Source organism: Elgaria multicarinata, chromosome 2 (assembly GCF_023053635.1).
Source record: "Elgaria multicarinata webbii isolate HBS135686 ecotype San Diego chromosome 2, rElgMul1.1.pri, whole genome shotgun sequence".
Lineage (NCBI taxonomy): Eukaryota > Metazoa > Chordata > Lepidosauria > Squamata > Anguidae > Elgaria > Elgaria multicarinata.
In genome coordinates, this window is record NC_086172.1 from 127,583,828 (window position 1) to 127,708,322 (window position 124,495).

At 41.9% G+C, this 124,495-nt stretch overlaps 3 protein-coding genes across 11 annotated transcripts; 2 read left to right on the forward strand and 1 right to left on the reverse strand.

Moving 5' to 3' along the window:
• Window positions 1-18,423: 18,423 nt before the first annotated feature.
• On the forward strand, window positions 18,424-32,631 carry DCAF4 (DDB1 and CUL4 associated factor 4). Of its 2 annotated transcripts, XM_063117618.1 has the most exons (13): window positions 18,424-18,552; window positions 19,729-19,821; window positions 20,841-20,998; window positions 21,212-21,294; window positions 22,324-22,426; window positions 22,723-22,866; window positions 24,124-24,173; window positions 25,565-25,644; window positions 27,562-27,657; window positions 27,733-27,830; window positions 28,072-28,248; window positions 28,376-28,490; window positions 29,549-32,631. In XM_063117618.1, the coding sequence occupies exons 1-13, from the start codon at window positions 18,429-18,431 to the stop codon at window positions 29,800-29,802; spliced, it is 1,575 nt and encodes a 524-aa protein (XP_062973688.1). In that variant the 5' UTR covers window positions 18,424-18,428; the 3' UTR covers window positions 29,803-32,631. The 2 variants fall into 2 exon arrangements, with proteins under 2 accessions (XP_062973688.1, XP_062973687.1); XM_063117617.1 differs by lacking the exon at window positions 18,424-18,552 and having other exon boundaries at window positions 19,725-19,821.
• A 5,681-nt stretch (window positions 32,632-38,312) lies between these two features.
• Window positions 38,313-74,407, reverse strand: ZFYVE1 (zinc finger FYVE-type containing 1). 4 transcript variants are annotated; one of them, XM_063117621.1, is made up of 12 exons: window positions 74,151-74,407; window positions 72,372-73,182; window positions 64,261-64,765; window positions 59,248-59,462; window positions 53,738-53,844; window positions 50,406-50,514; window positions 49,337-49,434; window positions 49,115-49,232; window positions 47,402-47,572; window positions 45,981-46,185; window positions 42,134-42,247; window positions 38,313-40,452 (listed from the first exon to the last, which is right to left on the reverse strand). In XM_063117621.1, exons 2-12 carry the CDS (start codon window positions 72,861-72,863, stop codon window positions 40,220-40,222), a joined length of 2,367 nt encoding a protein of 788 aa, XP_062973691.1. In that variant the 5' UTR covers window positions 72,864-73,182; window positions 74,151-74,407; the 3' UTR covers window positions 38,313-40,219. The 4 variants fall into 4 exon arrangements, with proteins under 4 accessions (XP_062973691.1, XP_062973690.1, XP_062973692.1 ...); XM_063117620.1 differs by having other exon boundaries at window positions 74,089-74,407; XM_063117622.1 differs by having other exon boundaries at window positions 46,005-46,185; window positions 73,742-74,407.
• A 250-nt stretch (window positions 74,408-74,657) lies between these two features.
• On the forward strand, window positions 74,658-121,661 carry RBM25 (RNA binding motif protein 25). Of its 5 annotated transcripts, none has more exons than XM_063117625.1 (19): window positions 74,658-74,941; window positions 87,630-87,748; window positions 88,109-88,158; window positions 89,308-89,478; window positions 91,693-91,750; window positions 92,383-92,543; window positions 97,011-97,193; window positions 99,212-99,265; window positions 99,513-99,596; window positions 103,352-103,632; window positions 104,775-104,985; window positions 105,421-105,510; window positions 107,528-107,601; window positions 115,896-116,046; window positions 116,432-116,756; window positions 117,132-117,406; window positions 119,037-119,135; window positions 119,849-119,896; window positions 120,253-121,661. In XM_063117625.1, exons 1-19 carry the CDS (start codon window positions 74,919-74,921, stop codon window positions 120,343-120,345), a joined length of 2,550 nt encoding a protein of 849 aa, XP_062973695.1. In that variant the 5' UTR covers window positions 74,658-74,918; the 3' UTR covers window positions 120,346-121,661. The 5 variants fall into 5 exon arrangements, with proteins under 5 accessions (XP_062973695.1, XP_062973698.1, XP_062973693.1 ...); XM_063117628.1 differs by lacking the exon at window positions 74,658-74,941 and adding an exon at window positions 82,021-82,168; XM_063117623.1 differs by lacking the exon at window positions 74,658-74,941 and adding an exon at window positions 83,327-83,406.
• Window positions 121,662-124,495: the final 2,834 nt, after the last annotated feature.

Below are 124,495 nucleotides of genomic sequence, written 5' to 3' on the forward strand. Positions count from 1 at the left end.
TACATTTGGAACAATTCACCACCTAATGCTTTCCCTGGGTAAATAAACGCCCACTGCCTGAAATGGATTCCGCGTTTCCAGAGCCCCGAGGTTGCACACCAAGGGTCAGCCTGCAAAGCACCGTGCCAAAGATGTGCAGCTGTTTCCCTCGCTCAGCCGCCGCCTGCACTTATGGAGCATGGGAATTCCGCTTGTCTTCCAAATCCCAATGTAAGCATATTATATTCAAAAGCACCCTGGCAGGAGCCCAGCCTGCAGCACTGACAGCAACTCCACTCAGACTCCTGTGTGGCACAACAACATTGGTGCAATCAGGGGCAGCCCCTTCTGCCTGGCTATGAGAGCTTAACCCTTCCCTTTCACGTCCCTTTTCTCATAAAACCCCTCAACACCCCATTCCCTGCCAACTTCCAGGTACTTTACCCACGCAGGGCTCCAGATCTGTGTCTGTGAGGTAAACACAGCCTGTAGGGTGACCATCCATATGGAAAGGAGAACTGGGCCCCTGTAACTTTTAACAGTTGTATAGAAAAGGGAATTTCAGCAGGGCTGCAGGAGCCCTGCCCTCTTGGCCAGGTAGAATAGAGGGCAGGGCTCCTGCAGCTTTAGCTTCTCATGTACCTCTAAAAAACACACATCAATGAGTGGAAAGAAAAACTTCAGACAATACATGAAACACAGAAGGAACAGATTTAACAAAATCCATACATACCTACTTGTAAGGAAACTTTGGCTTGTTTATCTACATAAGCAATATCGTGTGTGTGTGTGTGTGTGTGTGTGTGTGTGTGTGTGTGTGTGTGTGTATCACATAATGCATTAATGGAATCAGTACAGTGTTGTGTATGCCCATTTTTAAGATACACTCCAGGAAATATATGTATTATTTATTTTAAAAAGTGTACTCAGATGGTGACAAAACAGGGCAACTGAGAAACAAGAGGCAGAAATCAGCAATGCTTGGGTGAATCCTGATATGCAGAAATACAAAATCATTTTTGAAAATTCCCACAAAAAAACAGTCCAATGAGGATTGAGCATGGACCTCATCTTGACGGCGGAGCAGGAGTGCCGTGAGCCCCAGACGCCCGCATTTGTACCCCTTTGCATCATCCACATGTGAAGAAGCGCGAGTGCGGGGGTTCGCAAGTGAGGACGAGCGCCCGTGCACAGGGCACCCGCGCCTCCTTGCATCCCCGTTTTGTTCTTGCTTGCTTTAGAGGAGGCGTGGGTGCCTGGTGCACTGGGCGCCTGCAGCTCCTCGCCTTTTGTTTTGCTTTGCTTTGCTTTTGTTTGCTTTGGAAGGGGCACAGGCACCAGGTGCACAGGGCACTCTCACCTCCTCGCATCCAGGTTTGTTTGAGGCTTTTTGCTTTGGAGGAGGCGTGGGCACCCCATGCACCAGGCGCCTGTGCCTCCTGGCATCCCTCTTTGTTTCTTTTTTAAAAAACTCTTTTTGGCTTCTCCCTGTGCCAGAGAAGCACAGAGGCAGGGCAGTGGCCATTCGGCTTACTGGCCCACCCCCACCCCCACCCCCCTGCCTGGGCAGATGGCGACCAATCAGGGTTCTAATATATACAGAGTGCACAAAGCACACAACTACAAGGTATATATTCAAGGATGGACAGTGATAATTAAACTTGTTTATTCACAGATATGATGGTTATAACTGATGCATCCCCTGCATAGCGAAATGACACGGTCATCAATGGCAAACTGCTGATTGCCTGACAAAACTATACATCAAAATTACTCCTAAGACAATCATCTCCACATTTTTATAACGAATAATTTCTAATGCATGATGTACAGAAATCAAAACCACAGGTTCAATACAGGGCTGATGGTGATATCGGTATAGTAACCTTGTAAAACTATGTTTTTAATACCAAGTTATGTTTATTGTAATTATCGAAGCAAGGTGACAGATGGCAAACGCACATCTGAGCCTTGCTGAAAGGAAAAAGTCAGGGTAAGTGATCAACTTTTTTAAAGCAGTGCTTCGGGGGTTTGCCCCTGGATGGCTTCGCAATGGCGACTGCATCATGTAGATGACCTGCCGCCACTCCGGATCCACCCCGGGGCAAACCCTTTTGCAGGGCCAGACGTACATTAAGCAGGTATGAGACTTTGAAAACGGTTTGAAAAAAAACATATACAGTGTGTGTCCTGGGCCCCGACAGTTGTCACTACTGTTATAAACCATTTTAAAGCAGAAGTGTAGATCATGCCCAAGACAAGGATTCACAGAATATCTTCACTTTATTTCTCTCTGACTCCACTGTTTACAATTCCACATCACCACCACCACCACCACCACCACGTTTATATCTACCTGCAACTTAGGATAACACTCCATAAAGCTGAAGAAGTGGACTTTAGTTCACAAAAGTGTGTGCCATAACCACTTAGTTAGTTTATTACAGGGGTGGACAACATGTGGCTCCCTCTCCTCTAGTACAGCCCCCTTCGTCTTGCCACGTTGTCAAAATCCGGTGGCATGGCAGTGGCAAAATTGGCAGCAGGAAATCACTGCAGGAGTTCCAAAGGGACACATTTAGCTTGTTTTCAAGCTAAATTTGTTCTTCTGAATAATAATAATAATAATAATAATAATAATAATAATAATAATAATAAAAATTTCTTACCCGCCTCTCCACTTGGATCAAGGCAGGGAACAACAATGAATATAAAACACATTAAAAACTGATTAAAAACATAACATCCTTAAAATATCCTAAAAACATCATCATCATCATCATTATCATCATCATAATTTATTACAGCCCCCGTAGTGGTTTGCTGCCAAAATTCAGTTGCAAACCACCAATATTTTTTGTGTTTGCTGTGGCCGCTGTCCAACCAAATTTCAATGGTGGCAGGAGTAGCACCATTGTGGCGGTGGCCTGGGGAAGGTTCAGGGGTGAAAAGGTGCTCCGCATGCCCCCCTCCCAAAGTTACCCACCCCTTGTCTATAAGGTGCCACAAGACTCTTTGTTGGTTTTGCCAAAACAGACTAACATGGCTCCTCTCTGGAAACAGAATGTTAAATGATTGGTGGAAAAGGAAAATGGGAAACCTGGCGAGGGGGGAGGTGAATTGGCCTGCTTGAGCCCCTTGTAGCTATAGCAGCCATTGGCCATGCTGTCTGGGGATGATGGGAGTTGCAGTCCAACACATCTAGAGGACACCAGGTTGTGGAAGGCTGGCTAATACTATCCTGGAGAAGGGCATGGCTGCCTGACACCCTGAACATGAGCATTCTAGTTAGGAGGTGAGAATGTACTATTACATTTTGTTACAGGTTCCACTTGTTCATCTTACTTTAGATATTATACCACACCCATCTGCTTGTCAAAGGTACTCCGGGCAGGATACAAAATAATGAATACATTTTAAAACATGCAAACATTAACACAATGAACAAACCAATATTACAGAGGCAGGTATTAAGCGTCCAGCTGTGAGATGGCATTTTTTCCATGATTAACAACTATACCTGGACTCCCAGAATGGTTCCACCTTCTTTGAAGACAAACATTCTTTGCTGTGACCACAATCTCACCTAGTATACGTTATTTCTTTTGATAGTCCATGGCCTTAGCTAGACCGGGGCGAAATCCCAGGGTGAACCACAGGATCGTCCCTGTGCGTCCACATGACGCACAGGAGATCCCGGGATCAGGAAGGGATGATCCCTCCCTTGCCCCAGGATCTTGCCCTCCACTTTGGGCCTGCTTTTTCCATGGTCCCGGGCTGAGCCCAAGACCTTGGAACGTGTAGCCCATTGCCGCAGCTTGACCCAGCTCCACGCAATTACTCGCGCGGAGCCGGGAGCCACGCACGGGGCGCAGCACTCCTCAGGAGCGCTACGCCCATCGGGGTTGGGGGGGAGCAGGGAAATTAAGTTAAAATTTAAAAAACCTTACTTTTGTGCACGGCCATTCATGCGCTCCGTCTTCTTTTTAAAACAATGGTGGGCGCGATGCCTCTCCTCCTGAGGTCGTTGCGCCTTATGTGTAAACGGAGGAGGGATCTTGCGTTAATCACAATGCAAGATCTTCCCTCCTCCATCATGGGATAGAAGGTAGGTCTAGCTAAGGCCCATGTTGCTTCCGATTATCTACAAATCTCCATAATTAAAGAAACATCTGCAAGCATGTCCATTCAACTTACATCAGGCAATAACCTCTAGGTTGCATATATGCTGAACTCATTGTTCTCAGAAAACTACCTTAATAGTTAATACATTTCCCAAAAAAAGTACCCTAATTCACATGAGAACATCCCGCCCCCCAATTCAACAAGATTCTTCGTATGCATCAACCCACCACATGTAAAAGGTCCAATATCCGGACAATTTTACTGCACAGAGCTGTGCTAGTAAAGAGTCAAGTGATGGGATACTGCTGCAATGTTCCACCCCCACCTCCATCTGTAATGTCCCAGATGTCTCTACAAGCACTACAATGCATGCCAGACTTTATCTTATGTGACCTGTGCTAATTGCTTGGTCTCCTCAATGGCCCTAATAAGCAAATATGTGTGTAGGAGAGGAAAAATAAGGCCCCAGCTATCCAGGGAAAGATATATCTCACAACCTCGATATATTGTACAAATTGGGCATAGTCGCATCATTGATCTCGTTTTGTATAGTTTGTGTTACAAGTTTTGTTATTTTGCATGAATCTAATTTTGCTAAACAAAGAAGGGTGAAGGACACTGAGATCCCATTCAAAATCTTACATTCCCACCACTTTGGCTTCTGAGATTTCAATAGCCATTGCCTACACACTTTCAAGCATATCTTCACAGGCATAAGAGTTACTTTAAAAAAGAAAGGAAGCTGAGATTCACTGGACGCTGGATTCTCCTTCCCACTGCTACATTTTGTCACAAAGGAACTCAGCATACGCTGCAGCACTTTCCCTATTTATTTCTAGATGAGGCCCAATGAGCAAAATTTATTCACTGAGCTGTTGAGTTATGTCTGCTAGCATTTCATTTAAATTAGACATTATGAAGATGTTTTTTTCCGCAATTGGAAAGTCTGCTTATTTAACTGGAAATGCCGGATAGGACTTAACTCATGAAAAGTGTCTTTCCACCCCCTCACCTAAGTGGCATCAATTACTTAACGAGACAGATAGCTTCATCCCACGTACCTGTTTCCCTCGAATTATCGCCAACAATAAGCTGGTGTCATTGTTGCTGTTGTTGCTAAATCACACCCCAGACAGCAGCACTCCTAAGTTCCTTTGCAAAGGGTTTAAGGGAGGAAATGTAAAAAAATCATTAAAAATCAACAGATGACCCAATCCAATTCAAATTTGGTATGCTTAAAGCTCTCCTTAATATCTATTACTGTGCTAATTTTGATGTCTTTATCTTTAAAACTTACGCAGATGTAAGCATTTGTTTAAATTTTCTTTAAACATATCAAATCCTGCTCCTGTGCCCCCAGTGGCCACTCGGAAAACAACAAATGATTCACTCGAAAACTACTAGCAAAATAGCTCGATTCTTTTCCCTTTATAGCACAATTAAAGCAGGATGCATGGGAGTACTTCACAGTCAAAGCAGATTATAAACTGGAAAACTTCAGAGTACTTCACAATAAAAGCAGATTATAAACTGGAAAACTTCAGAGTCCTTTGCACGCAATTTGCATTGATTGCACAGTATAACGCTGGTGTGATAAAGCTAAGAGTGAGAGCTCCTTCACATGAGCAAAATAAGGTACAATCATGACTGGCCACTCATGGATGTTCACGGGTCCTTTTGATGATCTCAACCTCCTGCATGTCTCCCACACCTTCCTCCAATAATTCTGTTCTTTAAAGAAGGGCCCTGGATATCCTAATTCTGCTGAAATATCTCAGGGGAAGTTGCACTATAAAGCACCTACTAGAGGTCACTGTGCCATTAAGGGCTAAGAGGAGGGAATGTTTTCCATTATAGACCACGTGATCACCTCTCTCTGCCAGTGTAATGTAGCCCATTACAATTGTGCAAGAAAAGCAGGAAGCAAAGCCCCAGTAAGGGAACACAATTTCCCCTTAATCTAAAGAAGCCCTAAGGAGGGGGGTGAGGGGAGGGATGAAGACTTCTGAGAGACTTAACTAAGATTTTTCAGCAGCAACTCATATCTGACAATCTATATCATATCACGACATAGAGAACATCTTCATTCCTATGGGGTGGCAATATGTGCAGCAAAGAAAGCTTTCTTCTCTGCACGCATTGTGTCTGCAAATTTGTGTCCAGCAGAACTGTTCAGGGTGGTGAGGGGGTCTAACTCAGACACCTTCCCCCCTGAACCCAATTTTAAAGCCTTCGGTAGTTTGCTGTGATGCCTTTAGTGATCATTTCACAGATAAAATCTCTCGGATAAGAGCTGACTTAGAAGAAGCTGACAATGGTGAGTCCAGCAACTCTGCAAATAGGATTACACTGGATCAGTTTCAGTTGGTGAAACTGCTTGGAAGAGTAAGGAGGAGGACTTGCCCTCTCAATCCCTGTCCTTCTTGCCTGGTTGTCCAGGGAGAAGATGCAGTTAGATTACAACTACAATATATTATTAATGTGTCTCTCAGGGAGGAGAGTTTTCCACATGTTTAAAAGAAGCAGTGGTATGGCTGCTTCTTAAAAAAAAGCCCTCCCTGGATCCCCTGGACCTTAATAACTACAGACCAGTGTCAAATATTCCATTTTTGAGCAAGGTGATTGAGAGGGCAGTTGTTTTCCAACTTCAAGCAGTTTTGGATGATACAGATTTTCTAGACCCATTTCAAACCAGTTTCAGGGCAGTTTCCGGATTTGAGACAGCTATCGTCGCCTTAGTGGATGATCTACACCTGAGTATTGACAGGGGGCAAGTGTCCCTGCTGGTGCTTTTGGACCTCTCCCAGCTTTCGATACCATCGACCAGGGTATCCTCCTGGTTTCTTTTATAATTAAGTTTTATCATTTTTTATCATTGTTTGGACTATTTTACTTGGACCCCCGAAACTACTGTCTAATGTTTTTCTCCTCCATTTCCTTCTTCAGCTCCTGATGAAGGACACTGTTCAAAACACATAGAGTACATTGAAGAATTGATTTGAGAATAAAAATAAAAATTTAAAGCACCTGAGCTTTACTCTCCACTTTTTATCCTTCTGGAGCGCCTGAGGGGATTGGGAATCAGGGGCACTGTGCTTCGGTGGTTCCAGTCCTATCTCTCGGGGAGGTTCCAGATGGTGATGCCTGGGGATAGCTGCTCCTCAAAGAAGAAGCTGTTGTGTGGCGTACCACAAGGTGCTATCCTATCCCCAATGCTGTTTAACATCTACATGAAACCACTGGGAGAGAACATCTGGAGGCATGGGTGGGGTGCTATCAGTATGCCAATGACACCCAAATATACTTCTCTATGCCTTTGACAACAGCGGCAGCTAAGGGTAGTGTGTCTCCTCTGAATGAATGATTGGAGGAGGTAATGGACTGCATGAGGAAAAACAAACTGAAGCTGAATCCAGACAAGATGGAGGCGCTTACCATCAAAGGGCCCAACCTGGGTTTAGAGGTGTGTCAACCAGTTCTGGGTGGGGTTACAATCCCCCTGAAAGACTGTATTTGCAGCTTGGGGGTGCTCCTGGACCCATCGCTCCAAATGACAGCCCAGATAGATGCGACGACCAGGAGTACCTCCTACTATCAGCTTTGGCTGATACACCAGCTACGCCCCTTCCTAGAGTTGGAAGACCTAAAGACAGTAGTGCACACACTGGTAACTTCGAAGCTTGACTTCTGCAATGAGCTTTACATAGGGCTACCTTTGTGCCTAGTCCAGAACTGCAACTAGTGCAAAATATGGCAGCCAGGTTGGTCATCTAGGGGTAATGATATTACACCAGTTTTAAAATCATTACACTGGCTGCCAATTAGTTTCTGGGCTAAGTATAAAGTGTTGGTTATTATCTTTAAAGCCCTACATGGTTTGGGTCCAGGTTACCTGCAGGACCGCCTGCTCCCATACAATCTGCCCCGCACACTCAGGTCCTCTGGGAAGAATTTACTTCAGCCAGCAAAAACTAGATTAACAACAGTTACCCAGAGGACCTTCTCTGCTGCCTCCCCCAGACTCTGGAATGGCCTGCTGGGAGAGATCCGCCATCTCAGTAGTCTTTCTGAATGTAAAAAAGCAATAAAGACTGATCTCTTCCAGCAGGCTTACCCAGTCGAATTTTAAGATGTCTGGCTGTTATTTTAATAATGTATTAGTTTTAATTTGTTTTAATCAGTTTTAAGTATTTTATAATATTTGTGTTTTATGTTGTTCCCCGCACAATGCAGAGGGAGAGGCAGATAATAAATAAATATATTATTATTATTATTATCATCATCATCATCATCATCATCATCATCAATCATCATCATCCCTTCCGAAACCCAGATTCATATAAATCCCAAGAGGCCCCTCAAAAAGGAGGGGAGGTAAGTGAGGTTTTTTGAGGATAATCTGTCCTCCAGTCATGGTTATAGACTACAATCCAGTCCAATATGTGTCAAAACAAAATATTTTAGCATTACCAAAACAGCTTTCCATATCCTTCCATATTTTTAACATTATCCTCACTAAATTAGAAGCATGATCTTCTCATCAGGGTCAAAAATGAAGAATGTGGAAAGTGTAACTATGGGCTACAGTCCTGCAAATTGCCAAATCTCATTGCGTTCAATGGGATTTAGACTGAATTGAAAAAGAAAATTGAACAAAGACCGGGGGGGGGGGGGAATCTACACTACTGCTTTAAAGCGCTTTATAACAGTTTTGACAACTGTTGGGGCCCAGGACACACTGCATATACAGGTTTCAAAACGTTTTCAAAGCGCTTTAAAGTGCTTTAAAGCGCTTTAAAAGCAGTAGTGTAGATCCCCCCGCCCCAGCATTCCCCAAAACTTTTGTGTCATTTTGACTAGCAGCTAAGTTATCTCCCAACATCCATAGCTCTACATCATATAAAGGTGTGGTAAAGTTAGATATTAACAGAGGAAACACTGAACAAATACTAGTATCTATACTTTCTCTAGTGCCACACACACAATGAATTTTTCGTCCTCTTGTTACCAAATATTGTCTCTAGCTGATTGTATTTTACAGATAACACAATTTTTTTCTAGATAAAATGAACTAACTTGAAATTTGGAAAGGGGGGCTACAGTCAGTGACAATATGGCAAAAAGTTTCAAAATCCCATTTGGAAAGTTCTACTCTTGCACTCCAGCTTGTCATTTCCATCTGGTGGTTCTTTAGGAAAAGGCTAAAATAAAAATAGAAAACATCTCTTTACATTGGGTGCTTCCAGACAGTGGGGTCCTCGCGCAAGCAATCAGAAGTCATAGCGCAGCTATTCTGTCTGCTTACGTAACGGATTTTCTGCAGTAGGGAAAAAGACTGAGAAAACACAGGAGGGTTACCAGCAGATGGCAAAATTCCACAAATGAGGCAGGACTATGGCATGATAAAAGCCTTGTCTGGAAGCAACCACTATCAAGGTAAAAATAGTGCCATCTTCCCCCTTTGGTTTTGTGGCTGAATACCTTCCTGAATGCATTCCAAGTCAAGAAGAAAACATTGCATGATGCTCAAAGGTGGTACGGGGCAGGATGAACCTGGGTACCCACCTGGGGTTCTTGGCTATTCACAGATAGTGACATCTACTATTACATTGGTTTCTCCGGCCTTCGCTAGCTCTAAGGATTATCCCGGGATCATCCCTGTATTGTAAATGACACACAGGGGATCCCGGGAGCAGGCAGGGATGACCCTGGGACGATCCCGGCATAAACCTTAGGTCTAGCTAAAGCCTCAGTGTCCCAGTTCAAAGTTTTGTACAAATGATGATACTGCTATTCCTTTTGGTGCTAAATGAAAGCTCTTTTCTTTGCAAGATGCAAGATGTTGATTTCACCCAATCCTGTCATCTTTCTTTGAAAAACCGTCTGGAAATTTCAACTAGTCCAACAGACAGTGGCAGAATGGTTAACTAGGACTGGGCAATTAGATACTACACCAGTATTTTGTTGTGCATGCGGTTCCATTTGAATCTTAAGATTATCTTCAGAAGTGCTTCTCGCAGTGCCCCTGCCAAGGAAGGAGTGGTGCGTGGCTACCAAGAAGAAGGCCTTCTTACTGGACTAGATGGATCCTTGGTACGATCCAGCATGGCTCTTCTTATGTTCTTATGGTAATGGCCCAGTTATGGCATGTCTTTCCCAGGAAGGGTCGCTCAGCACCCACTCTATATTCTTTATAACAAAAGGTTAAAACTTTAATATTCTCCTAGGCTTTTAAAAGAAAATGATATGAGAATGGGCTCAAGTTACAGGAAGCCAGATTCCAGGTAGACATCAGAAAAAACTTCCTGACAGTTACAGCAGTATGACAATGGAACCAGTTACCTTGGGAGGTTGTGGGTTCTCCCACACTAGAGGCATTCAGGTGGCTGCTGGACAACCATCTGTCAGGGATGCTTTAAGGTGGATTCCTGCATTGAGCAGGGGGTTGGACTCGATGGCCTTGTAGTAGGGAGACCATATTTGGGAAACCAAAAAAGAGGACACCTAGTGTGTGTGTGGGGAAGCAGCTTTCTGAGTCCTGCAGAAAGTACGTTATTCCCCCGCCACCTTAAAGAACCCGATTGGAGTGGAGGAGGGGAAAGGATTTCATTCTGTACCACCACCATCCACTCCAATTGGGGCCTTTTCTATAATGTCCACGAATGACCCACTTTCCCCTTTAAGACCTCAATTGGAGCTCGGGGTGGGGGAATGATGTGCCTCAAGAAAGCATGTCATTCACTCCTGCCATGCTAATGGCAGCCTTAAAGGGGAAGGTGTGTCATTCCAGGACATTATTGAAAATTATAGAAAATCCCCCCTGACACCATGGAAAGAACAAAAACCAGGACAAATCCGGGGAAATCCTGACAGTTGGTCACACTACCTTGTAGGCCCCTTCCAACTCTGCTATTCTGTGATTCTAATGGTTGGTATAAGTAGCATGTTTACATGAGTACTGAAACAGTGTTCTGTGGGTGTGTGGGTGTGAAGGAACAGAAGTGTGTGTGCACTCATGAGCATGAAAGGGGAAAGAGAATATGTACACAGAAAAAACCCAATGCACACAGACACTAAAAATCAGTGAGTTTACACAGCTTTCTCCACTCCCCACCCCATAGCTATGATCCTTTCTGGTTCTTAGTGGGAAAGATTCCTTGCAAACAGAGGTTTGCTCTTCCTTTGAAATTTACTTACTTGGGTAGCTTTCTGTATCACAGAACCTGCAATTTCCTATCCAAATAAATATACAGGGGCCATTGTTTGAATTATGGGGATGCGGTCATATATGCATTTTTCTAAAACATGGGCATGTATCATGTCTCTATAGAAGATGGGGGAGCAATAGGACAAAGCTTTGAAAATAGTTAATTATCCAGGTCTCTCAAAAAGGGAAATTGCATATACACTTCAAGCTAGTCTGTGCCCTCTTACATAATTACTCAAGAGCAAAGAGCACATGAAGGATCTGCAATCTGAATATTTCATTGTGAAGAGAAGCACAGATAGAAAACTTGCTGTTATCAGGGGCCGCCCAAGACATTTTGCCACCTGAGGCAAAGGACAAAAAGTTGCCTCCCATTCCATGACTGGACCAGCAGATGATTCTATCTTAATTCTGATGAGATAGCATCTTCCATTGTACCTGAAGGCACCGGGCTAACTTAGGAGGCGCAGATCAGATGACATGGCACACAGGTCTCTCCTCTAACATCTGGCTGCCACCTCCTAGCATCTGCTGCCTGAGATAACTGCATAACTCTGCCTAATGGTAGGGCCAGCCCTGGCTGTTCTTAACATGTTTAAGCATCAGGGCAGGGGGAGGGATGTACTGTATATCAGAGAATTCCATTCGTTGGTTAAATAGAAGCAAAACCTTAGTACAGCCTTCCCCAACCTGGTGACCTCCAGATGAGTTGGACTACAACTCCCAGCATGCTGGGATTTTTTGTATTTTGTCCCTGACCCATTTGCCTTCAGCCCTACCTGCAACTGGGATGTGGATCCTTAAAGCTTCTTTGAAATTGAATCCGGCCCTCGGAATGAAAGAGGTTCATTATAGTATAATACCTAGTACAAGGTATTATAATATGATGTAATATAAATTTATTGATACCAAGAAGATATAGTGTAACTTTAACGGAACGCAACTATCCTACATTCAGTAAAAATATGCAGGGTTTTGGTTTTTTAAATTATTTTAAAAGATGTTTGAGAGTGGAGTGGTAGGAAGGTGGATATTGACAATTCATTCAAAACTGAGAATGTCCAAGACTGGGGAGATTGTATGTGAGAAGTTCGGGACCCATCCCTGAGGGGTTTTCTTCCCTCTGATTTATTGTCTCCCATAAAAACAGCATTAAGTTCATCAGCATGTGTGTCTGAGGGCTTTACTAGATATCAGTTAGCTGGCTGTTTTCTTGGCATGGCCCTAGCTTGGGACTTCTCTTTCAGAAGAGAACCTCTCCAGAGAGGACATCTGCTAGGGAAGAATTGCATCCAGATGCGGACGGACATGCAAATGGAGAACCGAGATGGATCTGGCCTCCGGAGAGCCAGGGTTTGGTAATAAGACCTGGCTGCCTGTTTGCTGCTATGTGGGAGAAAACACTACCACTGCCTCTGGAAATAGGCTCCAAGCTGCAGAACATTCACAAAGCAACATGTATAGATAGAGAAGTGAAAAGTTTTCTTGGAACTTTGGGGTGGATGGGAGACCTGATTCTTGGCTATCAGCATCTGATTAGCTACAGGAACACTTGCCTGGTGGTCAGCCTCATTGAATGACACCTCAATTTATTTATTTAAAATATATATAGACTGCTTACTATCCAAGGGCTCGAAGGGATTTTATTAACAAATAAAACAAAATGAACATCACAATAAATACAAATTCAACATCAAAACTACTTAAAATTCAAGGCAATAACAGCCAGTGTTTAGCAACCTGGAAATGCCCAAGGAAAGAAAAAGACACATTTTAATAGACACTGAACACACATAACTTTTACTGTCTCCCACGCAAAAGGTGGAAGAGTATTGTAGGCGCTAGTACAGTGAAAGCTTGTTTCTATGCGGCCGCTAGATGACGAGCTCCATTACACCAGCGATTTATCGCACATGGTTTTGCAGCCCAGTACTCACATGACGTTGCCCCTGTCCTGCACTCATTTCGCCTCTTCCCCTCCATGTTTCGTTTCATTTTGCAGCGGGGAAAGTCTGGTTCCCCCCCTCCATGCACAATAAAGCCACTCCTCCCTCCTGTTTATTGCTGTCCGACAATTGATGGGTCTTAGTAATCTAGTGGGTCAATACAGGGGAAGCTTTTTTATGCTGAAAATAAGGCATAATTATCTGCCAGATTAATTATATATGGGATGCTAAAAATAGCATCTTCAAGTGTGAGTTTAAAGAGAGAGAGAAATGAGAGTGTTTATCAGTGTGGCACATTCATTTAATCTGTTCTCAAAGTACAAAACATAATATATGAAATGGCTCTGAGTTGCCTGGAGTTTGGCAGTTTAAGCACTTTAATTTAATTCTCTCCTAATTTATGTCCTACTGGGAAAGAGAAAATAAGGAAAATTTGAAGAAAAAGAGAAAACAAATGTGGGGGGGAATCACTTACAAATAGATGTGTATATTGTCCCAACGCACATTGCTTCACAAGAAGCTTAAAGTTGAATTTGTAATATAGTGTGTCCAATGCCTTTGGTTACACAGACAAAAGGTATGCAGTGTTTGTCTTAATGTAATGCTGCCCTCTACTGGCTGGAATGAGTAATGATATATTGAGCTTGTTCGAAAAATTCAGGAACGAGAAAATCTCATTGGATGTTAAATTATGTTATTTATTAAATTCAACAAACAACCAGATTCTGATGCATGTGTGGGACCCAGCACCACTTTTGTTGGGCCCATGGCTGACTCTGCTTACACAAACAAGGTTTTGCACTCATTTCTGGAACAGGGCAATTGGCAAAGCTCCCTTATGTGTGCTTTGCTGGCCTGCCCCTTTCCAGAAATGAATGTTTCTGCTCATTTGGGGTTGCCCTCAGAACTGCTAAATCTCCATTCCGTAAGTGGTGGGCGCTGCTTGAGGAACAGAATGGACAGGAATGGCTGTGCACAGGCAATCACCATTGAATTCTGCCCCAGAGATTTAAAACCTTTTGGCCAACTTAGGTCAATATTCCAATACTGCTGTAAAGTCCTTGTTGCCATGGCAGGCACTAGTTCTCTAAGGGTGAAACATGATGTTCCTGGACTCCTGCTATGTCAGTTCTCCAGAAGCTGTATGGAGGTTACTTTCCTTCAATGCAACCAAGCACTTTTAGCCCTCGCTTCCTCACACCTGTAGCCATTGAATAACATTTGCTTCATCCTCTCAGGCCTTCAGCCCACCTCTTTCCCTCTTCCACCATACTTTAAAACCTGGCTTTTCCTAAGGCTTCTTCTTTTCCTCTGCTGCTACCATTGCAGAGCATTTGCTGCCACTATGGCTGCTTCAAGAACAGGCTCAATGTCACAAAGCCCAAGGACCTCCCTCTGTCTCTGCCTTTGTGTTTTTCTCTCTCTGCAGTGTGGAGCTAAATTCCCCAACTGCTCAGGTTCCTGGCCAGGGCACAGAAACATACTGTTTGGCTATTAAAGCTCGAGCTTTAAACTTTTTCAAATTTTTGAAATTTTCTGCACATCTACACTGTTCAAGCTTCAGTTTAAAACAAAAATGAGCAAAACTGGTCTAGCAGATCTCAAATAATAAGCTTTACACTACCATATTCTTATATGAAAGTGTAGAGATGTTTTAAGAATGTTTTTAGGGTGTTTTTAACAATGTATATTATGTTTTAATTCAATTTTATGTATTTTATATTTACTGTTGTTCCCTGCCTCGATCAGAATGGAGAGGCGGCTAAGAAATACATTATTATTATTATTATTATTATTATATTAGAAATTTTTAAAATGCAAAAAAAAAAAACCACCAAAACCCCAGATGTAATGGTGTGGTTTTCAAAAGTATTATGTTCCATATAATTCTGGTTTACAAGGCAACATTTTGCACATTTCATTCCAAATTAATCCTATTTAAATCAGGTTTCACTGGTGTAACTGACAAGCAACATTGCTCAAGCTAGCACACACCCAATATCAATACAAAGCAACACTAATCCAATGTTAAAGTCCATTCTGGATTTGTGCAATCAGTAGACTTTGCAATGCACTCCTATGCATGTCTATTCAGGAAGAACTCCCATCAAGTTTAATAGAACTCACTCCCAAGTAAGCATATACAGGATTGCAGCCTAAATGTGGGATAAATTTGCCGTTCGTCTATAAATGTAAGATGGCAAAAAGCATCAATAAATCAAAGATACACAATCTCAACCAGATATGTCCTTGAATTTTGATCCAATGGACAATGTTTGCACTTTGAAGCTCTGTGGTTCAAACCATTACAAACTCACTGGATGACCATTGACTTGGCAAGTTATCTTAACCACAATCCTCTGTTTGCAAAGTGGAAATGTTATAGTGCCTATAAGAATGAATGAACTAAGCACTCAGAACACAAATCATGCTTTAGAAATGCTATGTGGCAAAGTAATCAAGATGACTTGAGACTCATCTCTCATGTTTTATAAGACTGCAAAAGTAACTGACATCTAGACAATAAAATACAGTATCACACAGTTACAGGAATGGGATTGTGTAATATCAAGTAAAGAGAGAAATATCTCAAGTTTTCTACAGGAAATAACTAAAGCCATTTCTTTAGGCATTGATGGTTGGTGGCTACAAGCTATTAAACTTATTACAATTGCTCAGCAGAAAGCTGTAGGAAACTGTAACCCTGTAACTTTGTACCACTACAGGATGTTTGGTGTACGAAGCAAGATGACAGCTATTTCAGCCCACCAAGGAAAACAAAAACTACTTAGAACCCACTAAACATTCTTATTCCAAAATACCATTATTTGCAACAGAGTTTCTTTCAAAATAAACATAATATTGCAGCCATTATGGGGGGAAAAACCGCGAGGTTCTCTATGCACACTGCCTGAGGCAGAGACGTCCATCCAATGGAGGCTGGTGGCTCCAACGTCAGTGGGGCTGTGAATCTGATCTGGGTTTCAGTCAGAACCTGCTAGAATTCTAACGGAGCTATCCAAGGTGCAAAAGCCGGTTTGAGAACAGGGTTCAGCATCTTGGATAGCTCCTTTAGAGTGCTAGCAGGTTCTGACTGAAACCCAGATCAGATTCACAGCCCCACTGACATTGGAGCCTCCAATGCTTCCCCCCTTTATCCTGATCATGCTTCCCCTTTACACTTCTTACTAGCTGTTCCCCCTCGGATTCATCGCATTGCCAATCACAGAGCATCTTCACCCACGCCTACTCCAGCACGACCAATCACACCCCTTGTCCGCTGGTAGCCCCGCCCCCACTGAACAACCATGTGACGCAACCCTTCCACCCTTCGCCGGTCCGCGAAACAAGGCCACGTGACTTAGGCAGTCCGGCGACGAGCCGAGGAGAAGCGTCAGAGAAATTCCGACGCTTTTGTTTCCCCCACCCCGGCGCGGGAAACAATACGACACATGATAGGCACCTACATCGGCCAATGAAAAAACTACAATTGGTGTAGAGGCGGGGTGAGGTGGATGCAACCTGAGGGCACCAATTGGAGAGGCGAAAAACAGGAAGTTCGGATGCTGGTGGGTCGAAGTGGCTGAAAGCTTCCGAGGGGCGGGAAAGGAGTTTTCCTCAGTAAGTCCCCCAGGAGGAGCAGCAGGAGGAGGTGGGGGAGCTTGGGACGTTAATTAGTCAAGGTGACGTAGGTTGTTTACCACGCTAGGAGCGGGGGGGGCAGTAAGACGCCCCTAAACCACCGTTGTGGTCTCAAGACAGGATGAGGCAGAGTTTTGAGGGAAACAGGAGTGGAAAAAGCCGGCTGGGCTCTTCGGCGATTTGGGGGGACCCGAGAGTGACGCGACGGGTATTTGAGGTGGGAGGAGAGTTGTTTCTCTTCTCCCCCGCCCCTCCTCAATCAAATTACGGGGGCTTTATTTGGACTTGACGCACCTTGTGACGGGAGAAGAGAGGTGGCGTGGCCTAGTGGTCGGAGTACCAGAGTGGGACTGAGAGCGCCACAGTCTTGCAGCGCCTTAAAGACTAACATAGGGTGACCATATGACAAGGAGGACAGGGCTCTTGTATCTTTAACAGTTGTGTAGAAAAGGGAATTTCAGCAGGTGTAATTTGTATGCATGCAGCACCTGGTGAAATTCCCTCTTCATCACAATAGTTAAAGCTGTAGGAGCCCTGCCCTCTTTTGTATCTGGTCATGCTAGGCAGGGCTCCTGCAGCATTAGCAATTGTGATGAAAAGGGAATTTCACCAGGTTCTGCCTGCATACATATGAAACCTGCTGAAATTCCCTTTTCAATGCAACTGTTAAAGACACTGAAGCCCTGGCCTCCTTTCCACATGGTCACCCTAACTAACAATACTTTTTGTTTTTGCTGCAGTAGTCTAACACAACTCCCCCCCCTCTGGAAACCGCTGGGCCATGAAGCTCATTGGGCCACCTTAGGCCAGACACGGTCTCTTAACCTAATATATGGGAAACTTTCCTAGGATGATTTGCATTGGAAAAATTTGCAATACTCTCAACTTACCTAATTTAGCATGTTTGCTTTACTTGTATTTAGTAAACAAAGCTAAAAAAAAAAAGTACCCCATTTTAACATTTTGCCCCAATACACCCCAAATATTTGACCTGAAATATTTGATGGGGATTAAAGCACACTTAATGGTGTTTAAGTGTTATATTATGCAGATTTTAAAAACTGGTGTACTTGTAAACATTTAAAGGCAATGGTGTGTACTTCCCTTACATTTTTAATTTTTTTAGAAAAAATACAAAGGTATTGAAAACTTGAAAACTATCAAGAACTGTGCATGGTATGCTGACAACCACTCCTATTTCAAGTGAGTTCAGCTCCCTTCCACTGAGGTCGTTGGTACACCTTTAGTTTCACTGTAATGACCTGTTACTTCTATTTCATACTGGGACAGATATGTATTTCAGTTACATATGTGTTTTCTCTTACATACTTGGGGATAGTCACCTGAAAAACATTAATTTCAACTTTGAAACTGCCAAGCTTGCCTAATATTGAACTTATGAAATGCATTTTTTTCCACAGAAAAATTAAGCACTGGAAAAATTTCCACCCCCACGACACTTGATTTTATGTTGAGCTCATCAAAGCATCTATAAGTTGCGCTGTACAGTATCTTTGTTAATTGCAAGAATGAAGAGAAATAGTTGGCGAGGCAGACAAAATCATGTACGGAGCCATCGCAGGCAAACCTACAATCCTCAGCCATACAGGGTGCGCCATCACTGGAGCTATACAGAAAGGCAAGTCTATGAAAATGGGCTATTTAAAAGTGTGTCTCAGATGATTACAATGAAAGCAAGACCTCCACCATACAACATAGCTTGCTGTTCTGATGATAGTATAAGTACTGTTGCTTATAATATCTTTGTGAACCGCCCAGAGAGCTTCGGCTATTGGGCGGTATAGAAATGCAATAAATAAATAAATAAATAAATTGTATGGTTAGCAAATCCCTGGATACTGTAGATTTTGGAACATCCCATATTTAATTTAGTTATTTCTAGTAATGGTATTGAATCCTGGGAAGAAATGAAGGTGCAGAAAGTAGTTGATTGGCATCTTGGCCCTGCCTATGAACCCAGAGTCCAGGCCAGAACCTTAAATCCATTTTCCTCCCTTTCCACTGCAGCACCTGATGTGAGCTTTTCCTGCCACCATCTTCCTTACTTTAACCAGAGCATGGCACCAGTATACATAGCAGCATCCAAAGATGCTGGGAACCATGGGAACTGTTCCTACCGTTCCTCTCTTTTCTGGACTAAAGGAGGCCATCCTTCAGCAGCTACCAAGCCCTCTTCTTGGCTGCAACAAGGGGCTTGATCTCCAGAGCCAATTTGGCTCCAACTACCACTTGGCTCCCAACTGCTTGTGGTCCTGGGATTGTTGAGTTGAACTGAAGCATACTCTGGCCCCATCCATTGTCTAGGGCACCATGAGCTGCTGGATTATGTGGGTTTGTGTATATTTGTGTGCATTCTTATTGTAAGCCACCTTGTGGAACATAGGACCCTGCCTTACACTGGGTCAGACCATGGGTCCATCTAGCCTAGTATTGTTGACACTGACTTGCAATAGGTCTCGTGGATTTCAGGCGGGATTCCTTTCCGCACCCTACTTGGAAAAGCCAAGAATCAAACCTGGGACCTTCTACATGCAAAGCATGTGCTGTATCACACTGAGCTATGACACCCCATTTGACCAAAAGGTGGACTATAAACCTTTGAAATAAATAGTAAGAAACATGAAATTGATAGAGCTTTAGTTCTGAGGAGGCGTTTACGTTGCCTGAGGTAATGGCATTTTTTACAGTCCTTTATTCACACTTAACACTTTCACTGATTCTTATAGTCTATATTTTATGCATGTTGCATTATTTTTGTCGAGGATTTTATGAATCCTTATAATGTATGTTCTTTTTATAGGTATGAACGGGAAGAACTGCAAGACTCGCAGAACCCAGGTACAAGTCAAACTGAATCCCCCTCTACATCTTCCAACATGTACCAGAACTCTCCAGTGCCTGGTAAGGAGTGTGCCAAGAAAGCTATCCCAATATGTAAACCACCCAGAGAGCTTCAGCTATAGCGCGGTATACAAATGCAATAAATAAAATAAATAATAAAAATAAATTTTCATGGATCTGAGACCTTTGGTTGAATCTTCACTCAGCTTTTCAAAGAATGTTTGCTACCTGTGGCTGAGGAATATTTTAATGTTAGTCTAATTTAAGTCCTATTCTTTTTAATGGTTCTCTTCTAAGCAGGACTAACCTTGGATACACCCCAGTGTTATCAGTTTTAAATTGACTGATGATTACTGCTTTCCTTTAGCCAATTTCCCCCCCAGATTATATTATTGTTATAGAAACAAAATTAACATAAATTACATCCCCCCCCCCATATTAGATATATTTCTTTGGTGCCTCTGATACCAGACATTGCCAGTTCCAATAACTAAGAGTGAGGTTTCCAACTTCATTTTGGGTACATAAGAACAGTCCTGCTGGATCAATACAAGGTCCATCTGCATGATTGAATAATAATTCCATAACTAAATTCATAGGTTTAATGTGCTCTTTCTAGAATGGGAGAGTCATGAAATAACACACAGGAAAACTGCTACATCTTGTCTTAGGAAGGAGCTTATCTTCTAAAAGGAAAGAACCCCTCCTAAAGCTTTTTGGGGGACAGTATAATGTGATAAAAATGTATGCTCAAAGTTAGAGTAATCATCTTCAAGGTTTAGAATAACTATGCTGTCCCTATTCTACTTGCTGAACTATGTTTGTTGTTTTTCTTTAATTTGTTCTACTTGCATTGTAAGTTATGACTCAGATCTTTGTTTGAGATTAATAGCCATGCTGTTTGTAACTAAACCAAGAGTAGCATTTCCTTACATTGAAATGGAACTATAAATGACTTTCTTATTACAGAAAGTAGTTGTCTGTAATTGTGCAAATGTTTGCCCAGTGCTATGTTGTATAGATTACAGGGAAGTTAAAAGAGGCTCTTGCTAGCAGAATGTGTTTGATTTCTTTTTAAGAATTACCAGGATTTTACTATGATCCTGAAAAGAACCGTTATTTCCGCTTACTTCCTGGGCATAACAACTGCAACCCTCTCACTAAGGAGAGTATTCAGCACAGAGAGATGGAGTGTCAAAGGCTGAGACTCCTAGAAGAGGAGGAGAAATGTATAAAGGTAAGAAAATTCTCTAAATTTCATACTATGGCCACAATCCAGTACAGTTAGGCACACTTAAAACAGTAAACTTAAAGGTAATTAATTCTGTGCTGGATTGTGGCCTCTGATTTAATTTCAGTTTAAATATCTCTATTGTTTGATATACATTTTTTTTGTTGTTCACGTTTATACACAAGGAACATGATTGTATTCTTTCACTGTTTTAAATAGAAAATATCCAGACCTGGGCTGAACTCTTCAATCATCTTACGCAAGAGGCAGTTAGGTTTATTCAGCTCTGTAACCTATTGCAGGTAAAGTAACTTAATCTCTTAAGCTGCAGAACTTTTATGCTGCAGTATGTGCTTTTCAAAGGAGCTCTCTGAGAATCCAATGTTCTGTTGGTAGATGGCTGGCAGAGAAGGAGCAACAGACACATTCTTCGCCTCTCCGTCCTCCTTTCTTTTCCTCTTCTTTTCTTTTTTACTAGATATGCATTAAGCGCATCTAGTAGAGTTGCGGAAATAGGAGCTGGGAAGCTTCAGAATGTTGCATATCATCGATGCCTCCTTGCCCCTTCATTTGCATCCTCACTTGAGGTTGGAGCTCTGACCTGGAGTGAGGAAGCCGCAATGCCACTGTAAGGGGCAGGGGGAAACAATCCCCATTCAGATTTTACCCTTCTCAGGGTAGCAGTGTCTATGGGCTCAAAGAGGGAACTCCAAAATATCTTATGATCCCTAGGACTCTTTCTCAGGGACCATAGAATTTGTCCCCAACAAACTGACAAGCAAACAACAGAATATCTATTTGATGAAGCTACGTTGTTTCTCGTGGCTTTATCTAGATCTGATTCTGCAACATAAAAGGTAGATCTACAAATCTTTATCTTTGTAATTATTTGGTTTATAGTCCTCCTTTGCCTGAAATTTCTTTTGTGTGACTTGATGGAAGAAATTGAACATTTCTTGATCAAATGTTGACCTTTCCTCAGCTCAAGGTATACTAAAAATTGTGTATGTAGTTCTTCTATACATCGAATGGCCTTTTATTGTACTAGATTTAATTTCAGTCTAATACTAGTTCATTGCAATAAAATCCTTCTTTTCCTCACTTGGGAATATTTGAGCAATCAAAGAAATTGATCTAAAATTGCCCTTGAGTGTTAGGAAACACTGTGTAGTATCCAATATTAATCCTATTTGGAGTAAACCTATTGAAACTCATTCATTTCAGTGGGTCTAATTTAAATAGCCCTACCCACTGTCTTTTACACATGTGTTGCCTTTGACATTAAATATCAATTAGTAGTTTTATTTTCCTTTTTCCTCTTTCTTATGTAGGCTGAACCATGAATTAAAGGTGAATTGCATGCATCGAAGGAAATTAGAAATTGAGAGCCCAGATTCCACAGTTTCTGGAAGCAACAATTTTAAACTGATAGCGGTATGTTGGAAGTCTTTTTATTGTATGCTGGAAATGACATTTATCTTTATTTTAGGGTTGGATTATTTCTTGAAGTCATTCTTAGAAACTCCCCTGCCATACATTTAGAAGGATGGCAAGCACTAGCTAGACCTGCAATGTGGGAGAGAACACTTGGAAGTGTTAATCTTTAACATCTGGGGAGAATTACTTGCATTTTGCAAGGAGCGTGAAAAATTAATCATTAATGCTTTGTGAATGGGACTTCTCCACAGAAAAAAGCTCACCTCAGAGCAATTCACATTTTGCTTTTGCAGGCAGACTCCACCTATGAGAGAATATTCACAGTGAATGATGTAGAGCATGGAGGCTGTAAATACGGTATTGTCAACCTCAGTGGTTTGGGGAAGGATTCTCTTACTGTGGAGATGTATGACAACCTCTATTTCACAAACCGCAAGGTACTGTTCTGTCTTTCATTCAAGATTAGAATGTATTCATTCTGTTTGACTCTTATTATTTAGATTGCAGTCCTGCATTCAGATTCTTTTTAATAAGCTTTGTAGAGCACTTATTGATTTTTGATACATAATAATTTACTGTTATTTAATTACATTTTCGAATTAGTGAGCTGGGAGGGTGGGATGGGAAAGGAAGCAGTGGAAGGAATTTAACAGTAGAAGGCTATAACTGGGTTTGGATGATGCATCACAGCTTGTCCTTTGTTATTTAACCCATGACAAGCTGCAGTGTCCATGGCTGCCAGGTTGCATATGCAACCCCCAGTAGGAGAGTGTCATGCTATGCAAACCTGGTGAGCATGGGTTATGCAAGGGTTGTTTTAACTCTCACAGAACCCATGCTTGCTGGATTTGCATGAGAAATCATTGAAAAATGCATCTGCACATGCTGCAGCTTCACTGTGGGTTAAATAACCAAAGGTGGGCTGTCGTGTCATGAGAACAGCCTCTATAATTGCCGTATCTATAACGAATTTCTTCCGTTCTTGTTTGTAATAGGAAAGTTCTGCCCTAAGCAGAGATGTTCTGCACTTAAACAAAATATTAGTCTGAAACTGATTGAGTAGTATATGAAATTAGTTTTGACATGCAGGAGCTTCTGATGTCATGGCCGCAAATATGTATTTGGCAGTTCGAGTTCAACCTGTTTTGGATGAGGTTGCACTCCCACTAATAAAGCATGTTTGCAGACCCATGGCAGAGTGCCTTCCATCAGTTTGGATCTGTGCCTCAATTATCCATACCTCAGGTTACAATTCTATCAGGAGAGTCATAAGCCTCTGAACTCTGAAGCTAATGACTATCCCTTGCAGGGTGGATGGAGCATGGAAGGAATCCTCTCCTCCTCCTCCATGCTCCATCTGTCCTGCAGTTTGCGCTAGACACTTAATTTCGAGTGTCTAGCCAGGGAGCTTCGGAGCAGGAGTGAAAGAGACTGTGTAGCACATGGGAAGCTTGGTACTGGAGCTTCCACAGTCTCCTCCCCTCCCCGCCCTTGGGCATGCTCCCTTTTCGCTTTCTCCGCATTCCATTCCTGGTTTTCTGTCTGATTATATTCAATCTCAAATATTGTCACCTTCTGAGACTCATTGTTTTTGGTTTTCTGACCCTATCCCCACTAGCTTTTCCAGTTTGGTTGCATTTATCTGTTTTTGTTCTAGTGGGCTTTTATCTTTTTTCTTCTACTTTTTTTTAAAGGTGAATTCTGTATGTTGGGCTTCACTAAGTCATCCGGATTCCCATGTTTTATATCCTTTTCACTAAAATAAGTGTTTGTTAGAAAGCCACTTGTAGTGCAGAATCCCCTTTGAAAAATAATTACAAGCAGCTTGCAGCAAAGAAGAGGGGAAGATACTTATTGGGCATCACATTACAAATAATGCAATATGAAGCATATGGAAAGCTGGTTTGTACAAAATCCTGGAGTGATTTGAAGGTGAGGGGATGCATAGTAACATGAGTAGAATAGGATGTACACTAGAACCCCTTTGTTTGTGGGGCACCACTGTGCTGATATTTTTTCAAAACTGCCAAGAGAGCTTGGGCTATGGGGCGATATATAAATTTAATAAATACATAAATACATAAATGTAGTATGAACGAGTGCCACACACAAATGCTGTAATTGTGGGAGAAGTAGGAGGAATTTGAAAGGTCATGTGTGTTATATCATTTATGTTTGTAGTGTGAGCACATACTACAAGCCTTGGTATGGTGCTGCCATTGCAGGAGAAATAGGGCTCATGCTGCCATTTCAGTTGCTTTTTCTGCTAGATTGGAACACACATCTTTGTAGTGCATGGAAACCAAAAGTTGTCATAAAAGTAGTTTGGGAAAATTCAGAATATTGAAGAAATAATGTCAGCACAGTGGGTGGGGTTGGGAGGCATTGTGCGTCCTACATGGGAGCCAGACGTTATAGTACTGGGATAAAATGATAGCGTGGATTATTAGCTCTAGGAAGTAAAACTGATTCTTCAGACCTGGGTCATATCTTTGCCGCAAGATATCAAGTGCTAGCATGTCTCTAAAATCTTCTACAGTATTGAAGAAGAGTTAAACTTGGAAATTATGTCCATTTTTGCATGACTCTAGAACAGTCTTTCCCAACCCAGTGCCCACCAAATGTTTTAGATTACAACTCCCATCACCTGACCATTGGTTATGCTGTGTGGGGCTGATGGGAATTGTAGTCCAGAACACCTAGACCGCACCAGGTTAGGGAAGGCTGCTCTAGAAGACTAACTTCCTATTCTGGATATTCTAAACAAGATTCTAAGAAAGACAAATTCTAGTCAGTGTTGTTTTCCCCCTTTTATAGTGGAAAAAGGAGGAACGTCTATTCTTTTTCCCCTCTCCCAGTTGTGCTAAGATTACAGGGATCAGAAATTGGCAGCAATGGCTTCAATGGAAAAAAAAAAGGAAGTAATCACTTTAAAGAAACCCCATGAGGCTTGCTTTATGGTGTGCGTTGTACATTTTAAGATTGTCTGAAAGCTTCTGTTTTCTAGTGAAATATTTATTAGTGCTACTGTGGCAGAACTAGATCAGCTTCTCAGGCTGATATTAAGTGACACATTTTGCTCCTGTGAGAGCCTCTTCGTACTGCCTCTTTAATATCCTTAACTGCCTCCATCAAGCTGTGTCTCATGGGCGTTGCAGAAACTCTAGGCTGTGCCAGCCTGCTCCCAGCATCCTTGTTCAGCAACTCTAATACAGGTACTGCATACAGATATCCTATATGTTGAGTGTCATTTTTCCTTGATCTCCAGTGACTTTGCCTACGTGTCATAAAAGTAAATATTAATGCTGTCTTACATCTGTAAAGATACGAAAATAACACAGAACTGAGATTTGGTAACAATTTTTATTTGTGAATGTTGCAGAGCAGGGGTCTCTTTCGTGGCAAACAAATTTGAGCATCTTCTTTTAGTATGTCTACAAAATATGGCAAACTATACAGACTTGAGACAGCTATGGTCGCCTTAGTGGATGATCTACGCCTGAGTATTGACAGGGGGAGTGTGTCCCTGTTGGTGCTGTTGGACCTCTCAGCGGCTTTCGTTACCATCAACCATGGTATCCTTCTGGAATGCCTGGGAGGTTTGGGAATTGGGGTCACTGTGCTTCAGTGGTTCCGGTCCTATCTCTCAGGGAGGTTCCAAATGGTGATGCTTGGGGATAGCTGCTCCTCAAAGAAGGAGCTGTTGTATGGTGTACCACAAGGCACCATCCAATCCCCAATGCTGTTTAACATCTACATGAAACCACTGGGAGGGATCACTTGGAGGCATGGGGCGGGGTTGCTATTCGTATGCCGATGACACCAAAATATACTTCTCTATGCCTCCAACAACAGCATCAACTAAGTATACTGTATCTCCTCTGAATTAATGCTTGGAGTCAGTAATAGGCTGGATGAGGAAAAACAAACTGAAGCTGAATCTAGACAAGACGGAAGTGCTTACCGTCAAAGGGCCCAACCTGTGTTTGGAGGTGTGTCAACCAGTTCTTTAAAGCCCTACATGGTTTGGACCCAGGATACCTGCGGGATCGGCTTCTCCCATACAATCTGCCCTGCATATTCAGGTCCTCTGTGAAGAATTTTCTTCAGCCAGCAAAAACTAGATTAACAACTGTTACCCAGAGGACCTTCTCTGCTGCTGCTCCCAGACTGTGGAATGGCCTGCCGGGAGAGATCCGCCAACCCAACAGTCTTTCTGAATATAAAAAAGCAATAAAGACTGAACTCTTCTGGCAGGCCTACCCAGTTGAATTTTAAGATGTCTGGCTGTTTTTTTAATAATGTATTAGTTTTTATATGTTTAATCAGTTTTATGTATTTTATAATGTTTTGTATTTTATGTTGTTCCCCGCCTCGATCAGGAGGGAGAGGCGGGCAGTAAATATGATGATGATGATGATGATGATGTTTCCTCTTGGGCTATTTTGTCTGGGCTTTTGAAGAATGGGGTGGGATGAAAATATGGTCCACTGCTACTGTAGAGTATCATCAGATTCTGAGTGCTTGCATTTTTGACCCTGAATTGAGGGTATACTCACAAAGCATAATGTCTGAAATGAAAACTTGGAGTGGGGGGAAGCATAGGGCTCCTTCCATGACTACAAAACACGCACATTTTAATCACGTAAGTCTTTCAGATTCCTGACTTCAGACATTAATTTAAATGCCCCAAATCTGCCCTGGCTCTAAGGCTGAAATCATAGCCTGTAACTTGTCCCTCCCTCCTTCTGTTTCATCATCTAAAACACGTTCTTCAAACATGTTAATATTCTCCCTCTGAAAGAGGCAAAGGTATAACTTTCAGAAACTGAGATTTTGGGATGGATTGTGCAAATATTCACCATAATTCCTTCACCCCAAACTCGTGCTACTAAAACCAATGGAAATGTTTTAGAATAAGTGCAAGAAAGTTGATAATTCACATGTCCAACGTACATCAGGTTTTATGTAGTATTGGACATGGGTAGTTCAGTGCAGTAAAAGCAGCTCTATTGTTTATTCCATTTAAACATTCTGAAGCTACAATAACGTGAATAATGAAAGGGTGGCATCCAGTGTATTCCCAGGAGCAAACCTGAAGTGATGCCTGACTTCTTTCCTGTTTCTTTTAGGAGACCAACCTGGAATGTTGTGCAGCTTCAAGATCTCCACAGCCTGGTCCTGTGCCTGGTGCCTGAATCCTCAAGCTGATAATTGCTTTAGCACAGGTGAGAGAGAATAACTTCCCACTTCCATTATGGAGATTTATTATCCAACTGCCACTTACGTTTTGTTTACCTTAGGTTTAAGTCGACGAGTCCTTGTGACAAATGCAGTGACTGGTCATCGTCAAACGTTTGGTACCAGCAGTGATGTCCTAGCACAGCAATTTGCCACCCAGGTAGGAGAAATTTCTTTGTGAGACAAGTAGTGCCTAATCTATCCACAGACCTCCACACTGATAGCCCTGAATCACCATGGCTAATGTTGGAAATACACAACCCATATACATAATCCTGAGCATCTAGAAAGAATTGGGTACAAATCTAATAAGTAAGGTGGTATTGAAGATTTAAGACTAATTAGAATGTGGCTGTACATTTATTTGGAAAACTAATTATTTTCCTCCTTGGCTTTTCTAGACTCCAGTGCTGTATAATGGCTGCCGTTCAGGGGAGGTTTTCAGCATTGATGTCCGTCAGCGCAGCCATAAAGGTCAAGGATGGAAAGCTATTCGTCTCTTTCATGATTCAGCAGTCACATCTATTAACCTTTTGAAGACTGAGCAGTACCTCATGGTTGCAGACATGGCAGGCCAGGTACAGACCAGGGATTTTTTAAATCAAATGTTCTGTATAATATTTGTATTACTGCTTTACCCACACATTGTAAGGTTTTTCTTTTTCTAAACTGATGTGTTAATTCTGTAACTCCGTCCACTTGCAGATAAAACTGTGGGACCTGAGAAAATTAAAATGTGTGAAAGAATATAGAGGTCATCACAATGAACATACCATTCTCCCTTTGCACATCAGTGAGGAAGAAGGGCTTCTTACAGCAGGTATGAAACAAGGTCACTCACAAACAAATTGAGTTTGCTTAATGACAGGCTAAATGCTGCGGAGGCATGGGTGTTTGCTCTGTTGGCTCAAGGAAAATGAAGGAGGCTCAAGTGTATATGCTGGCTTCTAACCTATGAGTTTAATAAAAAATAATGATGTACTAGCATTTATTTATTTATTGGATTTACATGTGGCCCAACTGGCGAATGCCCATGGGGGCGTTTACAGTTATAAAACACAACTACAAAATAAGCTTAAATAAATAAAATGGTATAACAATACCAATATCAAATAACAATTAAACATTAAAATATTAAAATCATTGAGGAGCCGACACTAAAATTAATAAGCCAATGGATTAAAGCTTAAATACTTCCTTAAAGAAGAAGGTGTTAACGTGGCATCTAAATGTATATAGTGAAGATCCCAGGCAGATCTCCCTGGGAAGGGCATTTCATAGTTGGTATCTGAATTATGAAGACACCTTAAGTAACTTACAGAAAACATGTTTAGGGTGCTGTCAGGTTTTCCAAAATCTACTCCCTGGGTGTTCTATTAATCTTTTCTCCCATGTACCTCCTTTCTAGCTTGGTGTTTGCTTTGTGTAGTTGGTTGAGATTTCTGCCCTGCCCTTGACATTATCAGGCATTGTGTCCATACATCCACAATTGCTGCAGTCCTTCTGGCACCTGGCTGGCCCAAAATGCTTTACTCTCTGTGGAAAAAAACAAAATTATGCCCCCTCTCCCAATTCTGCATATTAAAACCCAACCAGACTGACAGTTGAATCTTACTTCAATATGGGCAATAGGGCAGCGGACTTGCTTCAGGGATGTAAGGCAGGCAGGCCCTAAGTAAGCCTGAGCATAGCATTCGGCCCTCCAACACTTTGCCACTGCTCACTGTCCCCCAGCATCCACTGCCTGAGATAGCCACTTAAGTGTGCCCAAATCTGCAGCAACCAACCTAGCAAGGGAAAGGAAACATTTCCTCAAATGGTGTAAGTATTCAGGTGCTAGAGTTTTTGTCATGATTTGCATTGCTCTTTCTTCCTCAGTGGGTCAGGACTGTTACACAAGGATTTGGAGTCTCCAAGATGCTCATTTGCTACGGACTATCCCTTCTCCACATCCATCTTCCACAGACACCATCCCAAGTGTGGTGTTCTCATCACGGCTTGGCGGCACCCGAGGAGTTCCTGGTCTGCTTATGGCAGTCAGACAAGATCTCTATTATTTCTCCTATAAGACAGATGATCCATATTGCCTGCATACCAAAGACATGGACCATTCTGCCATCCTTAGTGTTTGACAACAAAAATATTAGTGTCCTTCAACTATTATTGGATTGATATGGACTGTGGTTCTAAACCTTAATAATTTTGGGGAAGCTTTCCTTTTCCTTTTTTTCCTAGGAATTATAAATCAAGTCAAAACTGATTATGGAGAGCATTGATTTCTTTTTGCTCTATCCAAGTACAGATATTTAATTTTTTTTTAATGTATATTGTCAGTTCCAGTTGTTAAAGTTCATAGGAGAACATTTCCAGTATTTTTATGTCCTCCGATATGCTTTCTACAGCTGCCATGTTGCTGTTTGAATTGCTCACAGGGAGAACTTAAAGGATTTGCCTAACAACAACATCCATCCATGTAGTAGGAGAGACTTATACCATTGAAGGAGGAAAACAACTCGGAGGAATATTGTCTTCATGCAGAATAGTTACCATGAATGTGGTGACTAAGGAAATCCCCCTGGTTGTACCATTTTTGTGCCTGGACTGAACATACTCAGTTACTCTTACAATGTGTGCTAATTTCTTAATATGCAAGATTTGACTTGCTTGCAGAATTTGTTAGGAATGCTTATAAATGGTAACAGGCCATATTGCAGAAACTCAGAAGTGTCCCAAGAACTAAAGCTATCCACACACAAAAAAGTAAGGGGAAAGAGATACTGAATATAATTGCTTTCATAATATACTTTTTTTCTAAATGTATTTATTTAGCCTTTAATGGAGACGAAGGGAAGGCTTGCAAATTTTGCTTAACTTCAGAGTTCAGCATATGATTTTCTGCTTTCTAAAGAAGAGCTACATGGATTTGATTTAATTTTGAATATCCTTTAGCAATTCTTTTATTATTGAAATCCAGCACAACCTTTTTTTGTTTGTTTAAACTCACTTTCATTAAAAAAAACAACACTTAGGACACGGGTCCTGAATTATCATCACTGCGATATGAAACACAGAAATAGTGTTCCTTTTTAAAAAAAATTATGGTGGAGAGGGTTTGAAGCCACAGTTTCCTTCCAACACAATAGCAAATACTCTGCAAAAAGATAGCAAAATATGATAAAGCCTGCAAATAAAGGAACATGGCTTTTTGGGCAGAGGGAGACATTTTAAGGATTATTTTGAGCCATTGGAGCTTACTCAGAACCAAGTTTTGACATATCAATGCTTAATCCAAGATGGTAGCTTGCAGTTCTAAAACTAGTAAAGAGGAAACTAACTGGCAGCAGGTAAACACATGTTGCTGTCATTACCAGATTAGAAATGCTATACCCAGTAAAAAAGTTGTAGAACGTTTTAATGTCCCAGTGACCATTTCAGAAATTTCAACAAAGCACACTCTACTTATTGTGTAATCACAATATCCCGTGGAGGCCAAGTCACCACTCTTGTGGAACATTAACTCAATGAGGATGTTCAAAGCCATGTTGCCCATGAGGACACCTCCATGTCAAATTTATCTTTAAGCCATAAAAGTCTCAAAACCATAACCTGTTCCAAGTACTCTTTAAAACAGATTGTGTCTAGAGCAGTTTTCCCCATCTTCTAACTTATCTTTTCAATATTGATCACCTTTCTAGTTTCTGAAAATGATGCTCAGAACTTCTCTCCACTCTCTTCAGGTATGTCACCACTAGCTTTGTTTCTGGTATACCCGTTATTTCAGGGAAACTTCTTACCATTAGTCATCTCTGTGGATTAAGATAGATTTGATGTGATTTTCTTGCAATAGCCACATTACCTTGGACAATTTACAATTCCTCCTTCTGGACATTTCTCTCATGGCTAGAACAATGCCTTTGGAAGAATTATTATTTGCTTTGCATGCAACTGGACAGACCTTTAATATCTTTTAAGCAGTTGTTATAAAAATTTAGATCCTGTAAGTAAAGGTGATGTGTTCACAGGTGCATCAGATTTTAATAAAATGAATATGGTCTTAAAATGGGGTACATGAAAAGAATGGAAAGTCTGCCATGTTTGGAATTAGTAGATAAAAAGTGGGCAGCAATATTGTCTGACTTTCTAAATAGCTCTTTTTGAAATTTAAAAATTCTAACTTTTTGGTATCTCGTAGCCGTTAAGATTTAGCAAATATATGGGACAGATGATGGATTATGTTTTGAAAGGGTATTTAGACTGAGTCTCATCTACAGTTCTGGTGGACATCCTGAAAAAAAGTGGGTTTTTTTTAACATTACTTGGTACTCGGGTTACTACTTTTATGATGCAATCTTATACACACTTTTCTGGGAGTAAGTCCCATTGAGTTCAGTTGATACTTCTGAGTAGATGTGAAGGATTGAGCTGATGAAAAAAAAATAACTAAAAAGGGGCCTTAATTATTTAGTCTACAATGTGTTTATTTTCATTACTACACTGCCCAGTAACTGAAGCTCTCTGGCCAGTTCACAAAAATTAAAACTATAAGGTACAGCATCTCTACCTATAAAGTGGAAAGTATGTGTGTTTCACGTATTTCCCAAAATATTTACCTACTTCCACATATGGTACTCCCTTAATGCTGTTCACTCAGACAGGTCTTCATGTACATGGATCAGAAAAAAATCTAAAAACATGAATTTTAGGGTTTTAAGTATTTTTAAAGAATTTAATTTAAAAAAAAACGGGGTTTACGCCTACAACTCCCAACATGCCTTGGGTGGGAGGCCAGACTTACTGGCCTTTGGTGGCCATTGTGATTCCTGAAAGTCAGTCAACCCAATTCCACATAAAAGGAAACAACCCACATAAAATGGGCTGCATCCATTTGTGGTGCCTCCTCCCAACTGCCATGTGTGGTTTTAAAACCATAACTAAATACAATAGCATGACTTCAAGGTGGCCCTGGACAGGCGTTTGGGGGGGGGGGGAGAGGGAGAAGAAATTAATTGAATTTGTTTTAAAGTTACCTCACGGCCCTAGGACTGGCCTACCTTGCATGGTTGCCGTGAGGGTAAGGGAAGAAAAAAAGAAATGAATTTAATTTGTTTAAAGGTTAACTCACAGGAGTAGCACTGGCCTGCTACTTTAAGATGATTACCTCACAGCCATGTATATCTTAAGGGGCCCAAGCAACACTGGGTAGAAATTTACTAACTCAACCAAACTAAAAACAAACAAACAACCTAAAGATGAATAAGTTGCAGAGAAATGTATTATTTATCAAATAAATGTTACAAACATTATTCATGGACCTGAGCAACGCTGGTAAAATATAAAATATGGAAGTAAAATATAAAATATGGAAGCTTAAAACCACAATTAAACCAAAATCATTAAAAATTAAACAATTGAAACAAAAACATTTAAAAAGTTAAAAGTTCTTATAAAAACTGCTGATGGCTAGCACTATCTTAAGAGGCCTTTCCGCCTTCTTTTGCGCACAGGAGAAATGCCTCTTCTAAGGTTATGTCTGCTGCATCTCATGTGCATCATCTCATAACGAAATACGTTTGCTGCTTGCTCCAGAAAGTGTTTTTATGTGTATGTAGATTTAATTGATTTTATTAACTTGGGGTAGAATCCCACTAAAGTCATATTCAAAGTAGGCCCATTATAATAAATGGGACTAAAGTTAGTCATTACTAACTTAGTGGGATTCTACCCTAAATTTCATAAGGTTAATGTATTTAAAAAAATCACTAGTCGGGTTGCAGTGCTGCTAAGTATAAGGATTAGCAGTGCTTTTAGGATTCATAAATAATGGAGTGGCTCTCTAGTGTTATAATAAATAAATAAAAACATTCTGATGGCTGCTTGGCTGGTGGTAACACACCCAAAGCTGAGTCGGATTGGATATTTAAATTGTGGGATCTTCTAATTATAGATACCGTCACAGCTATTACATACCCAGCAGGGAAGACTTAAAATAAAATATCAATATATGGAAGAATGATGGTCTGCAGTAACACTTTGGAAAGAGAACTTTCCAAAGTGGCTTTGGGAAAACCACATAAATATAAAACCGTATGTTTCTACTGAGACACTAAAGAGATTTCTATGTGAAATTGCTGTATCATTTCTTGGAATGAGCAATAGGGAGGTATCAAATGGGTTTGTTTGTTTCTGGTTTTATATTTTGTATCATTTGTAAATTTTTGTTTAGCTGTTTTCATAAAACAGTAAAAACCTATTAAAAAAAGATATGACAGTAATCAATTTAGACTTTAGCATATTCCTTTTCTTTCTTTTTAAAACATGTTTCAGCTTTTTAGTACTACACTTAGCCAAACGGCTGAGAACCTTTTTTGTAGTACCATCTAAGCCTGCTGCTCATTTTGCCAGCTGCCATGTTGGAGAAATAAAGGATAACTGTGTAACTGAATAGTACACATTGTAAGCTTTGATTTTATAACTTTCTTACATTCTGGCATTACTTCATCTGAAACTGACTAAAACATGTCAGTGTTCTGTATAAGCCCTGTATTGTGCATTGTAAAATATGTAAACTAGAAAAAGCCCGTTTTCTGCCTTGTCTATTTTGTGACTGTTAGTGGTATGGTGTAAGTATATTTATCTTATTTTCTATAAAAGGGAACTCTTTAAATTGAAACGTCACTCTTCAATTTGGGAAGAGCAGAAGACTTTCTCGTGTTTGCTTTTATAACTACAAGTCACAGCTATTTCTGTAATCAATAGTATCTTTCATGGACTCTTTGTCAGCAAACCACTGATTTAGGTTCTCCATTTAAATCTGTTCTTTAAATTTTACTTCTATTTTTCATGCTAGCCAGTCTTACTTTTCCCAGTACTGATCTGGTATCAATACAATTGTCCTGGTTTTCTAAAACAAAAACAAAAACCAGATGATGTAAAGGTGCAATTCAGGCCATGCAAATCTTCATGGAGTGATTTTTGACTAAATGTCCTTTTCATATTCTGAAATGGCAAAGTTGACGGTTTACTCAGTTGTGAGATGGGGTGAGCAGAAAGTCTTTTCAGAGAGCTTGTCATTAGGTATATAATTTAGCTTGATAGATGCACTTACTAGTAAGATATTTTTTAAAAAAGGGGGGGATAATGGTGTCCTTTTCTCAAAGGAGAATATTTTTCCCCCCAAGCTTTCCCATTCAGCATCTGGGTTTATGCACCTCAGGGTGTAACTGCGCAGGATTTTGGGGGGGTATCAGCTGCCTCCCAACTAGGGGAAACTGCCCATGAAGTTTGGTCCTGATCCTGCAAACCTCTTAAGTGTTTATTTGTGCCAACCCCTTTTTGATGCAGTTGGGATTTTCCCTCTTCTGGGTGTAATTGTGCAAAGTTTTGAAGGTGCATTGGGTGCCTCCCTATAGAGGGAGGCTGTGAATGAAGTTTGGTCCCAAGCCCACAAACCTCCAAGAGTTTATTTGTGCCACCCCCTTTTTGATGCACCTAGGATTTTCCCACCTTGTAGCCCCTGCAGCAATGTAATGAATGGCTGGAAGAGCACCACTGTTTCGGCAGGAGGACTGCAGCGGCATGGGGCGTGGGAAGAAGGGTCAGATTGGGCACAGTAACTTAATGTTACACACAGTAGATTATTAGCCCTGTTGTGTGGTGGGGCATCATGGACTATTTCCAAAATAAGCTACTGTGCTCAACTTGTTAAGCCATCGTTGACTAAAGTGAGGTCCGATGGCTCATTAGAGGTGTGTAGGCCTGGTTTTGGCTGGGGGCGGGGGTGGAATCTTCAGACATGTCCCTTTTCAGGGTTTACTCAAGGATTGTGCTCCTAGTCCAGGGGCAAACGAACCTCAAACAAGGGTGTTTGAAAAATCAGTGAACAAATGAGGTGTGCCCTTTTCTGATAGGCCTACTACATTCTTTCTCTCTCCAAGGATTTACTGCTGCCTTTTGAGTATCTTGTAATGTAGTGGTCCATTCATGGAGAGCTGGAACTCTCCCATGCAGCATTCTGTGGTCTGTTCTTCCTCTGTTCCCACCTGCAGTATTGCTCCTGCTGCAAGTAGCCTGTGTAGTAGGGCTCTCAGGAAGAGCAAAGTGCTGCAATCTGAGGCATGGGAGGGCCTTGACAACTTTCTCTGAACGATCCGGTGCTCATGCTGATTTGCACAACGGGAGAAGGAAGCCTCAGTAGCAGAAGCTCTGTGTTGCAGAGAGGGAAATGGGTCTGTACTAACTTTGCCCTAACCTCTCTCTAACCATAATGAGGTTTACAAAATAAACAAACTCCATACTTATACCTGAAGTGAAAATGAAAATGCTTCATGGGGCCCTTCCTGTTTGTAGCTGAAACGCTGAAGCAAGGAAAACATGGTTCTTCTTGCCAGATCTAGCATGGCAGATCATGACACCTAGAAAATTCAACTAATAGGTCTTGCTCTTCAAAGCACTACTTGGGAATAAAGTGTCTGAAACAGCAACCACAGCCATGTAACGCAAGCAGAATATTTAGTGCTTTAAGAATATGATTTACAACTGTTATTTTTCATTGGGTTCTTTCCTGCTGCTTTTCCCAGGTGAGAGCATTCCCTGAGCAGAATTCTGTTCCAAGTGCTCCAGCCAGTGAAAAGGAGAGGGAATGTTTGCAGTTCTCCCCTTCCTTCTGCAACCCCCAGCACCACTTCCTTTGCTGTTCCCAGGGCTGGATTAATGTATGTCCTGCTTGTTCATCCCTGGCAAATGGCTGGTTGGCCACTGTGTGAACAGAGTGCTGGAGTAGATGGGCCTTTGGTCTGATCCAGCACGGCACTTCTTAGGTTCTTACATACAAGCTACACCTTAGGGCCTCACATTATAAGCGGCCTTGCTTTAGGAAAAAAGAGGGAAAAAACCATTTACAACTTTTACGAAAACCAAAGAAAGTGCAAAGAATAATTGCTTATTGTGATTTACATCTAATTTATATATTATAACCGTATATTGTTTGTGTTGTGTTTGACAAACTCCCAAATAATGTGCACACATATAACATGCATTGTTAATACCTATATTACATGACTATCAAATTCCATTTAATTGTACAGCCCGTATTTTGCATTTAATTTTTTTATTATTTCTTGAAGAGGGAAAGGCCTCACTCATGTTATAGCTTAGGGCCACAACAAGGTTAAATCCAGCCCTGGCTATTCCAGAGGATCTGCCAAACTTCTAGAGCTTATTTTGGGAAGCACCGGGGTGGGGGTGGGGTGGGGGGGAGTGTCAATGAAGATTGCCTCCACTACTGTAGGCAGCATATGCAGGACCTATTCCTTTTGGTTTATCTTCACTACCCACTGAGGTATGCTTCATGGCATGATTACTTCATGTTTTTCTCCCATGTTTTAAGAGAAATTGGGCTTCTTCAGTTGCCACACAAGGGTATGTTTCTAAAAATAGAACAACATTGACCAGTTTCTTCTCTCAAGAAGTTGGAGTGTTCTCTTGTTCTTTCTACATTGTGAGCAAAAGGAAGCAATGTTCCCACACACACCTGAAAATTGACTGCAAGCCTTTGGCGAGGGGGAGGGAATTCTATTACAACAAACAGCCCAAGTTCTAAATATTAACTTGCTAGAGGAATTTTAATGGCTAACCTGTGCATTTCAGTACGACTAAATTTGTGAACTACCCAGAGAGCTTGGAGCAGTATAGAAATGAATTTAAATCTAAAACATTTGACTGATACAGTGTTGAATTTAAGAACATGTTGCCAATTTATTTTTGAAAATAAAGATGACACCTTTAAAAAGTAGAGGAGGTCAAATATTATGTTCCTTATGTTGAAATTTGTTTAGGTATGTCACGTATAATCTCTTTTTCGGAGGAGTTACACAGGCATTCATGTAACTGAAAGTAGGAGGCCTGAATATTCAGGAGATTGGGCTCAGACAATGGGACCCTTTTTATGTCATTAAAATTCCTACCTTTTACTTAGGTATGATTTCAGAAATAAGAGAGAACAGCTAAGGGCTAGCATTAAGATGAACCCCTCTCTCCCTCTCTCTCTCTCTTGTATTGAGTATTCCAGGAGCACATGAACAACATGTTCATCTTCTCCCACTTCTCATAACGGTGCAGTACGATTTTCTGCTTAGTAGAAACTGGACAGTTCTTCACTTCAGTGATACTGGAGTGTCTGCTTCTTTTCTGAAGAAGCAAAGCCTTTTATGTACAGCTAATAAGTAGGGTGACCATATGGAAAGGAGGACAGGGCTCCTGTATCTAACAGTTGCATAGAAAAGGGAATGTCAGCAGGTGTCATTGGTATGCGTGCAGCACCTGGTGAAATTTCCTCTTCATCACAACAGTTAAAGCTGCAGGAGCCTTGCCCTCTTTTGTATCTAGTCATTCTAGTACAGTTCACCAGGTGCTGCATGCATACAAATGACACCTCTGCTGCCATTCCCTTTTCTATGCAACTGTTAAAGACACAGGAGTCCTCCTTTCCATATGGTCACCCTACTAATAAGTGACTTTAGCAGAAAGAGATGACAATACACATGCTAAGGCTTTACAGCTTGCAGATGCATTGTAGAAGTGTATATCTGGCTTTAAGAGAATGAGGTAGTTCTGTGGTGGTAAAAAACAACAACAGACAACTGCATGAAACAGAAGCTTACAACTGAAGACTTTATACAAGGAATGTCAGGGATGGTTTTTGTATGTGCAATAACATGGCAGAATAGCTACATGCATGACGAACACACAGGGCAGGGACTACAAACAAGTTCCACTTGTATTTTCCACCACAGAGTCAAATCAAAAACACTTCAAAGTGCAGTACCTAGGCTGAAAAATCTCTACAAGAGGACTCGTTCCCCACTTCTACCCCTTGGGAAAAAAACGGTCAGCTTCTAGTTACAAAATATATATTAACCCCTATAGGGGTTCAGATAGCAGGAATTTACTACTACGTAATCCAGGTCTGTTTTGGCATGCAAGCCAGAAACTGTCTCTTCCTTCCAGCGACAGAGCAAGATTAGGTAGGTACATAGAAGAAGTCGGCACACTTGTTCAGAAGGGATAGTCCTTTATAGCACTTAATTTAATAGTACAGTTCTAAAATAGGGTTTCAATCATCAAGGAATACAAGGATATACTTAATAGGCGGGAGAAACAACAGTGCCAGGATATCATGCCAAACTTCAGCCATTATGAGTGAAGACCAATCTCCATCAGAGGAATGTGCAATACTCATAGGAGCCCAAACGAGGAAGGGGTTCGTTCTTCTGAGGGTCTCTTGTTTGTTATCATGGAAGCCAAGATCCACAGAAAAACCTAATGCTATAATTTTACTCAGTGGTTTGATCACTGTCTCAAAGTGGTTCAATGCAGGGCTTGTTAAAAAAAAAGAATAAGGCCCCAAAGTCATCTGCTGTTGAGCTCAGGATAACATTGATGTTTTCCAGTTGGTTACATTTGAGTGCTTTAAGGGTAGTTCACACAGACACCTCTAAGAATCTATCCATGTCAGTATACAGAAGACTAATGACTAAGTTGCTAAGCAAATGCCATACTGCAAGAAATGGAAGCTTGCCTAGTATTTACCATTGCGCTTCACCTGGAAACTTTTGTTGGAGAAATGAGTCTGTCTCAAGAAAAATCAAGCACATAGGAACGTGGACAAGTAGAATAAGGCCTCATCAGCCCAAAGTGAAGCTGAAATAGCTGCTTGTAGAACTTAGTGCCACATCGGTTGATTTTCCCTAAATTTCTGCTGCATTTCGTGCAGGGCCCTCCCAAGATCTCAAAAGCTTATAATCCTTTCTGTAGCAGCACAACTTTCATCAGGACCTGAACAGAGCAGCTCCAAGCAAAGACAAGGCATTCGTCCTATTTTCTCTGGATGTTTTCAGCCCTGGTACAACTCCTACGCTTGGGATGGTAAGGTCCTATAAACGGAACAGAAACAGGCTGAGATAAAATAAATATGGGACTTGCAAGGGGACAGACCGAAAGGCCTGGCACTCCCCATCCAATAACAGGAACCATGAACGATGGTTATTTCAAGCTGATCAAAGCCTTTGTAAATCTATGATGCCATAAGCAGCAAAATGCTTTTACACAAAAGAATTCCAAGGCACTCAAGAGGCTGTGTGTTTGACCCATTACACTTCAAAAAAGTTCCATTTCACCTTTGCTTGTTTTAACTTCTTACTGTATATCATCAATGCTTCATCAGCCAGCTGCATTCTTAGTATACGAAATTATAGAGATATAGAGATACATACTTTTTTTTTTAAACAGGTATATAATACACTGGGTTTTGGATTCCTCACTTTACTGCAAGCTTCTCCCCGCAACCCAATCCCAGCCTTCAAGACCAGTTTGAAATTGAGTTTTTGTCTTAGCTGTTGGCTGGTCAACCACCTTATTGAAATCCAGATGTGAAAAAGGGGCCAGAGATCCGAAGCATGCACTCTGGCTGTGAAATGTTAAAAACAGTGATGTTTCGTTTGTCTAACCCTGAGAAGCTAAGGTGTTACGGAGGACCCAGAAAGGTAGGTGGGGTTAAAGGTCACCAGGCTTTTTATTGCAATTAAAGCAGACTCTGACAGGATGATCCCAGCCACGGGAAGGGACGGCTCTGCGCTCGTGCGAGCACTCATCACAGAACCCCTGGCCACAGGCACGACAGTGGTGCTTCGACAGCTTGATGTTGAATTCCTTCTGGCAATTGTGGCAGTGTAAGATTTCGTGGTCGGGCACCCAGTAGGCGGGTCTGGCCGCATCCTTCACAAGACCTGCAAAGGGTCAGAAAAGCCCACAATGCAATTTCTGTCAGTTACCAGCCAAAAAGAGCAGGGACCGCAAAGCCCACCTCTGCTTTTTCCAAGGAGTTCACGGAAGGAAGGATTAAGACCAGTTGATAGGATGGCTCAAGTCATTGGCCCCATTCAGAAGACACCTTAAACCATGGCTTTTATCATGGTGGTTAAGCCAGAAAGCCGGGCCATGTTCAGAAGACACCTTAAACCATGGCTTTAACCACAATGATTAATGCAAAAAGCTTTATTCACCATGGTGAAAGCCATGGTTTAAGATGTCTTCTGAACACAGCCCAGCTTTCTGGCTTAACCACCATGGTAAAAGCTGTGGTTTAAGGTGTCTTCTGAATGGGGCCATTCTGTGGCATATAAAGGATTAATGAACAAAGTACCATAAGGCCCAAGCTTTCTATTTTCCCTGCTTGTGCTTTAGGACATGTGGAAACCAGCCCCAGAGTTAAGAGGATACAACATGCTGCAAGGCTTCTCATGCTAGCATTCCACCCTCGCATGTGGAGGCAGATGGCAGCACCTGAGCAGATTCCCCACACCTGTCACCTGAACAGCCTGTCTCATCAGACAGTCTTCTACTGTCTAATCACACCTGAGACCCCATAAACATCCAAATGGAAGTTCAAAAGAGATCAACACCCTCTCCCTCTCAAACAATAGAATACAGCAGTTGCATATCCCAGCCTGAGTCAACCGAGAAACCTTCAGCTTTTATACAAGTTTTCTCTTCCAGAAATAGCCACCACCCTCGTTCAGTTTGCTTCATCATGGACAAAGGACAAGCGTAAGTGCTGTGAGGCAAGCTGTCCATTACATTTAAGAAGACTCAAATGTTTGGGAAGTTGCAGCCTGATCTGGGGAAAGCCACACTGGAATAATATCCCCCTTTGCACACATGATGCTATCCCACATGGCTGCAATATTTGTGTGTCCCCCAATCATGTCCGCAGGGCTAATTGCACAGGTCTCTCTTAACCAACCGGCAGCCTCCTGGTGCGTTGAGTCGGGAAGAACCCTACAATCAGCCCTGCCCAAGTGGTTGCAGCATTCACACATATAATACAGGATAGCGCCATGGGGAAATGGTTCCCATGAGCCCACAGTGCTTTGCAAAGGACAGCAAGATATCTGAAAGGTTTGTCCTTATAGACAGAAAGTGGACATATTTAGGAGAACCTGATTCTTGAACTATATCTCGGAAGCAATATCAAACGCCTCACAGAACACAGGACTCCTTTTATTCCCCTAAATTGGAGAGGGGGGAGAACCGTAGGCCTGGAGGTCCCAATCAAGCCCTCTGGGATTCCCCAGAGAATCACACCCCTTTCCCTGGCCCTGCCTTCTTTCCCCCAACCATTGATCATTGGGTGGTTTCCTGTCTTTTGTGCATTTCCCTGCCATCCTAAGGCTTAGTTACCAGCAAAAGCTTTGAACTAAAATATGCTGATATTTCTGGCTCCGCCCCGTATTGTCTTTGGCCCCACCCACCACTGGAATGCTGCTGAGGGCTTTTCAAAAATGGAATTTGGCCCTTGGGTTCTGCACGACTGCCCTAAAGTCTACGTCCCACTATACTATAAACCCACGTTGTATACCACTTGGACCGAGAAGACAGAACATTTCTAAATGAATCCAGAACTCTTACCAAGTGGGATGTCAATGGCAGTTACGACAGCCCCAAGAGTGTTCTGCACAGCTTCACCAACCTTCCTGGCAATCACTGTCCCCCCTTCTTCTTCTGCTGGCGCCTCAGGCACATCTGCATGACAGAGGTTAGAGTTCAGAGACAAGAGAGCTTTGGCTATGGGGTGGTATACAAATGTAATAATAATAATAATAATAATAATAATAATAATAATAATAATAATAATAATAATAGTGATGATGATGATGATGATGCACAACTCTAGCCTGTTTCACAATTATTCTCTTTAGATATAAATGGATGCTCCAACAGACACTGCAGCCAGGGTTCAGTCCCTGGCTTGGTAGGGGACAATTAATGAAATCAATAGATTTGTGACTCCAAAGTAGTAATAGATACCAACATCTCCCACTGCAAAACCTCTCCAAGGTTATTGCAACCTGGTGCCCTCCAGATGTGTTGGACTGCAACTGGTTCCTGGCTGGGAAATGTAGGAGTTGCAGTTCAACACACCTGGAGGGCACCAGGTTGGAGAAGGCTGTTCCAACGTAACCGGTTTATTGGTTGCATTTGTGGACAGAATCCATTCAAAGTACAAGATTTATTCTTTATTTTTCTTGGTGGCTGCTGGGAAATTTTCATGACTTTCAACTGTTGTCAAATGAACATGGTGTATATATGAGGGGTGATATCCTCACGCAGGGGTGGGTGTGGGTGTGGGTGGGTGTGAGAGAGAGAGAGAGAGGAGTGCCATGTGCCATGTGTATTCAGATTTTCAAGTCATTAGCAGATGGAGCTAACTGGAATTCGAGAAAACTGCTAAGGAATCTCACCTTTAGGCAATTAATTATGGAAACGGGTACTTGCATGAACAGGAGATTGCTTATATTATCATTTATCTAGAGATAACAATCTCTTCCATTTGCTGAAACACCTAGTTTATACCCAAGCATGAAGTACAACAGAGGCTGAAATAAGGTGAAAATGAGGGAAAGGGATCCTGAAAAGTTAGGGGCTCTACTTTATTTCAGAGGAAGAATCTATGGGCTGGGTTCAGATTTAGTCATACTTTGAGCAGGCCCATTTAAACCACTTGGACTTAAGTTGGTCATGACTAATTTAAGTCCATTGATTTTAATGAGTCTACTCTAAGCATGAGTAAATCTGGCCCAATCAAATTTACTCATGCTTATTATATAACCATGGATTCATTACACTGGGAATAAAAGGATGACTGGAGTTCTGTATTCATTTTAAGATGACAGTGAAACAAGTGTGTGGGGCTAGATCACCTTGGGTTGTGTTCAGATATATCTTCAGAGAAGGGCAAAGTAAGGTTTTTCTGCTGCAGAGGGAGCTGAGCTGAGCTCTGATCTGCGCTCTCTCTCTCTCTCTCTCACACACACACACAGAGGTTTGCTCTTCTAATGACAAATTACTGTCCCCCACCATGCTTCTGGTGGGATTTCCATATTGAGAGGAAAAACTAAAACACAAGAATCTTGGATTTTCATAGATTCAAGAGTTGGTTTGCTTCTTTATTATTATTTTAAACATTTTTAAAAAATAAAATAAAATAAATGTTCTGAGAAAGGGGCGGGGGTGGCTTTATCATTAAGACAAGGGCCAGCCAATCAGCTCTGTGTGTAGCCCTGCTCCAAGGGGGATGGCGGAATGTGGCTTTGCAAATGACACAGTGACCAGCCAATCAGCACTGGGCAAATCCAGCATCTGCTGAACACCAGAAGAACAGGAATCTCCCGTCTTCGATCCAGGGAAGAAAGTTGTGTGTGGGCTCAGAACGCAGGGTGTGCAGTTTCACAACAGGCTTGGTGCTAAAATGACATGCAGCTGCATGTATCCTGTGAGGGCTTATACAACTCCCGGCTGACTCTAGTTGTATAAACCAGCTCTCTAATCCCTTCTCCCATCTTGAATCACACTCAAGCATGATTTTAATACCAGCTTTGAAGTGCCACGTTATCTGAGCTGGCAACAGGGTTTTTTTTTGGGGGGGGGGCATGCCCTCCCCCCACTCCAGGAAATTAAGGTAGCAGCAGCCGCTGCAATGGCTTTGCTCAGCACTTTTTTGGTGAGTGCCAGACTGTGCACCACTACCTGTCTTCAATGTCCCTTTCAACTCCCATAATCCTTTATGAACATAAGAACAGCCATGCTGGATCATACCAAGGGTCCAGCACTCTCTTCTCACAGTGGCCAACCAGCTGTCGGTCAGGGCCTAACAAAGCAGGACATGGTGCAACAGCACCCTCCCACCCATGTTCCCCAGCAACAGGTGCACACAGGCTTACTGCCTCAAATACTGGAGACAGCACACAACCATTAGGGCTATTAGCCATTGATAGCCTTCGCCTCCAAGAATTTATCCAACCCCCTTTTAAAGCCCTCCAAACTGGTGGCTATCACTACATCTTGTGGTAGTGAGTTCCATAATTTAACTATGCGCTGTGTGCAGAACTATGCGCTGTGTGGGCATGCAGGTTGGTTCCTCCCCACCACCCCTGCTGTAAACTTACTAGGGCAGCAGCAGGAACAAGCAGTGGCGTTCAGTCTGGCATTCGCCATGTTTATAACCCCAGATCCAGAGGCATTCTGGGGTTATAAAGACAGTGGTTGCTGCAGTCACTTCACTCAGAGCTCACCAGTGAAGCACCTCCCCACAAAGGTTGAAAAATGTGTTTGTTTTTCTTAAGGTGGGGGACAGCTTCGTTCCTGGTGGGCCAGAGGTGGCTCTATATTGGGGGCTAGTGGGGGAGTTACCCTATACCTGTCCCCCCACCCACTTGTGACAGAGACAACCAGGTATATGTGCAGCTGCCGAGGGCCACAAATGATCTCCTCCTGTCCCCCTTCAGCAATCTCAACAGAATATTGAACATCTGCCCTGTCCCTCCACCCTACCAACTCCAATGGGCACCAGCCACCGCTGTGGGGGGACCCTGGCATTTGCCAGGCGCTGATGGCAGACCTTGCACGTTCTGTACCTAGCATGGCCTTCCCCAACCTGGTCCCCTCCAGATGTATTGGACTACAACTCCCAGAATCCTCCAGCTAAGAGTTGTAGCCCAATGTATTAGGAGGCCACCAGGTTGGGGAAGGCTGACCTGAACAACATTACCATCTCCAATGATGGCAAAGTGATCTGATTTGAGCTGAGGAGCTGAAGGATCAGAATGATGAGAAAGTATCAAGGTTCTTCCTCAGGGGAAGCTCTTCAGCACAATACATTATGCTTCTCTATTACCATTAACCTTGAATAGAATGTTTTCTTACGGCTGCTGTATTAGTTCATTTATTCTAGGACAAGACGGCGGAGATTGAATTAAATCAAAAAATTGATTTCTAAATGTATAGGTTGAGCTGTTTCCCTGGAGGAACAATATTTATATTATAAATGGACTGACAAATTTGGAAACTGACTTGCACTCGTTGGTTTTGCTTTCTCATTATTCTGCTGTACAGTGTTTTCCCCTCTGCTGCTGGTTATAGCTTAAGGACCAAACGCAGAGGCAAAGGCGAATGTCAGGGGGCAAACTAGATGAGATATTGGAAATCCATGACCAGGTCTCCTGTCTCTCTTGATTCCTTTCAAATGCAGGCATGTGCTCCCCTGCACCCTCCTCCAACCACACAGTCCTGATCTGATTCAGCAGCCCCCATGGATGCTTTTTAAAAGAAATGAAGTGAGGTATCTGGTCACCGCTCTCGCCGATATCTCATTTTGTTTGGCCTCAGTCTCAGCCAAGATCACAAAAGACAATGATTGAAAATCACAACATGGCTCTTAAAAAAAAAGGTTACAGATCCCCCCCTTCGATTCACACACCTAATATGGTCAGGGCGGGATTACCTAACTGAAAGCCCCTGCTGTCATAGCAGCTGTCGCAAACCCGCACAGGTGTGGGCCCCCAGCCACGTTCTGGGACAGGCCGGGTCTTGGAGGAACACCCGTCACAGAAACCTTCTCCGCAAGCCCGACAATGGTGCTTGGTGTCGTTGTCTTTAAAAGATATGCCACACTTCCCGCAATTCTGAACAAGGAAGACAAGGGAAGAAACAAAAGGAAAATGGGTTACGTTCTCTTCCGGTTTCACTTAGATCGGGGTAGGGAACTTGCAGTCTTTCAGATGTGGTTGAACCACAATTCCTAGCATCCCTGACCACTGGCTGGGGCTGTTGGGAGCTAGAGTCCAACAACATCTGGACAGCCGCAGGTTCTCCACCCCAGGCTTAGAACAACAAAGGAGGGTGAAGGAATATTTGAAACCCCTCCGTTGGCTAAACCAGCAATGACACAATGCTTTTTCTGGACTCGTTGGGTTGTATTCAATGTTAGTCCACCTTGAGTCCCATTCATTTGAATAGGTCTACTCCAAGTAGGACTGACATTGGGTACACCCCATTGTGGACAGCCATCCTTCCCTCATGACAGATGGCCCTCTTCTCAAGAACCCAAGAACCTGGTCTCCTGGGAGAATCCCCGGCAGATGTGCATTCTCTCTTTGCTCCTCCGTCCCTCTCTCTAGCTGAGACAGGGAGAGAAAGAGAAGGCGAGCAGCGCCAGCTGGCCCATTCCGTTCAGAAGAGAATCCAGCTGAAGCCACAGCTCCAACTGTGGCAAGAGATAACCCTGCACACAGCGTTGGTCAGGATATGCAAAGTTGTTTCTCACACATCCTTTGTGGAAGGGAGCGGGGAGAAGCTATCTCCTGTACCAGCTCTGGACCAGAGGTCAAGCAAGGGGCTGTCCGGGAGGCTGCCCCACCCCCAGCCCCACCTCTGACGGATCCTTCTTTCTGCTTTCCTGCATGGAGTGGAGAAAACCCTCGTATGGGAGAGCTGTCTTGCCGTGGCTCCTGGGGCTCTGATGCCAGTGGGGTGGTGAATCCGCTCCAGGTTTCAGTCAGAACACTAAAAGTGCTATCCAAGGTACAAAGCACCTTGGATTGTTCCTTTAGCGTTCTGACTGAAACTCGGAGTGGATTCACCACCCCACTGACATCAGAGCCATCAGCTTCCAGTGTCTGGAAGCCATTTGTACTCCCCACTACACCCCCAGAGTGGTTATCTGCAACCAAGGACAATCCTTGAGGCTATGGGTTTTTAGGATACAAAAGATGCATTTCAGCCCAGAATGAACATTACTTCATTTCTTTGATAAGGAGAAGTCATGTGGGGCTGGGGTTGTGGGGGGAAGAAGAAGAGTTCCTTTCTCATCAGCATACAAGTACAGCGGCTGCTAGATACCAGAATCTGAGAATTGGGTTTCCAGTAGGCTGGAGCGATCTGATCCGTCAGCCAAGAGGTCACAGCTTTTGTGGGCCCCAAGCTCAGTTCAGACACTGACTGTGCCATGAAATTCATCCCATCGATGAGGCGCTGCGCAGCGTTGTTGTTGTCCTTCAGACTGCAATCCGTCTGCAACAGATGAACATCTTGTCAGGCCTGCTGGACGATGACAATCATCCTCCCTTGAAAACAACCCTGGTGCTGTTCGCACATAACACCACCATGTCGGGTTAAAAACTGTTGGGTTGTCAGGGATAACACTTCCACTCAGCAGCTGATAATCGGCTCCTGCTGAGTGTGACATCTGGACTCAGACCAATGGGTTGTTGTTGGGTTAACCACTGGGTTGTTTAGCCCCTAAACAACCCATTGGTCTGGGTTCAGATGTCATGCTCAGAGGAGCCCAATATGGGTTGCTGAGCTGATGGTGGCTGCTGAGTAAAAGCAGAAGAGGTAAGTGCACTGCAGGCAGCACAGCCGCGCTCTCCCATTCATTTCTGGCAACCCATTGCTACGTGCAGACCACTTCAATAGATGCTGCCCTCTAGACAGAAAATGGTGGTAACATACTGTTGCAACCAGATGCGCTTCTAGGAAATAAGACTGCCATTACAGATCATGACACCTCAGAACTTCATGCCACTTCCTTAGGAGCAATTCAAAATTAGGGCTTTGTTTAGAGTGGGGTGTTGAACCTCCTTTAGCCTGAGAGCTGAATTCTATTTTGGAGAAGCTCTGGGGGCTGCATTCCAGTGGTGGGCGGGGCAAAAGGCAAAAGGGGTGTGGCCCAAAATACCAGCACATTTTAGCTGAAAGCTCTTACTTCCAGTAACAAAGCTTTAGGGGAGGCATTCCAATATTTTAGGATGGGGATGACGATGACTGAGCAACAGCCAGGAAAGCATCAACCAATAGGCAGTTAAAGAAAGAAGATGGGGCATGAGAGTGACCATTTGGTGAAGCCTGGAGAGCCAAATTTGGCCCACAAGTCCTGAGATTCGGCCTGCAGGCCTGAGGTTCTAGGGACCTGGACAGTCCTGATACATGATTTGGGCTCTCACTCATTGCTTAAAATCTATGGCCTAGGTACACTGGGTTTGTGCACTCCCAATTAAGAGCCAACCCAGTGTACCTAGGCCATGGATTTCAAGAACACCTTGGGATGAATATAACATTATTATTATTTTGCAGCTGAGCAGTAGAGAGTTATTTGATTTATCTGTTTCCTAAATCCTGAGTGCTTCCAGTTAGAGGGCTCCTAGTGCTACTATCAGAAGGAATTATGCAGCAATTCAGTCTTCTTTTCTTGTGACAGGTTTTTCTGACATAAGGAAAAAGATGGAAGAAGGAGTGGGAACACGGGGGTGGGTTCCGAGTGGAAAAAGACAACGTCTGGAACCTCCCTGCCCCGCCCAAAAATCTGTGAATGAGGCAGGGCAGTGGAGCGATAAAAGTCTCCCCTGGAAGAACATCATGCCGCAAAAGGAACCACAGGGCGGCATCAAGCTGAGCTTTAAACATGCACAGTTTCTCTCTAGGCCATGTGTCTCTGACCACTCCTGGAAATGGGGTTAATACAGAAGGGACAGAAGGCCTGTCATCAGGGCCGCCTGATCGTTTTCCTTCCTATTAAAAAGACAAGAAGCCATCGTCCCCAGCAAACAGACTTACTCCTGGCCAGACGTGCACAATCTCTGTCCTCACCACGGTGTCCACGGGATCCTGGTTGCCAAACCAGTACTGCCGGCTGCGGTACACGACTCCACAGTTGGGGCACTCAATCACATACCTGCCGGCAGGGAGGAGGCAAAAAAGCAGCATCACTCCAGAGTGCCCTGAGTGACAAGAACAGGAGCTGGGAAAGGGAAGGGGGCAAAGGCTCCTTGGACTCACCCTGACCAGGCGTACTTGGCAAGACCCATCCAAGGGGAATCGGTAGAAGCAGACGTCTTGGGCACCACTCTAACCTCATTCCCACGTTCGTAACAGGCCTGGAATGCGAGAGACCCATTAAAAAGATATCTCTTCAGAACCCAAAGTCCAAGACTTGCATGCATGCGAAGAGTTGTGTGTCTGTTTCTGTTTGTTTGTTGGTTGGTTGATTTGTTTTAAAAAAGGAGGCACTGGGGAATTTCACAGTTTGAACACTTGTATGAAAACATCGACCACATTAAAACTAAGGACTCACGGTTCTTCAGCAGAGAACAACAACCATCAAACAGGCCTGGATTGTTCTTCCTAACTCAAAGCTGTGCACCCACCGCCTCTGGAAAGTGAACAACCCGCCCACCAGTGGCTCAATGGAGTTCTTGTTATTACTTCCTGCCTGGGTCTGCAAAAACAGGCGGTTTGTGTAAGGCACTGGGAGGGGCAGAGATGCAGTTTTTCTTTAACTTCCTGCCCTGCTCATGTTCTGTTCACAGGACCCCAAACGGCCAGCATTTGTTGTTTTAAAACCTCCAGTAGACAGCCACCATTGTGGATGTTCTTGCCCTCCACAGATGCCTCCTTAAGCCCTTGTTTTACAAAGAACTCCACATTTATATGGGGAAGCAAAATCAGGCCACATGATCTAGTGCAACATGGGAAGGGAGAGTGGGAAAGGGCCCAGGCCCAAGGGTATGGGGGAGAACGAAGCTTGTGCTCTTGGGTGACACTCCCTAATGTAATAAATAATGATGATGATGGAGGAGGAGGAGGAGAACATTCACACATACGTAACTGTGGAGGCTCTTTACAAAGGTACAGTATCTTTAGGCTTTAGAAATAACATGGTGGCCCTAGTTAAGTTGAAAACACTTTAACAATCCAGCCCATTCTCCACCACCCGTTGATAAATACCTGGCAGGCCACAAAACGTGACTGCACTCGGCTTAGTAGGTCACAACTTGTGCAGACCTGCTTATGAGCTCTTCTTCTCTGCCTCCAGTGCTGAGAGTCTGTATCGAGTTGCTCCACTCACCTTGCAGGTAAACACTCTGTTATCATACTGATGGGTGTATCTACAGCGATTCTTGGCTTCATGAGGCACCCCTTCTTTTGCATGGTTCATGCTGTTCTTGCATCCACACCTGGAATTTTAAAATCAAGCAGAGAGGGAAGATCGGCTAGCAACAAGTCAAATCTCAGTATAACATAAATTGGATTTTTTGAAACAGATTAAATTGTTTACTGATTACATTTATATCTCGCCTCTTTTCCTACAAAAATTATGGCATGCATAATCCTCCTCCTCTCCATTTTATCCTCACAACAACAACTCTGTGAGGTAGGCTGGCCTGAGAGCCTGTGGCTGGCCCAAAGTCACCCAGTGAGTTTCTATGGCTGAGTGGGGACTAGAACCTGGATCTCCAGAGAGCTTTGGTTTTTGTAGCAGTGTAGAAATCTTGTGAGCAGTGTTTCCCCCTTCCAACAATGCTTTTGGGATAGAGGAAACTGCAAAAAGGGCAAAGCTATGTTTCATCCATTCACAGTGGAGGCAAAGTACTGCCCTCACTCTGAATTGGCTTTGTGATATTGTTACAGAGACAAATATATTGGTTATATAGCACTCCGATGTCATCACATTCACTAGCAGATCTTTCCAATTGGCTGAGATTACTTCCTAGGAAGACGTATGCCCCAGTTCAAAAGGGGGCGTGTGTGGAAATGCCCCAAAGTAGCTGCTCAAAAGCAGCATGTCACCAGCAAGGTGGGTGAGGCTCAAGGAACATTTCATTCCCCCAAAAGCACTTTTTCCACTGTGCAATTGTTGGCAGGTGAAAGTTTAGTACAGCCCTGGTTCCTACTGCATTATATCTGTATGACCCCATTCATCTCCAAATGCTTTTAATAGTACAAAATCACATTTTACTTAACTACCTCCAAGTGAAGCTTAGACGTACACAGAGATATCACTGAATAATACGACAGGAAAAAAATGAAGGATAAGGAAAGAACATAATCGAAAATTCACATGGAACCCAGATTTAATTAACGAAAGGGTGCTTCCACACAGTGAGCAACTATCATTACCAATCAAAAGGCACTGTGCACCTACCCTGACTTTTCCTCCTTAAGATTTTTTTTAATCTGGTAAGAAGAAAAGATGGAAGAAACATTGGGAAGACACAGGAGGGTTACGAACTGAAGACATTGTCATCGGAGCCCCTGTAAAATTCCACGAATGAGCCAGGACAATTGCACAATAACAGCCTCATCTGGAAGCACCCAAGGGCAGACAATAGGGGGGAAACACCCATCATAATAAGCATCCCTGATTTAGCAACAGTTTTCTCAGCATTGTTCATGTGAGATGATTTTAGCAGCTCACCAATTTCACTACTGGCTCCATACAAGTTAATGCATAGTCTAATGCCCTGTGCTTATCATGAATTGTAACTGGGAAGGTGAAATTACAATGATGAATGAGAACAATTTCACTCCCACCTCTAGACCAGGCTCCAGAGCATCTAGCAGAAGCACACAGTGTGAGGACACAGACTTCAGGTTTGCTAGCCATTATACTATTACCCAATGTCCTACGTACTAAAAGCAGATAAGCTTAAAGTTTATTTAAAAGTAACACCAAGACCATTTCAGAACTTCTATGCCATGTCCTCCAATAGTACAAGAAATATATATGGGGGCATCAGCAAAGAATATCCTAAAATAGAGATGTGAAGGCCTGGAAAAAACCCGGAAAAAATCAGAAAGAAAACCCAGTTTTTTTCCAAAGCGGTTTTTGGTTTTTCCCCGAAACATTGAAAAAATGAAGAAAAAATGGATTATGAGATGTTTTATTTTAGCATGATGAATAAAGTGTTTAAGACAAGGTGTTCAGATATTTACTTCTCCAAATAATTTCTAAAAACTATGTACAGTATTAGATTATTACAATTTCTGTGCACCAAGGACAAGCAAGTCCTAGGTTGCAAACTGAGACTACAACTCTCAAATGCAAGAGCAAGATGCACTTCTGCCTCTAGGGGGCACTGCCATTGAAGCAGAGACTGAAACTGATAGTGATAGCTATAGTTCAGGAAATGAGTTTGATTAAATTTCATGCATATTCATTGGAGTTTGGTCCCCACTTTTTCTCAGTTATTTTTTATGTGAATGGGTGCTTTATGTCCGCTTGGCACTGTGGAGGACTAGTGTAGACATAAGTAATTTTCTTTGTTACTAATGTTGATGGTTTCCTCTGTTGTTGTTCTTTTAAATTATTTTTGCCTGCTCCTCATAAACTGGCAAAACTAAAGAGGTTCCTTACAGTTCAGGTGTTCCTAACAGTTCAGGAGCTTGTAGCTCCATTTGTTACCAAAAGGTTTTTTTAAAAAAAACAAAAAGAAAAAAAGTAAATTAGTTTGTAATAATTGTTTGAATACACTGTACTTTTAGTATACCAAATGTAATAATTTTATGCCAAACCAACTTGGACATAATTACATTTTAAGTTCCTAAAGTAAGAAAGTGACTTTCAGTCTGTAAAAAGTGCTAATATTGCATTATTTCAATTTTTTTAAAATTTCCTTTTTCTTTTCTTTTTTCAAAACACCCAGGAAAAAAACTGGTTTTTTCCCCATGGCTTCAAAATTTCCAGAAATTTTACATCTCTATAATAGTGAACTGTAAACATGGAGTGAGAAATCCTCCTGGGAATGACTTTTCACACTGGGATACCTATACATCCCAGCATGAAAAGTCACCCTCAGGAGGATCTCTCTCTCCATGTTTATAAACATGTTGGAGCCCAATTCACTGTAATATTCTTTGCTGACGCCCCCCTATGATCCACTTTCAACATGGCTGGCCTGCTTATGAGCAGCATGCAAATTCTGAAGGGACCGTGATGCCGTAGGGTGACCATATGAAAAGGAGGACAGGGCTCCTGTATCTTTAACAGTTGTATTGAAAAGGGAATTTCAGCAGGTGTCATTTGTATATATGGAGAACCTGGTGAAATTTCCTCTTCATCACAACACTTAAAGCTGCAGGTGCCCTGCCCTCTTTTAAATCTGGTCACAGTATAGCTGCAGTATAGCTCCTGCACCTTTAACTATTGTGATGAAGAGGGAATTTCACCAGGTGGGACATGCATACAAATGACACCTGCTGAAATTCCCTTTTCTATGCAACTGTTAAAGATACAGGAGCCCGGTCCTCCTTTTCATATGGTCACCCTACGTGATGGAGAGCTCTCCCTCAAAAATGAATAATGCCCTGGGTGCTGGTAACGTGGTCCTAATATGACAATATATAGTATATTCTGGCACTATAGACTTTATACAAATAGGGGACTTCACCTCTACCTACCCGCAGCTGAGACAAACAGAAGAACAGGTGAAATACTCATCCGGAAAGAAGGAGCTGTGGGCCATCTGATCATCTGGGATCTCACCGCAGAACCGATCACTCAATGCCTGCAAGACAGCGAGGGAGAAACCACCAATGAGTGTAGAACTACAAGGACAACAAACCAACAGGAGCTTTGTGGAAAGGTATAGAAACGGGTGTCGAACCTCTTTCAGCCCAAGGGCTTGACTCCATTTTGGGGACCACATTCCAGTGGTGGGCAGAGCCAAAGGCAAAAAGGGGTGGGGCCAAAATGACCAACATACCTTACCTTAAAGCTGTTACTGCCAATAACGAAGCCTTAGGAGAGGCATCTCAACCTTTTAGCATGGAGGGAAAGCAGGACAAAAGGTGGGAAACCACAGAATGATTGGTGTTGGGGGCGGGGAAAGTAGGGTGACCATATTTGGGAAACCAAAAAAGAGGACACCTAGTGTGTGTGTGGGGAAGCAGCTTTCTGAGTCCTGCAGAAAGTACGTTATTCCCCCGCCACCTTAAAGAACCTGATTGGAGTGGAGGAGAGGGAAAGTTTTAATTCTGCACCACCACCATCCACTCCAATTGGGGCCTTTTCTATAACATCCACGAATGACCCACTTTCCCCTTTAAGACCTCAATTGGAGCTCAGGGTGGGGGAATGATGTGCCTCAAGAAAGCATGTCACTCCCTCCTGCCATGCTAATGGCAGCCTTAAAGAGGAAGGTGTGTCATTCCAGGACATTATTGAAAATTATAGAAAATCCCCCCTGACACCATGGAAAGAACAAAAACCAGGACAAATCCAGGGAAATCCTGACAGTTGGTCACCCTAGGGAAAGGGGTGGGGCCCCGGGGAAGTGGCCATATGGGTAATCTCAGGAGGGCCGGGTTTGGCGCCTGAGGTTCTGTACCCCTGGTATAGGAGAATGAAACAACTCCTGGGAGCCTACTATTCTCTTCATGAATGTGTTGCTGGTTGCCTTTCTATTGCAGAGCACAGAGCAGAATAATCTATCACCCCTTTTCCTTTTCGTCATCTCCAGTTGCTGCCTCTTAGCCCAGATCTTTTTTTCCTATTTCCTGATGTGCAGCATTCTGTCATCTCTGCTGCATCTCCCTGTCCCAGAGCTCTAAAAAAATATGCTTGGGAGTGAGCAGTACCTCTATTACATGCAGGGACAAAAGTAAAAACTACAGACCTCCCCCAGAAAAGAAAGGCCTTAACACCAGAATCAAATGCTTAGGGGGCACCTGACAGATATCCGGGCACTACCCCTCCAACCCTTTGAACCTCTGATATGCCTGGGAATTCTTAGCCATGTTGCTCATTCATTCAAACTTCCTGGGAAACAGAAAGGCAGAGCTCACTCCCAATTATCAACTTATCTGCAGCATTTTAGTTGGCAAATTTTTATAGAAGTCCATGGGGGGAAATCCCTTAGCGGATTAGTAACAACAACGACACTAACTTGAATATGGCCACCCATCAACAAGTATTCGCCGTACAGCTTACAGAGCAAAAAGCATGACAAGATACAGAAAACAGAAATACGGCGTGAACCTCCCCTTCTAGCAGACAGAATAGAACAACTAGCAGCTCAGATTAAGAAACCACACTAAAACAGTGAGAGCCCAACGTTAATTTAAAACAAGGGTCCCCGACTTTCCAGCTTTTATGCAGTTTTCCCCCACTCTCAAAAGGTGGTTGTGCTTCCCTTAAGGCTTAGTTATTGGGAGGAAGAGCTTTAAGCTATGATAGGCTGGGATTTGGGCCCTGTGCCTCTTTGCCTTGTCTTCCGCCCTCCCTCACTGGAATGTGGCCTCCCAGAACTTCTCTGAAAAGGATTTCGGCCCTTGGGCTGAAAGAGGTTCAACTCCCCTGGTTTAAAAGAAACAAATGCGAGTTAATAAAAGCTGTAACCAATTTTTTTTGTTTTTGGATCACTGAACATACAGGTTGCAGCACGAGTGCGGAAATAGCACCCGGAAACCTCGTAGACAGCAGGGTGGTCAGCGCCTGGCCTTGAAAGCACCTGTCAAGAAAAGCAGTGTCTTACAAACCTCCCACCCATAGAGCTATTAGAGGCCTGAAAGCTCTCTTTGGTTTAGGAGACCACGGCCCTTGAGAGCAACAACTGCTCATGATCACGGTGGGGACCTCCCACTTCACCTAGCAAAATGTCACTTACCTCGTGATTAAAATGTGCATGTTTCATACTCCGTCACCCATAGAGATTTCATAAATAAACAATTAACGTGAGTAACAACTGTATCGGACTGATTTTGTAAAACCCCATTGTTAAGAATGGGCTGGAGGGGGAGAAGAGTTAGGCTGCACACTTGCCTGGGAGTAAGCCCCACTAAACACAGTGGTACTTACTTCTGAGTAAACATGCACAGCGCCAAAGGTAGGCACAATCGGGCACCTGCTGAGGGCCCACACTCTGGCAGCGGCTCAGTGACAAAAGCCCCCTGGACCTGCTCTTCTTCGTCTTCTTCACCATTGCAACCTGCTTGTTCATGCTCTGGCCAAGACAATGGTGGTGGTGAAACGGGCGAGGAGCCGATGCCACTGCCTGTCAAGCAAGCATGTGGTAGCGATGATAAGGAGGAGGAGGAGCAATAGCAGGGAGAGGGTACACTTCCTGAGGGAGGGGGCTCAATGGGGGTGTCTTGCCCAGGGGGCCTCCAAAACCTGGAGCCACAGCACTGTTAATGATGATTAGTGTTAAATGTAAAAGAAAAAGACAAGATCACTGTAAATGCAAAAGGGGGGGGAGAGCGCTAAAAAACACTCTTCTCCAAAAATTCAGGCCCATTTTTAAATCCACCGGTCTGTGTTCATACACCTTCTCCAGCAGTTCCTCAGACTCTTACATTGTCCCCTGAAGAGCTACGCTCTTGAATGATGCTAGTTGTAGATGTCACATCTTTGCTATCTACAGACAAAAAGCCACCTTCCCATTTAAGGACACTGAGGGAAATCAAGGCAAGACAGAGAATGGGTTGTTGCCTGGAGACCATGTCCTGACTCTCAGTTACCCTGACAACAATATGGACCTTTCCATTGCTCCGGCTATTGGGCGGTATAGAAATGTAATAAATAAATAAATAAATAAATAAATTGCACTACAGTAGCTCAGTCCTGTTATAGTGCACGAGTTATCATTGCCAGTAACCAGCCTCAGGCTAAGTATCTATACTGCAGAAGATAAAAAAGAAGACAATTTTGCTGAAGAAGACAGAAAAAGAGTTGAAGTTACTTGGGCTCGATAAAGAGCTCTTCACTTCCTCCACACCTGGTCCAAAGTTTCTTCTAGCCTGTGTTGTTGTTGTTCTCCTGACCAATAGAAACTGAGAATAGTCAAGAACCAAACTCAGGCTTCAGGGAAAGTTGTGAGCTTGCCATGTTTCAGGGCCATTCTCCTCCTAAGTCAGGGCTGGCAAGAGGTGGGGTGGATGGGTTCTTCTGGGGCCTGACTCACTTCCTGTACTATTCTGTGGCTGTAGCCTCTACGTACATTCTTGCCCTTTGCTTATTTGCTTTAGATCATGGGAGTGGATCTGTGGGAATGATCCCGCCTTGTGACAGGGCTTGGACTTGATTATCTTCTGGTACCTTTTTTGTTGTTTATTCGTTCAGTCGCTTCCGACTCTTCATGACTTCATGGACCAGCCCACGCCAGAGCTTTCTGTCGGCCATCGCCACCCCTAGCTCCCCCAAGGTCGAGTCCGTCACCTCCAGAATATCATCCATCCATCCTGCCCGTGGTCGGCCCCTCTTCCTTTTGCCTTCCACTTTCCCTAGCATCAGCCTCTTCTCCAGGGTATCCTGTCTTCTCATTATGTGGCCAAAGTACTTCAGTTTTGCCTTTAATACCATTCCCTCAAGTGAGCAGTCTGGCTTTATTTCCTGGAGTATGGACTGGTTTGATCTTCTTGCAGTCCACGGCACTCTCAGAATTTTCCTCCAACACCACAGTTCAAAAGCATCTATCTTCCTTCGCTCAGCTTTCCTTATGGTCCAGCTCTCGCAGCCATAGGTTACTACGGGGAATACCATTGCTTTAACTATGCAGACCTTTGTTGTCAGTGTGATGTCTCTGCTCTTAACTATTTTATCAAGATTTGTCATTGCTCTCCTCCCAAGAAGTAAATGTCTTCTGATTTCCTGGCTGCAGTCAGCGTCTGCAGTAATCTTTGCGCCCAGAAATACAAAGTTTGTCACTGCCTCCACGTTTTCTCCCTCTATTTGCCAGTTATCAATCAAGCTGGTTGCCAAAATCTTGGGTTTTTTTTAGGTTTAACTGCAACCCAGCTTTTGCACTTTCTTCTTTCACCTTCGTCATAAGGCTCCTCAGCTCCTCCTCGCTTTCAGCCATCAACGTGGTGTCATCTGCATATCTGAGATTATTAATGTTTCTTCCTGTGATTTTAACTCCAGCCTTGGATTCATCAAGCCCAGCACGTCGCATGATGTGTTCTGCGTACAAGTTGAATAGGTAGGGTGAGAGTATACAACCCTGCTGTACTCCTTTCCCTATCTTAAACCAGTCCGTTGTTCCGTGGTCTGTTCTTACCGTTGCTACTTGGTCATTATACAGATTCCTCAGGAGGCAGACAAGATGACTTGGTATCCCCATACCACCAAGAACTTGCCACAATTTGTTATGATCCACACAGTCAAAGGCTTTAGAATAGTCAATAAAACAGAAATAGATGTTTTTCTGGAACTCCCTGGCTTTCTCCATTATCCAGTGGATTTTGGCAATTTGGTCTCTAGTTCCTCTGCCTTTTCTAAACCCAGCTTGTACATCTGGCAATTCTCACTCCATGAATTGCTGGAGTCTACCTTGCAGGATCTTGAGCATTACCTTATTGGCAAGTGAAATAAATGACACTGTCCGATAGTTTGACCATTCTTTAGTGTTTCCCTTTTTTGGTATGGGGGTATAAGTTGATTTTTTCCAATCTGATGGCCATTCTTGTGTTTTCCAAATTTGCTGGCATATGGCATGCATCACCTTGACAGCATCATCTTGCAAGATTTTAAACAGTTTGGCTGGGATACCGTCAACTCCTGGTGCCTTGTTATTAGCAATGCTTCTTAAGGCCCATTCAACCTCACTCTTCAGGATGTCTGGCTCTAACTCACTGACCACACCGTCTGCGCTATCCCCAATATTATTATCCTTCCTATACAGATCTTCCGTATATTCTCGCCACCTTTTCTTGATCTCTTCTGTTTCTGTTAGGTCCTTGCCATCTTTGTTTTTGATCATACCCATTTTTGCCTGGAATATACCTCCGATGTTTCTAATTTTCTGGAAGAGGTCGCGGTGTCTGGTACCTTATAACAATAATAATTAAATCAGATTGAAACTGGAAGAATTTGCAATTTGGAACATAGCCATCAGTTGACGTGTCTGGCTCCAGCCACAGAACCTGGGCCCCTTCTCTAGAGCAACAATAATTTACAATCTTAAACTTACTTTCAGTGCTTTGTAGATAACTCCAGGAGGCCGGGGAGAACGGGTGGTATTGTTTTCCAGCTGTAGCTCCACAGCGTGCCGGAGTCCTGAGAAATCCGTTGGGGGGTTCTGTGTCCTTATTCCTTTGTAATGGATTGAGCTGAAGGCTTCCGGGAAGAGGCCGAGTTTCCGGAAACGATCCTGGATTAGTTTCTCAGGCACCTCAGAAGGGTGATCTAAACATATTAAGCAGCATGTTAGTAACCGCTTGATCAAACGCAAAATTTTTACCAACTTTACAGGATTTTGGCAATCATTTACGAGCTGTTTAAATGCATTAGATATTACACTGGAAATGGTTGAAAAGGACTTCTGGTGTTACGTTTTGCTATTTGCACTCTAAAAAACATGTTTGGGGAAGTGCTCAGAAAAATAGCCGAAGATGCCCATCTAGGAACATTTGGGAAGTTGCCTTATACTGGGTCAGACCACTGGTCCATCTAGCCCAGTATTGTCAACACTGACTGGCAACAGCTCTCTAGATTTCCAGGTCTCCACACTGATTGGCAGCAGCTCTCCTGGATCCACAGCATCTCCAGCCCTGCTTGGAGACACTGGGGATTGAACTTCAGACCTTCTGCATGTAAAGCAGCTGCTCTACCACTGAGCCAGGACTCCTCCCCAAAGCATATGCATACTTCTGACTAATGTGCATATTGTCATGCCCAAGATGTGAGACTGGAGGGAAAGACTCTTCCGTTTTAGCCCATTTTTAGGGGCTGTAAAGGGGAAATACACGTGGCACAGCCATGAGTTTTAATGTGGGTCAATACCAAATTCATATAAAGTGGACAAGTGGAGGCAAACGGTGACTTAGACTTCAATCTTATGCACACTTACCTGGGAATAAGTCCCATTAAACTCAATTAAGTCCCATTCAATTATGTCTGAATAGACCTCTATAGGATTGCATTGTTAAAGTGCAAAAGCAGTGAGTAGGAGGTAGGGGCAGAACTTTTCTTTTCCTGGGATTCCTGCCAAAGTCATCTCAGCCCCTCCCCAGCTTTTCTTCTCCCAGTGGAGACCTCTCAGAGGGGGTGGTTGGAAGATTGTGATGGGGAAATAAGCTTCTCCCTCCACCTCTGAACATGCTGGACGCATGATCAGCTTTTGCATACTTCCCCATGATGCAGTGCGGGTTGGCATGTCATCCGAACCCAACGCGCAGCGCAGTGGGGGTGGCTTTGTACCCACCCTACGACCCCTATTGCAAGTCATGAATTTCAGGGTAGGTACAAAACCACCCTCACTATGCCGCGCACCAGGTTTGAACGACACACCAACTTGTGCTGCATCATGGGAATTATGCAAATGGCGTCCATGCGTGCAGCACGCAGAGGGGCAGGGGCAGGCATCTTTCCCCATCGTGATTGTCCAAACCCAGTGACAATCCTGGAGGCCCACCAGAAGAAAAACTGCTGGGCAAGGGGAAGGCAGTTTCAGCCCCTTAAACTTAATCCTTTCTACGCACTTCTTAAAATAGGTGTGTAGTTCTTCCATTTTTTCTGTTTCCTTGCCCGCTTTTTCAGAACACAAACAGTGTGACATAATGCCAGAATCAATGTTGGATCACCAGTCTAAACAGCAATGCTATTGATATGTCTTAGCATATGAAAATATTTGGCAAATGAGCAAGATGAAGAGGAACAACGCAGTCCCACAGATGGCTATTCTTCATTCAATCTCAGAATAAACATTTCATACACCCAACCCACCCACCCATCCTTGCCCTACAAAAAGCCATCTAATGGTGCTTCCAGACAAGACTTTTACTGTGCAATCACCCTGCATCATACAGAATTTTACAGGAGGGTCCAAGCATCACTGTCCTCCAGTTGTAACCTGCTTCTTCCATCTTTTTTTTTTTTACCATAAAAATATTTTAAGGAGGAAAAGGTGAAATAGCTGCCTTTGACTGGAAGTACTAGGAGCACTCTGTCTGGAAGCACCCTAACTTTTCTCATCTATTTCTATAAGCTATGAACTCCAAACAGTTAATTTCCAAAGCTAAATGCCCTACACTGCTATATGGGGAAATGTCTGTACCTACTTTTCCCCTAGGTATCATCGCTATACTCAAGTCACCTCACTTCAAACTCTGTTTGTCTCATGTATACGTTGAGCAGGTGGATGAAAACCACCTGTAAAAATAGTGTGAGGATAGCAGCCACTAGACAACAATGACACTGTGAGATTTTCTACACAAGGCTGTTAATCGGCTATATCTACTTTCAGTTTCATCGCAGAATTGAGATCCAAGCACTACACAAGGAGTGTTTCCTTTCCTGCTTTTCTTCAACAAAACCTCTAGGTGGCACTGTGGTACAGTGGAATAGTGCAAATACAAGACAAAATTGTACTTTATTTTGCTTTCAAAATTAAATGCTGCATTTTGCCTGCTCTAAAAAATAATAAAACTCACCAAAAGTGCTGCTTAGATACTGAAGTGAAACTGGAGGGTCACAACTTCATCTAAAGAACCTATAAACAACCATGAGTGGAGAATGGCGAGTGCATGATAAATGCCTCATGTAGAAAAGCCCTACTTACTCATACTTTCCAAGATAAAGTATCTGCTGCTAGGGAAAGACTGAGAAAAGCCTCCTCCTTTTTATGAGAACAGCCATGTTGGATCAGACCATAGGCCTATCTAGCCCAGAATTCTGTTCCCCACAGTGGCCAATTAGATGGCTATGGGAAGCCCAAAGCATGACATGAGCACAATATAGCACCCTCCTGCTTGTGTTTCCTGGCAGCTGGTATTCAGAGGCATGGGGCCTTTTGATCCTGGAGCCATCATGATTAGTAGCCACTGATAGCCGTATCTTTCAGGAAGTTGTCTAGGAATATCCAAGTTGGTTGCCATCACCACATCTCGTAGCAGCAAATCCACAATTTTCCTATATCAATACATGGTGTTTTCCTATATTAATAAATGGTGTTGAATGGCATGGTGTCAAATGACAAGGCAGTTTTATATCCAGGTCTACATAACATGAACTATTTCCTTGTGTACTTAAAACCTTGTTTTTTCATGTTGCCTGCTCCTGCAGAGTAAGTGCCAACAGCTTATAGCCCTAAAATGGTGCAATCATCTCCCACAAGAAATCCGCTCAGTCCAGGAGTTTGGCCTGTGCAAGGGGTCCTTGAAAAAACTTTGCATTCAAATCTTTTCATTCGAATTAGATTCCAGATGCTGACTCTGCCAGCTGAACCTACAGTTACTGTTCATTGCTACTGTTTGAAACAGTGATTTGATTGTCTTTACTGTGACAGTGTGGTGGTATAGTGGCTAAGGTGTCGGACTGGGAGTCGGGAGATCTGGGTTCTAGTCCCCACTCAGCCATGGAAACCCACTGGGTGACTTTGGGCCAGTCACAGACTCTCAGCCCAACCCACCTCACAGGGTTGTTGTTGCGAGGATAAAGTGGAGAGGACGATTATGTTCGCCGCCTTGGGTTCCTTGGAGGAAAAAAGGCGGGATATAAATGCAATAATACATAATACCGTTCATTGCTTGTTTTATTGTTCTTAAGATTGCTCATTTTCTAGGTGATTTCCAGATGATTTCCGGACAAGCTGCCAAGTGATTTTTGCTGATTGGGGCTACAGCTGGGAGGGACAATCGCCATCTCCTCAATCCTCCAGAGCAGCTTTTCAGGGGACCCAGGGGGAAGGAGGAGTTGGTGAAAATTGCCGCCGCCTCCCACACACCCGCCTCCCCTTGACTTGTACCTGTAGGAGCATCCCATGAGTGGAATTCCACTCACAGAACCCTTCATAGGTTGTAACGTTGCCGTATGCCTTGGGAACAGCATTTTGAAAGGCAGGTTTAAAATCTACTGCATAAAAACGCTTTCTGCATCTTTGTCACTTTCTGGGTTGCCCCACTAAAAGTCATTAAAGTAAAAGGCAATAAATACATTATGCAACCATATTTTCAAAGCCTTTCCTCAGACTGTGGAAAGCCTTTCCCTCAGACTAAATAAAATTTATTATTATGAAGAACTATAAAGAAAACCTCCAAACAGTCAATGAATTCCACCTATGTTTTTGTCTGTAAAGTAAAGGTGAAAAAAGGTTAAATGTACTTCTCTGGTTCAACAACTAGATTTAAATGTGATGTGTTTGTCTGCTGTTGTAAACATTCTTTAAAATAACTTATTTTTAAGGACCCTGTAATATGTGATCCAGATAAATTGTACAGATTTGTTTATTTTGCATAATTTATTCTGTTTCTGTGTATCATCAATTACCTAGGGAGGTCGTGGCCTCTCACACACTAGAGGCCTTCAAGAGGCAGCTGGACAACCATCTGTCAGGTATGCTTTAAGGTGTATTCCTGCAATGAGCAAGGGTTGGACTCAATGGCCTTGTAGGCCCCTTCCAACTCTACTATTCTATGATTCTAAGAGAGGCAAGGAACTATGATGGGCAATGAAGTCCTGCCCGCTGCCACTGGGAATTCTAAAATGACCCTGCTTTTAGTTCCTGAGATGTCATTGGGTGTTGTATACATACTTTCAAACCTATTTTTGTAACCAGAAGGCCTAGAGACTTACTTCTTCAAAACACACACACATTAATTGGAAACTTCAGAATGCTGAATTCTGCACCAAATGCCACATTTGAACAGCATTTGCATAATCCGAGCGAACATTTTTTTTGCTCTTTGCAAGATCCTAACTGCCTGCATGCTACCTCCCCACCTTCCATATTCTAGAAAGTGAGATCATCCAGGATTCAAACCTGAAATTGTTTACATGGCAATGCTGAACTCTGGCTGACAGTCTACAATGGGGTGGGCAACCGACACGCTGTTGGCCGCCAGCGTGGCCAATGGTCAGAGGTGACAGGAGTTGCGGTACAATAACATCTGGAGGGCTACAGGCTCCCCACCTCTGCGCTACAGGAGCCCATCCTAAGTCATCCACATTGTTGCAACTGATGCTCATCTGATTTCCATCTACTCACCAGCACCCAGTAACTGTGTGTACACAGTCTCATGGAAGATAATGACTCCAGGACCCAAAGTGGACAACGGAACATCCAGACCGCAACGGGCTGTGGTGGCCTTCAGCTCTTTGGTGAAATGTTTTAGGTAGGCCTCCGAAGCATCTCCAAGAAATTTGAAGAGATCATTGTGAAGCCTATCAGCATGAGTGCGGTAGATGATGAGGTCCGAAATGGCTAAGACCTTCAAAAGCAGCCGGGTCCTCTGACTCAGGTTCACCGTAGCCCCAAGAAGACCCTCTGTGTCAATCACCACCATTTTATGAACAGGGTCATAGGCTGCCCAAACCCCGACTGTACAAGACTCCTGGGCCGGAGAGGTTTTGAAGACCTCACGACCATAGAAGAAGGTGTGGTTGAGGGTGTGAGATTTGCCATCTCCAGTATTCCCAAAGATAGACACCACTTTTACATGCTGGTCAGGCTTGCAGTCCAGTTTCCTGATAAATTCTTCTTCATTTGCCACCTTCCAATACAAGAAAAGGAAAATTGTATGAGAACCTTGCAACTGCAAGGGCCAACGCTAAAGCCGTGCCATTTCAGATACCCAACGTGTAACCCCAAGAGACACCCATTTTCACATGTAATGCTCAACCTCTAGAGAAAGGGATCCCACAGCTATGCAGCACCATCCAAGAATGCCTCTCTTTATGCCCCTTTGTACTGAATGCACTACCATCGGCAGATCATTTCCAGCCCACCAGAAAGACAGCAGCAAGACAGCTTCACAGATATTATGGCCCAAATGGTTTGGATCTGACTAGAATTGAAACGGCTACTTTGAATGGTGCACAGACGGCCACCAAAAGCCAGAGCAGACCTGGGTATGCTTCCAGCCTTTCAAGGACAGCTTCACACAGAGCACATTACAGAAACGAACCTTCAGAGTAAGAACATTCATGGATGATGGCTGCCAGGTCTACATACACAGCACTTTTCTGCAAAGCTGAGAACCAGGAGGTGACCCCTATTAAACGAGATTCATGTGATGTAAATGGTCAGTGAAGCCTTCCCCAGCTCGCTGCCTTACAGATCGTTGGACTGAAACCCATAATTCCCAGTCAGCATGTTGGACTGGCTAGAGATGATTAGAGTCCAACACATCTGGAAGACACCGGGTTGGTGACAGCTGGAATAAGGCAAAAAGCCTTATTCACCGTAGTTAAAGCTGTGGTTTAAAGTGTCTTCTGAACACAGCCTGGCTTTCTGGCTTAACCACCGTGGTTAAAGCCATGGTTTAAGGTGTCTTCTGAATGGGCCCTAAGACTGGGGAGAACTGGGTTCAAATCCCATCTTCAGCCATGGAAGCTCACTGGGTGGCCTTGGGCCAGTCACCATTTCTTAGCCTCACCAAACTCACAAGGTTGTTGCAAGGCTAAAACTGAGGAAGGGGAGAACCATGGACCCCTCTCTGAGCTCCTTGTAGGAAAAGCAATATATGAAGGCGATGGCTCGATTAAAGAAAAGAAGAAGGTGGTCCACTTCTAGCCAAAATCTCTAACAGGCAGACGATAGATGTAAAAGCTGAATCTACACACTGCAGTGCAATGAGGTGGTTGAACCTGATAGTGGAAGGCTGAAGTGTACCACTTCAGTGTAGGGATGGGAGAATCTGTCAAGCTCCATCTCCTTCAAGTTCTCAGTTTTCCACTGCTAGGCTCATTCCACCCCAGTTTCATGCAAGCTTCCCCAGCCCCTAGACAGAAATTAATATGGACCTTCGTGTGCATTTTTCCCCAACATGAATGTATTTTTGTGCACATTTCCCAAACATGTGAATTTTTGTACATAAGCACCCACTGACTAAAGCGTGGCTGCATGCATTTTAGAAATGTACACATTTTTCCTGGCCCAATTTCCCCAATGTGTGTGATTTTTGGCTTTGTAAAATACATTGCAAACTCAGAAATGTACAGATTTCTGCCCGAATATTGTGTTCAGGTCCACATTCAGGTCCAGGAGTTGCAAGATTAGGAAATCTCACATTAAAATGCAAACCCAATGAATTTCTCACCCATCCATGCTTCAAACTGTAAGTGGCAGGTCACATTTTTAGTGCTCCTCCACATAAAACACTCTCTACAAGTAGAATCCCAGCATAATAGGGAGGGTTGTGCTAGAACCTTCCTTCCCAGGTGTTGAGAGTTCTACTTGTAGAGAAATGTTTTACGTGGGGAAACATTGAGAAATGGTATCTTTCACGAGCAGTCTGAAGTAGTGAAGTCTAGTCTACCATCTCATTCTACTGCATACGTAGAACCAGCCCCCATCTTAACAGAGGTGCTTTGGCACCACAAGGTGCCTGGTCCTGCACTTGCGTTCCTTCCTGGCATCTGCACGAGAAGGAATGCAAGTGCGGACTTTCCCCGCTCTCTACATATAAAAAAAAGAAAAAGGGGGGTGAGGAGAGGAACGGGGCTGTTCCTCCCCCCCTTTTTATTTTATTATCTGTATATGCACAGCTGCGCATATACAGATAATAAAAAATTTAAAAGGGGGGGAGGAACGAAGCAGCCAGAGGAGGACGTGAGGAGAGGGAAGCTGGGTGAACCACCTCGCCTCCCTCTGGCTGCCCATTCCTCCCCCCTTTTTTATTTTTATTATCTGTATCTGCCCAGCTGCGCAGATACAGATAACTAAAAAATTAAAAATGGGGGTAGGAATGGCTCTGTTCCTCTCTCCCCTTTTTCTTTTCTTTTTTTTTTAGTTTTACAGAGGTGTGGGGCTGCCCTCTTTCCTGTCCAGCCCATGGCGTCCAATCAGGGGGCGCCATGGGCTGTGACAAGCCTCCGCTGCCCAAAAAGTCAGGGTACGTGCCCAACTTTTTTGGAGTGGAGTTTCTTGGGGTTTGCCCCCGGATGGCTTCGCAATGGCGGCTGCGCCATGTAGATGACTTGCCACTACTGCAAATCCACCCCGGGGCAAGCCCTTCGTGTAGACATACCCCCAGCCTCATTAGCTACACGTTTTACTACCAATGGGTGGTAATTCTTCAGAGGCCAGATTTAGCTTCTGGCCCTCTTAAAGATCCAGAATGAAACAATAAGCAGAAAACAGCATTGAAGGCCCATAGCTAAGCAGAGCCAAATACATGCTAATGTTAATCACATGCACTTCTACAGACGTGACACCAACAGCAATAAATAATGAGCTGCTTTTTTATCTGCACATTTCCTACATGCTAATCCAGTAGAATCTCTTCCTTTTTTGAAAGTTTCCCATGGTGGGGGAGTTAAATTGATTTAAGAGATAAAGTAAAGGTTTGCTCATTTTCCAACTAGATTTGATCTCCAAATTTGGAAGAGTGTCGTGAATATTAAGCTCACACTTATCTTTAAAGGCAGAAGCTGCATGGCTCTCTTTCGGCCCTGAAAAAGGCAACTTTGTGCCAAGAAGTGTAGCATCCTTTCCCGGTACCTAACCCAAGGAACATCATTAACTCACACAGGCAACTGAAAATTATTTAGCCTGCCTAAGCATGCCACACCTTAGCAACAGAGGGAAAATATCTAAATGATGTGATGAAGTTTTATTTCTTGGTTTTTGTTCCTTTTTAACATGTATTTATTTATTATTTATTTATTGCATTTATATCCCACCTTTTTTCCTCCAAGAAACCCAAGGTGGCGTACCTAAGCCTCCTCCACTCCATTTTATCCTCACAACAACCACCCTGTGAGGTGGGTTGGGCTGAGAGTCTGTGACTGGCCCAAAGTCACCCAGTGAGCTTCCATGGCCAAGTGGGGACTAGAACCCGGATCTCCCGACTCCCAGTCTGACACTTTAGCCACTACACCACATCCATAACATATATGAATGTGTCAATGTCATTTTATAGTTGGAGTCCAGAAATGGTAAACTTTGGTGTTATCTTACTTGCAGTAAAAAAGAAGAAGTTCCAAATAGCTTTCAGAGCAATTCTGCTCTACATTTACAGGCGGGGGTGGGGGTGGGTGGGAGATCCACTGGCCTGCCATTTTGTTGAGACAGCTATTTCTCCCCTCACCCTTTGACTACAATGGGAGGAAATTAACTAAGGTGACCATCTGAAAAGGAGGACAGAGCTCCTGTATCTTTAACAGTTGCATAGAAAAGGGAATTTCAGCAGGTGTCATTTGTATATATGGAGAACCTGGTGAAATTCCCTCTTCATCACCACAGTTAAAGCTGCAGGAGCTATACTAGAGTGACCAGATTTAAAAGGGGGCAGGGCACCTGCAGCTTTAACTGTTGTGATGAAGAGGAAATTTCACCAGGTTCCCCATATATACAAATGACAGCTGCTGAAATTCCCCTTTCAATACAACTGTTAAAGATACAGGAGCCCTGTCCTCCTTTTCATATGGTCACCCTAAAATTAACACCATTCCCCAATCTTGGCATTATGCTATTTCTGTGAGCATGTCAGGGAAGCAATGGGGCTTTGGATAAGCTGCATGAATGCCTGCCCCAACATGACATTTCATTTAGCATGTTGATGGGGGGGGTGTGTCATATATGAACTAGTGCCACATGTTTTCTTACCCATTTACAATGTCAGCTTGACTTGCACTTTAACAAGGAGATATGAAATTACATCTTTCACAGCATATCTGAAGCAAAAATTGCCAGCTTTTTCTTTCTTTCTTTCTTGGCAGGGCTCCTCTACGTTTAACAACTGCATGACAGTCAAAATTTAGTAGGTCAAGTTTTTCCTGGCATGCAGCTGAATCAATAGGCCACGTTTCTGAATATCTTTCAGACTTTTCTTTTTTTTTTTAAGGGAGTTCAGAGGCAAATGGGCCTGGATTTGCGGGGGGGGGGGAGAGTTTGCAATTCTCCATAAAGTGCATTACTTAAATTAAGACAGATGCTGGAGGGAGAAGCCACTTCTAAATTTCCTTTTGCTGCTCTGAGTCTGTTTGAGACACAGACAGACTCTCTGGGTTGCAAATCAGCAGCCTTAATTGTGAGATCTCCTTATATTGTCCCAACTACATTTATTGGAAAATACAACAAGTAACAGGTGTGCTAAAGCCATGACAGACAGCAGATAATTAGAAAGCAATGCTGCCAACTGTACGTAGGTAAGGCCCATAACCAATCCACTGGGTGGAGCTCTTTGTCCTCACTCTTGTCAAAATCAACACATTTAGCATTTGTTGCATAAGGGAACAGTTTTGGGTTTTAATGATTGGTGCAACTGAAAGAAACAAGGAGGCTGTGAAAAGCAGGACAGACAACAGAGAGTGCAGTCAGAGGATAGCAGTGGCTTTCAAGTACACATGCACAGAATTGCATTGTCAATTTAACACCTCTTCTGTTGTACAAGGAAGATACTCCTTTATTTATCCTTTTTTTCTTTTTTTTCTTTATGGGGTGAAGTAGCTTCTGGCATTTAAATCAACAATAAAAGACCAGAAAACCCAATAGAACTACAGCAAAACTATGTAACAGCTAAAAATGGCCCTCCATAATGGAGTCCAAATCACGGTTCCATTAAATCATTTAAAAACACTTTCTGAAAAAGGAACCTCACAACTTTCTGCTGACCATGAGCTAAACCTCTCTTGCTCCATTTAAAGTCAAAGGTAGCCAGGTGCAAGAGAGGACAAGTCTCCAGCATGACAAGCTCCCCTTTCTACACAACTATTAAAAGGCACAGAAGCCCTAGCTTCTTTCGCACCTGGTCACTGTGGCCCAGTTCGTACAATCACTTCAGTTTAAACAAGCCACAGTGGCGTGTTTAAGCTGCGGTGTGTGCTGGGTGCCATTTGCCTAATAGTTATGTGCCTGGGTGTGGTTTGTTGTGTTGTCCAAACCCAGGCAGCATGGCTTGCTGGAGTGGGAAACAACCCTCAAATAACCTAACAACAGGCCATGGTTTAATCCACACTAAACTCATATCTTCATGACAAGGAACACTTTGCCTTCTAAATTCCTGTGTGTAAAGCTGTGTGTTAAAGGTACAGGACCAAGGTCAGTAACTAGGGTAGCAACCCTAGCTGTCCCAAGTATACCATTGGTATACTCAAGAACCGCAAGCCGGTGTGCTATATTGCAGTCTCTTCGCATAGCAAGCATAGAACACTCTCCCTTGGCATAGCAAGCATACAGCACTCACTCCTTAATAAGGTAAGGGAACACCTTTAGTAGGTCCAACCCAAAATGCCACAAAATAGCAATAAAGCTTTCAAGTTCTCCAGAACTCTTCAACAAGCTGGATATTAAGCATAATATTTATTATTTATTTATTGCATGTATATATCGCCTAATAGCTGAAGCTCTCTGGGCAGTTCACAAAAGTTAAAACCATCACACACAAATCACTACACAAAGGGTTTTTTCCCCCTAATGGCCAACACACTATACTTTGTGTGTGTTCTCCTTCCTAAGGCTATTTGGAAGCATTTTGCACTAAAGCCTTTTGTCAACTTGCAGAATGATTACTTCTCCATGTGACAATCTTGGTCCTTAGCATCTGAATATGCAAAAGAAACAGGAGGTCATTCCCTTACCATGTAGAAAGAAAGCTGACCACAGATACCTGACTTAGGAGGCACAGGAAGTGCCTTATATCAAGTCGGTCCATTGATTTGTCTACCTTAATAGTGGGCCAGTTCAAAAGACCACTGCAGCCCACCATGGCTTATTTAAGTCATGTTGGGTAGTGCTATGTGCTGGCAACCATTTTATATATTTAATCCTTGGCAGGAGATTGCCATGGTTTGTCATGTCATCCGAACTTGAGCAGCAGGGGTTGTTTAAGGGTTAAACAATAGCTCATAGGTTATTAGAGGGTTGTTTCCCCCTCCAACAATCCATGCTGTCCTGTTTTGAATGACATCACAAGCCACTCCCAGGCAGCAATTATGGAAATTGCGCCTCGCACGCGTTGTGATTTAAATAAGCCACTGCGACTTATTTTAATCGTGCAGACCACCCCACGTGCAGCAATTCTTCCTTTTTTTCCTTAACAGATTTACTGCAATAAGAAAAAAAGATGAAAAAAGCAGTGGGAAACACATGAGGGTTACGAGTTGGAGATTTCTGATTAAATTCCATGAATGAGATACGGCAATTGTGCCATCAAGGAGCAGGGTTTTTTTCTTTTGCTACCTTAAACTCACTGTGTATTATTTAAGTATCAACACAAAAGCTATGACAAGATTAAATCTCTTTAATTTAAAGACCTACAATTGCCAAGAGTCTGATTTTGACAAGACCTTTCTGATGGGAACCCATCTTTCACTTTGAAGGCCATCTACCAAAGCTTTTTCCTGGCTTGCTCAACCTCAGGTTCTTTCCCTTTCCTTATGTGAAGTAGGTCAGTTATCTCTTGCTATAGAAGGCAGGCTAATGACATAATTAAGTATGATGATTAGCTGCCATGATCTTCTGAGGTCCAGAAAACAGCACACTGCTTGAAGAGACTTATGTGGTACACAGTGCAGAAAAACAGAATCATTTCATGGTTAGCTGAGAAACTGGGCCAAAGGCTCAAGTTTGGAGTTAAACAGAAAGTCATCTGTCCATTTCTATCTAAAGCTCGAGAATCACTCAGCCAATCAACACTCACATAGGCAATGCGTAGCCCATTTAATTTAACAATGGCTGATAATGGATCTTGGAACTCAATTATTAAGGTCTCTGCTCTCCTAGTAGTCAGGCCCAAGGCCTCTTCTCAGTAACATCAGAGCAGCTGAGCGAGTAACAGCTAGAGGAGTCACGATGCCTCTGCGTACTGTGACATCAGAGCAAATTAGCCACTTACCCGTAAGGGCATCCTACAAACTATAGAACAGCTCTTTTAAGATAAATTAACTAGAAAAGGCAGCCATATAGAAAAGGCATTTCTGTAAAGTCTGTTCAGGGGCCACAGTGTTTGTAAGCTACCTAAGGTGTGGCTTGTCAAAACAAGAGGCAAGTCCCCACCACAGAACTGTTGACGTGAAGGGAGGGGTTGTAAAGAAAAATCCGGTACCATTGGGTTTATTTTCCCCATGACAGTGTTGCCTTGAACCAAGCAGGCCTAACAGGCCTACTAAGAAATTCCCGATTAGCTTATCCACTCCTTGCCTTCCCAAACTCACCTGTATCTCCTCTGTTTCATCCACCAGCAGGAAGCTTACAACGTTTTCTGTCATCTTCTTCCTTTTGGCCTCCTCGTCCATCTCCTCTTCCTCTTCATGAGATTTGCTGCCATGATATACGGTAATGGGGTGTTTTCTCTTGTTTCCACCAGCATGAGTCCTCTTCTGACACTCTACGCACAGGTTAATTTTGCACGCTTGGCACCTTACCGCTGCCCTCTGTCTGGAGCTTGCAACATTGCTCTGCATGATAGTCCCACCAGCAACCTTGCAGGTATCACAGTACGGGACATGGCCAGCTTTAATTCGGGTCCGTTCATGGTTTCGTAGCCTTTCCTGCCTATGCAGTTCTTCTTCACACCGCTGGCACTGCAGGCTGCCACACTCGTCACACTCAAAGGTTGCTTCATCTGCGCCACTGCAAGCATAGCTTTCCTGGCACAAAAGGGCAGTATTCAACCCCTTATCTGCTGTTGGAGGCTGGGCACTCATTTTTAGGAATTTACTGTTAGCTTTATAAAATTGTTGCTTTAACAGATATGTACATTGGTTTTCCAACAGACTAAAATCAACTCAGCAAATGTTGGTGTTTCTCTTAAGGTATGTATCAGTCTTGATTCCCCATGACCACTGCTACAATGGTTTCATGATATTTTTTGTTTTTCTAAGAAATGTAAACACTGGAGCCTTCCAATATTAATGACAGTTCCAAATGAACTCTGGGCTTAAAGACACAATGAACTTAGATATGTGGGGGGGAAAGGGTCAGATACATTTCTAAAATGCAAACCAGATCTTTTCTCTGAAATGCCTAAAAGAGAAGGAGGAAACAGATTGATAAAGAAGAAAAACAACATCAGTAAATATATCATAAGTTCAACAGAGAATCCAGACAATATTAGAAAGTCCTTTGCTTTCCTCCCACAGTTTGACTCCTCCTTCAAAACACTCATGGGCACTTCCCAGATCTGTGATTTTCTAAAACAACAGATTTCTTTCTTTGTCTGTTCCTAGCAATGCAGCTTCATACAAGGTCCCTGTTTTAGCTGTAAATATAGCTGACAAACTACTTTGAGGTCCTCACATAAAGTAGTCAGAGGGGGCTTTATAAAGCTAAGTGGAATGTGGCCTGATCCGGGGTATAAAGGAAGTTGAACTTATTTATTTCTGAGTTGTTTTTCTGGACCATATTTATCCATGTTCGGCTGCACTTATTCTCAATTAAGTGTGCGTAGGAGTGCGGTCTTAAAGCAATGAAACTCATCTTTTGTAAACAAATCTGATCTGGGAGAATACCACATCAAAGCTTAACAGGTTTTTAAAATTCTACACACTGATAGCAGTTTGTTTTACAAAAGTGACCTACTTACCTTAAATCAAGGCAGTAACAATCATTTCAAACTTATTTAAGCAATCTTTAAGCCAGCTGGGGAGAGGGCAAGAGGTTCCAGTAAGAGTGTAGCTTTGCTGTTTACACTTGTGGCTCCCTTGCTTCCAAGGCAAGACTTTGCCTTAAAGTACAATAAATACCCCCCTGTCAGTATAATCTAAATAAGGACAAAAAGCATATCTAACGGGTTGCTTACTTCATTTACTTTAAACCGCAGTAGGAAAGTATTGTTATGCTAAATACTATTTCTTATCAAGTACTAGTAAATCTTCCTGTACACAAGATTATTGGGGTGGAGGGAGAAACCGAATATACGAGATGACAAACCATGCCAAGGAACAAAACAGGCGCCCAATAGCCTGATCTATTGTTTATAAAACAGCAGGCACCTTCCTCTTCCTCCCTGCAAGTCTTAGTGACTAAGTAATCTCCTCCTCCTCTTAGCGGCAAGCATCGGGGTGGGTAGGTGGAGGGGATCCTTCCTCTTCTCCGCAGAAATAAGGCTTAACTCCCGTCGTGTCTGAGCCCCACCATGAAGACCTGATACCCTCGGGAGGTATGAGGGCCAGCCCCAAGCTCTTCTCCTTCTCCCCTTGTTGTCAGTGTTGATCAGCTGATCGCAGGGAACTTCAGGGTTATTTTTTCCAAGACAGGAAGGTGAGCGGTCGAGTGGGGAAGGAGAAAGGAGTGTGCGGATGCATTGTGGGAGTTGTAGTGCCCCAGGCGCGTATTTGGACGCGTTCAGCGCGCGGGCAGGACTACATGTCCCTATGTGCACAGCAGGGAGAAGTGAAGCGACATCGCAAAGCATGCTGTGAGGGGTAGTTTCCAAAGTCCCTGGGCTCGTAATCGTGACAAGCTGCGACAGCGGAATAAGGCACGGGAGAAGTAGGAGGAGAGTGCCGGGGAGGGGTGAATGTGTCTTAGCGTGTTGTGTAATGGGGAGGGGCGAAGAGGGACGATTGTGTAGTGGGAAACAATCGTGCACAGGGGAGCCCTCAGCATTTATGGAATACTAGAGTTTACTGCGACGTACCGGGGAGCAGAAGGCTGCTCTTTTCTGCACAGACTTTGGCTTAGGAGCGAGGAAGAAGTAGGAGATGGCAACAGAGCCCCTGCCCCGACACCGAGTCCTCTGGAGCTGAAAAACCAAAGCGATGTTTTCTGGTTTGCAAAACATGTATGAATCCTTTTAACCTTGTTTTGTGCAGCTGTCAGTAACACACTCTTTTCATACTTTCAGAAGGCGGGGGGAATGTATTAATTTTTCATGACTGGTTAGGGCGGCAGTCGATCTCTTTGCAATGTTAAGTAACCCGAGATGTTGGGTTCCACTGGTTGCAGAATTTGTTAAAAGAAAACAGCTTGAGCCTGTTTCCTGGGGTGCTTCCAGACGAGGCGTTTATTGTCCAATCGCCCTGCAACGTTCAAGGAAATTGCGGGGTGGGTGGGTGTCATCTTCAGTTTGTTGACCTTACGTGCTTCGCTGCTGCTGCTGCCTTTTTTCTTACCAGAAAGGGTGCTTCCAGACAGAGGGGTCCTAGTGCTAACAATCAGAAAGTATTGTGAAGCTAGTCATCCTTTTTTTCCCCCCTTAATGGATTTTCTGAGTTAAGAAAGAAGATGGAAGAAAACACGAGAGGGTCAGGAGCAGAATTCAAAGTCTGGACTAACCCTAAACTTCTATGAGTGAGGCAAGGCAATAACGCCATTAAAGCTTCTTCTGGAAGCACCTGCTGTTTAGCACTAGAAACCCTTGTTTCCATCTTGTTGTTGTCCAAATATTAGGACTTCTACATAACTAAGAATGAAGTCCATCAGTTACATTTGGCTGAGGAGAAAAACCGTGAGATTCACCTGCCATACTGTAGAGAATGTACATCCTCGATAATCTTTTGAAATAAGGAGCCCAAAGCCAGGGGTTAATTTCAGTGTAGGCCCAGGTAGGCCAAGCTGTTCCCACCTCTTTTCCAAGGTAGGCCCAGGCCTACCCCTCACTTTTGTCAGTGTTGGCCCCTTCTATAGGGAAATAAAAAGATATAAATAGTATAAAAATAAGAAACCAAAATTTATTTCCTTTGCCTCCTCTGTGCTTTATAAATTTCATTGTATTGTTCTTCCTCTCTGCTACAAGCAACTTCAATACCACCCCATCCCCTTGCAGCCTCTCATTTTTTGTGCTCTCCCATCTTGATTTTTTCTCAATGAAGTTTGTTTTTTGCCTTCAGCTTTTTACATTTTACTAGGCTCTGGTAAGTTAGACTAAACCAATTTTCTGAACAGGAGATGGAGTGTGTTTCCAGGCTAAGGGCTTCTAGTGCTAACAATCAGAAGGCATTGTGCAGCTATTCTGTCTTTTAATGGGTTTTTTTCTAAAGACAGAAGAAGCACTGGAAAAGAATCACAGGAGGGATACAAACGGAAGACAATGTTGTCTGGAACCCCCCCCCCCCCCGGTTAAAATGTTGTGAATGAGGCAGTGTGATTGCACAATAAAAGCCTTATCTGGAAGCACCCTGAGTTGCAAAACAGGGAGAAGGGGAAGGCAGAACAAGTACAGTACAGAACATCCATCACCTAATGCTAGAAGTAACTCTCTACATCATATTTTGAAACTTGCTTCCTTACATCTATGTATGCCTCCCATCAACCCCAGGCTTATCAGGTAGCTATAGCTAGGGGAGCTGGCTCTTGTTCTGTTTTGGGACTTATGCCCCATGCCTCAGCTGTAACAGTGCCACTGAAAGTCCAGCACAGTGGTGCCAAAATGTCATTTTGTGTTTGAGAATTCGTATCAATTTTGTTATTGTTGTTGGATAAGGTATCAAATACATGGCTTTATGTGGGAAAACAGCTCAGTCTAGTTAACAAATGTCTTCAAGCTAAAACATTTTGCAGATGATGAAACTGAGACAGAATGAGGGACTTTGACTGTTGACAACAAAAATGATGTTGAGATTTTCCAAGTTGGGGGGGGATGGAAAATGAGGGTGGAGGAGGTGAATCTTATTTCCTATGGGTTTGGGGAGGGAAACAGGAAAAAACCCCTATGTTTTGTCTGTTTCGGCAGGAAATACTCTTCCTTTTTTTCCCTGGACCTTCATATCTCTACATGTTGTAGATTATTGTTGAAATTCAACAGTAATTGTGTGTTAATGATTGTGATGACAAAAGAAAGTCGAGGATGAGAACTGCAAGAATGATTTATCCAGCATCAGCAAAGCAGCAAAGATATACTAGATGGCTGGTCTACTCAACAGTTAGCTAGTATGCACAATCAAAACAAGCCACTTTGGCGTGTGCAGGGCGCAATCCATAATCATCACCCTGATGCAGCTTGTCATCTAAACTGAGCGGGGTGGGCATGGCATGTTGTAGAAGGAAACTACCCTCCAATAACCCATGAGCTGTTGTAGGGTTATTAGAGGATTGTTTTCCCCTTCCAACAAGTCATGCACCTGAGTTCAGACAACATGACAAGCCACATCCAGGTGGTATTCTGGAAATCATGCCTGGCATGCACACAACATATGATGCAATTTAAATAACCCACGGAGGCTTAATTTGATCATACAAACTGGCCCAGTATGTGGAATTTTAAAAGACCAAAGAATCTAAAGAGAGAGCTTATACAGTAAAATATCAATTGGTGATTTGCCTAAAAACACACTGCAAGGCTTTAGAACATATCTGGTTTTGGATCACTCTCCTATTCAATATATAGAACTACACTTATATATAGTGAGGATAATACTTAGTGCATTTGATGATGAACTACTGATGTGCTTCTAGATGTGGCTTTTATTATGCCATCCCACTACCTCATTCATGGAATTTTGCAGGGGATCCAGACAACATTGTCTTCCATTTGTAAACCTTCCATGTTTTCCCACTTTTTCTTCCCACTTTTTTTTAACTCAAAAAGAAAACATGGAATAAGTGCACAGTGCCTTTTGATTGGTAGCACTAAGAACCATCCATCTGGAAGCAACCCTGGACTTTAGCCCTCGAAAACTTGTGCCATAATAAAGCCATTAGTCTTTGCCACAAGACTCTTCCTTTGCCACAACAGACTAACATAGCTATTCTCTGGACAGATATTATTAATTATCCTTACAGGGATCTATCTCATTTCATTTAAGTCCACCAGTAAAACCTGTTAATCAGGAACACTGACTTGATAACCTTGTTTTTTTAAATAATGTATATTGATTATTTTTATACTCCTGTTCCTGTTGTTTTGCAACTTCACTTCAGTCACATTAAGAATAATGTTTATAACCAGTTATTAACTGCTTTGGGAGGAGACCAGGATAATATGATGATAGCTGCAATGTAATAACTTGAAAAACTTTCAGAGGAAATAAACAAGATAATGGCAGTCTGGCACATATAAAGGCCTTGTATACTTTACAACAGATTACAAAATGATTTTAGGATATAGACACAATATTATCTTTCTAGATTCCATTATTTAAAAGTATTTTTGTTATACTGCTGACCTGCCTGTCCTTCCAATGGAAAACAGGTTTATTAACACTTTCCCTATATACCCACATATATAGCGTGACCGTATGGAAAGGAGGACAGGGCTCCTGTATCTTTAACAGTTGTATAGAAAAGGGAATTTCAGCAGGTGTCATTTGTATGCATGCAGCACCTGGTGAAATTCCCTCTTCATCACAACAGTTAAAGCTGCAGGAGCCCTGCCAGTGACCATATATAAAAGAGGTCAAATATATTATCTCAGTAATTTTTACAGCAACCCTGTCAGGTTGGTAATGTCATTATCACCAAATTACAAATGGGGCCACTGAGCCTGAAAGATATATAGCTTGCTTAAGACCAGCCAGTGAATTAATAGCTGATCTGATCCTTAAATTGATAGTATGTCCTTTAACTGTGCAGCTCTATGCGTGTCTACTCAGAAGTAACTCCTTTTAAGTTCACTGGGGCTTACTTGCAAGAAAGAATGTACAGGATTGTAGCCTTAATCCTATGGTGTAGTTAAGAACTTAAAAGCTCTACTCAATCAGACACAAAGCCTATCTAGTCTCCTTTTAAATCCATCTAAGTTGAATTTGTAGTTCAGTTATCAGCTGAGTGGTGTGTTGGTTGGTTGTAGTAACAAGTGTGAGTTCAGTACATGAAGATATTTCTATAACTTTAACCATACATGCAGTGTTTTCGTTGAATAAGGCAGCTTTTTAAAAAGGAAATTATTATTACAGTGTGTTGGAATGGGGAGGGGGGACAACTTTTAAAAATGAAACACAAGTAAGTCATTAACTGAGTAGATGTGTAGAAATGAATAGATATTTCCTTGTATGTTCAGAATAGCTTACTTCTAAGTAAGCCTGCACAGAATTCCAGCATAGCATTTCCCTTTTCTTCCAACTCTTCATCAGTGAGAGGGATTCTTTCAGCCTTCAAAATTACTTCACTCTCATCTCAGTTGACAATCCCCTACCCCACCATCAGAATACTGACAGAAATACTGGGATTCAGCAGTGGAGTGCACTGGTAGCATCCTAGCTTCACAGTGAAACTAGGTATGCCTGACATCATTTTGCTAACAGTTGCTGCCATAGACTTTAATGGGGCAGAAAAACCTTGATAATTTTTAAACTGTTGCTCAAAATCCCACCAAATCAATGAAAGGCACGCCTCCTCAACAAGCCTAAATGAAGTACATCAATAGTTTCTACCCCAGCTCGAGTAAAAAGTACAAATGTGTCAATTTTCCACACGTTCTAACTTTCTATATCTGTGGCAATTTGTATCAGATCATTTTGATATTTGGCACAATTGTAGACATGGATGCCACATTTCATGTTATTAGCTCTGCAGGTGTCATTTTTATAAGCAGTAGAATTTTGAGGCTTATAATGGGAGAACTTTTTTTTCTCGGTTTAATTATTAACTAAAGGGGCACTCCTGTTTTAAGGTGCCATCTTATCAGGATTCCCCTGAGCTTCTGATGTGGATCCTATGCAGAGCAGGAGGAACACAGAGGCAATCTTCATCTCTGTGCTTCCCATACTCTGCATTTAGCTAGACAGGTGTTTTTTGCCCATCGAGGTGTTGGGTAAGGGGAGGGGCGGAGGCTGGGGATCCCTGCCTCCCCAGGCTCCTTCCTGCCCACCAGACACACCCCATTTCTCTCCTCTCTGAGATTGCCAGGATGGTTCTTCCTGCGCCAGCGGGGAAGAAACTGGGAGCTTGGATTTCAAGGTGGGGCTATCTCCAATTTGGATCCAGGATTGCAAAGTATACTATGCCCCCCCCCCAAGACACTGTCTAGAGGCCATAGGATTGCTCTCCCTGATACAACTTAAAATGGCAATACATACGCAATAGTGGGAGTCCTACAAGAAATATTATTACCCCATGCTATTTTTTTTAAAAAAAAACATATCCTCTCTTTTAAACTAATTAGATTTTTTTGATACACTGTAAACCTCTATAGCATATCTCCCCAGTCTAGGTTGCCACCTTTTTATCAAGCAGTGTGCCCAGCATCACACTAGTAAAACAAAATAAAGGGGGTATCAACAGGCATATTCTAACCACAGGATTTTACCCTTAAATTAACGTACAACAGAAAATTAAACCACCAATGTATAATTCTAATCAAATTGTAGGCTTTTATTATCCTACACAATCATTTCAGTTTTCAGAGTGGGGTACCAAAATATCACCACCATGAATTTGATTTCTACAATACAAATTACCCTTCTTAGTTCTCCCCCCGTTTTCCTTATTTCCAAGCAAAACTACTTATTGCACTTTTTAGCCTCAGATGTACTTTTGTCTCTTTGAACACTTTTTTAAAAATGTGGTTAGGATAGATTCCAGTTTATTTAAACATGCATGCACACCAATTCCAAAATGTATGGGGAAATTGTGTAAGTTTTCTATATATTGACAAAGCTCCTAAAATACGAATAACTTGTAAAAAGCTATTTTGTGCCTTGGGTGTATGCTTGCTAGTGTTGTGTGATGGTAGTAAGATTGTTGGACTGGAGCTGAGAAGTCCCAGGTTTGAATCCCCACTCAGCCATGAAGCTCAGCGAGTGTGACCTTAGGCCGGTCACTATTACCTCACCTTATTCTATCTCACAGGGTTGTTGTGAGGATAAAAATGTGTGGGGAAGATATCAATGTAATAACTAAAAGGAACTGCCCTAATTCAGAACTCTATGACTTTGCAACCTAGCAACAGGCCACACTTTGTAGCTGCCATATTGGGTAGTGTTGCCAGGTCAACATGCCAAGGAACTTATGGAGCTCAGATATAGAGTCTTTTGGTTCGGGGATCTAGAAAGTTTATTATGCCTGAGCTTATGCGTTTATCGCCTACTGATTTTCCAAAGAAAGACAGTTCGGATGACTCTGCTTAAGTGCTGGCACCCCATGTTTATGTATAAACGAACGGGCGTGAACGAAGAGGTTTCACTGTCTGTTTCCATGTTTAAGAATCCAAAAACCTCAGGGTTGACCTCAAGATGGCGGCTCTCCGCAAAATATCATGCGGAGGTATTGTCGGCCCACAGCAAAAATGGCGACAAAGCCATCGCACCATTCCGTCACCCGTTCTGCGGGAGTAACTCTATGGTAATACCATAGAGTTGGACGGGAAGTAACATAGATTTACAATTCTATTGTCTGAAATCGAGACTTCCTCGTTACTTCTGGCACCATTTCCCCCTCCGTTTGAGCTTAAACTGTCCGTAAGGAACGGTGGAGAAATCCAGGGCCTCCGTTTAGCTGTTACTAGGCAGCATCGTGTGTCCCGTCCCCCTGCAAAAAATAAAAGTTGAAGCAGAGGCTTTGTAACTCCGCTTTTATTTTGTGTGACAAATCAGCAAATCGATCTAGAAGCTGACTCCCCACCCCCACCAACGTCCGTAAGAGTAGTTGTGGCACAACGTATACCTCACAGCAAATAGACGGGGACAGGCGTGGAGCAGTAGGCGCATGGCGCTAAGTGAATATGTTCTTAGAGTAGCTTTCCCCATACCTGGCGCCCCCCAGATGGGTCGGACTACAATTCCCATCATAGTGATGGAAATAATAGTCCGGCCCATCTGGAGGGCTCCAGGTTGGGGAAGGCCGTTCTCCAGTTCCTATCTCTATGTGCCGCCGTGACGTTCTCTTTCATAGCTCCATGGTCAGGCCGCCGCGACGTAAGGCGGTCGTTCGTCTTTCGACGAAGGGCGGTCACATGACCAGTAGCGTAACGCGTCGGCGCCTGTAGCTCTGCGCGGTGCGTTCGCGGCCTAGCTGCCTTTGCCGGGCTCTCTGAGGCGTCGAGAGGGACAGGCCTCTCTTCCTCAGGCAGCGCTTGCGGTGAGAGGCGGTCGACGGCCGGGCCGTTAATCCTCCCGAGGAAACCGAGAGAGAGGTAGGAGCGGGGAAGGCGTGACAGGACCCGCCGACCTGGGACACTCGCGGCGCTGGGCGCCTCCATGGCAGGGGGCGGGAGCGGGAGCGGGGTGATGGTGGTCCTCCCTTGGTTTCTCACGGAGAGAGGGGGTCCGCGCCCTACTTGCCTCTCGGCACAGAGGGTGGGCAGCGCGTGTGCCCGTCCTTGGTTGGTTAAAATATTGTTCTAATACAACCTTATAGGAGGGACAGGATTTGCTGGACTGTAAGAGCTTTCTAGAAAGCCCTCAGAAGGCAACTCTTAACCGGCCTGCGAGCAAAAGCCCGTTTAGAACGAATAGGTAGGTGTTCCTGCGAGGGCATCCTTTTCTCCTTGCGCGTTCGCACCGAAGGGCTGGCTCATGGTGTGCATCATTGTCAGTGCTCGGTTACGTGCAGCATCAAGAGGTGAATTGCACGTGCGAGTGGGTCACCACAGGAAGAATATTACCTTAAAATGCGACGTTTTTCAAACGCCTCATTGGTGCAAAATATCCATAAATTAGCTTCTAGGTGTCAGGCCTTTTGCAGTAAGCGCTTTCTCTCCTGAATCTCAAGCAGTGAGCTGATCTTGAGCCTTGCTGTCTAGCTTTCATCTCCCAGTATTTCTTAAAACTGCGGATTCCATCCATGTATTAAAACCTGCAGATAGCCTCATGGAAGTAGTACAGCATACCCACATGCTGAGGCTGGGATTCATCATGATTGTGTTTTAAGTAGCAGTTCATTGTTCCTTAATGCAGACAGGGCCGTGGGATGTTGTGGTGATGGAACTGCACATCTTCAGTAAAAGTTCTCTGTTAAGTGTGTAAAAGCATTTACTTGAAATTAAATCCCAATGAAACTGAATCAGCCGTTTTTAATGCTGGAAGAGCCAGAGTGAACTCTAAAACATCTTGGGAGAACACATGGCAAATTGAAATTGTGAATATTTCAAGGGTTTGCTGCATCATGTGTTGATTAGATACAAAACATAACATGTAACTATAGCCCTCTGGCTCTGTTTATTTCCATTGGCTCTTAGACAAATTGCCGACTTATGTATTAAACAATATTTTGATAAGAAATTAAGAGAAATCCTAAGTGTATTGTATCTTGATCCTATAATTTTTGTCTTGTTGATTCAGACAAAGTGCCATCAGTTAAAATAAACATGGATTCTAGAAGACCAATTACATTACAAATTCCAGAGACACTTACAAATATATTACATTACAGGTATTTTGAACACAGAAAAATAAAAACTATAATGCGATTGGGAGAATACTGTAGGGGTACCGTAAACAATTGACACAATGCAATATAATCAGTATAGATTTATTTTTATGTATGTTGAATAATTTTCTCTGTAGTCTTGATTTTTTGTGCTATGGTTGATAGTATTGTAATTATTTTGCATGTAACCTGTATTTTGATTACATGTTTGCTGGTAGGAATGTTCTATTGGTACATGGCCATGGCCCTCTGAATTTTAATTTCTGTAGATATCTCTAATTTTTTTAAGTGATTTGATATAGTTTTGAAAATTATTTCAACAAGTGCGTAATAGAAAATATTCTAGAAGCATATATCATTTCCAGGGACTGTCTTTGCCTTTCTTCATCTCAGTTTTTTACTATCTCCGTAGTCTTCTCTCTTACTACTTGTAGTGTTTTAAGCAATTAATTTTTTAACCCCTTATTTTTTCTTTTCATACTCTTTGAACAGTTTCATAATAAAAGATAAATTCATTAACATAATCCAAAATTTACAGTTCAACCCTACATGTCTATTCAGAAGTAAGACCCATTGAATTCAATGATGATTACTCCCATATAAGTGTGTGTAAGATTCTAGCCATAATATCCATCTTCTCTTACTCTGTCCGGCAATCTTGTCAACATTCTAAATTGAACATGACAAGCTTGGTTCGAATTTATCTATCCACATATCTTTTGTTACTTACACTAACTGTAAGTAACTCTGACTATGACAGATCTTTCTTTTAGTGTTCTGGGGGTTAAGACTTCACTCTTTACATGCCCAAGTCTTGCCAACCCTTCAGTAGTTCCAGGTTTATCCCTGATCCTTCTGCTTCTATTGCTAAATTATCTGTATATGTTTACCACTGATCTAAATGTCTGCAGCTCTTTCTTGCTGCCCTTCCTTCAGTCCACTTAAATCAAAAGGCATTTTTTGTAAACTTCACTCCTAATATTACAACCATGTCATTCCTAAAGTGCTTTCACTACTTCTCCAGTGATGTGGATTTTGGGGTGGGGTGGGTGTGGACTGTGCCATATCTTACCTGCTGTATAGATATTTTAAAAGTTTTGCCAATAGTCAAAAAGCAGTTGGACTAAATATTTAGATTAGGAGAGGGGGAATAAGTGCATTTTGTGTTCCTTAAATTTTATAGTCAGATACAGAATTTTACTTGGAGATGCATTTTTGCAGGAATACTTGTAAATACATTGTTGGCACAATAACTCCGTAGCATAACTTCCCTTAAATTATTTAGACTGGAATCCAGAATTGCATGAATGGATTTCTCATGTAGTGGGCCTTTCTGTTTCGGTCTTCTCACTTGTAGCCCCCTCCCCTGAAAAAGAAAAAGAAGGCACTGAAAACTTAACATACAAAATTTGGCATTCCTGAAGATCTGAGTGCAAAAGAAAAAGAAAATTCTTCTTTGAGATAGTTACCTGAAAAAGTTTATTATGAGTTTGATTATAGAGATGACTTATATTGTATTCATTCATTATGTTACACTAATTTTATGAAACAATGCATTTCTAAAAATGGAAAAGCAGTGGAGCGTTTTCCTCACATCACTATTTTCTACCTCAACTGAATCCTACTAGTCCTTGTACATAAAACTCCTCACTTCTTTACCCCTAATTGGAGATACAAAATTTTCACAAAAAAACCAAAAACTGAAAGCAAGAAGACAGTTTTCCCCCAGTTTATTGCTCTTCCTCCTGATAAACTGGAATTTGGTGGGAAAGTGACACATCTGCAGCACTCTCTTGAGTTTCATACAGAATTTGGTTGTGTCTTTTGGGCTCAGGTTTACCTGCCCTGAGTCTATTGTGGAAGTATTTATAAACTCTTACATTTCCTGAGAATACTTTGAATATAAATATATTCTGTCTTATTCATTTTTTATCTAATTAGACTTCTGTTCTGAACCTATTTCAAGGGTTTAGGACAGGTTGCAATGTAACAAATACACCAGCAATTGAACTTCATGGCTAAGCATAAATTTTATCCAGAAACTTGTCAATTCAGTCAGCATGGGGGCTATATTAAATATGCCTATGTCACATATCATTTGTATAATTCTAATTCTGTTTCTTTAAAGAGATATGACTTAAAATGTTTATCAGTTATTTAATTATTTGGAGCAAAGAACAGTAATAATATCTTTAAAATGTTCTGAATTATTTTATTAACTGGTGGAAGAGTATTTCTCCTAAATTTTCTTATCAGTGCTAATTTATATGAAAATTTATGCAGATTTAATTAAGATTACAGCTATGATTTCTTTAATTGGGTGCAAGACCCTGCATTTTAAAAACTGGGAAGGACCAATAGTTTTAAGTGGTCTTTTCTTAAGCTTCTGCTCAGGTGGCAAGATGGGTGTACTGTTGTTCAGTGGACTGAGGTTTAACCTGTCCCAGATAGGGTTGCATTCTCCCACGACCTCCACACATACACACTCACTTAAGGCTCAGATTTATAGTTTGGGAGTGCTGTTAAATCCAGCCTCTACATTGGACATCCAATAGAATTGGTGGCAAAAACAGCTTTCCATAAGCTTAGGCTCTGCGCTGACTATAATTCTTCCAGGACAGAAGGAGCCTGTCTCATAACCTAGTAACATTTTGGCTTGATTAGTGTATTGCACTGTACATGGGGATACGTTGATTCAGAAAATAGTAGCTAGGCTGCTGACTGTCACAGGTTATGTAAACCACATCACACCTGTATTGAAACAGGTCCATGGATTCCCATGTGCTTCCAAGTACAATTCAAGCTGTTGGTGTTAGTCTATATACCTCTATACAGCTTGGGACCAGGAAACCACAAAGACTGCCTGCTCCAGTTTAAAGTTATAGAGCGATGCCTTTTTCTGGTTGTCCCACCTGCTGGAGTCAAGCTGATGGTGATCAGGGAACAGACTTTCTGCGGTAACACTGCTTTTATGGAATGGCCTGACTGGGTCCATATATCTGGTACTCTTAGAACTTTCCAAATCCAGTTGAAAATGATTTTATTCACCCAGGAGTAGTGGGTGTTCTGGGTTTATTGTTGTTGCTTTTAGATATGGGACAATAGATATGTTTATTGCTAACTTGTATTTAACTACTCACCTGGTTATCACAGGTAACAAGCGATTCATGCAGACAAGTTCCATCCTCCATCAAACAGTCTACTGACTAACAGCACCTCCATCTTGCCAGTTTAGTGAAAGATTCTTCAGAGTTGACAAGAGTTACTATATTTGCTGCTTATTAACTGCACTGTGGAATAATATCCTCTAGTAGAGCAATGGAACATTGTCTTCCTAGAAGGAGAAGCAGGCTAGAAACTATAATGCAGAACTCATTGGTTTGAGTAGTTTTATTGGAGCGGGGGGCAGGATTGTAAGGGTGTAAAATGTAACAAATACACCTACCTCTTGCATCAGCCACAGTGGGTACAATCCACTGTGGGTACAATGGATTGTACAGTGGGTACAATCCATTGTACAGTGGGTACAATCACTGACCAGACACCATCTGGATCATTATTAGTATCAAAATGTCTGTCTTGTCTCCAAACATACAGCAGCATACAATATAACTGTCACAGTGTCACAGAACCCATACTCTGCCTACCTAGGCATATTTATACTTTTAAAAACGTTTTTCATTTGTACAAAAAGTGCAAACCCTCCTGAATCTCTTTTCCTGACATTAGCCTGGTTGTACCAGCATGTAGCAGCAAATAGTTAACCCATGATTTGCCGTTAGCGAGGGTGCTGCTTTCTGCGTGTTTCTCACTTCTACTTTTAATCAAGAACCTATGATCGGTCTGGTTGCAGGTTGTGATTGTGACGTGTAAACCCTGAACACTGCATTGTTTAGGAATAAACAACCCAGCAGTTAACCCATGGTTTATTGTTAGGTTAACTGCTAGATTTAGCCTCTAAACAACCCAGCACTCTGGGTTCTTACGTCAAGCTCACAACCTACGACCTGCCCGATCCTAGGTTGTGGTTTAAAAGCAGAAGTGAGGAGCATGCGAGTGACAGTACATGTTCTCTACTGCTTGTGCTAAGCAAATTGCAGGTTAATTAAGACTTTATGTTTTCTACTTGATTTAAATATATTACCAACTTGGAAGCAGCATAGATACAAATGGAAACAAAGTAAACAGTACACCTTTTGAATCTGACTAGTTTGTTCTTTTTCTAGGTTACTGCTAAAAATGTCTTTTCCACCTCACTTGAATCGCCCTCCTATGGGTATTCCAACACTTCCACCTGGAATTCCACCTCCACAATTCCCAGGTTTTCCTCCACCTGTACCTCCTGGTAAGTTATATCAGAAGACTTTCAAATTTTGTCATAGTGCTCAGTAAACTTTTTACTCAAGAGTTGAGCATTTAAATTCATTTCCTTTGTAGCATGTATTCATAGAATCATAGAATAGCAGAGTTGGAAGGGGCCTACAAGGCCATCGAGTCCAACCCCCTGCTCAATGCAGGAATCCACCCTAAAGCATCCCCGACAGATGCTTGTCCAGCTGCCTCTTGAACAAGGAAACATCTGTATTTAGAGCATTTATTAGCATTGTTTTCACGTCTTAACTATTTAATATCTGCTTTGAGAAAAAATGTACATTTTCATTTGACCCTTCTCTGAAACTATTAATATAACTGCTTCTTTTCACAGGAACACCAATGATTCCTGTGCCAATGGGTATTATGGCTCCTGCACCAACTGTAAGTATAGTATAAGTGCTGTTAAAATTGTTTGATTAAATGATAACTTTGAAAACATATCAGTTTACAGAATAGCATTAAAATATAACACAAAATAGAGCAATAAGTAGCAATGCTAAACATTAAAACAGCCGTCAAGTATTTAAACATAATTATTTATTTATTTAATTAATTAATTACATTTATATACCACCCCACAGCCGAAGCTCTCTGGGTTACAACACAATTGTGTTCATCTGCAGATGTAACAAGCACTCTTTGCAAGTCATAGTTTGCAAATTGAAAGCCAGTCCCAGGAACATGTGAACCTCCCCTTCTCTGGGAAAAAAAATGCCTTCCTCCTGTTTCTTCTTGGCTTGAACGATGGTTAATCATTGCATCTGAACTGATGGGAACTATATGGCTATCACTAACCAGGTGTCTCAATTTTAACCATAGTTTGAAAAACCATTTCAAATCCTGGTTAAATTGGGAACCATGATTAGCATTTTTGTAGATGCAATGATAGGCCATGATTAAAGCCATGAAAGAAAGGTGAGGTGGAATTTCACACAAGAGAGAGAAAAATGGTAGCACATTTTCTGTAGGCTGGCTTCCGGAATGCAAGCCTTGGTTTGCAGGGAATCAGTTATATCTGTACTAGATAGTCACAGTCCTATAAATTGCTCAATTTTGTTAATGAAACTCTTCCAATTTTAGGGAAAGGGGTTCTTCTGAAGGTAGCATCTTTGAATGTGTATGGTATTACCAACTGTAACAGCATAGCAAATTTAAATACTAGGTTTCTGACTTGCACTTTATTTCCTGTGTGCATTTCTTTTCAAAGCATGTATGTTGCAATTTGTTAGCTTTGAATGAAGTAAAATTCACGCAAAGAATCACATGAAATCTCCCCTGCAAAGAAATCTATACAAGCTAACATATTGAATAGTAAGTTCCTGAAAATGAGTGTGTTACTCAATATCTTAAGAACAGCACTTCTTTACTCGTATCAAAGAATTAGTGTGTTGAACATACCACTATGTTTCCATATTGCTTTAAGCTTGGCATACTAAGTGTATTTCCAGCTGATTTTGTTTTAATAAGTCTTCTAAAAACTTGTTTTCTTCTGAAATTTTACAGTAGAGCATCTCTTTCTTCTTTTTTCAGGTATTGGTCCCAACTGCTGTGTCAATGGTTGGAAAGCATATGGGAATTAGAAAGGAACATCCAGGTCTAAAGAACAAGGAAAACGATGAAAACAGTGGTCCCACTACCACTGTCTTTGTAGGCAATATATCTGAAAAGGCTTCAGATATGCTTATACGACAGTTGCTTGCTGTAAGTAAAATGGTCTTTTAGAACTTATTGTTGGAATGTATGCAGATATTTTGGTATTGGTCATTGACCCAGTTTGCACATAATGCAGCAAATCTGTGATTGGTTGCTAAGGTTGAGTTTGGGTTGTTTAACTCAGAAATAGCCCCAAATGTCTGGATTCGCACATCATGAAGCAACCTGCAATCCTTCCAATCAAAAGTTCCGTATTCAAATCAGAAATACTTTGTGCACAGCACGCGACTCAACAAATTTGGCTTCATTTTTTTTTTGTATTTATTTAAAATGATAACTTTGGTGAATATGTAATGTGCTGCTTATTTATTTCATTTCTATACCACCCAATAGCCAAAGCTGTCTGGGCAATTCACAAAAATTTAAATCATACACTGCATAATTCTGTATTTCTGTATAAAATACAGAAATTTAAACCACAATATAAAAGTACAACCAGAATAAAACAGAGCAGCAATACAGAGATTTAAAATACAGATTTAAAATGGAATTAAAAGACTAGGATGATAATATGCTAAAATATAGGAAAATAAAAAGGTCTTCAGCTGGTACTGGAAAGAGTAAAATGTAGATGCCAGGTGAACCTCTCTAGGGAGATCATTCCACAGTTGGGGTGCCACAGCAGAAAAGGCCATCCTTCTGGGAGCCACCCACCTCACTTCTTTTGGCAGGGGCTTACAGAGAAGGACCCCCTGAAGATGATCTTAGGGTCTGGGCAGGTACTTGTGGGAGGATGCTATTCATCAGATAGCCTAGCCCCAAGCCATTTTGGGATTTGAATGTTAATACCAGCACTTTGAATTGAGCTTGGACATGGATTGGCAGCCAGTGCAGCTGGAAAAGTACTGGCATAATATAATCTTCTGGCCAGTCCCTATTAACAATCTTCCTACCCTGTTTTGGACCTACTGAAGATTCTGGACTGTTTTCAAAGCCAACCCCATATATAACACATTGCAATAATCCAGACGAGAGGTTATCACAGCATGGATAACTGTAGCTAGGCTGTCTCTGCCCAGATAAGGACATAGTTGATATATCAGCCTTATACTGTTCCATGTGCAGGCTGGCCTTTTCAGCTGAACTCTTCTAACAGCACCTCCTTCCATCCCTGGAACACCCTCCCCCAGCACAGATCAGGGAGCATATCCCCTAACATGTGAATGGTCTCCCTATACTTCAGCCTTTAGCAGCACATGTCATCACATTAGTACTGAATATTTTGGCCCTGCCACTAGGCACAAACAAGCTTGCTAGCTTATCCTTAAAGCAGATTCAGAGGGTGTGGAGGTTTCAGGGTGGAGAAAGAGAAGGGAAAGTGCCATTGCGTGAGTGGATGTTTACTTACATAATCTTGGATGTAGCCCATTATTCATTACAGGGAAGTCTGAGTGGTGGGTTTATTAAGTTCAGGCTGTTCTGTAACTGAGCTCTTGAAATGGTGAACAATGAAACACTTATTTAAACAATACAACTACAATCCATAAAATCCCAATATTAATAATCCAAGTCAAGAACTGTAAAAGAAGTTCAGTATAAAAAGTCTGATTTGCATCCAATCAAATAGAACAGCAGATTTAAAACTAATGGCAAAATGTTTTTACTCCATGAAATGGAAAATAAATGGCCATTCTTTTTGGTTTGTAAAATCATGTAATATATTACATCTTGAGAATTGAATGCATTGCAGAGCTATCCTAGATCACCTAAGTGAAATCTGAAGATGATTCTGATGCTAGCTCAGATGTAATGCAGGTGTAACGTGACACCATGGTTTAAGTATTATGTCCACAAACAGAAGTAAGTTTCTCCCTCCTCCTCTGGCGAGGCTGTAAGGAGGACATCAGAAACAGCCTCTTCCAGTTTTAAACTAACTGGAATTTCTTGTTACACTCAAACTGGGAGAAACTGTAGTTAGTTTAAACTATGGTTTATTCAAACAAGCAAAGTTCAAACTATAGTTTATGATCCTGACTTGTTTGAATAATCTGTAGATTAAACTTGACAGAGTGCAAAATACTTGACAGAGTGCTACAATAATTAAGCATGTGTTAATCTCTGATAGGATTTTAACTAATTGGTTTTCTTCAATTAACACTAAATTTACTGAAGAAACCTTCAAAGGTGAAGGCAGGGTTTTTTCTTGTCCTAATAAATATTCATCTGTAACCTAAATAAGCTTTCTGAAACAATATTTTACAGAAATGTGGTTTGGTTTTGAGTTGGAAGAGAGTTCAAGGAGCATCTGGAAAACTTCAAGGTATGTACTTTTTCACCCATTGTGAAGATATATGCAAGCTAGATGTTGTTAGACTCCATCTCTCATCATCCCAGCCAGCATGGCCAGTGATCAGGGGCAATGGGGAGTTGTATGCCAAGAAACATCTGAAATTGTTCCCCACTTGGACTAATGGTTATTGATATGGTTATTTTGTCGTTTGATCCACTTGTGCTATCTGACCAACTACACTGTACCAACACAGTAGTTAATACTGTTGACTACTATCAGATTGCTTGGCAGTATTCAAGAGGGCTCACTTTTCTTATCCTGACTCTTTTATATAGTTACTTTGCAGCAACCCTGTGTTTATTAAATAATGATTATAATTGACTGGTTGTGATGGGGTTTCAGCTGAAAGTCAATATCTTAGGATGGATGCAATCTACATGCTCTAAGTTGTGGTTACTTGGATTTATAAGACTGAGCTGTAGTTTTTCCAGAGACACGTAAAAATATTCTTTAACTGGGCTCCTGCCGTCCACATTGTATAACAGCCCATAAAACAAACCACTGACATAGATGTTTACAGGCAATATTATGTTTGTGCGTGCAGTTGTATGCATGTATAACTTTAAACTGTATTTTCTAAAATCTCAACGATTCACCCCTAGCCTTTGGGTTTTGCGAATATAAAGAACCAGAATCCACACTACGTGCACTCAGATTATTGCATGATCTCCAAATTGGAGAAAAGAAACTACTTGTGAAAGTTGATGCCAAGACGAAGGCTCAGCTAGATGAATGGAAGGCAAAGAAAAGGGCTTCCAATGGGGTATGTATGCTGTGCGTGATTACACTAAATTAGAAGGGGAAATGATTACATTATAAAGAAATGTGATTGTTATTATGTGCCCTTCGTTCTTGAACCTGTTTCACTTATTCTGTTTTAATCTGCTGTGCTGACTTTTTTATGCCTCTTCCTTTAGATGAGTACATCTAAAATGGTTTCTTTGTTTCTAATTTTCACAATCAGAATTTTGAGTAAAAACCTCAGAGTTATCCAGTTGATAACAAACTGCATTTTTTACTTAAGTTTATAATCAGTTTTCTCTACTGATAGAGATCTGCAGTTGGAGGCTTCCAGGCCAAATTTGACCATCTTAGCGAAACAAATTGGGCATCCTAAACCCAAGTAGGATTGCCAATTGTGGAGTAAAAAATTCTGGCACTTAAACATCCAGTGGTTTTCAGGAAATGAAGTATACAGAAAATGCTTTATTCCTTTGAAGTACTACATCCATATGTGTTACCAGGCTGCCATAGATAACCCTATGACAATCTAGGCTATACCTAAGTCAAAAACTCAAAATATGAAAGTGCAAGCAGAGCAGTTAACTCAAGCAGACAAGCTTAGCCAGAGTACATGTCGACTCATATGTATAATGCATGCGCAGCATATTAAAGAATTAAATTACCCAAAAAAAGTATTTTAGAAAGCACATGTCTTATAGGTGAAAGGGAATACTGAGGCAGATACGAATCCCAAGAATGGTCTGTTAGCCCTTGTAGAGCAGATAAAGTGAGCCAGCTTACACAGGTGTATTATATCAGTCTTGCAACATATAAAAATTTTCAAATCCCTTTTTTGGAAAAAGGAGTAATCTCCGAAAATGTATAGTAAAAATACAGTTTTTCCTGGGATTACACAGCATTTGAAATGAAAACCCAAACATGGGGTGGGGGGGGGGAATGGGAATTTTTATCTTGCTGTAACTTCAAAGAAACATAATGGCCCTGTTGATGGTTAAGCGTTTTGAGTTAAACATGACAGTTTAACATGCCATGTGAGTCATGACTTAGCATGTTGTCATGACTAACTATGGCGGCTGCATAACCACAGTTTACACATGCTCACTAATCACTTGCTGCAAAAGGGTTAGCGGCCTAACAATGGCTTAGCGTATCATCTTAACAGGCCTATCAAAAAGTAACGGCCACAGTTGCATAGGAGCTTTTCCTTGCTTGTTCTCTTTAGAGATTCTAACAGACTGAAGACAAAGCAAAACAAAAAAAGAAGAAAACAATGTACAGCTTTTCAGTGAACATTTTATATCTTCCACCTTTGTTAATTTGTGCTAGAAATTTTGCTAGGAATCGAGCCAGAGCTTGTGCTTATGGCCAGAGCTCTTCCAAGAACGTGAGAAATAAATGATCTCTGAACATCAGTAAGTGCCTTTTTTAACTTAGACTATCATAAACAGTCTTGCATAGCCTGTAAGGTGGCTATACTCTACAGCAGCTTCCGCAATCACCTAATTAGGAGGTCATGTTGCACCTTTCCCTATGACAGCCTCAGAGCAAGGAAAAGGTAAATAAAGACCTCACTGGCAGAATATGATAATCTGCTGATCGAAACATTTAATTTACTAGGTCATGATAAGTCACAAAAGGGATTCAAATGGCAGAGCTCTCTATAAAAGAAGGTTTATGGTGCTGAACAGTTGCTCAGTAGTTGTCAAAAGGAGTCTTTCATGTATTGTGAACTTTTGTGTGACAGAAGTAGTTAAAGCAAATTGTTTAATGAGTCAAGTCCTGGGTTTAATTTACTTATTAAGATTGAAGTTTGGGAGTTAGCCTCTTTGCAATCTCTAGACAGACTGGAAAGAAAACTTTTAGTTTTATGTATGAACTGTAGAACAAGGAGGAAAGATCACTTACATTTTCTGTTGCCCTTTACAAAGATATAACAATCAGATTTTTCTACAGATGGAAAAGCTCTGATATTCCAGCCAAGATTTAAAGATCTTCATTTTGGAATTAAGTATAAAATGCAGTTTTATTTTTAAAATGTGGAGAAACTAAAACAGGCAAACATCTGAATCTAGTTAATTCCCCATCCCTGACTAGCACTTTTGCTTCCTTAATTTCTTTTCATACCACCTAGTCATCACCACCACCTTCTAGGTCTTTTCAAGCTTTCCTCTTTGACATGACAGCTTCTGCTCCAGCTGAAATCCCCTCCCTCCTCCTGCCCCTACTTCTTAGTTACTGCTGCTCAGTGAGCCTCTTTCCCTTTCCCATTTTCTGTTCCTCCACCTGGCATTTGACTGGATACACTTCTTGGATTCTCAGGTGAGATTCCTTTTTGTTTTGTTCTTAAGCAAGAGTTTAAATTTTTCAACTGCTAAAGTCGAGTCTGTGAAAAAGAAAAGATTAACTATCCTTCCTCTTTTAATTGTAGTTATTTTAAAGGTGTAGAAGTAACTATTAAGATCGGTGAAGTGCAGCTGATGGGTTGGAAGTATTTTTCAATGTCATAAGCAAATTCTTTTTTCATATTAGTTTCATATTAGCCAGGCTGTAGTCTGAGAATGGCCTTGAGCAAGTTGACACTTGGCCTCAGGTTATCATCTGTAAACGAGAACATGCATAACCTAAGTTGCTAGCTATTTGTTTTGTTTTGTTTTTCTTTCCTTTCTTTTCTAATTGTGAATATTAACAAAATAGAACAGAAAATACATTGTGAAAACGGGGTGGGGGGATGACATACATTACCGCCCAGAGAGCTTCTGCTATTGGGTGGTATAAAAATGTAATAAATAAATAAATATATAAGATTATCATTGATTTCCATCACAAGGAAGCAGTGGGGAGGGAGAGGGAGTTCTTACTCCATTTTACTGTTTGATTGTGTGATTATTTTTTTTACGTTTGGAATTGTTGTATGCCACCTTGATCCTGTATAGAAGCAGGCTAAAATGTTTTAAATATGTAAATAGTCAAGGACAGTAGGCAAAAGTTTTTATCAGAAATAAACTTAAGTCTAAATCACATATTCCAAGTCTTACATGGAAGTTTCTTGGAATATTGAAATTCAGCCATTAAGCCATTATATGACATTCTACAAACAAGTAAATTAAATGTACATAATGGTAATTTATTCACATGTACTGTTGTCACATATTGTGACCTACATGCAGAAATCTGTTTTCTGTTCTAGACAACCTTTGTGTACAAGTTTGGTAATGTGTGATGTGACCCATTGGGTAGGTTTTGTATGATGCCACTTTGTGTGTATTTTCCACCTCATCAAACAGTAATGCTTGACCATACAGAAAAGGGTATTTCCATGAACATTGACATACAAAGGAAGTTTAAAATGACTATCCTATTATGCTACATTTACAGCATAAAACATGTGAATCCATACTAAATTGTTTTTTTTTACTTTGACAGAGAATGCACATATTGTAGAGTAGTAATCTCTATAGCTAAGAATTTGTAACTGGTTTTAAGAAATACACTTTAATTTCATTTATTTCATTTCATTTCTATAACGCCCAATAGCCAAAGATGTCTGGGCAGTTCACAAACATTAAAACCATAAAGTGCAGTTTAAAGTTTGGTGAACATTACAAGCAGCCATCCCTCCTAACTTTGAAGCTGCGGAGGAGGGTGGGATTGTCTGAGCAGTTGCATGGTGAATCCCCACCCCCTCCCCAGCATGAAAGCTGGGAGGAAGGTAGGGGTTGTTTATCAGCTAAGTGGTGAAGCTGCCCAAAGAGCCATAGCTACCCAGGGCCAAACAAGAAAATCTTCCTCTTCCCCCTCTCCTGCACTACTATCTGAAAGCACCCTGTGTATTTTTGGGAAAGACTGGGTGCAGGAGACTGTTGGACACGGACGGTGTCTTCATGAAGGTGCACAGGGTACGTTGGGACAGCCGTACCCAACAGCATGCACCCCATATACCCATATGCCTTTTCCTGAGAGAAATGTCAGCAGGTAAGGGGCTTGACTGCTGTGAAGGCTGGCCAACAAAAATGGTAGACAGGTAGTTGTACTGTATGAAAGGTTTCCTGTTCTAGACCTCTGGCACAGATATTGCTTCAGTTATTTTTATTGCTTGGTAGTTATGTGCGCTTCCAACAGTGAATATAAGAGGCTGATGGAAATGCCTTATGTGAAAATTGAGGAGATATATGGACTTTCTGTGTTTGCTGTAGATTTCTAGCACCCTTTTCCAATTTTGTTTGGTTTCTTTTGCTCAACCCTGGCATCAGTGCTATCTGGGTTTGCTAACTAAATTTGTATGTTTATGCTGTAACTTGTGTATTACCTTTATTTAGCCAGAGTAAGCTTGTAGTTTAAAGCTGTTTGTTAGGATGTTAAGTACACTTAAGACATCCAAGGTCTAATTTCATGTAGCAGAGCTGTCCAGAGCATATACAGTAAATATTTTGGACACTGTTCTGCCATATCCTATAAGCTTGACTTCAAGATTTGTATTGTTTCTTAGAACTCCAGGCCAGAAACTACGACTGATGATGATGAAGCCCTTGATGAAGAAGCAAAGAGAAGAGACCAGCTAATTAAAGGGGCCATTGAAGTATTAATACGGGAATATTCCAGCGAGCTCAATGCCCCCTCCCAAGAGTCTGACTCTCATCCCAGGAAGAAGAAAAAGGAAAAGAAGGAGGACGTATGTGTTTTGATTTTGGACACAAACAGATTTACTTCATCTCTCCCTACATAAGGGCTAAACCTTGTGCCAGTACATTAGCTCAAAAACATCTGATGAGAATACAAATCAACAAGCCTTGATCTTAGCAGCAGTTTTCATGTTTCATACTGAAATTAAATCAGTTCTATATGCCAAACCCTGTGGATGTTGTAGGTGTGTATACACAAGGGTTGCAATGCCTAGACTTCTTGGAGCTACAGGTTTGAATCTCAGCAGGTTTGATTCAACCTTTCATCCCTTCAAAAATGTATTAAAGTAATTGCAATTTTTTTTTAAGATGGGAAGATGCTTTTGAGACCCTAAAAGTAGAGGTCCTGTCTGTTATGTTTGATATCTTAAAAGACCCAAGTCACTGGGTCATAAGGGTTTGCACTGGTGTAATAGCCAAAATTCAGCTGATTGCTAGCACCTTGAACTTTATCCATTGTCCTGTTTTAATTATGTTTGTGCACATAACTAAGGAGTTCTTTGTTATTCTTGAGATATGAAAGCCATGCTATTATAAATGGGTTTGTTAACATTTGGCTGTTGTACCGGCTGACTTCCATATTTTTTTTAATGTAATGTAATGTTCAGCCTAAAATGCTGTAATCCATCTTCAGTGCATATCCTGCTAACGATTGGGCCTTTGAAAAATTATGTGGGAGAAAAACAATAAGGCCTAGTAGTAGTAATTCCAAATAAGACTTTGAAAACACACTATGATTGTTTCAATGATGGGCTGTAACACCTGTCAACCCCAATCACAGCTAGAGTTCCGAAGTAAATTTTGGTCTGGGTCTGCAGCCCTCTTACCAAGCTGCATATTATCTTCTGTACTGCATTGCTAGCAGGCAGTTAAATACCTTGGCAGCTGGTGAAGTGTTCAAAAAACAGTGCAAGAAGTAATACCTCACCATGGGAGTGAGTACACAAACTCCTAGCCCTTCTTTTAACCTCCAGTTAACCTGAGGAGTAAGTCTTGCACCGAAGTTGTTGCATTCTGGACCTCTTTCTAGGCAAGTTGTCACTCTTTTAAGTTTCACCCATGTTCTGGATTGTGTTTCATATATATAATTTTTTTAAAAAAGCAATGTTATTGAGAGGCTTAAGTGTTGAAAGGCTGCTTTCTGCAAGGCCACTTTACAAAAACTGAATATTGAACTTCCTCCTTTAATATTGCTAGCTTAGGCTGATCCAGAGCCATGCTTGATTGAACTTTAAATTAGTGTGGTCTGTCAATGCAAAGAACTACCTAACTGTGTCCTTATATTCCCACCACTGGGGAAGATGGAAGTGCATCTTGGATATCTAGGGATGCAGACGGGACATGAGCACGATGTCTCATCTTTATCTCTTAGGAAATGGGACTCAAGAAGCTCTGTGCATGGTGGGGGAAGATTCTTAACAATAAATTGGAGTGGGTGCCATGCAAATCTGGTTTTGAGGCACTGTTGTCCCTTTTATTGAGTGCTTATAATCCCGACTGGTTCCCTTGCCCATTCTGTCTGTTGAAAAGATGAGGGATAATGTGGGAGATTTGAGAATGTGGGGTGGGGAGGGGAAATGGCAAATCTGACTCTTGATTTCAGATGTGGGGAACCTCGCTAATTTGCAGTAACTGTTGGGAATCCCCATTGAGATTATTGAATTTTGCGAATTAGCGAGTAAGAAACAAAACCAGGCTTAAAACATCACAAAAGGCACTGGCCACTGATTAACAAATGTAGTTTAGCTTGCAAGATTTCCTAGTTTGATAATGTCCTGTAATTTTAAATGGAGACATGCCAGGGTGAGGTGGCACTCACTAAACCTTTGCTGAGAAGTAGATCAGTAGAAGGAGAATTAGCGAGGTTCTTCTGTAATTTTGTTGAGTCAGACCAAAGGTCACAGCAATTCAATATTGCTTATTCTACAAACATACAGAACATTGTTTTTTTTCAGAGTAGTGTGCAATCTATTTTTTAAAAAAAAAATCTCCGTGGATTTTTCCGCAGATTTTCCGCAGATTTCCAGTGGCCCCACTGATACCTTATCCACTCATCACCAAGGTTCGTTTACATTGTAGGCTTTGACAATGACTATGTTTACTGCTAGTTACCAGATTTGTGACTCGTGTCCATCTAATTTTTTTTCATTCATTTAACATCAGACTGTGAGGTTTGGTACTGCAGAAGGCCTTTATTTATCTCTTACAAGACTGGTACAAAACATCTAACCTTCAGCTTTTCTTTTGGTTCTCCTGTTCCTGTACAGATGGGTTTTAATATTTTGTCTCCTGTTTTTCTCTCCCTACAGGAGGATATAAATGCTATAGAAATGGAAGAAGACAAAAGGGACCTGATATCCCGAGAGATCAGTAAATTCAGAGATACTCACAAGGTAGTATACTTTTTTTTTTTGCAGTTTATACAAAATTAGGTTTTTACAAAATCCAGTTTCCCTGCCCTTGCCCCTTTAGAAAATTTTCAAACACAAAACCATATCACTTAATCATTTTTATAGTAGGCATCATGTATGTCTAAAAAGTCAACAGTGACAAATTCCCATTTAAGGGGGTCCAACTTTGTACTTAACTTTTTATTTTCTATTGATTGCAATGCAGTCTTCTCTCAACACCAATACTTTTTAAAAAACAACACCGTTCTACGTTGCTTTTCTTAAAATTAATCCAAAGTGTGCTTTTCTTAAAATTAATCCGAAGTGGTTAGAACCATTTACATAAGACCAAATAATTAAACTGGGCTGCTGCGTGAAACTTATTCTGACACCCGCAATATTGAGGCAGCTGTAAAACATAATTCAAACTCAGTGTTTTACCGAGCCCTAATGCTTAATTTAAATTTAAGATTTAATTTAGTTTTCTGAGTTGAGAATGGGGGTAAAATAAATTAGGTTAGTGATTATCAGACTTTACCAAAATTTAGATGCATGGAAGAACTGTAAATTCCCATAAAGCTAATCTATTCATTGACCCCCACCATTATGATAGAGATCATATGGTGACTAATGCAAGATGAAAAACACAGCTTGGAAAGTAACATGGAATAGGATGTAAGTATGAGCTTCTGTTTTTTTTTATTATTTATGGATGCCCCCTCAGAAAAATATGCAAAGGGGTAACTGGCTTGGAAATGTGTTTGTACAGCAAATCCTACCTCAGGGTTCCCACCTACAGAAGTTTCTGCAATGTCAATTTATTAATGTGTTCCGGTTGGGAAGGGTGGTGCAAGGGTGGTGAAATGCAAGCTCTGCATGCACTGTATCTTGATGTTTAGCTTCTAATGGAATAATAACTGCCCACCAAGGCCGACGTACTCCACACCAGTGAAATGTTCACCCCTGAAATGAGTGTTCTTTGTTTGCTAATATTGATGTCATGGTTTGAGGTATAAAATGGTAATATATACTCTGGTTACAGGGGAATGCTTATTTGCATATCTGACGTAAAGGCAAAAATGGATGTACCTTGCTGGCAATGCAAAATATTCCAGTATTATTTGGGAAGGAGAACCTGAGGATAACTGTTCCTGAAGATATTTGAAATCAATCAGTGGTGAAACATAGTCTTATTTCCAAGCCCCAACAAGCCACTAAAATATTTTTAAAACATGTTTTTTTAAAAAATGCTTCGCTGTTTCAGAAGCGATTGGGCATTTTACTGCCTGTGATCTATTCTATTGGGGAATATTTTGGATTTATATTTTTAAAATAAATGGAACTAATTCTAATATAAAGGGGCCATTTCATATAACGGGTGGGATGTTTAAAAAGGGGCTGGCTAGTGAGCACAGTGAACCTTTGCATGTTTTTTGGTTAGAGTTTACAAAGCAATAAACAGACTGTTAGGGTGTCAGCATTGCAGGGGGCGTCCATTTACAGCACAGATGAGTCTGAAGAGAATCTAAGGTAAGATTTTACGGCTTTTTTTACCTACCCCCCCTTGCTCATTACTTCAGCTTATCTTTGATCCTTTCCCCATCTCATTTCCTACTTCATATTCTGTTGTTTACATGGAGCAGCCTGTTACTTGAATTTCAGTATGAAATTATGGCTGATTTATCCTTTGGCGTCTTAAAGGCTTTTATTTTAAGTTTCTCTTTTTATTAAGAGCCAAAGTCAAGGCAAATTTTAATCATGATTTTTACTACCAAAACAAAAATAAAAAATAATATCGTTGGGGGTGGAAGGGAATCCAGGAACATAACCAATGACATTTTTATTGGAACAGCTAAAATACTCTGTAAGTATTTACCACTTAAGTATGTAAACTTTTCTATAAAAGTATACGAAATTTGAGGTAAGTTCTGCTTTTGAAAGTTGAATAAGTTTACACTAATATGCCATATAAGATGAAATTATTCTGTACAAGAACACTTCACTTAGAAAGTAGCTTGCCACAGTCCCATATCTTGAACACTTTCACACTTTCCTCCTCATAATGGCTATTTTCTACCATTCTTGAGTATCCTTTTCTTTTGTGAGTTCAATGTATCTAACACCATATTGACTATATTTCACTTTTGGTTCTATTTAGCATGGTGGTTAGATATATTGCTCTCTTGTTTATTAGTTTTGTTACTGTGACCCTGTTTTGGTTCTCTGGTCCATGAGTGCACACCAGAAGACTGTCTGACAGGTAAGATTGTTTTTTAAAGTTGTCTTAAATTCTTTGATGAAAGAGAGAAATATATGCACACTTTGTTGTTCCAGTTCATAATTTATTTTACTGGTGGTAAACATGGTGCCAAATGGGACTCTTTCTCCCAGTTTAAACTGCATAAAATATGCTTAGGGTGCGATCCTTCCTCACCCTGGGGCTGCATCCACGCACAAAGGGATCACCATAAGGAATAACAGGACTCTGTCAGTCTCCCCTTGGCACATGTGTGCATATGCTGGCAACGAACCAGACCATTACTGGGAATGGGAGACTTGTGTACGCCTCTCTTGCCCATCCTTTCCTCAGTCATAGAATGCAAATAGATTACACTCCTTCACAAAGTGGCAAAAGTGGGGGAGATGGGAATATGAGAGGTGCGTACGAGCCTCCCTTTCCCTGAAACGGCCTGCTGTGGTTATTGCATGTGTGCACCAAGGAGAGGAGAAATGTGAAAAGGGATCTGTTATGCCATATGTGGGATCCCTCCAGGCACAACATTTGTACATGGAAGGATCATGCCCATAATATTCTGGCATCCATCAGGCTAATATTTGGCTTATGTTTTTTTTTTTTTTTGGTTTACTTGTGAACCATGTACTTGCTCTTCCTCCCAGAAATATAGCTTGTAGGAAAGGTTAATCCAGTGTTGGCGGTCCATGTCCTAGCACAGCATCTGTAAGTTAACACACACCAATTGCTTCCAAGGATGGATTTATCTATCATTTTAGTGACTTTATTTTTCTATTGACTTCATGGGAGTTTTGGTAATAGGCATGTCTTTTTCAATAAAAATGCACTTTATAGAAATTCAATAAATATATAGTGTATAAACCTGTAGTCTTTCTGTGATTTCCAGCCTTTTCCTTCTTGAGGATCCCATTATTTAGAATCTGATCCTTTAGCAATGTATGCTAAAAAAAAAAAAAAGTTGAGAGTAAAATGATTGCTAAGATGTACTGTTCCGAAGAATTTCAGTCACGTGTTCTACTATGTAGTTGGAAGTTGCATTACCTCCCACCTTACATAGGATGAATTTGGTTTGGCTGTAACATGAGATTATCAGCTGTCTTGTCCTTGTCAGCATCCTACTAAATTATTTGTCTCCATGGGCAGCATTAACTATCGCAGGTAAAAGTTCATCTTGTTTGTGTCCAAGGTCTTTTCTATCTTTGGGGGGTGGGGACTATAGGCAATGCACTATGTATATTCATATATATGAGGCAAGCATTGCCCTTCTGTCCAAGGTTGGAGATTGTTGGTCTATGTTAGTTATATGCTTTTTGCACGAAATCTATCTTATGATTGAAGAACTTTGTTTTCAGTCTTATGAGTTGAAAGCAAACGATTAAATAAGTGTTAACTTATTGGTGATTTTGATATGCTCACTTACCAGCCTTGGGTGTTTTGTGTGGTGGTGGGGTGGGTCCTCCGACTATAGCTACAAATTAACTTTGAAAATCCTCTTGGTTTCTAGAAACTGGAGGAGGAAAAGGGCAAAAAGGAGAAAGAGAGACAAGAAATTGAAAAAGAGCGTCGTGAAAGAGAGAGGGAACGGGAGCGTGAAAGAGAGAGGAGAGAGCGTGAAAGAGAGAGGGAGAGAGAGCGTGAACGAGAGAAGGAGAAGGAACGGGAGCGTGAACGAGAACGGGATAGAGATCGGGACCGCCCTAAAGACAGAGACCGTGACAGAGAAAGAGATCGTGAGAGAGACCGTGAAAGAAGCTCAGACCGCAATAAAGATCGGAGCAGATCTAGGTAAATATATATTGCAGTGAATACTTGCTAATAACATAGCTAATGTTTCTTTTCTAAGGGAAATAATTCCTGGATACATCCCATGTTTCAAAAGTCTAATATACAATAAATCATGAGATGATGTCTTAAATATTATGATTTGATGACAAGATAATTTTATTCTCTCAGCATTTTAACAGTCTATAAATTTAATTTTAACTTTGCTGTTTCAAATTTGTATTTTAAATTTGTATTTCTACATTGCTGCTAACTTTATCCTGGTTGTGGTTTTTTATTGTATTTTATATCATGTTTTTTATACTGTTTGTTTTATACTGAATGGTTTTAATTTTTGTTTTATACTGAATGGTTTTAATTTTGTGAACCGCCCAAGGAGTTTCAGATATTGGGTGGTATAAAAATGCAATGAATAAATAAGAGTGGTGCCCTGTCCCTCAGGCCCCTTCATACAGGTTGATTGACAGTCGACAAAGCTACGGACCTGCTACAGAGAGACTGATGTTTACAAAGTCAGCATATTGATATATTGGCTGGGTTCACACAACATGCTAACCCACCCAGTACGGGTTGATGTCGAACCATGGACGTTTGTATTGTCTGAACATAGCGTTTTTCCCACAAGGTTGGTTATCATGTTGTCTAAATGCAGCGTTTTTTCTTCAGGGTTGTTCGTTAACCATACAGTGAAGCTTGTTAATCACCCTGAACAACCCAACAGTAATCAAGCCATGGGTTCTCAAGATGGCTTGTTCAAGAAAAATAAACCACACTGCATGGCTAACAAGCCACCCTGCAGAAAACATGCTCTGTTCAGACCACGATAAACCACACTGCGGAGAACACACTCCATTCAGATAACTTGTTAACTCATGTGTGTTGTATGAACCCAGCCAATGTGTCATTATTCAAAAGGTCATATGTCTAATGACTATATACGAGCAGTGATGTGGCCAACTTGTGGTCATACACAAGTTTAGCAAAAGCTCAAGTGAGCCCTAAATCACTACTTTTGTCAACTTCCTATTGAATGATACTTTGGTTATCTTGTAGTGTTGGTTTCATTAGACCTAAACTTTATTTTTCTCATTACTAAATGTGGAGAATTACATGAATTAATCATTTGTCGTTACATTTATCCACAGAGAGAAAAGCAGAGATAGAGAGAGGGAACGGGAAAGAGAACGAGAGAGGGAACGGGAGAGAGAGCGGGAACGGGAAAGAGAAAGAGAACGGGAGCGGGAACGGGAGAGAGAAAAAGACAAGAAAAGGGATAGAGAAGAGGACGAAGAAGATGCCTATGAGCGGCGCAAACTGGAAAGGAAGCTACGTGAAAAGGAAGCAGCTTATCAAGAGGTACTTGGGAAACCAAAGGAACCCTAGCGGTTGTGGAGGGCACTTCTGGTTGTGGGGTGGGCAGGTCTTTGACTTCTGCCAGTTCTCCCTCCTGCGCAGAGTACTGCACTGCAGCCCATCCCACTGCCATATCCCATGGTCCCTTGGAAGAAGCTGTTCTATGAGTGAAATTCTAGCTGCAGTGCTTAGGATCCACCTCCATCAGCGTGGAGCAAGTTTGCTGCATGCATATTTCCTGCACATACTATCTGTATTCTAATGGTTTGGTAGCATTGTCCGACATGTTTCAGATTCTGTCTTTAGTGGAACAGGATACTAGGAAGACAAAATTATATGATTTGAAATAAATGTGGGAGGTTTTGCTATTCTCAAATACAGTATGGGGCTATATTTTCGTTCTCTGCAGAATTTTAAAGTAAACATGTTTTGTTTCAGCGTCTTAAAAACTGGGAGATCAGAGAACGGAAGAAAACTAGAGAATATGAAAAAGAAGCTGAGAGGGAAGAAGAAAGGCGAAGGGAAATGGTGAGGCATTCATTACTATTCCAGTGCTTTCATTAGATGCCTGAACAGCATTGCAAAGTAGGATTGCTTGAGTATACGTTATAGCTTATTTTTATGCCACTTTTCAGCCAAAACAGCCTTTAAGGTGACTAACAAAGACAGAATATTTGAGTATATATGTAGCTACAAGAAAAGTGGAAAATGTTATGCATACAAAAGTGCTTGGCACTTCTATATCAACAACCTACACTTCCTTGTAAAGTGAAAATTCTGTCATGCCTTGTGTTGGCACCAGAGTTAATGCATCATCTAAAACTTAATTCCAGCTTTGCTAATATAGCTATTATATTTTTGTTAATTCTGCTCCGTGCCTTGCAGGGGGCCTATGAGCTCCAATTAGCTGTAGAGACTTATTTGAATAACTAATGACTTTTTATATCTTCAGAGGGCCTTTGTTGCTTATTATCCCTGTTTCCTTTTGCAGTGAACACAATATAATCTAATTAGTCTGCAACAGCCTTCCTGAATCGGCATCTTAACTGTGCAACATACTACATACGTGGCTTGCGCCCCTCCTTTGCTATTTGCATATTTTCTCCCCCGTGCCATTCTTTTTAATTCACCTAAAACTGAAGGAAAAATTCTGCAAAACTCAAAAGCTAGTTACTGTGTTGTGACACTTAGTTTGTCCAGAAAATATTGTTTCCATTGCATCTAATGGATCAACATACCTGCCTGCATTATTAGTTTACAGTGTTCAGTATAAATGTTCAGAACATAAACTTTCTAAAAAGCTTTCCTCAGTGCCGTAAAACTATATTGCCTTCATGTGAACTAACTTTAAACAGATAATTAGCTTTGTAGTATTGCTACAAAGCTAATGTAGTACTTTGTAGCCTGTAAAATTATAAGCAGTAAGTGTTTCCTAGGTGAAAGGCTTAGATTGCTAAGTCAATCTATACCCCCAGCTAATGATTCCAAAGGCCCATGGAATGTTGCCATAGATGTTAGCAGTGGGGGGTGCAGGATGAAATCCTAAGCATACTTGCTAGGGACAAAGTCCTATTTGAACTCTGTGGCATTTACTTCTGAGCAAATGTGCAAGGCAATCAGGCAAATGGTGTGACATTCCCTATGGTTGCTTAAAGTAGACCAGGCCAGGAATATAATTGAATTCTCTTCTTCCACGGTAAGCAACTTGTGGCCCTCCAAATGTTTTGGACTCCAACTCCCATTAGCCCTAGCCAGCATAGCCAATGGTGAGGGATCATGGAAGTTATAGGCTAAACATCTGGAGGGCCACAAGTTGCCCACTGGTGCTCTACTTCTTCAGTGGGGAAAAGTATAAGACTCACTACACTGAACAATTGCAGTTGTTCTTTAAAACACTAGCTTGCCATTGTTTGAGGGCATGCCTTCCAATTTTCATTTGTCATTCTCCTGTGGATTTGGAAAGTGTGGCTACTTAACAGAAGATGGGTCTTCAACAAAAATAAGATTAATTATAGTAGGTATATGCATGTTTTTGCCTTATTCTTTGAGGAAAAGGAGAGAGAAAAACTTACGATTTTGATTTAAAAGAAATAAACCTTAGTGGTGCTTCTTTTAGCTGTTTTGTTTATATAATAGCAAATTATTGTAGGGCTGCTGCCATTAATACAAATTAGCCCAAATTCTTACTATTTAGATTATACAGACAACTTGAGGTACAGTTGCGGGGTTTTTTTTCAAAACCTCAAGCTCATTAAGAAATAGTAATCTGTTTTAGTTCTCTGCATTTGAAAGACTGGGGAGACCAGGAAAGATTGGAAATTTAACTGTCGGTGCATAAATTAGGTTGCTCAGTAACTAGCAACGACGTAATACAGCCCCCGAGAGTGGGGAAACAAACTAGTAGCAATTATACACGTAGAACAAAGGAAAGTGGCATTCTAGAAACTTTCTGGTAAGTAAGAGCTATCCAAAGACACTGTACTAGAAAAAACATGTTAGAAATAATGACCATTAAGGCAATATTACATGTGTTCAATTTTTATAGGCGAAAGAAGCTAAACGTCTAAAAGAATTTCTAGAAGATTATGATGATGACAGAGATGATCCAAAATATTATAGGTATGTTTAGCATGCACTGCATCAGATCTGTTTATGTTCTCTGGCTTCATTAAATTTCTCATAGCTACTATTACCAGCAGGAAACATTGTGATCTGACCCAGTACTGATGGGAGCTTCAATGATTTTGAGGTAACCAATATTATTTAAGGAAAATTGACCACAACTTTAGTATCCCTGGATTATTCTTCTTCACCACGATACTGAGCAACACTTGGAACCCTTAACCAGTCCTGCCATCAGGATGAGGAGTCTGCAGCAATTTTTATTTTTAAAATATCTAGGCTGTGTTTATGTCAAAGCACTTGGTAAAAGATTACACATAACTTACAAATGGTTTTTATTTATTTATTTATTTATTGCATTTTTATACTGCCCAATAGCCAAAGCTCTCTGGGCGGTTTACAAAAATTAAAACCACAAAAAACATTCAAAATATAAAACAAACAGTATAAAAGCATAATATAAAAACACAACCAGGATAAAATCAAGCAGCAATGCAGAAATTAATACAGATTCAATATTCATAAAATAAAAAAAAACCAATGCAGTAATAAAAGCAGCAAATGTTCCAATAAACACCAGTACAATTGCAGCTATAATATTACAGTCTGATAAAACATAATCAGGGAAAGGCCAGTGTAAACAAGCAGGTCTTCAAGGCCTTCTTTAAAGCCTGCAATGTGAGGGCTGGTGTACCCCTGAGAGCAACTTTTTCCAAAGGTGTGGGGCCATTGTGGAAAAGGCCCTCTCTCATGCACTTGCCCACCTTACTGCCCTCATTGGTGGGCAAATGAGAAGGGCCTCCCTTGCAGATCTCCCTGGGCAGGCTGATAATGGGGGAAGGCAGTCCTTCAAGTAATTTGGTCCTAAACCGTTTAAGGCTTAAAGGTCAAAACCAGCACCTTAAATTGGGCTCAGAAACTAGGGACTCTAATGCCAAATGGTTCCTGGATATGTTTTGTAGAACGGTGATTAATAATTTGGACCTCCTTTGAATATGTATGTATTTGTTACAATTTTCACCCCACCCTTCAAATGCGTTATCAGGCTAATTTTCAATAAAACAACTAATATGTTAAACTGAGCTTTAAAAGTAGCATCCAAATAAAACAGAAGTTTAAAAAGCTGTAATGCCTGGGAAAATAGAAAGGTCTTTGCCTGGTGCCAGAAAGACATCAGAGTGGGTACCAGGCAAACCTCTCTGAGGAGAGCTTTCCAAGTCCAGGATGCTACTGCCTCTCCGTGGTAGCACCCACTGCACCCTCAGGAGGTGGGGCAACCTGGAGAAGTGTCTCCAATGAGGATCTCAATATGTGCAGGCACTTATGGTTAAAAGTGATCCTTCAGGAACCCTGCCCCAAGGCATGAAAAGCTTTAAGGGTGAAGAGTAGCACTTTGAATTCTGTCTTACAATTTTCTAATTTGATGGCCACTGGGTTTTAATGCTTTTGTTTTATATTGATTGTGTTATCCTAATCATATTTTTGCACTGTAATTTTAACATTGTAAACAGCCTGGATGTGTTGTATATAATAGGTGGTACAAAAACGTTTCCAAATAAATTTCAAATTCCACTTGGAAACAGACCAAGAGCTAGCACAGTTGGCAAAGCATGAGCATAATATGCTTATAATGTGCATTCCCCATTTAATAGCCAGCAGCCATATAGTCTGAACTAACTAGTTCTTCATCGTGGTCTCTGTGCATCACACATATGGGCTCTGCACCTGCGCTGAGCTCGAATCGGAACTTCTAAAGCTGAGTAGTTTTGGCGGGAACCCCTCCCCCACCGTCCACTACGCATGTCCACGGGTTCCCGCCTACTCCCTCAGTTCTCTTCAACCGCCTTCTAGCAAGGACGCTCGTTAACGGACTTCTTCTGATACGTCTCGTGTTAGACAAATTTACCTCAGCTGAGTCTTCTTTTTCTGTATATAGTTCTTCTCTTCTATTTTTCTGTAGATATATTTTTTTTAAAAAATAATTATTGTAGCTTTAGATATTTAGGGTTATTCCCTTAAAGATTAGGGGCCGCATGGCCGTTAAGGCACTATTTAGAAAATGCCTAGAATGTGGTGGTAAATTACCCCCATCGGATGGACATTCCTTGTGCTTAAATTGTTTGGGGGAGTCTCATATTGTAGAGACCTGCCGTTTTTGTGCCAGGTTTACTCGCCAGACTAAAAAACACCGTGCTGATCGCCTAAGAGCAATTCTTTGGAAAAAGACATTAGAAGCAATGGATAATACAATGCAATCTGATCCGCAGGTTGCGGGGCCCTCACTAACAATCTCAACTGGGAAAAAAATATCCAAAACTAAAACAAATAAAAACCCTAAAGAGGGAACAAAGAAGAAAGATAAAGGAAAATCTTCAAAAGTCAAACCTTCTTCTGTTGAACCAGCGCCGGGTGGCCTGACCCCGCCCCCATTACCGACTCCACAAATTCTCTCCTCGGTACCAGCAGCTCCACTAGACCAATCGGTACCGAGGATTGAGACCGTCCCTGCGGTATCGATCTCAGAGGGCGAGATCCGGGACACATCACCATACCAGGCACCGCCTCAGCCGCTACCTGGTCAACCTCGGTACTGGAGCCGCTCTCTGTATAGAGGCTATGGCTCTAGGGATGGAGATTACTACCCCACAGCGTTTCCTGATCACCATTATTCTCCACACAGAGAAGGGGATAATCTCTCAATGCGGTCGGGCCCCTCCTATGTGTCCCGTCACTCTTCGGATTGGAGGAAGGATCTTTATTATTACGATCATGACCGTTCAACCTATTACCCGCCTCATGATCGGTACCACTCCCGCTCTCCTCCGCAACTTACTCGGCCAGGCTCACGCCAATCAAGGTCTCCTCGATACCGGGAAGAGCGTTCGTCCCTGCCTTACTCCCCATATCGGGACCAAGATCGCTATCAGGACCGACCTTATTTGGATCATTTGTGTTTGCCTCCTCGATCTCCCTCCCCTCGACGTCGACAGACCACGCTTCCTCTGCTGCAACCTGTTCTGCCTCGGGACCAGGAGTCTTTCCGGGACCGAGAGGTGTCTCCTCAGGACCGAGAACCACCCACTGATCGAGCCACCTTGGCAGCAGTTCAGCTGGCTCAAAGCAATGTGGCTCGGGATCGACAACAAGACCAACACCAGACTTTGCCTAGTATATCGATCCGACGGCTGCTAATGTTTCTCAATTAAGAGTCATTCAAGTAGCATCTCCATCACAATTGTTGGAGAGAGGAAAAGATTCCTCGCCTACTCAGCCTAGAGACCAATTGTTAACTAATGAGTCCCCAGAGGACTGTGAGTCGGATCCTAGTTCCTACTCCTCTGTTCCGCCTTCTATTCAATCCCCAGATGATGTAGTGGCTGCCCAAGAAGGGGCATCGCCCAATGAAGACAATTTTCAATTTGCTGACCAGATACTGCGTATGGCTCAGGCTTTGGGAATTGAAACACAGCAACCACCTGAGCGAATATCCGATCCGGTATTTGATGCCATTTATACAGAGGCTGCAACCCTGGTTTCCATTCCATTTCTACCGGCACTTCTTCATACAGTAAAACAATCGTGGAAGACCCCAGCCACAATGGCACCAACCTCACGCAGACTAGAGTCCTTGTACAAGGTGCAAGAAAAGGATGCAACCTTCCTTTTTACACACCCCAGACCGAACTCAATAATTGTGGAGTCGTTGCAAGGGAAATCACAGAGGGTGCATGTGTCTCCAGCGGATAAGGAAGGGAGGCGTTTAGACCTATTGGGTCGTCGCATCTACTCCTTAGCAGCTTTGAGCCTAAGAGTAGCGGACTATTTAGCAATAATGTCCCGCTATCAACTCTTTCTATAGGAGAAGATAGATACTATTTGCAACCATCTTCCTGAGGAGCATAGAGAGCTTGCAAGAGTTTTTCACTGCGAAACCCTACGCCTATCCAGGCTACAACTTAATACCACCAGACACCTCACAGACTGAAGCTAAGGCAATGATGGGGGCAATAGCGTTACGCCGTCACACTTGGCTTCATTCTGCAGGTTTGACACCAGAGGTGAGAGCTAAAATTGAAAACCTTCCCTTTAATGGGGAAGGATTATTTAATGCTACCACGGATGAAGTGATGGAGGCTGTTCAAAAAGCAAAAATGACAGCAAAAAAAATGGGCATCTCCCCGCAGCTACAACAACCACAGTATAAGCAGCGTAGATGGTCACGCCCATCACCCTTTTACCAATCTAGCGCAAATGCTGATCGCCCACCTAGATATCAACAGCAACAGCAGCAGCCTAGAAGGCAGCAGTCAACAAGTCGATTCCGTCCTTATCGTCAGAGACCTGTACAGCAGCTTAAAAAGCGTTTTTGACTTCATCAACACTCCACTGTCTGCCCTTTGAGTTGCCCCACTTTTTGGCAATCTCCTATCCAAATTTCACCACAATTGGCAAACCATAACATCAGAAAACTGGATCCTAGAAATTATTCAGTTAGGTTATCACATAGAGTTCAAAGACCTCCCTCCCCTTGGTACCGTAAAGATATCACCGACATCACCAGTCCTAATTTCAGAGACTGCAACCCTATTAGCCAAGGGCGCTATCCGGAGGGTGACTCCATATTCCACCCACGACGGCTACTTCTCCCGGTACTTTACGGTTCCAAAGGCGGATGGAGGTCTTCGGCCTATATTAGATCTGAGGGACCTCAACCAATATATAGAAACCAGGAAATTCAGGATGACCACCCTAGCGTCCATACTACCTCTTCTCCGTCCAGGAGTCTGGTTTGCATCTATAGACCTACAAGACGCTTATTTCCACATTGCAATCAGAGATACCCATTGCAAGGACCTCTGCTTTGTAATTGGCACAGAAATGTACGAGTTCCAAGTCCTACCATTCGGACTGGCAACAGCTCCCAGAGTGTTTACGAAATGCATGGCGGCTGTTTGTGCTTTTCTCAAGCTACACGACATGGAAATCTACCCTTATCTCGACGACTGGCTCCTGGTCACAGATTCAAGGAACGAACTCTTGAATGTGGTTGCGTTTGTTCTAAATATTCTGGATTTCCTAGGTCTCAAAGTCAACTTAACCAAACAACCTTAACCCATCCCAAACCATTCTTTTCATAGGGGCTACCATAGACGCAATAGCAGAGAAAGTCTTTCTCCCTACCAAAAGACAGGTTACATTGTCGGGACTGGCCGAAAAGCTATACCATCATTGTCACACTACAGCTTTTGTGATCCAACGATTACTGGGCCTCATGGCTTCTGCAGTCATAGTAGTAAGATGGGCCAGGCTCCACATGCGGAAACTCCAAGAATGGTTTCTACGAGTTTTTCGCGGGGAGCAGAATGCACGAAGGGTCATACTCGTCATACCATTGGAGGTTCAGATCGACCTCAAGTGGTGGACGAATATCGAGAACCTGAAGCAAGGCATGCTCTTCAACCCAGTGCGTGTATCCAGGACTGTAGTCACAGATGCCTCACTCATGGGCTGGGGGGCACACTGTGGGCCCCTTCGGGCACAAGGAGTTTGGACTGTCTTGGAAAGGACTTTCCATATAAATCTATTGGAACTTACAGCGGTGTTTATGGCACTCCGTTCTTTCGAAACTTACCTATCAGGACATCACGTCAGAGTGATTACAGACAACACCACAGTTCTGTGGTATATAAACAAAGAGGGAGGAACACGTTCCTCAAAACTCAATCGTCTGACTATATTAATGCTCACCTGGGCAGTCGACAGGAATATTCTGCTGTCGTCAATCCACATAGCAGGCGAAAACAACTGCCTTGCGGATGCCCTGAGCAGGGTGCAAAGTATGTCTCACGAATGGGAACTCAACCCCATCGAACTCAATCAAATATTCCAAATATGGGGCCAGCCTCAAGTGGACCTGTTTGCGACAGTTCACAACAGGACATGCATGAACTATTGCTCGAGAGCAGGCATAGGGAGGGGCTCATTAGGAGATGCGTTCCAACTCAGATGGACGGGAACTCTCTTCTACCTATTCCCACCATATCCTCTCATTGCCAAATCACTCCAAAAGATTCGGCGGGACAGATTGCATTCTGGTAGCCCCATGGTGGCCACGCCAGCACTGGTTCTCTCACCTGAAGGCACTGTCTCGCAATTGCTTCATTCGCCTCCCATCATCTGTGACTCTTCTAACCAAGGACAGAGGCAGAACGAGATGCCTGGAATCAGAGACATTCAATCTGACAGCTTGGAGGATCATGATGTAATGGGAAGATTTGGGAACGCAATTAATTTCATTCTAACAGTGGCTAGGAAACCTGCAACAAGAAAATCTTATGAGGCAAAGTGGAAGAGATTCTCATCTTTTGCTACTACGACGAGTTTTAACCCTTCTTCTGCGTCCCTAAAGGATATACTCGTTTTCCTCAATTCGTTATACAAAAAAGCTCTTAAATTATCCTCCATACGGGTGTACTTGGCAGCTATTTCAGCATGTTATCCTCTGATCCAAGGTTTTTCAGTTTTTACTCACCCTACAGTTCGGCAGTTTCTGAGGGGACTACGTAATTTAGCACCCCCTGTTCGCGCTATAGTTCCAGCGTGGAGTTTATCTGTTGTGCTACAGTCCCTAACGTCTAAGCCATTTGAACCCATGGCCACTTCGAGCCTCAGTTTACTTTCATGGAAAGTTGCCTTTTTAATAGCCATCACTTCGTCTCGGAGGGCGAGTGAATTGGCTGCCTTGCGGATAGACCCACCATATCTGTCCTTCCATACGGATAAGGTGATCTTGCGCCCAGATTTGCATTTTCTGCCCAAAGTTGTGTCCAAGCTCCACTTAAACCAAGATATAATCCTCCCAACGTTCTTTCCATGTCCAACAACAACTCTGGAGTCAAGATTGCACTCTCTAGATGTTAAAAGAGCCCTTGCGTTTTATAAGTCGCGCACTGACTCGTTCCGTAAAACGCAAAGACTGTTTGTTTGTTATAATGGACCTACAAAAGGACAACCACTGTCTTCACAAAGGCTGTCAAGATGGATTGTTAGTGCTATTAAGTTAGCCTACCAAATTGCTGGTTTGCCTCTTGACAATACTGTCAAAGCTCACTCAACCAGGGCAGTGTCAACGTCGACGGCTTTCCTCAGAGGAGTGACTATACCGGACCTCTGCAGAGCAGCTACATGGCCCCAACCATCAACATTTATCTCACGTTATCACCTTGATGTGTGATCCAGGGCTGACTGCAATTTTGGACGTGCAGTTTTGTCTCGATTTTGGGCTGAGACATCTCCACCTACCCACCTCCGGTAAGTGAGCTTATTAATTGCCCATATGTGTGATGCACAGAGACCACGATGAAGAAGAACAGGTTGCTTACCTGTAGCTGTGGTTCTTCGAGTGGTCATCTGTGCATTCACACAACCCTCCCACCATCCCCGCTTTTTGTCGATGTCTTTGATGTCGATATAAAGTGGCTACTTCCTCGCTTTGGGGCCTGAAGTGGTCTCAGAGAACTGAGGGAGTAGGCGGGAACCCGTGGACACCCGTGGACGGTGGGGGAGTGGTTCCTGCCAAAACTACTCAGCTTTAGAAGTTCCGATTCGAGCTCAGCGCAGGCGCAGAGCCCATATGTGTGAATGCACAGATGACCACTCGAAGAACCACAGTTACAGGTAAGCAACCTGTTCTTTCTAAACCAGCTTTAGAGGCATATAATGCATTACAGTATTTTAACCTAGAAGTTGCGAGAGCATGGATCAATGAAGCCAGGTAGGGATCTAGCTGGCAAACCAGTCTAATCTGGTGAAATGTGTTCCATGCTTTGGGACAAACCTGTACCTCCAGTGACAGAGATAGTTCAAGGAGTACCCCTGAAACTATGAATGTGATAATACTTGACAAATCTCAGAAAACATGTATCTCTTTTCTGAAAAACATCCATCATCGTCAAGTTTTTATTTAGGAGAATGAGGGAAGTCTTCATTTTAAAACTATGATCAAACAGGATGTTTTATTTCTTTAATTTTAAGAATTGCTATTCCTTCCCAGCATTTCCCAGTAAGAATGAAGTTTCCAAGAAGCAACGGAGTAGGAATAAACCACCTGCTTATTCAACTTTCCTGCTTAATAGAAAGTTATTTCTTTACGTTTAGAGAATGAAGTACAAAATTTTATTGTCCAGATTATGAATAGAGTGGTTATGGCGTACTTACCTTTGGAGAAAGATTCATGGGGAAAATTTTGTGTTGCAAGAATTTATAAACCAAATGTAAACTATATGTTACAGGGGAAGTGCTCTGCAGAAACGGTTGCGAGACAGGGAAAAGGAAATGGAAGCAGATGAACGGGATAGAAAAAGAGAAAAGGAAGAACTGGAAGAAATCAGACAACGTCTTCTTGCAGAAGGACATCCAGACCCAGATGCCGAGTTACAGAGGGTAAGAAACTATTTTTCTGGTAGAGGGTAATTAACTGGCATCCTTGTAATAGAAGACCATGTCAAGTAGTTGAATAAACTAGAGATCTGTGACTGACCTGTTGGTTGGCATGTCCTGGGTTTATCCCCATGTTCATGTGGAAAGCTGTTTTTGGTTTCAGATCTCTTTTTTATATAAGTATCAGTATTGTCAATCTGGATTATTTCTTATAATTGAGTTTTTTAAAAGATGCCTTAGTTTAACTACGATTACTTCTTGGGGGCGGGGAGCAGGGGGACAACCAAGCTTGCTTTGTATGTTCAGCTCCTAATGAGCGCATTGTATTCAAGACATTAAGGACCACAATGTTGGTGTTATGATCACTCTTGTTTTTCTTTTTCCACAGATGGAACAAGAGGCTGAAAGACGTCGACAGCCACAAACCAAACAGGAGCCAGAATCGGAGGAGGAGGAGGAGGAAAAGCAAGAAAAAGAAGAGAAGAGGGAAGAACCTGAAGAGGAGGAGGAAGAGCCAGAGCAAAAGCCCTGCCTTAAACCAACACTGCGCCCCATCAGCTCAGCTCCATCTGTTTCATCAGCAAGTGGCAATGCAACTCCCAACACGCCTGGGGATGAATCTCCTTGTGGCATCATCATCCCACATGAAAACTCTCCTGATCAGCAGCAGCCAGAGGAATATAGGCCTAAAATAGGACTTAGCCTCAAACTGGGCAAGTTTGCTTTCCTTTCCTTTAAGGGTTTGATGAAGGCAGAAAGAAAAGAAGCTGCACTCAAAATGGAATACAGCTACTTTCTTCAATTCTTGTTATCTTCTCCCCACCACAACCACTTCAGACCTCCTGGATGTATAATAATTACTGATCCATTTGAGAGCAGGGAAGCTGAGTGAGATAGAATAGGATAAAACTCTTCAATCCTAGTTTCTGTGCTCTACAGTCAGAATCTTTCCTCTCTTCTTCCCCTTTTAAAATTCTGTTCATATCCTCTTGATTTTAATTGTACAGATTTTAGCTTGAATCTGGCAGAATTCCCAGAGAAATTTGTGTATAAATACATTAGAATGACTATTTTCCTTTATATTGTAGGTGCCTGCAATAGTCCTAACCAGCCCAATGCTGTGAAAAGAAAGAAACTCACTGTTGACAGTGTCTTCAATAAATTTGAAGATGAAGACAGTGATGACATGCCCCGGAAAAGGAAACTTGTGCCTCTAGATTATGGTGATGAAGACAAAGGCTCCTCCAAAGGCAGTGTCAACACTGAAGAGAAGCGCAAACACATTAAGAGTCTAATTGAGAAAATCCCCACAGCCAAACCAGAGCTGTTTGCTTATCCTCTCGACTGGTCTATTGTGGATTCAGTGAGTATAAAATTTTACAAAACTTTGCATATGATCTCCAGGACACTCATTATAGCAATCTGAAAGCCCAAAATGATTTGACACTGATCCCTTAATATATATTTTATTACATTTCTATCACTGCTGTCCAATAGCTGAATCATCCAAAAGAAGTTCTTCCACAACATTATAATAAAAATAGTCAAATACGTAATACAAAATGACTTCATATTCCTTTTAGTGCCTTAGGTCAGGGATGCATAACGTTTTTAGCCCTGAGAGGGTCCCATCTAGTGTGTGAAGGGGGGAGTGCACATGTGCGTGCGCATATACAAACATTTCCTTCCTACGCATGTGTGTGTGCACACTCTTATTTTTATTTATTTTCAATATTTATATACTGGTCCCCATTGAAAATTTCAGAGCGGTGTACAAGATAAAATAAAATAAAAACAGAGTAAGACACTTTAAAATAGATTTTAAAAGATGCAAAATGTACAGCCGTGGCTAGTCATTAAGGAAAGGCTTCCTGGAATAATGATGTTTTCAGGATGCACCGAAAGGAATACAAAGTTGGCGCCTGTCTGACCTCCAGAGGCAGGGAATTCCATAGGAGGGGGGCTACCATGCTGAAGGCTCTTCCCCTGGTGGATTCCAATCGGAGGGTGGGTCTATGTGGAACTGGGCAGGTTGGTAGGGGAGAAGGCGCTCTCTCAGGTATCCTGATCCCAAGTTGGTTAGGGCTTTGTGCACTAGTACAGGAACCTTAAACCTTGCCCGGTAGCAAATTGGCAACCAGTGCAGTTCCCTCAGCAGAGGAGTTACATGCTGGAAAGGGCCAGCTCCAGACAACAGCCAAGCTGAGGCATTCTCCACTAGCTCCAGCTTCCAAAGCAGCTTCAAGGGCAGCCCCACATAAAGTGCATTGCATCACCATGGCCAAGCTCTCCCTGTCCAGGAGAGGCCGTAGCTGGTGAACCAGTTGAAGCTGGTAAAAGGCACTCCGAGCCGCCATGGCCACTTGAGCCTCCAGCGACAGAGATGGATCTAAGAGTACCCCCAAACTACAAACCTGACCTTTCAGAGGGAGTGCAACTCCATCCAGAACAGGCAATGAGCCTATCTCCCGGACTCGGGAACCACTCACCCACCGGGCCTCCATCTTGCCAGGATTCAATTTCAGTTTATTGGCTCTCATCCAGCCCATTACTGACTCTTATCTCCCCTCCCGTCCCTTCGATTCATACATCTCAGCATACAGGGATGGGGAGGTTCAAAGTATCCAGGTTGTCATGTTTTGTGGGAATGCTAGCAACCAAGTATGAACAATTTTTAGTTGTTTTTACAAATTACAATCTTTTAGATGTGCCTTTTTAAGAAATTACTATTTAATAAATAAGTTACCACTTATTGTTAGAAGGAAAGACCATCCTAAAGCACAATCCTGTACTTGTCTAATTAGAAGTAAATCCCATTGAGTCCAGGCCATTGTGTGTAGGATTGCAGCCCCAAACGTTTTCTCTATTTCGTGGCAATAAAACACCAGAACAAATTAGACTCAACAATTAATCAGGCATTCCCCACACCAAATGTGTGGTTCAAATACAAAGAAGTGGAAAACTGTCTAAGGTGAAAGTCTTTTCTGTTCTAGACATTAATGGAACGCCGAATTAGACCATGGATCAACAAGAAGATAATAGAATATATCGGTGAAGAAGAAGCAACGCTAGTTGACTTCGTTTGCTCAAAGGTAAATATATACATTGGGGGGCTTATCCTTCGGGTGGAAGGTGCTACATTTCCTCCCATTCTTTTCTATTTCACAAGTTTATCAAAAGGAAACTATTGATAGTCCTTGTGTGAAAGTCCAGTTCCATCATTGAACAGGCAACAACATGAAAGATACTTGGCAATCTGCAAAACACAGACGGAACAGATTTTATAAAATCTGTACATCCCTAATACTGTCTTTGGGTTTTGTGTGTTTGTTTTTAAACTGATGGCATGGGGTGAAAAGGCTGAAGTTTAACATACATCCCATAAACTAAAGACTTCTAGAAGTACTCTGTTTCAGGAGCTATGGAGTCTAAGTATGATAACAAACTGTGTGAGGGCTTTGTTTAGGGTTGGCATCTGCCCCAGCTTAACTCAACCAGTTAGAAATAACACTGGAATTCCTCAAAGAATTAAAGAGGGATTAAAACAAATACAAAAAAAGTACACTTTGGCCTAACTTTCAAACCATTCAGTGTAGATAACTGCTTTTTATTTGTTGGAGAGTTCCTAGAAAAGGAGTAATTTGAAATGAAAAGCAGTGCTCTTGCCTTTGATGGATTTAAGTTTTTTTTTAGCTTAAATTTTGCTGTTATGCAAACCTTAATTATTAAATCTTTTTTGGGATTCCACTTTCAGAATCATTTGAGTGTTGTATCCTCAACTTCTATACATCTGTCTCTTTTTCAGGTTATGGCTCATAGTTCACCGCAGAGCATCCTGGATGATGTTGCTATGGTAAGTGAAGGCAAAATATGTCACGTTCAGAATTTCTGAACAACGTGTTTATCGGTCTTTACAGATAACGGAACTGTTTTTCTGATGAAGTCAAAACATATGACGAAACAGGACAAAAACAGGATGCCTGGAATCTGACTTGTATAAAACAACCTGACTTGTATAAAATGTGTTTCATACAGTTGTGTGCTCTTTAGCATTTGTTGGTTTTGTTTATGTTCAAAATTTCTAACATATATAGACTTGCAATAACTCATCTGAATAACAACATCAGTGCTTCCACAAGATGTGTTGAAAGACTAATGCCCTAATATTGATTTCTCTCCCCCTCCCCCGGGCTGCTTTTCTTGCTGCAGGTGCTAGATGAAGAAGCAGAAGTTTTTATAGTCAAAATGTGGAGATTATTGATATATGAAACAGAAGCCAAAAAGATTGGTCTGGTAAAATAAAGAATCGAGTTTTTTGTTTTATTTTTAGGGCTCCATTTCAATTTTTGTTTCACATCATTGAAGAACTTTGAAGTTTCTCTATCCTCAGAGACATTTGTGAGACCTGTATTTTTTAAATGTAGAAAATGTGAATTTTTTCCCATCCTCTGTTACACTGAGGTCCCCTTTTCTCCACTCCGCTTCCTTGGTTGTAATTATCTGAATCCTGCATTGATGGTTTTTCATTCACTGGGTACAGTTAAAGGTATGGTTTATAAACTGCAGCTGCTGTATACAGTCTCCAATCTCCATCTTCTAAACTGATCTTTGTAAATATTAATAAGACCCATGTTTTAGGAAACATCTGCGCTTACCAGATACCAAAATAATTGAATTGTATGTGAATGCATCAACCTCTTCTTTCCCCTCCATTTTAAAAGATTATAATAAACTTTAAAATTCCAAAAATGGATGGGAGTCGTTTTGCTGGCACACAGTTTTCATCTGCATGGATGTGGACTCGTTCCCTTGTTGGACTTCATAATATTTATAGATGAACCTGTAGAATACACGGTAGACTTGCACCAACTCTGGCATCCCTGTAAAGCTGTTGATTCCCTCCTGCTCATTATATGAGGCCTTTTGTTCAGTTATGCTAATGTCAGAAGTTCATACATACGTATTTGGTTTTTTAAAGATCAAGTATTAATAGTACACACATTTATTTGATTTTAGCCCTCCTCCTGACATCTTAATCTTCTTTATAATTTAAAAGAAAATTCATGTGCCAGTTTGGGATACTTTTGGAAAGAAAGGGTTTAAAGATATAACTTGAGCACAACAGTTTACAATAGTAAATGACATGTTTTCAAACAATAGAAAAATGTTTTATGTAAACCATCAAGTCAGCTGTGACTTTATTCTTTTTGTACTGTAAGCTGTCTGTCAGATTGATAGAGGGTAATATTTCCTGCTCTCTTACTCTGTATGGGTTTTATACATATGCTGATGTGGTATAAAGAACATTGTACTGTAAACTGCATTTTTAAAAAATCTCATACACAAGTAAAAAGACTGTATGCTATGGACCTTCTTGATTGCAGGATGAACGCTTTCCAGGAAGCAACAATTGTCTCCATTTTTTTAATGCCGCTCTTCTGATATCTCTCTTTACCTGAAGGAATACAGGTTGTCCTATTTAGAAGGTGTAACTGTGACCCTGAGTTACTGAATTCTTGCATTATAAGAAGACATCTGAAAAAACTGTTCTTAACAAATGGGATCCTATAAAGGTTCCACCATGTAAATATTTCAGATATTAAAATGTATATATTTGATCTGGACTCCCAATTACTTGTGTTTCAAGGTTGTCACTACTTACGATTCATTTCAGAAAGTAAAGGATATGCATATGGCTTATTGTTGTTACATGATTTCAAATTATCACAGTGACATGGTTTGTATGACATGACAAGCCATCATGGCTGATCAGCCATGGTGGGTTGTCATATTGTGCAAACCTGGCAGGGTTCCTGCAGGATGGCTTATTTTTCACAAACAAGCCACCCTGAGAACCCATGACTTGCTTTAGGGTTGTGCATACCTATGGCAATTAGTTTTGTCATCCAAACCCAGCAGGGAGACTTCACTGTGGATTGTTGGGAATGGCTACAGAGCCACCTATCAAGAGTGCCAAAACCCTTGTGGACATCCTCCCATATTCTTTCTCAGTGCCTTCCATCCTATGCACCTAAAAATGAAAAGGGACAGTGTCTCAAATGCATTTGTAACTTATTTTTTTCAGTCCTGCTGAAGTGCACAAGAACTAATGCCACCACTAGGAAATTTGCACAATTTTTACCTCCATTTACTGCTCCACCATGAGATTAATGCAATTTTCTACCTCATTTTACAGCTTTGCCATGATATTTGCATATGTTTCATGAGCCCATTCACTGCTCTGTAACCCATATGTCTATGTGACAGCTAGCAATGGAGGGAAGTGACTAGCAGGAAGGGGTGAGGAGCTGTACCTACAGGAGAGAAGGCACTTTGCGGGCAAGTGTTCTTCAGTTTAACATGAACCGGCCTTTTTTAAAAAAAAAAAAAATGATGGAAGGGAAGTGCCAAAGTGGAGGACATCGACCAGAGGGGGATGTAAGGATGCTTTGCTAAATATCAGTCATTCTTGCACGAGTCCCTGAAAATATATATTCTTTAAAGCTGGTGAACACATTCCCGCATTCATCAGGATTGGGAAATTATTTTCTTTTTGCGATCTGATGCAGGGAAGCTGAAAGCAGCTGGTGGCTGCTGGGCCAAAGGCACTTTGCAGGCAGGTCTTCTTAATGTGAAGCAGCCTTTTAAAAAACAGTTCACTAGGAAGGAAAGCTCCAAAATGGAGGATGACATTGACAATAGGGGGATATCAGCATGCTGGTTTAAATACTGAACAGGCAGTCTTGCACAAGAGCACAATTCCCACTCCCTGCATTTTTTATTATTATTTAGAGTTTGTGAACATGTTAACAGTGTTATGGGCTCAGAACATTACTTCTGTTTGGCGATCTGATGGCTATGTGGGGAAGTTTCCCTTGGGAGCCAGCAACCCTAGCAGAAAAATTGAAGGAGTACTGGTGTAGGCAGCTGGGAGGCAAGCCTGAGCCAGTGGGATGAAACAAGCCATGGAGCACCCGATCATCTGTCAGGCTAGTGAGTGAACAATCAACTCAGGGGGACTTAGCAAGACATGCAAACCCACCCAGTATATTTAGGGCTAGATTCTGGAGTGCCATTGGGCTGGATCCACTATTAAGTTGCACTAAGGTCCCATTGAAAGTAATGGGATTTAAGTTGGGCACGCCTACAACTGCAGCCTAATTTTTAAAACACAAAAGAGAATAGGTCCCTAGAAACTCAGTTGGACTTCTGAGTAGACTTTCTATAGATGGTGCCACATTATCTATGTCTGACTTTTTGCATTGGCTTCAACAGGACTTAAATGTAGCTTAGATTGGATCCTACCCATGGAATTTTAACATTGTTACAGTTCCTCAATGAAATCCACTATTGTACAAGTGCCCTTTTGCTCACCCAATTGCACTTTCCCTTCTCCAAAATCTGTTACATGATTTTTTACAATATTGCAATTGAACCATGGAGTTACCATCACAAAATATACATATGGTAAACTACCCTAGGTAAGATATGTATAAATAAAACATTCAGGAAAAGCTACTTGTTTTCTAAGTTTTCATGAAATTGTTTTTCTGGACATAATCTTGAGCTGTGGGAGATAATAGGCCAGAAGTGAGTAATCCTGATATCTCTTATCAGACTAATTGGCATTTTTCTTCAGCACATGTGAAAAATTGAGCAGTAGTGATAGAAGACGAGACATCTCAAGGTATCATAACTGAGTTTAGCTATGATATATGTGACCAAGTGTTATACAGTGAGAGGTAAAAGCTTGTGGTCTAATCAAAGAACAATGAATAATATGGTCTGCTTCTGAAAAACACCAAAACCCTTCATGAAAAGAAATGGCCATAGCCATTGCATGCAAAAGGTATTGACACATTATTATTATTATTTATTTATATAGCACCATCAGTGTTCATGGTGCTGTACAGTTTATCTGAAACCCTAAAGAGCCACTGCGATTCAATGACCACAAATAGACCAATAGCATAAAATCAGGTAACCCTAATAAACATAAATAACATGGTAAAGCAATAACTGCCCGTGTATTTGAAGGGCACTCACGTTCTAATACAGTAACTTGCTAAAATTCAAATCCTGTGCATGTTTAGACACAAAGTAGTGCTACAACTTCCAGAATTCCCCAGCCAGCATGAATGCTGGGGATTGTAGGACTTTTTTTCTGTCTAAACATGCACAGGATTGCACCTTTACTAAGTTTATAGCTGTAATGGTCTGAGGCCAACACTAATTACTACTGGCCAAATGATATTTTTTGAATCCTTGTAAATCATAAACAAGATAAGGGCTTTCAGGGGTGTGTTTATTCCCAAACAAAAAAGCCTTGCAGATTAGGATGACAACAGCCACAAGACCTATTTACAGATCACCTAACTCCCAAGTGGAAAGAATTTGCTTGCAGGATCGTCACCAGCTGCAGAGTCTGTACAGTCTTGCGTTAGTTCCGACA

Bases quoted from the DNA above. Each gene is read 5' to 3' on its own strand.
- DCAF4 (XM_063117618.1), top strand. From the start codon at position 18,429: ATGAAGAGAAATAGTTGGCGAGGCAGACAAAATCATGTACGGAGCCAT. The intron at 18,553-19,728 runs ATGGGCTATTTA...ATAGGTATGAAC, and splicing joins AGAAAGGCAAGTCTATGAAA to GGGAAGAACTGCAAGACTCG. The intron at 19,822-20,840 runs GTAAGGAGTGTG...TTTCTTTTTAAG, and splicing joins CCAGAACTCTCCAGTGCCTG to AATTACCAGGATTTTACTAT.
- ZFYVE1 (XM_063117621.1), bottom strand. From the start codon at position 72,863: ATGAGTGCCCAGCCTCCAACAGCAGATAAGGGGTTGAATACTGCCCTT. The intron at 49,435-50,405 runs GTGAGTGGAGCA...CTCGCATTCCAG, and splicing joins ACAGAGTGTTTACCTGCAAG to GCCTGTTACGAACGTGGGAA. The intron at 46,186-47,401 runs GTATCTAGCAGC...TTCCTTGTTCAG, and splicing joins AACCCAATTCTCAGATTCTG to AATTGCGGGAAGTGTGGCAT.
- RBM25 (XM_063117623.1), top strand. From the start codon at position 83,342: ATGGATTCTAGAAGACCAATTACATTACAAATTCCAGAGACACTTACA. The intron at 92,544-97,010 runs GTATGTATGCTG...ATTGTTTCTTAG, and splicing joins AGAAAAGGGCTTCCAATGGG to AACTCCAGGCCAGAAACTAC. The intron at 119,136-119,848 runs GTAAATATATAC...TCTCTTTTTCAG, and splicing joins TTGACTTCGTTTGCTCAAAG to GTTATGGCTCATAGTTCACC.